Raw genomic sequence first — 144179 nt, 5'->3', positions numbered from 1 at the left:
AATAATAATAATAATGATTATCATTTATATATCACATTATAGCTTAAAAATGCTTTACAAATAATTGTTTCATTTTATTCTCATAACAACTTTTACAGATGAGGAATCTGAGATCAAGGTTAGCTGACATATCCAGGGTCATATAATTAAGGAAGTGACTAAGACTGGAGAACTCAGACTTTTTGACTCCAGGTCCAGAGTGCTATCATTTACCTGCCTTCACCTTGGCTAGAGTGTATGAAAGAAATACTCAAATATTTCTAAGGGAGCTTCCTCCAGCAGAATGATAACTCAGTTATCCTCCTGAATCCAATGCATAGGATAGGAGAATGGAAGTTTGAATCTAGCCTCAGTCACTTGATTCTTACTAGCTGGATGACCTTGAACAAGTCACTTAACCCTGATTGCCTCATATCTAGGGCTATCTCCAGGTATCCTGATTCATATATGACCAGTGGACCCAGATGGCTCTGGAGGAGAAAGTGAGACCTGTGATTTAATATAGCTCCCCGCCCCAACTCAATCCAATTCACTTGCTTGTTATGGCATCACCTCCCTGGTGTTGTGATCTTCTTCAAAAATGAAGGACAAACATTATAACTCAGTTATAAGGTGACCTCCTTGGCTGAACCAATTGGTTACATCTTTGTCCTGCTTGTGCCTGGCCTCTTACCTCCATAGAGAAATAGATAGAGTCTGAGTGGCATGGATATGCCTGAAGTATTCAGTCAAAGTCAGTTGAAATGAAAGGCTATCGGCCCAGAAGAAAAAGCCCTATGATGGTATCCATCCAGCACTATATCCCTTATTTTTTAATGTTATTTTATTTTATTTTTTCAATTACAGGCAAAGACTTTCCAATAGTCAGATTTTCATAAGCTTTTGAGTTCCACACTTTTCAACCTCCCTTCCTTTCCTTCCACCCTCCCCATGGTAGCAAATAATTTGATATAGTTTATACATAATGCATACACAATCATATTTAACACAATTCCATATTAGTCACACTGCGAAAGAAGAATCAGAGCTAAAGGGAAAAAAAAACCATGAGAAAAAGAAACAAAAACATAAAAGAAGTTTTAAAAGGTGAAAACTGTATGCCTTGGTTGCCATTCAAACTCTGTTTTTTTCCTGAATATGCCTAATATTTTTCATCACAAGACTTTTAAAATTGTCCTTACCTCTGCTGAGAGGAGCCAAGTTCATTACAGTTGATCATCACACAATGTTGCTGTTAATATGCACAATGTTCTTCTAAGTTCTGCTTACTTCACTCAGCATCATTTCAAGTAAATCTTCCCAGGTTTTTCTGTAGTCTCTAGTTCATGAATTCTTTCAGAACAATAGTATTCCATCACATTCATATACCATACTTTGTTCAACTATTTCCCAATTGATAGGCATTCTCTCAATTACCAATTCTTTTGCCACTACAAAAAAGATCTACAACATTTTTGTATATGTGGACCTTTCCCCCCCTTTTTTGATCTCTTTGAGTATACCCCTTATTTTACCATAAGCCCATTTTGTAGGATCAATACTTTAACAGCAGTTTGTGCTTTGTTTCATTGTGAACCCATTTACTATACATATCTTTTTGAGCCCCTAATCAATGTTTGTGGGATTTGGAAGTGAAGCTTCTCATTAGTTTTGACATCTGAAACCTAAATAAGAGTTAATAAACTGAGATAAATCATAATAGACCTGCAAAAACAGTTATCTGACTTCCCCAGGGATGGGAGTCTCTGGGAATATACTCAGGTAGGGTTATAAATTCTAAGTCTGAGTTCTGCATCTATAGCTTCAGGCATTCCCTGGAGCTGTGCATTTGAAAAGAAAGTCTTGTTTGTCAAAGGGGACACCTGGGGTTGCTTTGCAGAGATAATAATAATAATTTTTTTTTTAGTTTTGATTTGTTTTGCTTTTAATAGCACTTCTCAGTTTACAAAGTTCTTTTCTCACAACAATCTGGGGAATTTAGGTAGTATAATTATCATTTTTGTTTAACAGATAGGAAATTGAAGCCCCCAAAGTTAAGAGAGTTGCCAAGGTTCACCATGTTATTAAGTATCAGAGCTGAGATATGAATTTAGGTCTTTTGACTCCAAATTCTGTTTATTTTTATTTTTTCTTCCAGTTTTCTAATCTGAGGCACACAATCTGATAAGATCTTCTGACCCATGGCTTTTCCAAATCCCTCTCCAAAGCTCTTCTACCTCCTTATATTTCCTAATTAGCAAGAAAAACAGAGCAGCATTTTGTAAGCACTTTATAAATGCCTATTGATTGACTGATGGATGTACCACCTAATGGATGTGAGTGCTTCCTCCATCAGTGGAGAAGTAGATTGAAGTCATGATACCTCATAAATTCTTCCTTTTCCAACCTTATCACATATCCTCATCTATATGTTTTATGGTCCCATCAAATTTGCATGAATGTTCCTCAAGAATAAAGAAAAGCCATAGCAACAGCAGTAGCAGCAGCAACAACAAATGCAACAATAGTTTTCTAGAAAGTCCTCATATACCTGGTGCCATTTCCTATTTCCATGACTTTTCCTTGGCTGAACTTTATACTTTAAATGTTCTCCCTCCCTCCTATTTTCAACCTCTTGGAAGTTCTGGTTCTGATGTGGGAGTTTCTCAGCCTAAGTTTCATAAGGGCCTAGAAGGAGAATCTTATTCACCATGAAGTGGGTCATTAAGTGAATATTTATTTATTTAGATTTTTCAAGGCAATGGGGTTAAGTGGCTTCTACTAAGTGTCTGAGGTCTGATTTGAACTTAGGTACTCCTGACTCCAAGGCCAGTGCTCTATCCACTGCGCTACCTAGCCACCCCAATAGTTTACTTTAAAAGAAAAAATAAGCAATAAACATTCCTCATTCTGAGGAACTGTTCAGATTGGCAGCAGCTGTCGACTTTTAGGGTACAGAGTTGAGTTTTAATAGCTTTTTAGGTTTGTAAGATACTTATTCAATTAGTGAAAGACAGGAAATGGGGGAAATGTAGAGACCTTTTAAAGAAACACAGGAGTTGATAATGATTAGGTGAAATTTTCCTATGGAAAAATTAATTTCTGTGTAGTTAGTAATCTCTAAGAAAGTGAAGGCCTCCTTCAAGGAAGAGTCATTCTGGATCATCTTATTGTATCCAATAAGGAGGAAAATGAAGTCCAACATGATAGTGTTTTAATTGACCCAACTTCATAGCTTTGTTTCTTTGTCTCTAAAATTTTCTTATATCTGGGGTCCCAACTAAGTCCTAAGGGTAGCTAAGTTGTGCAGTGGATAGAGCAGCAGACTTAGAATCAGAAAGACTCATCTTCCTGAATTCAAATCTTTCTGAGACATTTACTAGCTGTGTGACCCTGGGTAAGTCACTTAACACCTTGGCCTCATTTTTCTCATACGTAAAAAGAATTGAAGAAGGAAATGGCAACTCACTCCATTATCTTTGCCAAGAAACCCTAAATGGGGTCATGAAGAGCAGAGTGGATGCAAATAAATTGACTGAGGCAACACCTGCTATGGGTAGTCTTTGAAATGACTGAGCAACAACTAAGTCCCAGGTAAAAAGCCAACTTCTAAAGGAAGTTTTTCCTCAACCTCTCATAATTCTAGTGTCTTCTCTATATCCAGCCTGTAGTGCAGTCTTTGGCAATTAGAAGGCACTTAATAAATGCTTATTGATCAATTGATTGATTGAATGGATAGATACTTCTCCCAAATTCACATTATTCATGTTTATCCTCCTCTTCCACAGTTTCCAAACCCATCTCAAGGTCCAAATTCTACAACAGGTTTTTCCTAGTCCTTTCAAGCTACTAGAACCTTTTCTAACATTTCCTTTTATCTGATTTGTATATGTTTCTTGTGTATTTCTGTATGTCCATACTCCCTCCCCTGTTAGAATGTAAATTTATTGAGGGCAGACATTTCCTTTTGCCTTTGTATCCTAAGCACCTAGTATCTAATTTACTCTCTGGCAGAGAGTAAACATTTAATATACACATTTTGATGAAAAAATACTCCACAGAGGTAGAACTAATGCACGGAGGACCTTCCTCTCACTGTCTTGATGATGTTGCCTAAAGAGCAATAGAAGTAAGACATAGACTATTCATTTGTGGTTTTCACTTCATGATCAACCCATTCTGTATTTTCTGATCATATGAATCTTTGATAATATTCTTTATGCCAATTTTCCTGTATAAAATTTCATTAGTTATATATTGTAGCCTGCTAATGCCTCCCATATGACTTTGAGTGACCCTTAATTTTAATTATTTGAAGACTGAGGTGTTCCATGACTTGTAGTCACATAAAACTCCCCAGGAGACTATTGTTTCAAAAAAATGAATTAGCATAGCTAGCATTTATGTAGTGTTTGAGTTTTGCAAAACATTTTACAAATCTTATCTCATTTTATTTAACATGACATCCTTGGTTTGGTTTTGTCGTTCTCCCCATTGAGGAAACAGGTAGATTTTAAAAGTCACTCAACTAGGAAGTGCCTAAGGCAGAATTTGAACTCATTTTCGCTATTCCAACTTTTGTACTCTGTCTCTTAAGGAGTTCCTAGAACTTGAATTCATTACCTACAAAAGAGAACCATGTGGATAAAACTTTGAAGAGTTCCTGTCATCCACACAATGACATACATTTGCATGGACTACCTATCAGTAGTGCATTTATCTTGAACATACATTGCAAAGGAACAATGTGCTAGAGTAAGAATTGAATAGCAAGAGAAGAGCAGGCTGGATTGCATTTGGGAAATTGTGCAGAGTTTTTAATGATGGCAAGCAAAAAGAAAAAAAAAAGTCCCCCCAAAAGAAAAAGAAACTAAAAGCATAGACACAGAGTAAAGACTTGAGGGTCATCATCTTCCAGTGAACATTGTATATAATATTGGGCAAGTCTTTTTACTTTTTGGGCTTCAATTTTCTCAACTGAAAAATAAAGTGGTGGTGGGAGGAAGGAAAGGAATTGAGGTAATAGATAATGGAATATATGATCTCGAAGATTTTCTCCATATTTATCATACTATGATTCTATGACTTGATCAATCTTTCCATATGGTCCATGGAGGCAGCTCTCTGGTAAACACTTTGGATAGATCACTTGACTTAGAGCCAGGAAGACAAGTTCAAATACAGCCTTATTAGCTATATGACTTTGGGCAAATCATTTAACTTCTTAGCCTCATTTTTTTCAAGGATAAAATGGGAATAATAAGGATTATGATGATGTTGGTCCTTCCTTCTTTTTTCTTTTCTTTTTTTCTTTTTTTTTGCACAGCAATGGGGTTAAGTGACCTGCCCAAGGTCACACAGTTAAATTAATTATTAAATGTTTGAAGATGACTTTGAACACAGGTCCTCCTGACTTCAGGGCCAATGCTCTACTCACTGCACCACCTAGTTGCCTCATGGGCCTTCGTTCTTGAAGAAGGTGGTGATGCCATAACATGCAAGTGATTTGTATTTGAGTGAGGGTATGCTATGTTAAGCTCACCAGCCTTTCACTTTCTCCTCCAGAATCATCTGGGTCCAATGGCCAGAAATGAATCAAGATGACTAGAGATGGTTCTAGGTATGAATCAATCAGGGTTAAGAGACTTGCCCAAGGTCACACAGCTAGTAAGTGTCAAGTGTCTGAGGCTGGATTTGAACTCAGGTTTTTCCGACTCTAGCCTCAGTGTTCTACTGTGCCACCAGGAACTACTAATAGCTCCTGTTTCTCAGAGCTATTGTGAGGATTAAATGAGACGATATTTGTAAAGAGCTTTGTAAAACTTGAGGTACTCTATAAATGTTGGCTATTATGGTATAAACCTAGTCAGTATGTTACCCTGGGAAGAAAACTCAATTTGGGGTTAGAGACTAGGGTTTGAATCTTTACTATTTTACCCGTGTGTCCTTGGGCAAGTAATTTTAACAAGCTGAATAATGTAATGGTGTGAAAAGAATGCTGAATGCAGCGTTGAAGAGCTTGAATTCAGATGAAAGTTGATGATCTTGGACAAACAATTTAACCTCTCTGAACCTCAGTTTCCTGATGAATGGTTGGGATTCCATGATCACTAGTTTGTCTTCCAGATCAAAATTTGATGATTCAGCTCTGTGTTTTCCCTCTGCTCTCCACCTGAATCTCTATCTTCATCTCAGCCCTTCCCCAATCTAGTCCTACCCCTACTTTCTTTTAACCTCAGGTGCCATTCCAAGAAGATTTGTGTTGGCAGTTCTCCAAGCCAACAGCACTGTGACAATTGCTTATTGAAGGAGAATTTCAGCCTGGCTTCTATATATTTGCAACTTGACAAATAAACCGTCTTTCTTAAAGTGTTTAGACACATAGAGTTGAGCTCTGAACACCAGGATGGTGTCACAAATGCAGACAAGGAGGTGGTAAATAAGACCAAAGTGGCAGAAACAATTTTCATGTGTTCTGAGCAAAATCCCATATAGGAGCAGAGAGGTTCTTTTCTCTACCTGAGAAAAACAGAGGTAAATGAGTCTGTTCCAGATAAAGAGAATACTTTGAGGAAGCTTTCAATTGAAATGGAAAGTTTTTGAGATGCATTTATAACTTTCTTCTTCAGCTACAAAATAAACCTGCCATACTGCAAAAACAGAGGTGAATGAAGTTGAGTAAATACTGATGAAAAATTTGGCAATGGCATTTTGTCTTTGAAACTAAAGAGGGAAAAAAGGGTTAAGGAGCTAGTTTAAGAAATATTTTAGCAAATGAACCATTTGTAGTGCATATATACATATTTCATGTGTAACCTGTGGCAAGTCACTTAATTTCCCTGAGTCTCAGTTTCTTTATTTGTAAAATGAAGAACGTTAGATTAAATGGTTTCTGAGATATCTTCTGGCTCTAAATCTATGATTTTAGAGTTAAGTTGGAAAGAAAACTGACTCTGGAGAGAGACAACCTGAGGTTAAATCTTCTGGTGCTATTTATGTGACCTTGGTTAAGTCAGCTACCATCCCTGGTATTCCTCATCAGTAAAATGAGATTAGCCTAGGTGACCTCTCAAGGTTCTTTCCAACTCTAGATGTTTAATTCAATGAACAAGAGTGATGAATTTTTGAGCATTCTTGTTTAATTCTTGACATTCACTACTTGTGGGCCTTGGACAAATCATTTAGGAACCTAAATTCAGAGCTGGATAGACTGTTAAAGGCCATTTAGTCCAAGTCATATTATTTTATAGATATAGAAACTGACACTGGAGAGTGTAATTATCTTATCCAAAGTTATCCAGACAGCAGATGACAAAGCTGTGATTTGGACTCAGTTCTTACTAAAAATTCTATACTCTTTTGACTTTGAACTGTAGTTTCTTCTTGAGCTAAATGAGGGGATTGGATTAGATGACCTGTAAAATCCCCAAGTTTATGTTTCTATTATCACATAATCATGACTCACTAAGGTCAATTTCCAGAAAGTACAAAATGTGCAATAATAATAGTTCATATTAATATAATGCTTCACAGTTAGCATCTGGACTCTGTGATGATGTTTATCTTTCATTCTCAAAGAGGACCAATGACATCCCAGAGTGAAGCCTTGACTTGAATCTGAATTGAAGTGGGGTAGGTAGAGTTGTACAAAGTCATCAAGTCTTCCTCTCTTTTCCAGAGTCATGGAAGTCCAGTAGCAAGAACAAAGTCAGAATGACTGGGCATACATAGCCTTGGATGCGGTGGATGACCTTGGTGTCTTTAATGTTTGATTTAACTCTAAGTGTTCCACAACCTTTGTGACTTTTGCAGCAAATTGTTCTCTGCTTATTCTGCTGAGGGAAGTCTTCACAAGCTTGGGGTACACTTCCCACAACTCACTGATGAGTTTTGAGGCATTTCCTGATTGAGCACATTTTCCAAGCTGCTATTATTGGGATGTGACCACTGTGCATGCTTCAGCTTATTGGAGCCATAGGTGAGAACTGGGTGAATCAATGTGCCTACCATAGGAGGATGGGTAGCCCTAAAAAGGGCTCAGCAAACCCTAATGCTAGGAGTGCTGGTTTTCCCTGAAAACCCCAAACAGTTGGCATGTGGCCAACTGCCTTAAGACCCTATGTTGTAGGTAGACAATGATAGTATTTACAGATGGATAAACTGAATTTCAAACTACTTAAATAAAAATTTATATGGCCTTACTTTTTTTACAAAGTTCTTTTCTAGAAACAACTGTGAAAAAATGGTATAAGTATTATTTTCCCTATTTTAAAGAGAAATACAACTCAGAAAGGTTATGACTTCTTATTTGGTTCACAGAATTAAGTCCCAGAGCAAAAACGGGATTGCCAACATTTGACTAAATATAGTACTTTTTTAAAAATTACATCTGGGTATTATCTAAGTGTTTGCTATTAAAAAATACAACAAAAAGACTTGTTTCATCTCTCTTAGTTATTTCTGTAAGTGAGGTTCTATATGCCTATGTTGGGCTTCATTGATAGTCAGTTAATTATTGAATAACTTCTTTGTGTCGAACTCCATAGTTGGCTAAGGGCTCTAGTGCAGAGTGTTAAACTTGGAATCAGGAAGACCTGCTTCAGATGCTAGCTGTGCAACCCTGAGCAAGCTCATCTATAAAATGGGAATAACAGCACCTATCTCCTAGGTTGTTGTGAGAGTAAAATGATCTAATATTTGTAAAGCACCATGCAAACTTTAAAGTGCTGTATGAATTCTAGTAATTGATGATGATGACAATGATGAGAATGTATATGTGTTAACACAAAGCACTTTCTCTGATCATGATCCCATCATTTTAAACTCTTGCCATGATATTTTCTGCTACCATTTGAAGATGTGGGTTGTTTTTGTATCAGTTATCCATGTAAATCATCCCAGGTACTTCATCTTTCCTTACTCCATATCCTCATTCTTCAGCTCTATATAGGCTACTTTCCTTCTTATTTTTCATCTCTTTATCAATTATTCAATGATTTGTTCACTTTACCTCATACTCCTTCTTATCCATCTGACCCTGTAACCCAGCATCACGGTAGAAGGTTAGAGTGTTTGAGAGTGTATCAATATGTATGTTGAAGTCCCTTGGAATGAGGGTGGAGGTGGGGGCAAAGACTGCGAATAAGACATTGATTTCAATGAAAAAAGGAGAGTTTCCTAGAGATCAGTAGATAACTAAAAACTATCAGAATCTCTACTGGATGGTAAATATGGATTGAGTGAATCTCAGAGGAGGAGAGGTTACTGAGTGATGGTGATTGAGGGAGAGTATGGAAGTGGCAATGGGGATTATTTCAACTCTTCCACTTCAACTAATGAGTCTGGGGGCAGGGATTGAGGAAAAATGTAATAAACATTGAAAAGGGTGGCCAGAAAAACTATTATAAGAAAAGAATTGGGTTTCAGATGAGGAGGAAAAAGTTAGAAAGGAAAAGGTTTAAGATGAAAACAAGTTTGTTGTCTATGAAACAGGAATTCTAGAGAACACAGTGGAAGGGGTGGGTAGCTTTAGAGTTGGATGTAAGAGGAGGAAGGTTGGTTTGGAAGGGATGTGAATAACACAGTAAGTCATGGGGGATGGAGAATGAATTAGCACAATGATATCCTGAGTTTTAGAATCATTAGAATGGAGGGAGCATGATGGGGTGAGAAATTGTTAATTATTGAAGAATGAATTTAGATAGGTTGTCAGCATCCTTAGGGATGCTGCAGGGAGCAGTGTATACCCAGAAAGCTGGAAAGGATGAGGCAAGGATTGGAAACTACAAGAAGGTAGGTTCAGGTTGGTGACATGTGGAGGAAAAACTATAGAGTGGCATTTTCCTGCTTTAGTTAATTGAATATGATGGAACTTTCTCATTGAGTGAGTAGTCAAGAAAGTGAATAAACCATAAAGAGAATCATATTAATAATAATGAAGATAATTCACATTTTCCAGCAGCTCCTTACTGCCTATAAGATAAAACAACCTACTCATTTTAGCATTTAAAGGTTTCACATCATGGTTCTAGCCTACTTTTCCCAATTCAACTTCACATTGTACCCCTCTACATGTCAAACTGACCTACTGGCTGTTTTCCAAACTCAATTCTATTTCTCTTTTCTGTGTATTTGTACATGCTATTCCTCTTGGCTAGAATAATAACCTCACACTTACTTCCTCTACTTAATAGTTCTTAGTTTCCTTCAAAACTTATCTCATATGCTGCCTTTTATGTTAGCATCCTTCCAGTTATCAGTACTCCATCTCTACTCAAACCATATTGTTTTTATTTGTATAAATATTTAATCCTTTCTTCCCCATAGAAAGCAAGTGTCTTTAGAGATGGAACCATTTCCCTTTTTGGCTTTGTATTTCTAGTGCTGAGCACAATGCTCTGATCACTTAAATGCTTGTTGAATAAAAGACTAACTGAATGAATAGAAAAGACTAACTGAATGAATAAAGTGGGAGAAAGTTGGTCAGTGAAACAACTGCTAGTAACTGGTTGTGAAAAATTATCCTTTTTCATACAGTCATCCTGTAGTCATTATTCCTTTTTTTTTTTACTAAAAATGAGACACTAAAAAAGCTGCACATATTATCCTTCATTATATATTTGATGGCTTGAATGGAACAAAAAACAATCTGAGCACATTTTGCAAATAAAAGTACATTTATTGTATAATATATACTCCTTCCCTCAAAATAACAAAAAATTACTATATCATTTCTTTCTTAAGCAGATACCTATTCATTGATCAGCAAATGTGAAAACTTTGGCCTTACTTTATCTTATTTGTGTCTAGACTTTAACTATCTACAGCATAGATGCTCTAGGCGAATTTATGTGATTAGGCAGAAAGCTTTTTGAACCTGCTGCTGAGCCAAGTCAATTCTATAATTTCTCTGATGCCCTGAAAATCTGGGACCATGTGTCCTGCCAATCTAAACCCCACAGAAGGCATTGTTAGCTAAACAATCTAAGGAGCATCTGGCCTTTCACCATTCTATTAACCTACTGCTATTCATTCTCAGGCTCTCAGAGAATACACTTTGAAGGAAAACCCACAATGTGTGGTACAAAAACATTGTATATCTGCTTGAATGTCAGTCTCTCCTTGCTGAAGTTCTGAAAGGTTAGAAAAGGACCCACAGATGCTACCCAGAATACTACAGCTTTTTCCATCCCTGTAAGGTCTTGTTTCTTGTCTATTTAAGTTAAAGGAATCTCAAAGTTAGAAGAGACCTCAGTGACCACCAGTTCAACCCATTTCTTCAGTAATAACTTTCTCCAAAACACTCTCAACAAATGGTCATCCTGTTTCTATCTGAGGATTACTGGTAATGTGGATCTCTGTACCTCATTCCAAAGCTGGACACTTCTAATTTTGAGGAAGGTCTTTCCTTTAGAATATAAGAAAGATTTATGATCTTGATAGTGTTTAGAACTCCTATGTCAAGTTATTAGGTCAATAAGCATTTGTTAAGTGCTTACTGTGTGTCAGTCCTCTATTAAGTGTTGGAAATATAAATAAAAACAGAAAAAAAGTCATTCCTGTCATCAAGGAACTTATATCTTAATGATATGTAATGGCCCTGTTAATGGGGGACGATATCACAGAAAAGGAATTCAAAAAGAGAAGTGGGGGAGGGGAAGGGACTCACTAAGGGACATAGTAGGCAAAGTCCAGAGAAAAATGAAGATGGAGAGGAATGAAGACATGGTTGGCCTGGGCATTTTCCTTAAAATGCAAGCTGTGGGAAGAACTGAACAATTGGAGGAAAGGGCCAGCAGGGCGATGGTGATTATCCAGGGTGGGAAGATTGTTTTGAAATGTTAGAGAAAGTCTGGAGAGGAAGGAGTGAGCCCAGAGAGGAATGAAGGAAATTTCCCTCTCAACTATTTCTACTTATGACCTGAGTTACTAGATAAGTCTTATGTGTTTACCTGAAACATATAGAGAATAAATAACACATTCAGGGAAGTCACAGTATCAGAGGTGGGATTTAAACCCAGGTCATCCTGACTCAGAGTCCATCTTTCTATCCACTATACTAAGATAGCCCTTCTCCCATATGGCTTGGGGACAAGGACTGGATTGGTGTTTGTCCTTCATTCTCCAAGAAGACCATGACATCAGGGAGGTGATGTCATGAGAAAGACATGAATTGAATTTGGGTGAAGGAGATCTGTGTTAAATCACCAACCTCACTTTCTCCTCTGGAGCCATCTGGGTCCAGTGGTCAGACATGAATCAGGACGACTAGAAGGTGGCCCTGAGTCTTGCCCAAGGTCACACAGATAGTAAGTGGAAAGTATCTGAGATCTGATTTGAACTCCTGTCTTCCTGACTCAAAGGCCAGTGCTCTATCCACTGTATCATCTTACATCTTCTTTGCAATATTACCTTAATCACTGAGGGGTTGAGTGAAGTCAATTTACCAAATATTTATTTAAAGCCTGCTATGTTCCAGATTTTATGTTGTTAAGTATTGGAGATGCAAAAAAGGGCACAAAGACAATCCCTGCTCTCAGAAAATTCACATTCTAAGAGAGGAGATAACATGAAAACAACTATATAAAATGATGGTGATGATGATGATGATAGTTAACATTTATATAACACTTACTATGTGCTAAACACTACAATTATCATCATATGTGTTCCTCACAGCTACCCTTGGGAGGTAGGTGCTGTTGTTATCTTTATCTTACAGGTGAGGAAACTGAGGCAAATAGTGGTTAAGCAACTTGCTTAGGGCCACATGGCTAGCAAGAGTATGAGGTCAAATTTCAATTCAGGCCTTCTTCAGTTCTAGCCCTCCCAATTGATCTTAGATATACAAAGAAGACAAATGCAACTTTGTGATATCATCTCACACTAATACACTGTTGGTTGAAATGTGAACTGATAGAACCACTTTGGAGAGCAATTTGGAATTATGCCCAAATAGTTACGTAACTGCCTATGTATGACCTTTAATTCAGCAATATCACTACTAAGTCTATTTCCTAAGGTATCAGGAAAAAGGAAAAGAAACTAAATGTTTTAAAATATTAATAGCACTTCTCTTTGGAGTGGCAAGGAACCAGAAATTGAAGAGATGTCCATTAATTGGAGGAATGGCTGAATAATTTGCAGTTTGATTGTGACAGAATACTACGATTCTATGGGATATGATGAACAGGTTGATTTTAGGAAAGCTTGGAAAGACTTGGATGAAATAATGCAGAGTGAAACAAGCAGAACATAGCTAATATAGTATAAAATCACAGCAATATTGTCTGAATTATATGTATATTCAAATCAACTACAAAGGACCATGAAGGAAGATGGACCTATCTCTGGAGGGAAAAAAGTTGATATATAGAACTATTTACTGTATAGTCTCACATATATTTCTGTATCTAGTGAGGGGTTAGGAGGGAGGGAGGGAGGCAGGAAGGAAGGGAGCTTGGAATCAGATGTAACAAAAAATAAAAAAGAAGGGAATGTGTATTTGGAAAAGAGTTTATCATATATACGTTGTGCAACTAGCTACACAGTGAATAGGGTATTGGATTTGAAATAGGAAGTGTTGATTTTTTTTTGATTTTTGTTTTTGCAAGGCAATGGGGTTAAGTGACTTGTCCAAGGTCATACAACTAGGTAATTACAAAGTGTCTGAGGCCAAATTTGAACTCAGGTCCTCCTGAGTCCAGGACTGGTGCTCTACCCACTGTACCACCTCGCTGCCCCTTGGGAAGTGTTGAATTTGATTCTTACCTTAGATACCTACTAGCTGTATGACCCTAGACGAATCACTTAACTTTTGTCTTCCTCAAATAACAATATCAATTGCCTCACAGGTTGTTATGATACATAAAGTAACACATAAATGTAAAAACTATTATGATTAAGTGATTTACCCAGAGTCACTTTATCAGTATGTATGGACTTGATTCCAGGATTTCTTGGTTCTGAGACTGATTCCCTCTCCATTATAACCTGCTTCCTTCCTTCTTCCCTGTACTGAGCCCAAATCTACTTAATCTTCAACCTCTATCCATCTGCCCTAGCCTACTAGAGCCCAAAAGAACAAGTTCAATCTTACATATGATAGTTGACCATATACTAGATCACATTCATCCCTCTGCTCTCTTCCAGGTCTTCTCTTTTCTCTAGGCTAAAAAGTATTCTATTACTGCTCCTGAGAATGATTTATAACTGTGTCTTGGATTGCTTTTCAGATTAGACCCTTCTACAAGGCTGCTATCATGTGCTCCTATGAATAGCTCAGTTGAGGATCAATGAGTGCCAAGTTATAATTAATTGGAAGAATAGAAGCTAGGGGCAGTAGGGGGGTGGGTGGGTGGGAGTGAGTAGTGAGAGAAGTGAAATGAAAGAACCCTTTTTTGGTAGGGTTTATACATAGGTGGAGTAGTTGGTGTGATTTGAAGGAACAGGCTTTTCTGCTTAGAAATCTCCCACATCAGCCTGAATAAAAATAACAGCACTTAGGTTTATATAGAATTTAAAGGTTGTTTCAAAGCACCTTCTGCACAAAAACACCATGAAGGAGGTTAATACATTAAAATTCTGTGATTTTTGTCTGTGTGCAAACTTCTAGTGTGAGTGCTTCTTCTGCTAGTGTTGGTCACAGCCTACAGAGTTGTCTGAGTCTCTAAGAGATCTTTGACTTGCTCATAGTCACATGGATTATAAATTTAAAAGGTAAGATTTGCATGCATCTTACTAACTTAAAATTGACCACTCTAATGCATTATGTGGTATCTCATGAGGTAGGGAGTATACTTTTCATTAGTTCTTATTTTACAGATGGGAGAACAGAGGCTTAGAGAGATTAAGACATAGTTGTTCATAGAACTAGGAAGTTAGAGTCAGAGTATCATAGAACCTGGATCTCTAGGCTACAAGTCTCAAATTAGTTGTATTGTATCATGGCCACTTGACAGGATGTACAAGACTCTCATTAATCACTGTGTTAGGTTAAGTTAAGGCATGGGATATTTCTGTTGAAGTGCTGATACCTCATTGAAGAAGTCTATAAACCCAGTGGGTCATTATCCCTTTTTAAACTACCCCCTAGCTTAAATTAGTGTATCAGAGGAATGTTGGCAGAAGATAAGTCCCATTGAAAAAAGGATCAAGCTCTGAGATATTGGAATATAGACAGAAGTCTTGAATATGGAACATTACTTTAGAAGTCATTTAGTGAGTGGCCCAGGGCAACTTAGTGGTCTGCCTAAGGGTGATGAGTTAGTGAAGAGGGACAGTGGAAGTGGAAAGTGCTAAGGGAATCAATCCCCTGAAAGAAGATCAAGCTGGATGTATGCTAATGGAAAATTATGCCTAAATTTCAGTTTGCCTAGCATTAATCCTTTTCTGTATTTTTGAGTAGTTTCAAGAAAACTTCATGCATTTAAAAAATCTTCATAGAATTCTAGATCTAGTAGGGACTTTTGAGGTCAAGTATATAACCCCTTCATTTTACATCTGAAAAAACCCCCAATGCTCTGAGAATGGAAGTTGGACAAGTGTTCAATGTCATCACAGCTCATAAATGGCAGTCAGGATTAGAACTCAGGACTGATTTTGGATTTCTTAAGCTCTAATGTTTGTTCTTCATCCTCAAAGAAGACCATGACATCAGGGAGATGATGCCATGACAAGTACTTGAATTGGATTTGAGCGGGGTGCTGTGCTAAGTCATCAGTCTCTCTCCTCCAGAGCCATTTGGATATAGTGGCCAGATATGAATTAGGATGACTGTAGATGGCTCTGGATGTGAGGCAACAAGGCTTAATTGACTTGCCCAGTGACACAGGGCTAATTAGTGTCAGTTGTCTGAGGCCAAATTCGAACTCTGATTCTCCTGACTCCAAGGCCAGCATTCTATCCAGTGAGCCCAGAACTCAATGCTTTTTGAGCCAAAAGTTTAATCCACTGCACCATGTCTCCTTCTTTCTTACTAAATCTTAGGAGAGAGGAATAGAAGAGGGAACTATGTGATTATTATTTAAAGAAAATATACAAAAACTATTTCCTGGTCCACATTTCACCTTTTTTCTCCAAGTAGAATATTTCAACAATTGCTGAATTAGTAAAAATAAGGTCTATTAAGGAGTTCTTAATTAATATAAGTCCTTTAGAAAAGTTAATAAAAATAATTACATTAATAAAAATCTAGTAAATAAATACTAATTTTTTCCTGGAAAATATAACACATTTGTTCATATTTCCTCTCAAACTCCTGTTCTGACCAGGCTCTACATGTCTTATATTTTGATACTTTGAGAGCCAATGGCATAGCTTAAAAAGTTCTAGGTATATATGAAGAAAGCAAACATTTTTAAGTGCCTATTGCATAATAGGAACTTTGATAAGCACTTTATAAATATTATCATGTATTTTCATATTCATATTTAATTTAAAATTAACATTTTAAAATTCTTTACAGATAGTATCTTATTTAATCCTTCCAAAAACTCTGGGAGGTTGATGCTATTATTATCCCCATTTTACAGCTGAGATCACTGAGATTGACAGGGACAAAGCTTTCCTAGAGTCATACAACTAGCAAATGTCTGAGATTGTATTTGAACTCAGATCTTCCTGACTTCTCATTCTTCCAACTGAATCATCTAGTCAGTTGGAAAAGAAGTCTGGTTATGAATCATGACTCTGATGTTTACTTTAGTTAAGTCATTTAATCTGTCCAAGACTTTTTTTACTTATCTGTATAATACGTAGAGTAGCCACCTCACAAAGTTATTGTGAGGTTAATTTGAGATGATGTATAAAGAGAACTTTTCAAACTTTAACATGCTATATAAATAGCAATTATTGTAATTCTGACTTTGAAAGTGCTGCTATCTTTTTTTAAAAAATTATTTATTTCGAATTTAACAATTTTCCCCTAATCTTGCTCCCCCCAAAGGCAGTCTGTTAGTCTTTGCATTGTTTACATGGTATACATTGATCTAATTTGAATGTAATGAGAGAAAAATCATATCCTTAAGGAAAAAATAAAGTATAAGAGATAGCAAAATTACATAATAACAGTTTTTTTTAAATTAAAGGTAATAGTCTTTGGTCTTTGTTCAGATCTTTCTTTGGATACAGATGGTATTCTCTGTCAAAGATATCCCCAAATTGTGCCTGATTGTTGCACTGATAGAATGAGCAAGTTCATTAAGGTTTATCATCACCCCCATGTAGCTATTAGGGTGTGCAATGTTCTTCTGGTTCTGCTCATCTCACTCAGCATCAGTTCATGCAAATCCTTCCAGGTTTCCCTGAATTCTTGTCTCTCCTGGTTTCCAATAAAAAGTGCTGCTATCTTAATGTTTGACTTTTGCCTCCATTGTTAAAGATTGTGACCCTGCTATGATTATGTAATTCTTGCTCCTCTCTATCCATTAATTCCCCAAAGATTATCCATGTGAGCTGCATGCTTGCCTTGAGTTCATTGAACTTTTCACAGGTACCAGTGAAGCATCAGGTTGTCTCTTACCTCTCACTCTCATAGTTAATATCTAAGACTCTAAAATATTCCAGTTCTTGGGACAAGCACATAATGGGATTGTTTAGATGTAGGAAATATGAGTTTAAGAGGAAAATGCTAGCTAGCTGACAGGTATATAGTCTTTCATGTTTATAAAGTTCATTCTTTACAAACTCCCCATTACACAGGCAGACCAAATATTAATGAGTCCATTTTACAAATGGAGAACATAGAGGCAGAATGATTTCCTTCTAAACTAGTAGGTATAGGATTCAAACTTAGGTCTTTGGTCTCAGACTCCAAGTTCTTTGGGAATTCCTTCTATCCCAGGATCATATATCATCTAATTCTAGCCCATGTAAGGTCCCACTCCCACTGCTACTGATAATTTTAATTGGTTTCTCTCCTTCAGGCTTCTAGTAATGTCCCTATGGTTCAGGGTTGATTCTTCAGTACTATGTGTTAAACTCTTACTGGTAGGCTTTCCCCTAAAATTTTCTGTTCAGAATGAGTTTAGTTGCTCAACTGTAAATAGCATATAGAAAGGAATATTTACTAGCATTGTATAGTAAGAGCAGTTAGCAAAACATTTCCCCTTACAATTACACAGAGTGTCCAGGTGAAAATGAGTTCAAATTTAGAGAGCACATGTGGCAAATGGGTAACTCATAGCTCTTGGTTTGGGGAATTCTTTCTCCCATTCAAGAGGTACTCAAGAAGTTTTCCTTTGCAAAGCAAAACTGTACCCTTCTTTCTTTGACTTCTGACATAGACATAACTGGCTTTCAGATGTAGCTTGGAAGCAAGGAAGTTCAAAATCTTATCGACTCTTCGCTTATATATTTGCAATATTTTCTCAGCCAACTAGTGACATAGTGGATATAAAGTCAGAAAGACCTCAATTCAAATTGAACTCAAGACATTAGCTATGTGATCCTGAGTGAATCCTATAACCTCTGTTTGCCTTACATTCTTCAATTATAAAATGGGGTTAATAATATCATTTACTCCACAGGGTGATTGTGAGGATCAAATGAGATGATGTGTGTAAGGTATTTAGCATAGTACTCAGCAAATGGTAGACTCTTTCTGAATAATTGTTTATTTCCTTCCTCCTTCACCATTCAAAGAGTGGGGCCTAGGGAAAAGGGACTTGGCCAAGGCCTCTCCTCTCCTCCTCTCCACCTCTCACTTTAGGTAGTTCTTCTTCAAGGGAGCTATAAAGTCATACTTGCTCCAACTTTAGACTGAATGGTGTTTATTTTGGTAATTTGTTTGGTAATTTGTAGATCTTTTGAGGTGGTCATATTTCCTTAGCCCATCTGAACACAATTCTTGGGAAAAATAGCTAAGGTTTCAAAGTTTTTCTTTTCCCATACTTGGCCCAAGACTATTGAGTGAAAATGATGGATTGAAGAAGGGATGAAGTCTTAGGAGCTCTCTGATAAAACTCATCAGCTAAGGACTCTAACTAAACTTTCGAGAGACAGAACCCACAAAGGGACCCAGTGAGGCAGTTCTCCTACTCAAGGTAACCTGGAAAAGAGCAGAAAGGCTCTGCTCCCCGGGGTAGGAGGGGTGGCCCGCCGGAGGGGTGGCCCACCAGAGCGAAAGAACTTCAGCCTCCCGGAGGCAGCCCCAGGGCACTGGGAGTCTCAGCTCACAGCAGCGGGGGAGTCTCCTGAGCTGCACCCCGAGGAGCACCGGGCACAAAGTGGGGGAACAGTGGGGGACCTCTGCCAGAGCGAGCACGTGGAGCCCAGCCCTCGGGGCACACAGGGAGCAGCTTGGTCTTTCTGCAGCCCAGAGCCAGAAGCAGAAGCAGGCGGAGCTGGTAAGCAGGAGCTCCCAGGGCATGAGCCCATTGAGCTGAGGGAGGGGAGTGAAGAGAAACTGGGAGCTCTGTCCTCTGCCCCTGGAACAGGACTCTGGGGCTCTGACCACATTCAGATCCTAATCAAAGTTTAGGCCCCCCCCAATAGAACAGCAGGCCCCCCCCCCCACCTCAGCCCCATGGCAGAGGGAGGTGCTTATGGTCATTCACAGACCAGGAGGGAGGACAGAGCCTCATACACTGAGACCCTTGTGGGAGTGCCACAAAAGCTCAGGAAGCACCCCAAAACCAGGCCCAGGCTGGGAAAATGAGCAAGCAGAGAAACAAAAGGAAGACTATTGAGAAATAGTTTGCAAATGAGCTCAAGAAGGATCAAAATACTCAGTCTGAAGATGAGGAAGCACAAGCTCCTGCATCTAAAGACTCCAAGAAAAACAGAAATTGGACTCAGGCTATGACAGAGCTCAAAAAAGACTTTGAAAATCAAATGAGGGAGTTGGAAGAAAAACTGGGAAAAGAAAGGAGAGAGATGCAGGAAAAACATGAAAATGAAGTCAGCAGCTTAGTCAAGGAAATCCAAAAAAATGCTGAAGAAAATAGCATGCTAAAAACCAGCTTAGGTCAAATGGACAAAACAGTTCAAAAAGTTATTGAAGAAAAGAATGCTTTAAAAAGCATAATTGGCCAGATGGAAAAAGAGATAAGAAAACTCTCTGAGGAGAACAAATCCTTCAGACAAAGAATAGAATTCAGGGAGATTGATGAATTTACCAGAAATTAGGAATCAATACTTCAAAACAAAAAAAAATGAAAAATTAGAAGTAAATGTGAAATATCTCATTGAAAAAACAACTGATATGGAAAACAGACTTAGGAAAGATAATTTAAAAATTATTGGAATACCTGAAAGTCATGATCAGGAAAAGAGCCTTGACATCATTTTCAAAGAATTACTACAGGAAAATTGCCCTGATATTCTAGAAGCAGAGGGGAAAATAGAAATGGAGAGAATCCACCGATCCCCCAGAGAAAGAGATCCCAAAAAACCAACCCCTAGGAATATTATAGCCAAGTTCCAGAACTCCCAAGTCAAAGAGAAAATATTACAAGCAGCCAGAAGGACACAGTTCAAATATCGTGGAGCTGCAGTCAGGATCACACAGGACTTAGCAGCAACTACATTGGAAGCTCATAGGGCTTGGAATACAATATACCAGAAGGCAAAAGAGCTTAGAATGCAGCCAAGAATGAACTACCCAGCAAGGCTGAATGTCCTCTTCCAGGGAAAAAGAAGAACTTTCAATGAACCAGCGGAATTTCAAATGTTCCTTTTGGAATGGCCAGAGCTGAATAGAAGGTTTGATCTTCAGATACAGGACTCAGGTGAAGCATGGAGATTGGAGGAGAGGGGGGAAATATGAGGGACTTAATGAGGATGAACTGTATGTATTCCTGCATAGAAAAATGACACTGATAATACTCATATGAACCTTCTCAGTTAATAGAGCAGGTAGAGAGAGCTTTTATAGTTGAAGCACAGGAGAAAGCTGAATTCGAAGATAAAATATGGTGTAAAAATGGAGTCAATAGAAAAAAAAGGGAAATGGAATGGGAGAAAGAAAAAGGAGAGGGGCAATAGTCCAAGATATTTCACGTAAGATTTTTTTTTTATTACAATGAGCTATTGCAATGATATGGAAGGGGGGAGGCAAGGGGGAATGAGGGAACCTTTGCTCTCATCAGAGATGGCTAGGAGAGGAAACAACATATATACTCAATGGGGTATAGACATCTGGAGTAAGAAGGAGGGGGAAGGGGTGGGGATGTGAATAAAGGAGGAGAGGATGGACCATGGGGGGAGACTGGTCAGATATAACACATTTTCTTTCTTACTTATTGCAAGGGGCTGGGATTGGAAGGCCTGCCCAGGACCATGGGGCCAGGTGGATGCTGGGCTTAAAGGGTGGTATGGGGGCTCAGGGCTTCTTGGCCCCAGGACCAGGGATCTATATGCTGAGCCAGTCAACGACCCTACAGCAGAGTCAGAGTGAAAGGAGAGAGAAAAATAGAGTACATGGTAGTGGAGAAATAAGAAAGGTGGGAGTTGCCATCAGTAATGGCAATGGTGGAAAAACATGGAAGTAACTTTTGTGATGGACTTATCATAAAGAATGAGATCCACCCATGACAGAATTGTTGGTGTTGGAACAAAGACTGAAGCACATTTTTTGTTATTATTATTTGGGGGAGGGTGCAGGGCAAGTGGGACTGGATGGCTTGCCTGGGGCCACATAGCAGGGTGATCTTTGGGTGTCTGGGGCCAGATTTGGACCCAGGTGCTCCTGGCTCAAGGACCAATGCTCTGTCTGCCACCCAGCCACCCAGCCACCCCTACTATTATTACTATTTTATTTTATTTTGGGTCTTTTTTTTTTTTTTTTTGGTTTATGCATGGCAGTGGGGATGGGTGGCTTGCATGTCACATGGCTGGGTGATTGTTGGGTTTATGAGGCTGGATATGGACTCGGGTGCTCATAGCTCCAGGGCTGGTACTTCGTCTATTGCGCCACCTGGCCATACCTACAATTATTACTATTATTTTTTTATTTTAATTTTTTTCTCTCCCCTTTACTTTTTTCACCCAAGCAACTCTATCTATATTCATGGGGAAGGAGGGGTATTTTGTTTACTTGTAAACAAGAATATTTTATTAATGTAAAAAATATTTGTACAAAATGAGAATAAAAAAATAAATTAAAAAAAAAAGAAAATGATGGATTGGTCATCTTGCCATTTGTCATAATGGGGTAGGGTTGAGTAAATCAATTCACCACACCCTAAATTAGTCCAATTCCTTTATTTTTCAGATAGGAAACAACCCAGAGAGCTTAAGTTATTCACCGAAGGTCTGTCAGATTTTAAGAATTCAAGCTGGGATTTGAACCCAATTCCCCTGACTCCAGCTCCATCACTCTTTCCTTACCACATAGCCTCTCTCAAGCAGAGAGTAGAGTTATTCTACAAGTCAGTTGGAATATAGCTTTTTCATTAATGGCACATTTTGTAATTGTTTCCCCATTGCACCCATTATCCATCCCTCCTCTTTTTCCCCCAAATGATCACATCACATCATTAAGCATTTGGTATAATTGGAGTGGAGCAAAACACAAATGTCTGCTTCTTAGACAATAAACATTTCTACTTTGCCTTAATGTTTATTGTGACTGATAGTTATAATTACCTAGTGACTGAATGAAGCTCGTCAACATGTTATTTAAAAAAAAAGGCTTGGCTCCCTCCATGAGCTGCAGGATGCCAAGTTTGGACCCAAAGGATATATTTTTCAAGTGGCCTTATTATAACATCCTTTCTGTAACCCCACTGATGTGTGGGAAGCCTGGGAACAGCTGCTCTGCTGTAACTCTAATTATGAGGGTGAAATTAGATGTTTTGACTCTGGATCAAGAAGAAAGACCTGAAGGGACCTCAATAGAACTGCCTGTTTTCTATTTACTTTTATAAAGTTAAATGGGGAAAAAAACCCCTCAGCAATGGAAGTGGCCTCAGAAGTCCTTTAGGGCAACTAGAACATAAATAAAGGTCACCTCTACAATATATCTGACAGGTGGTCATTTAGATTTTGCCTTTAGAACTCCAGTGAGGGTGAACCTCAAACCTTCCAAGATAGATCATTCTATTTTTGTGTTCTTATTTTTAGTAAGTTTTTCTCATCTCTAGTCTAAATTTTCTTCCTTGCAACTCTTAGTCAATTTTTTCTGCCCAAATGATCCTTTGAAGCTATATATTCAATCTTAAGTTCCCCTCAAAATGTTTATCCAACTTAATTCATTCAAGAAATAGTTCTCAAATAACTACATGTATACACAGTGTTAAGGAATGGAAATTCAAAGGAAAAAATAGAGCTTCTTGAAAACTTCATTAAAGTGTGAGCTTATGTTTTTATATCACTATGATAGAATCACGGGTGATAACAATTTGTTCCAGTGGCCAGGAAGGTGACTGAAACAGATGCTGTGAAGTATTTGGTCAAATACTGAAGATGCCAAGGTCATCTACTACATTCTGGGCAATTACCAGTCATCCTGACTTTTGTCTTTCTGCTGGATTTTGATGTCTCTGGAAGAAAGAGTGAGGTTGATGACTCTATGCAACTCTACCTCTTTTAAATCCAATTCATGTGTAAGTCAAGGCATCACTCATCATTCACCATTCCCTCTCACCCATCCCCCACATCATGATCTTATAGGTCCCCTTCAAAACTAAGAATAAAGGGCAACTAGAAGGCACAGTGGATAGAATCAGGAGGAACTGAGTTTAAATACAACCTCAGCCACTCAATAATTACCTAGCTGTGTGACTTGGACAAGTCATTTAACCCCATTACCTTGCAAAAACCCCCAACCCCCCCCCCCCCAAACAACTAAGAATGTACAGAGGTTAAGTGACTTCCCCAGACTTACATAGTTAGCTTGAGACCAGATTCAAATTAAAGTCTTTCTGATTTCGGATCTGACACTGTAGTCAACAATTTTCACAACTCCAAAGTCATTTTTGACTCTTCTCTCTTGCCTTCTGTACTTAATAAGCTTCCAAGTCTTGTTCATTATACTTCTATGACAACTCTTTCTTGAATCCATCCCCTTCAGGTAGAAAAGCAGCTAGTTTAACATTCACAAGTTCATTCAATCACTGGAAATATCAGAATTTTAGCCCCAAAATGAACCCAAGGTTCAATCTAATCTCAAGTCTGTAAAGGCATCCTGGGAAAGCAGGACAAACATTATTCCTACCCTAAGTAAGAGATGGGAATGGAATCTAAACCTGTAAGACTCAATAAGCTTCAGCTCAACAAGCTTCACAGAATACTTCACTGTTACTTCTCATTCAGTTCAGAGACAATAATGGAAATGGAGCAACTGATCTCAAAAATCAGCATGGCTATGAAATGACAGTCTGACAAGGGAATCATGCTTTTACTACTGGTTCTGGAATCCAACTCAGAATCGAGTCAATAGAAGATGGGGGAATCAGGGCAATGGAAAGAAAAGTCAAAAGATGTTTTTTAGGAAGTAAGATAAACTAAACCTGATTGACAATTGCTGTAGTTGTTGGGATCAGTGAGAAAATTTAAGGGAGGTGAAAGTTTTGTGCTACCTCTAAGAGGCATAGATGAGACTTTATCATCTATCTTTAACCATTTACCCCATTGTCCTGACCCCAGAATAATATTCTTTAAAAATATATAAATCCTATAGTTCAAGTTCTACTCATTGAGTGGACCAGACCCTTTCTAGGGAGATGCCCAAGGTGATAACTACTATTTTGCTTGAAATTTTATAGGATTTACATGAGGGAGGGAGGGAGGACCCTGCTGGAGAACCTCATTCTCTTTCCCACCACTCTGATGATCTCCAAGTTTGAAGGAGATGAAAAGGACAACATTTTACAACACATTCCTTGTTATAGATCACATTTACACTCTCCCATTTTTCTTGGCACCCCAGAAATCATCTTTTTTTCATCATGACCCATGACTAACTTCAAGTACTTCTGAGATTGAGTGAACCACATATTTTAAAGCTAATGTGTGGGTTTGGAATCTTTCATTTTATGACAATGTCAGAGTGGTAACTAATAGGAGGACATGCCTCAAATGACTCAAGATAAGTGGTAGCATTAAGATTTCAAGGGAATTAGGTAGCCCAGTATAACTCAGAGTTTTCTTTTCTAGGCACTAACAAATCACATAGAATAATAGGTTTACAATATTTAAAGGTGAACAACACCTCAAATATAATGTAGTATTAAAACAATTTACATGTAAAATTTTGGTAAATTTGGATTCCATAGATTGCAAATCATAATAGGATTGAAATTGGGTTTTGATGTGTTTCTAATTTAATCATTTAGCTTAAAATGATATGAATCTTACTTTGGTCAGGGTATCATTAATGGGGAAAGGGAGTTCTGCTTCTGCAGAATGGTTATATAATTTGATAGTTTATCATGTGGATTTCCTGATGCATCCAATATGTACTATTAAAATGAAAGTCAAGCATTGAATAATTCAGAGTCTAACATCTAAAATGCAGTGAATTTTGTAAAGGATTTGAACTAACAAGCCAGATAACTCTAGGGAATTCATTCTTCATTCATTCATTCATCAAATATTTTTTGAGAAATCAGAAAGTAAATTTATAGTTACAAGTAAACTTTTTTTAGTGATTAAATATAATGCTGTATAAGAATAAACACTGGTCTAAGAGTCAGGAGACTCATATTCTAGTCTTGATTCTGCCATTCATTGGCTGTGATTTTTTTTGAATAGGTTGCAGCTTCTTTAGATCTCATTTTCTTATCTGTAAGAAAGAGATAATTGGAACAAATGACCTCTGAGAAATTGTCAAACTTTACATTTTTATCATTTTTATAGTCTGTTTGCCTAGCCTTTCTAAATACCCTATATATTGATTCAAATCAATTAATCATTTACTAAGCACCCACTATGTGTAGGCATTATGCTAAGCACTGGGTATGCAAAGATAAAATGAAAACCATATCTGCACTCAAGGAGCTTACATCTAATAGTGGAGATACTATGTACACACAAGGTAATCTTAGAAGAGGAAGTATCAGCATATAGTCAGGATCAGGAAAAGTTTCCTTAAGGTGATTGAGCTGAACTGATCCTTAAAGAACACCAGGGATTTCAATCAGTGGAGAGAAAAGGAGAACAATTTAGACTTTGGGCACATCTTCCTTTAGACTTAAATGGTTGGCATCCCATTTATCATCTTAACACAAGAATCCCAAGTATAAATCTGGAGATTGACACTCATTCCTCAAAATTCCTCAGATCTCATAATGTAGGTAATACATATCCTTTTAACCACATTTTATAGATGAGGTATGTGAAATTTAGGAAGGTTGAATCACTTGTCCAAGATCAAATACATTGTAAATAGTGGAGAAAGGAGAAAGCATTTCTTGGTCTCAGCTGAATGTTTTGTATTTACATTTGACTGACTAAAGATGGTTAGATGATGACTATTTACCTTCACCAAGGTTGGTTCTGATTTAGTACAATTTTTTGTTTATACATTCTGTGAAAAGACAGACAGGATGAAAGGCTTAGATTGGGGAGGAATAAAAGAAAATTGCCTTCCAAATTTTTGGGAAGTAGTTACTTCTTGGTTTGGGGTTAGAACAGACTGTCCTTACCTTTTATATCAGTGGGAATTGATGACATCTCCTAGGAACCATGAGCAAAGGAAAGAGGGAGAGATTTTCATCTTGGCAAGTAAACTAATCTGGAAAGACCAAGTATACACAGTCTGGGTTGGACAACCATGGTGTTCTTATGGCAGGAAAGGGACAAGGATTTTTGAGCAACTGAAAGGTACAGGGGAGGTAGATACCTTGTTTAACTTTGATTACACAGAGAACCTGGCAAGAGAGCATGGGTACCTCAAAGCAATTCATCACTATGACTTGAGGGGAAAAACATCATGTCAGTATAGCTGTGATGATAGTATCATGGTTTTTACATAATTTCATGTACTTTATGTAAAAAAGTTTTTAATCAGACTGACCCCAAAATAGTATTTCTGCACCCTTGAAAGAACTAGGAAATTTAAGAAAAGTTGATCAAGGGGTAAAAATAATACAGTTTTTTTGGACATATTGAACTTGAGAAATTCATGTAACATCCAAGTGGATCCCCATAGTGGACTCTTCAATAAGTGGTTGGCAATATAAGACTAGAATTCAGCAGAGGAATAAGGGATGAATATGCAAATTGGGGAGTCATATGCATAGAGATGATAACTGAATCCATGGGAACTGATGAGAATGCCAAGAGAAAGGGTATGAGAGATAAGGGAGAAGGGTCTAGTAAAGAGGAATAGAGGTGGTGGTACATATAAACATTAGCGGCTGGAACTATGGAGGATAATTCTATAAAAATGATTGAGAAGAAATCCTCACAAAGGTAGAATTTGGCCCAGGAAACAATATTATTATTATTAAAATGCAGTGAGAAGCGAGTGTCTAGGATGAGAGTGCAACACATTATAACTGCTGGCTTATGTCTGTCTTCATCTTTCCCTTGCATGCATTCCCTGGCATCATCTTTTGTGCTGATTTTAGATTCTCTATTAGACTATAAGCTATTTGAATTTTGGCTTATTTTCCTAGTATTGTATCACAGCAACTACCTCAGTGCCCCGACTATTGCGGGTACTCAATTAATTATTCTGACTCTTTGACCTCCTGAAAGCAAACATATTTTTAAGACTTCAGCTCATGTTGAGCAAAATATGGCATGTCTGCTAATTATAAAATTCAACTTACTGGGCTAGATAATAAGAATAGCTCATATCTACAAAGCACTCTAACATGTCTAAACTTTTTATCTTTCCTAGTGCCTAGCCCAGGATTCTACAAACAGTAGGCACTTAAAATTTTTGTTTAATGAATGAATCAATTGTTAAACCACATTTCAATTGTGGATCTTTCTTCTCTTAACTTTTTTCTTTGTATTTTATCTTAGTTCTCTCTTCTTTTTATCTTTTAGTTTTTTTTTTTAGCTTCTCACTTTTTTCTTGCTGAATAAACAAATAAGCAGGAGAAAAAGGTTCTTTGTAGCATAGGTTGAACCTGATAGTAGTCAAGACCATAAAACTGTCAATCACCCAGTGTCCCACCTCTTAAGCTGTTCTTTCCTAGGTGTTTTGTCTATAATTATCTGTCAATGTTTCATTTGTGAACTTTTCTTCACTCCCATTTGTATCAATCACTCACCTCAAGGTCATAGTTCAACATAGTTTAATTAGATTAGTTAAAGCATGACAAAAACCAAAAAAAACCCCACCCCATTAGCCACTTGTATCATAACATGTAACAAGAATACATTGCTCAGCTCTAGACTCTCAGTCGCCTCCTCCCCTCAAGTTGGAGTCTGTGTCTACTCCCATTAATTCTACAAGCTATGACCAGGAGCAAAAAGGAAGTTCATCTGCTTAATGAAACATTCTTCATCTTCTTCCAGTATATGTGTGGGGTTAGGGATACGAGTGAGAAATAGATGTCACTCATATCCCTCACTCTTTCTAGGAAAACTAGGAAAATAGGAGGTGAGTCACAAAGGAAGTGATCATAGTAATTGGTAATGAAGAAGTACTGGCTATCCATTAGCCATGCTGCTGTTTCTCTAACAGAAGATCTAGATTGCCATTTCCATAATCTTGGGAATATAGATTCAGGACTATTTGATCCTTCCAACTTCAGTACTGAAAAGGAGGACATATGATGCCTATAGGGAAACATCAGGTAGTGACATATTTGCTCTCCCTTTCTCTTTCTCTCTGTCTCTCTCAAACTTTATGGCCAGTAGAGTGCATGTGTCTAGCACCATGTTGTAAGTCAGTTCATTCTAGATTGATTAGAATCTGTACAGTCCTTTGGAAACACTTTCTCCAATGGGCTCATTCTCTACATTTTCAAAATATAGAGGGTATAAAAATCTTTGAAGATCAAACTCACCCAGGCCCTAGTAATATTCATTGACACTCAACAGCCCCTTGAACTAATGTTACCTTTCAAAAGGTTAGTAAATGACAGAAATAGTGGAAATTTAGAGACTATACCAATTAGCCTAAGTGTAAAAGTCAATTGTATTAAGACATTTTGAATTTGTTTTGCAAATCCTGACATGATCATGAGCGTGAATGTATGTTTAGATTTTTTAAATCAGGAGTTAGTTATTTGCTCAGCATGCATGTGTATGTGTGAAATATACATTTTATATATATATATATATATATATATATATATATATATATATATACACAGATATATGATATGTGTTTTGGTATATATGTATGCAAAAGTCCTCTGGAGAGGTGAGACCATTCTCAATTATGTCTCATTGCCATTTTATATAACTTTTGGCAATATATGGTATTATTTTGAGTTTTCTTATTTTGTTTTCTTATTTTGAGTATTAAATTGTGTATTTTATTAATATAGATGCTGCTATGTAGCACAGCAGATAGAGCATTGAGTTCAAATTCAGTCTCAGTCTCTTTCTCAGCTGAGGTGTCAATTATCTTGACCTTTGTCTTGCCTCTAGACTTTGATGACTCTCAAGGAGAGAGTGAGACTGATGACTTTGCATACCTCTGATTCGCTTAAATTCACTTCACCTCTGTGACATTATTGGCTTCCTTTAAGAATGAATGAAAAATAAAAGCAACAACAATGATCCTGAGCAAGTCACCAAACTTCTGTCTGTTTCAGTTTCCTTATCTACAAAATAAGGATGATAATAGTAACCTATCTTTCAGAGTTGTGAGGATAAACTAAGACAATAATTATAAAGTGCTTTGCAAAGCATAAGGAGTATACAAATGCTAACTTTTATTGCTAGAAAATGTTTTATCTTAGGGATTCAATATTTCTATAGAGATTCTTCAAATGAAACTACTCATGGATTATTGGATCATATAAGTAATTTATCGCCCCATTTTTGCAGATGAAGAAACTGAAATCTTGACTCAAGGTCCCAAGGCAAAAAAAAAAAAAACATCTGAGGTAGGATTTGAACTCAGAACCCTGACTCAAAAATCTTGGAATGATCCAAAGTTCTATCAATGAAATCCATTATCTCAGCAATCCACCTTGGAAAAGCAAAGTAGATACAAAATGCATTTAATTCAGATTGCAACCCAGAGTTAGGCAGGAAGGTCATTAAGTTAGTCTATCAGTATGTAAATTTTAGACAGACACTGCTTAGGGACAATTGATAACACATTCATTTCCAAATATATTCCTCCTTTTCATATGGAATAATCCCTAAATTAGAGCAAAAATGAGAAAGAAAATCCACTTCAATCAAACAAGTCATCATGAAGATTGTATCTGACAGTATATACAAAATTTCATACCTCTTGTCCTCCATATCTACAAAGAAGAGAAGGAACTGCATTTTCTCAATTTTTCTCTCTAGATGTATGTGCTTAGTCATTAAAATTACCCAGTGTTCAGGTTCTGATGTTTGGTATTACTATTTTCATTCTTGTTATTGTATATATTATTTTCCTTGTTTTGTTTAATTTATTCTGCAACAGTTCATTTTTTTTTAGGTTTTTGCAAGGCAAATGAGGTTAAGTGGCTTGCCCAAGGCCACACAGCTAGGTAATTATTAAGTGTCTGAGACCGGATTTGAACCAGGTACTCCTGACTCCAGGGCCGGTGCTTTATCCACTACGCCACACCTAGTCACCCCTTGCAACAGTTCATTTCAATAATTTTTTCATGCTCCTTGGAATTTTTCATTTTGCCATTTCTTATGGTACAGTAATGTTATTTTTCATTCAAGTACCACAATTTATTTAGGCAATTGCTGGGCTCCTATTTTATTTCTAGTTTTTTGTAACTTAAGAAATACACCATGACATAGTGTATAGAACACTGGCCCTGGAATCAGGAGGACCTGATTTCAAATCCGGCCTTAGACACTTAGTAATTTCCTAGCTGTGTGAACTTAGGCAAGTCCCTCTTAACCCTATTGCATTAAATAAAAAAAAATTTAAAAGAAATATACCTTTGTTTCCTTTGCTTGTGATATGCTTTTCCAACTCTACCTTGACCCAGTGTGTGCCATTGAACAATGATTCCACCGTGACGATCAACACTCTAGAACTCTGATTTGCTCATTGTTACTCTTTTCTCCTATGCATTGACCTTGCTTCCATTTTTTTACCTGGTACATTTCATTTCAGTTCTGAACTCTGTATTCTGACTTAATTGTGCTAATCTGTTCTTGACTACCAATCTTCTCGCTTTGTTTAATGGTTTGGTTTAAGCATTTTCTGATTTTGGACACAGATTAACCCTAAAAATGGGAGCTCAACAAGAAAGGAGAAAAATAATTTACTTAGGAGGACCTTTATTGTACTGTGTTGGTGGAGTCATAGGGAAATGAATAGTTGTTTCAGAAAACCAAATGGAGAGTTGAGAGTTGGCAGATTCTTTTGTAGAAAAATATAAGCCAAACAAACCAGAATTCTTCAGATGTTGGAGAACAAAGCTAAGGAAAAAAGAAGAAAAATAACTTTTTCTTTCCAAAAGTTTGTAGTAGCACCATGAAAAACACTTTGGGGTGTGGGAACAAATGAAGACAATAGAAGATACTTGATTATCTAGAATATTTTCACATGATTTTGTGAAAGTACAATGGAGGATAAATTTAAGGGCTAATTTAGATCCCATGGATATTCTTTCAACATTTCATGAATGATATTCTAACCAACCTATATCAGTTGGTTGGTGGATATTTGGATGCCATTGTTATGCTTTCTCACCAAGAGTTGGGATATGTTTTCCTCTGGAGGCAAATTTTAACTTATTTCTTGCACTGTTGTTTCTTTTTAAAATTCAATAAATGGGTCCATTTGGGGAATTCATTCAGGAATAGGTGGTTTCAAATGAATTTGTAATTTTTAGGTCTCATTTTCTTCATTTATAAAATGATGGCATTGTATTACAAGATCGCTCAAGCCCCTTCCAACTTTAGTCCCAAAAGAGAATCAGCAGGTATCTTCTCTGCATGGAGAGTTATCCTATAGATGGTTATTATTTACTTCTCTCTTCAAAGGAATAGATAAATACTGGTCAATACCCTTCTGAAAGATTTTGAACTCTGTTTTTTTAAAGATGTCAAATAATAGGTATGTCATTTGTAGGATTTTTTCTTTTGGAAAGGTTGAGTGGAGTGGGAATGTAAACTGGCCAAGACTCTGGGAAAGACAGCAGACCTAAGTTCAAATAGTAGTTTAATTACTAGCCCTTGGTGTGCTGACTTTAACCAGTCTTGGTCTCAGTTTCTTCAACTGGATTAGAAGTTCTTAATCTTCTATCTATGAATTTTTAAAAATTTAATTTGATAGTGATTTTTCTATCATATATATATTTTCTTTTGTAATTCTATGTATTTCATGCATTCAAGTGTGTAATTTTACGCATGTAAAGCAGTGTAATGTGATCCGGTCTCTAGACTTTACCACACTGCCTACGAAGACAACAAAAAAGATAAGAACTCGTGGACTAGGTGATCTTTAAAACCTAAATCTTTGAACTTATGGCATGCAAATTGGTAGGAGAAGAAATACCAGGAGAAATAATTTGGTCAAATAAATGACTTTTTAAAAGAAATCATGTGTTCAATTTAGTTATTGGATTGTTAGTTACCTTATTTCCCCAAATGACTTCTGTACAAACCAATAGCCATTTTTCTATTGCAAACATAAAACTGGCCAACACCTTCAGTTCAAAGAGTTTGATTATATTAATCCCATATTCAGTCAGCTGAAAGGTAGCAGAAATTCCCAAGTCATCCAGAGGAGAGGGAGGTAGCAGTCAGGAAGATTGAGTATGAAGGTAGGCGATTTACAATTTTTGTTTTACTTTCAAGTCTGATTTATTGATTTCTGTGCCTCATACAGATAAGCCCAAGACATACTCAAAACATTACAAAATGTTATTTGACCTTGGAATAATCCATAAAAATGTCATTTTAGGTTATCATTAGCAATTACAAATGATTATAGAAGGTTTGTTTTGGTCAGTCATTGAGTTCTTCTAATGTAAAGATAAATCGAGAATGAACCTGTTTCCCCCCCTTCATTATATTTATTTTTGTAAATTTCCTTTGTTCTTCTGGGATTGATTTATAGACCTCCTTTCCTTTTAGATGATATGAAGTGGAAGTAACTAAGGTTGTATGTCTACACACAAATGATTTCAGTCATTTCAGTTAAAAAAAACTTTTAAAGAAAAAGAATCTGTTTATAAAGTAAAAACAAATCTTAAAACACAGTTGTCAAAAAACTAAACAACCAAATTTTTGTCACTTGCAAAACTTTAAAAAAAATTTAAATTCTTTTGTGTATGCACAGCCTTTGCTTTAGAATGTAATCAGTTTTTGGGAAATGACAGCCATGATTACTTTTCAATAAAACATGTTCCTGCACCTTAGCAAATGAGTGCCTAATGCTCTATGAATATGACATTAGTGGAGGAATTGAAAAATAAACATCATCATCAGCTTAACTACCAAAGTCATCAATGCATAGTGAAAATTAATGGAATTAAATACCATATGATGTGTGAATACAGAGTCTTCTCTGGACTGGGCTGGTTTATATTTCAGACAATTTAAAGGGAGGTAGCATGGTAGAGTGAGAATAATGATGAACCTGATTTCATGTCCTAGCTCTCCCTCATTGACAATTTAGTCTTGGGCAAGTTATTTGACTCCTTTGGAACTTTCTTTAGTTTCCTCATTAAAAATGGGGAGATGGGGAAACTAGGCTAAAGTCCCTTCCAGAATTTGGTTTCTGATTCTCTGAATCTTGACTCCTTCATTGTTTGTCATGGATTTCTATACTCTATTTATCAAGTTGCATGAAAACATTTTCTAAGCAATCCTAGTAATAATTTGTTCATAGGATCGTAAATCAAGAGCTGTAAAAGACTTCAGAAATCATTTATTTGAAACCTCTTGTTTTATAGATGAAGAAACTACAGGAACACTTAAGTGAATAGGAAGCAAATATTACAGACAGGATTTGAATCCAGGTCCAGCCAGATGGTACAGTAGATAGAGCACAAAGTCTAGAGTTGGGAAGAACTGAGTTCAAATCCAGCCTGGGGAAATCACTTAACCCTATTTGCCTCAATCTCCTCTTTTATAAAATGAACTGGAGAAGGAAATGGCAAATTACTCCAGTAGTTTTTGCCATGAAAGCTCTAAATGGGGTAAAAAAAGAGTCAGACATGTCTGAAATGACTGAACAACTGCCTCTGACTCTAGAGCCAGTTTTTTCCACTATATCACCACTGTCTGCCACTAAGAGACTCTTTAACTGGAGAATTTTAAATTTGTTTGAACAAGAAAAACTTCAATTTTCAACATAGAAATCATGGAATCATAGAAATGCAGAACTGGAAGGATCCTGAGAGGCCATCTAGATCAATCCCCATCCAAAGTATGAATCCAGGCTACATCCTCCTTGCTAAGTAATCACTTAGGATCCTTTTTGAAAATCTTTAATGTTAGGAGTTTCATTGCCTAGGGATGTCCCAAAGGAATTAGTGCGGTTTTAAGCTATTTAAACTTTGTATTTTGAAATGGACAGTAGCATTAAATGAACTTCAAAACTGGATTTGGAAGAGAGGAGGTTGAGAGATAAAGGATAACATTTTATAAAAACCTAAGTAAGTCACTCTACTTTGGTTAAAATACTTAAAAATTACCACATCTCAAACTTTGCTGGGCTGACAGCAAGATGGAAAATGTTCTCTTTCTGATTCACTTATTGGCCTGATATAGTGAATTATGAGAGCCTTAGGAATGATTTAGTGAGTTAGAGTGTCTACTTTGAGTTCTAAAAATGGGAAATATAGTCTGAAACTATCAGAAGGATCCACAAAAAATTACTCCATAAATCTTTGAAATATTTAACATCCATGGGAAAACATCCAAAAAATATGTTCAGCATACATTAGTGTTTCATTTTGAGAAAACAAAGGTTCCTTGGATTTCTCAATTTAACCAATTATTTTAACTCAGCAGGCAGATAATCTACAGCCAATTCTAAATCATCTATTGTAACAGGGAACAGGGAGTGCATGAATAAATGAGATGTCCTCTTTAATGTGCAGTCCTTAGTATCTGGAGATGATATTAACTGCCAAACAGTTAGTAAGATATACGTTTTAAGGTTTTCTTTTCCTATAGTAGTAGTGACAGGTTTATATTGAACCATCCACACTCTGTTACTCCAACCTGAATCTTTTGTGAGATGATTGGAATTAGGACCCTAGACTGTATCTATTAGTTTTCTATTATGTAGAGCTTTCACACATTCATATTCCTTTGTCTGACATTCAAAGACTTCTAAAATCTAGTGCTACAGGTAATACTATCCCACCTCTCCAGGCTCAGATTAATGCTACTTTGTTCCACATCTTAAAGATACCAATCAAACTGGAGTATCCATTGCTTTTTATATATACCCCATATTTTCTTACCATTATGCCTTTGCTCATGTTGTTTCTTAGTTAGGTCTGGAAAAGTTTCCCCTATTTCTTTTCACCTGATGAATTCCTACTCATTTTTTTAAAGCTTCAGTAAAGGATATCTCCCCAGGGAATCATTCCCTCATTTAACAATTCAATAATGGTCTCATTTAGTAAAGGTATCTCCTTGAGTACCTTACATAGCACTTTGTATTAATTTGTTGTACTTAGATGCATTATTTTGTTTGATAATTATTTGACTACGCATCATGTTAATTTGTTAAGACTTTAAATTCCATGAGGAACTTATATATAAGGCTATATCTTAAGCAAGCACAATGTTCTGTAGGAATTAGGCATTTAAGAATGATGGAATGAAACATTTTCAGAAGGGAATAAACTCACTATATTGACTAAATTGGCACCATACTTTAAAATTCTGCTCAAACTGCATAGTATAGACTAATGAAATCCTTACAAAGTTTAAAGAAGTTAAATTTAAGGAAATCATTTTAACTTTCCCCTTATCAATGTTTTTATGAGAGTACTTTAAAAATGATCAAAAGTGGATAAATTGTACCACATTGTCAAAGGAACCAACAAGTCTTAGGATCACAGCATTTAAAGCTTAAAAGTCCTTGGATTCCAAAATCACCACTTTATCTACTACACACCTGAATTCATTATGACAGCTAAGAAGGACTAACAGTGGGTTTTTGATTTGTTTTGGCTCTTAGGGTAATCTTAACCTTGGAAAAAGTTGTCTACACCCTCTGCCTCCATTTTTTTCTCTCCTCTTGCTTATTCCTCAGCTCTCTGCAATCTGACTTCTTTTTTTTGTTTTTTGTTTTAGGTTTTTGCAAGGCAATGGGGTTAAATGGCTTGCCCAAGGCCACACAGCTAGGTAATTAAGTGTCTGAGGCTGGATTTGAACTCAGGTACTCCTGACTCCAGGGCTGGTGCTCTATCCACTGTGCCACCTAGCTGCCCCCATGCAATCTGACTTCTGATCTCAGCATTACACTGAAATTTTTCTCTCCAAAGTTATCAATAATCTCTCAGATAGTCTTGTTCCAGTCCTCATCATTTCTGCTTATCTACTGCTTTTGACACTCTTGACCAAACATACTTCCTCTCTTCTCTAAGTTTTCATAACATTATCCTCTCCTGGTTAACTCCTACGTGTTTTTCTCTCCCTGTTGATTTTTTCTGTTGCCTTTGCAGACTCATCATCCATATTGTACCTCTCTGTGGGTCTTGCCCAAGATCTTACTCTTTGTTTTCTGGATTCTTGTTATGCAAGTGACTCAGCTCTCTCTCTCTCTCTCTCTCTCTCTCTCTCTCTCTCTCTCTCTCTCTCTCTTTCTCTCTCTCTCTCTCTCCAGATTTGATTTGACTACCTACCCAACCCCTCTATCCTCTGGAAAGAGTCTGGCATCAAGGAGAGGATACAAGTAGCTCCTACAGTCATGGCTTACATAAAAATGGCTTACATAAAAAATTACATAGTAAATACTATCTAAAAAATGTTATCTATTATTATTATTATTATTGCTATATATTTGGGAAGTATCTTCTTTCTGTTCTTGCCTTGTTTTCATCTTTTCCTTATTCTCTGTTATCTTGATGAGTAGTTCAACAACTCATTTGGCAGTGTATTACGTTCAGCAGCTCCAGGCTTGAAGACTAAAACAGCTATGATAGTTATGACATTTGTGGATCTGTGTCCCCAACAAACACAAACTGCCAAATCCTGTGAAAGGAGCTGCTGCAAGGAAGGCCTTGCTCACACTTCTGCCAGGACAAAGGGACAACCAAACTCAAACTTAAACCTGCAGAAGGTTTAGGATGACAACTTCTGGCACCAGTCCACACTTAAAAAGGCAGAACAGCTTTACTTACAACATTAAAAACAAATGTAAAATGTAGAACTTCCTCTGGTGAGAGTAGGTCTCTCCCTCCTACATTTACTTGCTAATCATCAGAGTTTCATAATATGTTAGAGCTAGCAAATGACCTCATTTTTCTTTTAGTTTAACTTCATTTGACAGATTGGGGCACAGAGAAGTTGTACAACTTATCTAAGGTCACACAGTAGTTGGCAGAGATGGGATTCAAACATAGGCATTTTAATTCCCAATCCATGGGAATTCCCAATTCAGGTTTGTATCCTCCATCTTTTGAGAATAATTTAGCATCTTGTTAGGTAGCTATAGTTATTTCCAAGAGACTCTTGGAAAAGGTAATCGTTAAGGAGCTGATGCTAAAGTCCTATATTCAAAGCCTACCTCTGATATAAGATGTGAGATGGGGAGAGTGAAGAGGGAAAAACCTAGACAAGTCATTTAATTTTATTTAATTTTCGTGTCCAAAGTAAATCCCAGGACTTAATTGGAAGGAAGTTGCTGATCTGCATTGTAAGAGAAGATTATGTGACCAGGAGTTCCCAACTTCCTTGAAATCACAAGTCTGACCCAAAATTCAGAAAAAAACCCAACCCAGTGATTTCTGTGGCCATGCACATAGTAGATACTCACTAAATATTTAGTGAATTTAATTCAATTAACATTTTAGACATCTTATTTTTTTAAAAAAATGTTATAAGTTATCAATTATGACAAAAGATAGGAATAGTCAATGTTGGAGGGGTAATGGAAAGATGGCTCCCTAATGCATTGTTGGTGTATTTGTAAATTGTCTAATCATTCTAGTAAATGATTTTGAAATTATGCAAAGAGAGTGACTAAAACGTTAATACTCTTTGAACCAGAGATTCCATTTCTTGGCATAGACAAAGAAGGAGGGGGAGGAGAAGAAGAAAGAGAATAACAATTATAGCAAATAAGATTGCAAGAAGCTATGCCAGATGTTATGAATATGAAGGAATGTAAAATAGAATAGTCCTTGTCTTCAAGGAACTTAGATTCTTATGTGGGGTGGGTAGAACTGACTGGGCATTGACAGTTGTTTTGACCTATGTCTTGTCCCTGGATTCCAGTGATTCTAAAGGAGAAAGTGAGGCTGATAACTTTGCACAGCCCTGCCTCACTTAAATCCAATTTACTTGAAGATATCACTCTTCTGGTGCCATTGGTCTTCTTTGAGAATAAAGGATGAACAACAATATTCTATTACAGTGTGTGTGTGTGTGTGTGTGTGTGTGTGTTATTTTTCTTATGTCTTTATGCTGCATTTTATTTTCTGCTGACCCATATCTCTGAAAATAAATCATCCTATAGTAGAAAAATGAAATAAAAAGAATAACAGTTTGCATACAACTCTTTCAGGAATATATCTATTGAATAATATATCTATTGTAAAACAAGTGACTTGAGTGAGTCCTGTAGAACGAGTGTGCCATTTCTATGCTACTGATCATGTGGGTTGGAAAAGCCTAGTTTTATTTGGTCTTCAAAAATTCCTGATGTGTACAACTGTGACTCTGAATGGTTTCAACTTCACACTTCTCAGTGTGCTGATTTTAGTTTGTGCACTTGGGAGCAGGGAACTCTTTACAACATAAGTGACATTCAATTTCTGCAGTATTCATCACAGAGCACACATAGGGAGTTTAGCAGAGCCAGAGGGAGTTTTGGATTTTTTTTTCCCCACACTGGAAGCAACATTTTAGGTCTGCCTCTTCTCAGCTCATTTTTTTTTTACTTGACGTGGAGAGAGTAATTTTCCTAAGGTTGTGATTCTCCAATAGACTGATTTCACAGATTCTCATTTTGCTCATTGACCCTGGGGGTGGAATTCAAGGCAAATATCAGAAACAATACCTTAGGTGTATTTCTACCACCAACTCCTGAGTTCCTTTGTGAAGCCAGAACTTTCCCTGCAGATTTCTTTGGTCACACTTTGCCGCGCTGACAGATCTCAAAGAGCAAGGGAGCTTTTATTCAAGCTTTATGGATGGAATTTCTGATTGGTTCTTCTCCTCATGAGCCCTCCAGTGGCTCGGCCAAGTTAGTGATCTGAATTATTCTTGGAATTCTCCTAAGAATGCCTAAAGTGTTGAGTTCAAACAGACCTCTCCTGATCTGTACAATGCTTCCAAAAGGGACTAAGAAATGTATGTCAGCCTTCCCAGTGGGGTGTTTGGAGAATGTGGAAATTTTTTATCTTAAGGTTAAAATAAAAATCCAAAGTGTTAGATTTCCCCCCAATTTAAAAGAAAATTAAAAGAAATGAAAGGATGGCCCTTAACAGTGTACATCAGCCCACAGTGATCCAAGGTAATATGAATTCCTCCTCAGTTTGTTTGCCCAGCATGATGGGGATGGGAACTGAGCTAGAAAAGGAGTATCATGTGTTCATTAACAGCCTCCCCTTCCCTACTCTTTCCCACCATCAAGAGGGGAGTTTGGGGCCTGATCCTTGAATACCAGAGTCCTAAATTGGACTATTTCCTTTGATGTCCCATTCTGCTTGAACCGATTCTGTATTGTCTTGTCACGACCTTCTTTTCTCTTTTAGACCCTCTGGTGAATGGGCCTCAGGAGGAAGGAACTCATTAAAATATGTAGGTTCATAATGAGATAATAAATAATACAGTAATCTCACTCCTACTGAAGATACTCACTATCTCTGTTGACTTTCATTCTCATTTAAAAATCTTCAGAAGAGAACCTTCTGGGTATAATTTTGGCAAGAATTAGCAGATTTCCTCCTATTCATGATGAATTTAAAGTGAAAATGACATGCAATTTCTAATTTGATCAATTTTTTTGCAAGTATCTTCAAGATTTATTTAGAGCAGGGAAGCCACAAGTCATCCCCTCCAGTACTTGGCACAGTGATAAGTACTCAAGTAAAACAGTTTCATTTATATTCATTTAAAAAACTTGTTTTTTTTAAATGTTGCTCAAAAACAATTTGTTCTTGAAAAGGTACTAAATCCTTTTGACTCTAAAGTTAATATACATATTATAGAAATAGAGTATCTTAGAATGAGAAGGAATGGCAGAGATTTGATGGATTAGTCAATCCAAAAGCATTTATTAGTCACCAATTATGTTCCAGTTTTCTTAGAGAAGAAAATATAAAGAAAGAAGTAATTCCTCTTCTCAAAGAGAATCTCAAATATAACATTACCAAAAAGAAATCATCTTGCTTCTGCTTGGTGATGCGGCATGATGGAAAACACCCCTTCCTGTGGCAACCTCTCATTCCATTTGTGGTTTGCTTTAATTATTAGGAAGACCTTCTTTTTATCTAGTTGAAATCTTTAGCTTTCCCTTTCTAGCTATCCCTGTTTTCTGAAGCCAGGGTTAACACTATTTCATATGATAAGTCTTCATTTGTTTGAGGACAGTCATTATGTTCTCAAACTTTGGGAAAATCCACCACCAGCCTTTTTCCTTTCTAGGTTACTAACTGAAGATGAGTAGAAATTCATGCCATCTGCCCTCAGCTAGACTCATGAGGCCCCTAAGTGAGTTTTTTTAAAAATCTCTTGACTTCTGATCAAATTCTCTACAATTGCTAGTTCAAACTGTTTTCATAACTTTCACATCTGCTTTACTTGGTGATCTTTATCTTTTTATTTTTATTTTATTTTTTTGAAGGAGGCTAAGTAACTCAATAGATATAGTGCTGGAGCTGGAATCAGAAAGAACTGAATTCAAATCTAACCTCAGACAATTGCTAACTGTTTGACACTGGGGAGGTTACAATATCTGTTTGCCTCAGTTTCTTCAATTATAAAATGGGGACAATAACAGCAGCACCTATATCACATGTTTATTGTGAGAGTCACAGGAGATAATATTTGTAAAAATTGTATAATGCTTGGTTCACAAGAGATGTTTTATAAATGCTTATTCCCTTCCTTTCTCCAGGTTAAAAAGGGTTAAAAGGTTTTCCTTATACCTTTGGACTGGTTCTTCTCAGTCTTTTCTAATCAAGTCAAAAAGCATTTATTAGACACCTTCTTTGTACATGGAAATGTACAAAAAATATAAAGAAGAACAAAAAATTGAGAATATAAATAAAAGCAAAAAACAGGAGCTCTCCAGGAGCTTTTCTATGTCTATTTTCATTTTCTGTTCCCTAAACATAGATATGCATCAAGGTTCTGCTTTTACTCTTTATGTCTCCTATGTCTCATCCATTCCCTTATTAAAATTTTGCTCTCTCCAAAATTTAAATTTCTAGCTCTGGCCTTCTTTAATTCTATACTATGTTTCCAACTTCTGTTTTTGCCTCTCTCCTTGAATACCTCAAGTCATATTGTCAAAACTAAATCAATCATTCTTTTTTACCCTGATCATAAATCAATTTATCTCTATGATGTCCCCATTTTTGTCTATAGTATATCCATTCTTAAACTCACTCAGGCTCAAAACCTTCTTTCATACACCTCTCTTCAATATAATAAATTAATTTTAACTATTCTTCCTCAATATCCAACTTGTTTTCCTACTTTACCATAATGATTGCAACATCCCTAAAAAGTAACTCATATTTTTGTCATTGTATTTTAAGTGTCTAACATGATATCCTGAATATCCTAGATTCTTTATTTGCTTTTTTAAGCTTTTGCAAGGCAATGGAGTTAAGTGGCTTGCCCAAGGCCACACAGCTAGGTAATTATTAAGTGTCTGAGGCTGGATTTGAACTCAGGTACTCCTGACTCCAGGGCTGGTGCTCTATCCACTGTGCCACCTAGCCGCCCCTATCCTAGATTCTTAATAATTGTATGTTAGGTTGAAGTTAATCAATTCATATAGTACTTCTGTACATCAAAGAGTTGTGATGGCAACAGTGTGGATATGCCCTCCATTTACTATACTGTAATAGAATTAGCTAAAGTCATACAGAGAGAAGGATTTTAAAGGATTTACTCCTGGTGTCTTAATAGATAGTCCTCATGTGTAACTATGATTAAGGTTTCTACTATAACAATCCTATGAGATAGGGGATGAAAATAATATTTATCCAATTTTACAGATGAGAAAAATCAAAGAACAAAGAAGTTTAATGATGACGTAGTAAATATCAGAGTTAAAATTTGAACTCAAGACTTGAGCTTTTACATCCAGTGCTCTTTCCACTACTCAGGGCTGCCTGCCTTATTACCTCATATAGAGACTCTAGTGATATCATCCTGATACTTCTTTGATTCTAGTCTTCTTTGACTCAGTCTTCTCATTGATCTTCTTAAAACACAATTTTGATTTTGTCCTCTGCTAAAAAACTTTCAATGAGTCTCTCATCACTCCTAAGTTTGTTTAACAAATAAAATTTAAACTCTTTATCTTGGATTCAAGGACTGCTAGGATCTAGTTTTATCTCACACTATTCTTTCTGAAGTACTCTAGGTATTGGTTAAACTGAATTACTGCCATTCCTAAAATGTACCCTGAACTTTGCCACCTTTGCTACATTGCTCGGATGAACTTTCCATCTAGAGTACACTCCCCACAATGTTTCTGCAGCCTCTCCATGAAGTTTGAAAGTACTATCTTTTCTCACTTTATCCCTCAAATATTTTGTTGATACCTGTCTCATAACACAGTCTTTTTTTCTTTTTTGTTGTAGTTATTTCTACCTAAATCACACAAGAACGGGAATAAGTATTTCATCTAGGAAATTTTTATGCAACCAAGTATGTACTTAATGCTACACTTAAACAATAACAAAAGACCCTAAAGAAGGTCAGCAAGTGCAGAGTATAACTTCTATGAACAATTGATGGGTAGTCAGAGAAGAATCATATAGAATAAGGTGAAGGATGGATTTCAGTATGCATTATTGAAGCAAGTATTAAAGGGACATCTATGAAGGCATGGATTCATTAACAAATTAGCTATCATGGCAGATTGCAAGATCTTTGAAAGAAAAAAAGCTGTATTTTTCTTATTTTCTATATCCTCCCCAGGACCTAGCTCAGTGCTTTGAACATAATAAAATCATTAATATTGATGAATGAATGAATGAATATTTATTGAGCACTGTATTAAAGACTACATAATAGAGCCAATTTAGAGACAAATATTAGAATTGGGTAGAGGAGCAATGAGCATTCAGTGTTTCTTCAGGTTCTGGGAGAAACCTTCTGAATTATGCCCTTGTATTATACTCCTTTGTGTTCTTCAAAAGTTGCTGGTGTAAAATATTTTTTGTCAATTAGTTGGAACTACATTTGGTTAATGGCATGTGTAATTAGCCCCCTGATCCTGCATGGAAGGGCACCTAACAAGAGGTAAAATGAGCCATTTTCAGTGGTTGTAAAACTACCCAGGCAAGGAAAAGGAAAGGAGCTCAAGTTTAAAATACAAAAAACCAAATGCAGGGCACCTAACAAGAGGTAAAATGAGCCATTTTCAGTGGTTGTAAAACTACCCAGGCAAGGAAAAGGAAAGGAGCTCAAGTTTAAAATACAAAAAACCATTTTTTTCCCCTAAAGAGTTTTTCTATGAAAAGAAATTGTCAGTTAAGGAGGATAAGCTGTTTTATCTCATATAGTAAATGTAATCTTTGTATGTCTTTTTTTAAATCTATTTCATTGAAATAGATATTTATATGATTTGATTAATGAAGAAATGAAATTGTAATTGTTTCAAAAACTCCATGAATCTTAAATAAATTTTAAGTCACTAGTCTAAAGTAAAAAAAGACTATCTGCTTAAATTCTAATTATGAGCCAAATGTATGAATCCAACATATGTAATGTTATTTTCATGTAAGAAGAAGAAATCCTTCACTTCATCCTCTTTCTTAGATGATGAAAGGTGTGCTGCTCAAAGAAGCAAATCATATAAATCAAATGATGAGCCACTCCATTCTCTGCTCAGTCAGTATTTGAACTTCATTGGTCGAATAATACTAAACCTTTCTAACTCTGAAGAATCTAACAAAGATTATTTTTGGCTCATCTTATCTTTGGAAACTTAGAAATTCCTACTATTGAATTCTCATTACAGAATCACAGACTCTTAGAGATGGAAACAATTTCAGAGGTCATTTAGTTTAACTTGTACCTGATTAGAAATTCTGTCATTTGTTTATCAAGATTCTGCTTGAATACTTACAGTGATAGGAAACTCATTTCTTTATGAGGTACTCCCATATTCTACTTTTAACTAGCTCTCAATAAGCTTTCCCTTATACTGACCCTAACTGACTCTCTGCAAACTCCATCCATTAGTTCTTGCCTCCCTCTCCAGGGCTATCACAACTCTTTTCACATGACAGCTCTTTACAGCAGGTGATGACATTTTCTTTCTTTTTTCATCTACTTTTCTCTCTTATTCCCTTCTAATTAGTCATGGTATGGTACTGAGTTGTATATTTTATTATTTTTGAATGTATAAAACTTTTCCTCTCTGGCATTCAAAGCCATTTATAACCTGCCCACTCTTTTCTGTCTTCTTACACCTTATTTCTTACCATCCTCATCCCACAACACAGTACCCTACAGTTTAGTGAATTGACTTCCTTGCTTTTTCCTCAAACAAGAAATCCCATCTCCAGACTATGGGCATTTTATTGACTGCCCCTCATGGCTGTAATGTAATTATTCCTTATATTCCCATTGTAACTTTCTAATTTTCTTCATATTCCAACTAAAACCCTACCTTCTACAAAAAATCTTTCCTGATCATTAATTTTGTTGCATTTTCTTTGTTGATTTTTTCCATTTTACCTTTTATCTAGCTTTTAAAAATACATAATTATTTGCATATTGTCTTCCTCATTAGATTCACCTTTCTTTGTATTCTCAGGTCAGTACCTAATACATAGTAAACACTTTTAACATTTAACTGACTGACCACATGCTTCATTTTGGAAGGGTTTTCAAAGCTCATTATAGCCAAGAGTAAACTCTTGTTGCTCTTACAGGACTGGAAAGGTTTTGTGCTTCTAATGAAATCTAAGAACTAGTTTAGCAAACAATGCAGTTCATCAATTGAGGACTGGGCTATTAGAGGATGAATATTTTTTGTTTGTTTTTGTTTATTTATTTTGATTTATTTTATTTTTTAATTTATAGAATAAAACAATCATTTTAATATCAATATCATAAAAAATTCTTAATCAGAGTTTTTCATGAAGACTCTTTACTAAAGCACAAAGGAGCAGATCCCTTTAAAATCCTTCTCCCTATATGACTTCAAGCTAATCCTAGGGTACATAAATGGAGGACATAACCAGATTGTTAACATTACAATTTTTTGATGTACTGAAGTACTGCATGAACTGATTAACTTCAAGTTAATAAACATCTATTAATAATCTGTAATATTCAGGATACTATATGAGACACTCAGAATACAATGACAAAAATGAAATCACCCCTGCCTTTAAGGAGCTTGTGCTCCTTTTGTTGGGGATGGTGGTGGTAATGGTGGTGTTGATTTATTTATTTAATTACATAGATATTGAAACTTAAGAAAGCATATTTGCTTACACACAGCATAATGCAAAATAATTAAAATTTTTTCTTTTTCTTATGAACTTTGCAAATAACAGCAAATATTTTTATAAACAAAGATTAAGAAATAAGTTTTTATAAAAGCATTCATTAAATTTAACACAGTGGTAAACAAGCTTCTTTGCTTTTCTGTGTCCCCTTCTGAACTTTGTATTTTTGGTTTTGTTGATATTCTTATCTTTTTTTTTTTTTGCAAGGAATTGGGGTTAAGTGGCTTGCTCAAGTCCACACAGCTAGCTAATTATTAAGTGTCTGAGGTCAGATTTGAATTCAGATACTCCTGACTCCAGGGCCAGTGTTGTATCCATTGGGCCACCTAGCCACCCCTCTTATCTTTCTTTATTTTCCCATTTTCCTTTTAGTATTGCTATTAAGGTCCTCCTCTCTTTCTTGAGCCCTCTTGTAACAAACAAAATATGGTTAAGCAAAAGGAATGAATTCATTGGCTATTTGTCAAAATAAAACAAAGGAATTTCAAATGGGATAAAGACCACTTATAACTGTGGGAATAGAAAAGAGATCATTATGAAGTAGTATCTGAACTGTCCTTCAAAGGAAGTTGGGAAATCTTTAAAGACTGAGGTAGAGTAGTGAGAGAACATTATGGATATGGGGGACAGCCTGCGTGAATGGGTGAAGAAGGGAGAAGAAATGTCAGCAGCAGCTAGATCAATGCCACTGGAATGGATAGTGTATGAAGAAGACTAATAAGAAATGACTGGAAAGGAAGATATATCATGGAATCACTTTAAATGCCAGACTGAAAACTTTTATTTGAGGGTCAATAGGAGCTCACTGGAGATTTTTGAGTAATGTCATTGTTTTTGATCTGTGCTTTTGAAAATTTCTTTGGAAACCCTAGGAAAGATGAATTGAAAAGTAAAAAAAAACCCCCTAATTTGGGACATCAATTAAGAGCCTACTTCAGTTTTTTAGGGGAGAAGAATTGACAAGATGAAAGAAGATGATGAGTTTGTGAATAGAGAAAGGTATATATTATATAATATATTACATATATTTTAGAGGAAGAGGAATAGAATAAACATTTGAATAGTGCTTAATGTGTGCCAGGCACTTTATAATTATTATTTCAAGTATTAGAGATTGACTGATTTGCCTTGGGTTACAAAGATAGTAACTATTGAAGGATATAGTTGAACTTGAAACATTCTTAATTCAGTTCCATTATTCCATAAAGCTGCCTGGGTAGAATTAAGAAGTTGGCAACTGATTGGATATGGGTGGTAGTAGTGGTAAAGAGGAGTGAAGAATCAAGGATAATTCTGTTGTTATGAACCTGGATGACTTGTGGTAGTACTTTAATCAGAAATAGGGAAGTTTGAAGGAAGAATAGAGACACAAAGACAGATCAGGAAAGCCTGATGCACTCAGTCATTGTCCAGGGATAAAAATAGAAGACAACTCCTGGATTTTATTTTCACTCTGGAAGCAATTTAGACCACCAAAACCACAAAACTGACCTCAGGGAAAACCCTTTGCAAATATTCCTGATCTTTCTTTCCTGATTGCTGTCCATTGGACTGGTGCTGAACTAACCAGAGATATTTCACTTCATCATAATTGTTGACTGTAGAGGTGGTGCTTCTCTAATTAATTGTGGAAAGAGAGCTCAATGACTCTTCACTAAATTGAAATGAAAATGGAACAACCAAAAAGAGGTCTTTCCCATGTGAATTAACAAACATTTTTCTCATTTGACTCTTACAAAACATACCTTAAATGATTTGCATTAACATCACAAATTCATTTGTCACACTTAAAGTATTCACTTTGTGTTAGTTTGTGCCTTTATACATCTGGGGTATAGGGTGTATTTGATTCACATGGTTTGAGTCAGTATCCCTTGTACCAATGATCAGAGGATATGATTCTGACACAGCTGGGATAGAGGTTTGTCCTTGATTCTAATTATTTCTGAGGATGATGAAGACTGTCCTGTCTCAGCTACATGAATATTCTCTTATTTGAATCAATGAATCTGGGCCACTTTAACAGTTACAAAGGTTATAGTTTGCACTCATTTGACTATGACTCAGTGAGGATAAAGTATATTCTTAAAAGATAACCTATCTGGTTCAGGGCTGAATGTTAGAGTATATCATAAAGGTTTTTGTGGTTGAAAGGAACTGCCTTTTAGCCTTCACATGAAGCTACCTTCTGTGTTCTAAGTTGACTGAAACTAATGTTGGCTTTGTATGAGTTTTTCAATAACAATTTGGTGACAAGAGGTTTTTTTTCTGTTCTTAACGTTCAGTTGCGGTTTGGGCTGAAAACCAACCCTCTCATCCAGTTACAGCAATTTGTGTCTTTATTGATTAATGAAGATAGATGAGCATTTAGAGTCCAAGGACAAAAACTGGGAGAGGGACAGCATGCTTCCATTTTGTTTGTTGTTTGAATTAAACACTGGGATCCAAATGGGGCTTAAATTCAATGTTAAACCTATTAAATTCCAAAAATGTGGATAAAATTAAATTAAACTCAGCACATATTTATTGGTAACATAATGTGCTCAGAAGTACATTAATGATAATTGTTATGTAAATTACCATATACATGACCAATTATTTTATATTCAAAATAGTCATATGATTAGTCAAAACACATGATATAACTCCCATTTTATAAATAAAGAAACTGAGATCAAGTTAATTATGCATGGCCACTAATAAGTAACAGAGCTGTACTCAGAACTCAGGTCTTCTGAATCCTACTCTTGTACTCCTCAGCCAACTTTCAGGGCTAGATTATGTGAATTTGTCTTGTGTAAGAGAATTGTAAAATATGCAAGAGAAATTTAAGAATAAAATCTGTGGGTGCCTTTGCTCTATGTACAATGATGAGTTGAGACTTAGGTTCATTCCTGGGTCAGTTTAGACTTTAATGTGAGAGGTTAGACTTGATTTTCCAGTTTTCAGCTTCTTAAATCCCTACTTACAGCTTCACTTTGAACATATGTATAAGATTTTATCAAAGAGGAGAGTTAAAATGTACCCAATGTATACTATGAAACAATTAAGAGACAGAAATTAATTTCCTACATTAAAAATATCAAACACAGAAGACTCACAGACATTCATTTGACAGAAACAAACTCCAAAAGTAGCACTAATAACCTCTAATATAGTCTATTTGTTGATAATCAATTAGGAAAATTAATCAATCTATCTAAAATGTCTGAAAGTATATGTAATGTACCTCTCCAATGGATCTTCCACCTCTACAAAAGGGTTAGGATGGGGTGTCTATGTGGTGCAGTAGATAGAGTACCTGCCCTGGAGTCAGGAGGACCCGAGTTCAAATTTGAACTAAGACACTTGATGCCTTGGGCAAGCCACTTAACTCCATTTGTCTTGCAAGAACCTAAAATAAACAATTACTTAGCTGTGTGGCTTTGGGCAAGCCACTTAACCTCATTGCTTTGAAGAAACCTAAAAAAGGGTTAGGTTAGGGGTGTCTTCATCTCAATCTCTCTCTCTCTCTCTTAAGCTTTTTTCCCCTTTTTAAAAAATAATTTTGCAATATTTATTTTTTTGCAATATTAACTTTTTGCAATATTCAACTTTGTTTTGTGGTTGTGCTTTCCTTTTATAGTGTTGTCGTCATTGTGCATATAATTTATCTTACTTCTTTCTGCATGATATTGTATTAATCTTTTCTTTTTGCTTTTTTTTGTATCTTATCACATTAATTGTATTTTACAAGTATTGCAATTTTCCATCACAATCATGTACTACAATTTATTTAGCTGTGCCACAATAGATGGTCATCTGCTTTGTTTCCACTTCTTAACCATCACAAAAGTGCTGCTAAAAATATTATTTGTGTATATGAGGATTTTCTTCTTTTCAATAATTGCTTTTTGTTATAAGACTAGTAGTAGAATCTCTGGATCAGATTATAGATATCTTAATCAATATTTTTGTATAATAGCAAATTGCATAATTGCAAATAGTCATACTGATTTGTAATCTCCACTGTCAGTGTGTTAGTGTACCTATTTCCCCATTCCATCATAGTCTATTTTATCTTTTGTCCTTTTTGCCAATTTGCTAGGTGTAAAATGAAAGATTATTTACTTTTTCAGAGGCAAATGGGGTTAAGTGACTTGCCCAGGGACACATAGCTAGTAAATGTCTGAGAGCAGATTTGTACTCAGCTCCTAATTCCAAGGTCATTCATTTTTAAAGACTCATTGAGACATTGACTTTTTCAGCTCAGTAGCCAATAAGATTGCTATTACCATCATTATCACCTAAGCACCAAGCCTTCTTAGTGCTTGGTCACACACACAGGACTGGACAAAACAGTAAAGGGCACTGTCATACCCAAAGTACCCAAATATTGAGCTAATACATATCTGGTGGGAGGCAGTAAGGGTAGCTTTGCACATGACATATTCAACCCTGGGTTACAGAAGTATTATTTTCTATCCTTTCAAGGAACTCACAGTCTTTTAATATAGATAAGAAAAGCAAACTATGCAACATATATGGAAATTAATCATAAGATGATAGATTTAGAGCATGAAGAGAATTTAGGGGTCATCTAGCCCAATCTTTTACTTTTGCAGGTGAGTAGACTAAAATTCAGGGCAGTAGAGAGGCTTGCTTTAAATCACACTGGTAGTTGCTGAAGCAGAATTTGAATGTAGATTCTGATTTCTGATCCAGTGCTTTTTCCATTGTGTTGAGTTGATGCCCTGAAAAATTAATTAACAATGGTAAGGCAGGACTTAAGTAGTGAAAATAGTAGATTTACTCTATGGATGAGCAAATACACATCAATATTATCACTATTGTTATTTTACTTAAGTTGGTATATTGTGTTAAGGATCATGAAGTGAATACTTTAGGATAATAGCTCTTTGAGAGAATTTATTCCAAAATATCAATACTTTAATGAACTTATTTCATTGATTGCAATCTCCATCTAACAGAACAGATTACAATCCAGCCATATCTTCTGATCTTCTGTGAGTCTTTCTGAGCCCTCCCAGAAACCCTCTGTGGAGGAGATACCCAGAACACCAAGTCCTTCCTCTAGAGCTTTTCGTGTTCTTTGGACACCAGTGCAATTCTTAAACTATCTTTTATCTGTCATTTTTGTTGCAAGTCAAAATCAATTTCATTAAGATTAAACAACATCATTGACTTATTCCCTTGATTGTTCTTATTGGTTCCACTTAGAGTTCAGATTTTTTGAGGTTCATGCAATTTTCCATAGTGGAGGTTTAAAAACTGATCAATGCTCCATACTGTACAATGAATAGTTTTGTCATGAGAGGATCCTGTTACTGACTTTCTTTGAACCTATCTCATCTTTGTTTTAGTGAATTACTTGAAATTTTGCTTTCTGGAGGAGCAGAGGTAGAGAAAAATATTTGACTCCTCTGGAACTCAGATATTGATTAAATTTTTTACTGCTCCTATTAGTCAGCCCTTCAAAAATATCCTTTAATAATCAAGAAATATTGACATCTCTGGCAAACAAATTTCTGATGTATAGCTAACTTGACTGGCTTTGTCCTTGGGAGAAAAGTCAATTAAAAAACTAAAGAAAATAAGGAAAGGAAAAAAAGAACACCATTCCTGAAAACTACTAAGCATTAGGTCAGGGGTGGGGAAACTCTGGTTACTGACTGTTTAAGGCCTGTGAAACATGTGGTGTTTTAGGCTGCTAAGGCAATCCCAGGCAGGATTAGAAATTCAATAAATCTAGGAGGTTTTTAGGGGTGAATTAATTAAACTTTTGACCAAGTATAGCAGACTAATTTTTAAGTTTTGGCCCTTGGCAGGAAAAAAGATTACTCATTCCTGACATAGGGCAAAGGGAAGAGAAAAATCTATCTGAGCACAATAACACTTTATAGTAAAACAGTAAGTGATTTTTTTTTTTGTTGAAAAGAAATATGCAATATAGCTAGAGAGAATATAGTAAATAACAATCAAAGTCAAATTTATGCCAAATTCTTTTCAAGTAATACTTTATTGATAGGGTAATTAAACTTAGTTCGTAAATAATACATCAAGTTGAGATATATTTCACAAATGTGGTCGATTAAAGAATACTTAGATTTGTGCTTGCTTCAGCAGCACATATACTAAAATTGGAACAATACAGAGAAAATTAGCAAGTTCATAACTCCTCCCAACTGGCTGAATTCTTAATATCACATGGTTATCTGCCAGGCCAAGGAGGTTATATTAGTATTAAGAAGTAAAGCAAATTTGCTTGGAATCTTAATTAAAATTTGTCATACAAGAACAACAAGAAACAAAGTGAATATGGAATTTCTACAATTCAGTCTATGCATTAAGATGAAGCTTTTTACTAACTCTAGTGATTCTTAGACACTTTAATTAAGACCTGGAAGTGGCTGGAGTCTGACTGCTAATCCTAGTTGGAAAAAGTTTCCATATTTAAAATAACTTAAATGAAATAATTTCCCCCTTTTTTTAAAGCCAAGGTTTTAATGGGTAGACTCTAAGTGTTAAAAAATAGAACATCTAAGTTCTTTATATAGGCTCATAAGATTTAGAACTGAGAGGAACTTGGAGATCAGGTTCAACTTTCTTGTACATACATAAGGGTTAATGGATAATGCTATACAAGGATATAGCTAAGAACTAAAGTGATGTATTCTGCCAATAGAGTTAATTTTATTAATTATGAGTGATCCTGGGCATGTCATCTAGTCTCACTGAACCTGATCTGTAAAGTGAAAATCCTTTGTCTCCTATCTACCTACATGAAATTCTATGACCCAGACTTCTGTCAACTGCCCAAGGGACTTGAGGTTCACATAGATCTAAGTCTGTTCAGAAGGCTTGACTCTCACAGGGGAGGAAGATACTTTGGCTGACTCTGCCAGAGTAAATACCAAGGAATTTTCTAAAATGAAACTTTAGGTATGGATCATGATTAGGATTTCTCCCGAAGTAGAAAGCAAGATCCTTTCTTGCCAAAAGTACTCAGTGTTCAATATGGATATGGTCCATGGATCAGCTTTTCCTTTCTTCTTTAGAAAAGAAAATGCAAAAAAAAAAATCAGAAAAACTTAAAAGACAATAAGAACATCTTTAGAAAACAAAACTTTTGAATAGTTCATTATATGTGTTATTCTCCTACACTTAGCTAAAGACCCTTTATGACTCTATTGAATAGATATTTCTTTAATTTTTTCAATTAAGTATTTTTCTCTCTCTTCCCCCCCACTTAAAAATATAAAACCATTATAACAAATATGCATCACCAAGCAAAACAAATTCCCATATTGGTCAGATTGGTTTCTCATTCTGCCTTAGTCCAACATCACTCAGTCATGAAATGTGCGGCATTCTTCAGTATTAATACTCTGGAATCATAGTTGATCATTGTGTTGATTAGAGATCTTAAGTATTTCAGAATTTAGAAAAACTAATATTAATATTATAGTGTATACATTAATGGTTCTGCTAGTCCCTCTCACTTCACTCTATATTAGTTCAAATAAAATCTTGACAGGTTTCTGTGGAATCATTTCTTAATTTATATACCAAATAGTATCTCTTTACATTTATAAACTATGGACAATCCCTTAATTTTCAGTTCTTTGCCACTACCAAAATAACTGCTTTAAATATTTATGAACATATAAATCCTTTTCCTCTTTCTTTAATCTGTGGGGGGAATATAAGATCATAGTAGTATCCTTAGGTTAAAGGGCATGCACAATTGAAGAACTTTTAGATAAAGTTCCAAAATGTTTAAAATTCCTCCATTGGGGACACCAGTGTACCTATTTTTCCACATGCCCTCCTCCAACATTTGTTATTTTCCTCTTTATCATATTTGCCAATCTAATTGGTGTATAATGGAAAATAAGTCACTTAAATTTGCATTTCTCTAATATTAATGATTTGGACCATTGTACCATGGTTGTTGATAGCTTAGATTTCTTTTCTTGCAAAATGTAGGTTCATATCCTTTAACCAATTTTGTCAATTGGAGATTAGAAATTCAATGAATTTAGGTGCTTTTTAGGGGTGAATTAATTGAACTTTTGACTAAATATAGCAGACTAATTTTTAAGTTTTAAGTTTTGGCCCTCGGCCAAATATATCTTGAAAAACAGAACGTTATTAGAAAACTTACTGCAAGATTCTTTTTTCTTCCTTTCTAATCTTAGATATATTGGATTTTTCATGCAAAACTTTTAAAATTTTATGTAAACAATTTTTTTTTATTTTCTCTTATATTGTCTCTTTCTATGTCTTGTTGCGTCAGGAACTCTTGCCTTCTCCATAGATCCGAAAGACAAATTTTTCACTGTTCCTTTAACTTGTTTATGATATTACCTTTCTTTTTTTTAGTTCATGTATTTAATTTGTATTTATATACCATTAGGTATGTGGTGTGAAGTATTGGTCAAACCTAATTTTTGCCAGATGGCTATTATTTCCCCAAATTTTGGGGATCAAATAGTGTCTAAATCCTAGTATCTAAAGTTTTTTGGTTACTTGGTTGCTAGGCTACTAGGTTTGTTTGTAGTACATGTTGACATTTGTTCTGAGGTCCTTCTTATCTCCACTTTTTATTTTTCCTTTTAGATTATTGACTTTTTGTTTTTCCCAGATGAATTTTGTTATTATTTTCTAGTCCTATGGAGTATTTTTAAAAATAATTTAATGGGTATGGTACTGATAAGTAAATTAATTTAGGTAGTATTATTTTTAAAACAGTGGCCTATCTGTGAGCAATTATTTAGGTCTGTATTTTTATGAACAGTGCTTTGTAGTCACATTCATATAGTTCCTATGTGTATCTTAGGAAGTAGACTGCCAAATATTTTATACATGGTGTGTTACTGTTCAGTCATCTAGTTGTCTCACTCTTTATGAGTCCATGAACCATAGTGTGTGAATACTATTCATGGGGCTTTCTTGGCAAAGATACTTAAGTACTTTTCCTTTTCCTTCTCCAGTAGATTTTATAGAGATTAATAGTTTGTCCAGAAATGCAGATTTGAATTCAGGTCTTCCTGACTTTAGGCCCAATTTAGCCATCTAGTTCACTCAATTCATTCTATAATTATTTTAAATGGAATTTCTCTATCTCTTCCTGTTGGGTTTTATTTTACACACACATGCACGTGCACACACACATATACATGCATATACACAAACATAAATAAACATACAGACACTGTGGATTTATTTTGTATCCTTCAAATTTATTGGAATTATTATTTTTCAATTAATTTTTAGATGACTCTGGGGTTCTTTAAGCAAACCATCATATCATCTCATAAAAGCATACCTAGCTTTTCTAGGACTGTGTTAAATAGGAACAGTGACAATGGGTATTCTTGGATCATTCCTATTCTTATTGGAAAGTATTCTAATTTGTCTTCATTTTATATGATCTAGGTTCTTGGTTTTAGAAATATACTAGGAGTCATTTATTTCAAAGTTTACTGGTGTTTTCTAAAAATCAGAAAAATGTATTTTTTAAAGAGCCTTTTATAGCTATTGACATAATCATGTGACTTCTTGTTTTTCTTATTTAATATGGGCAATTAGGTTTGTAGTTTTCCTAATATGAAATCAATTCTATATTCCTGGTATAAGTTTAACCTAGTCATAGGATAAGTTGTTGAGTAAATTTTCAATTGTCTCTGACTTTTTGTGACTGCATTTAGGATTTTCTTAGAGAAGGAAATGACAAACCATTTCCAATTTTTTGCCAAGAAAATCCTAAATGCAGTCACTCATTTCCTTCTCTATTTAATGAAGAACTGAGTCAAATAAGGCTAAATGACTTGCCTAAGGTCACATAGTTGCTAAGAGTCTGAGACCAGATTTACACTCAGGAAGATGAGTCTTCCTAGAGTCAGGTCCAGTGCTTTATCTATTGAACCAACCAGTTGCCTGAAATGCTAGATATGTCGCTGTAATGCTTTTAATAATATTTTATTTAAACTTTTTTGCATTTGTAGTTTTTTCCCTCTTTTTTCTGACTTAGGTATCAAGGCTATATTCGTATCATAGAAAAATTTTAATATAAATTTTCTTTTGCTATTTTGAAAAATTTTGGGTAATATTGTAATTAATTGTTCTTAATTATTTGAGAATCCATCAAGATTAAATTCTCTATTTATATTCTGTTAATTTGGATAATTTGTAGTTTTATAAATATCCATTTCATTTAAATTGTGATTTTTGTCATATTATTGGGCAAAGTAGTTTTTATTAAGATTTTCTATTTCTTCTTCATTTGTTATGAATTTTCCTTTTTTTCATTTTTAAGAGTGATAATTTTCTTTTCATTTTTCTTCTTCTTAGTTAAGTGAGTCAGTGGTTCATAAATTTTATTAGTTTTATATTTAAAAAATTTTTTTTTATTTAAGGCAATGGGATTAAGAGACTTGCCCAAGGTCACACCATTAAGTGTCTGAGGTCAAATTTGAACTCAGTTACTGGTCAATTGCCAATCTGCAATAAGTGGAATGATTTTCTACAAAGGAAGCTCTCTACACAAGAAATCAATTTAGAAAAACTCTCTAGTTTGGAAACACTCTTCACTGGTGCTGATTAACTATTCAGCCTTAATTAAGAGAATTAGAAAGTTGTGTAGAGCACTGAACAATTGAATTATTTGCTGATAATCACATCACTAATAGGTATTAGTGACAGAATTTGAATTTAGGGCTTGGGAGCAGCTGCAGTGGATAGAGTGCTGGCCCTGAAGTCAGGAGTACCTGAGTTCAAATCCAGTCTCAGACACTTAATAATGAGCTAGCTGTTGCCCTTGGGCAAGTCACTTAATCCCATTGCCTTAAAAAAAAGAATCTAGGTCTTTCTGACTTCATCTAGCTGACTTGAGGTTAGAAGGACAGCCTCAGACATTTAACACTTGTTAGCTATTTGACCTTGGGCAAGTCATTTAACCCTGATTGCCTCACATTCAGGGCATCTCTAGTCATCCTGATTCATGTCTGGTCACTGGACCCAGAGGGCTCTGGTGGAGAAGATGAGGCTGGTGACTTAGCATAGCACCCCCTCACTCAAATACAATTCACATGCTTGTCTTGGCATCACCTCCCTGATATCATGGTCTTCTTCAAGTACAAAGGTCAAAAAAATCATCCTGACTTTAAGGTCAATCCTCCAGTCATTATATTACCTTGTTGCTCACATATACTAAATCCTTCACTGTGGATAGTATAGTTGCTAGGAAAAAGCACTCTGTACATTGCTCATATACAAAAAGTTATATGGGTATACAATATTAACATTGTATGGCTGCAGAGAGTTTTACAGTTTACAAATCACTTTCCTCATCACAGATGTAATAGGAATTGGGGAGGTGGTAAGGAAAATCTATGTCTATTTAATGAGATTCTATAGGATGATTATTTATCAGAAGATCAGTACCTCCTATGGAGCTGTAAATTTCTACCAGTCTTTGGTGACACAGAGAATTCATGCTTGGGATCCAATGACTACGCTGCATTAAAGATGATAGGGGAACTAAGGCCCAGGAGGATGGACTTATGTCAGAAAGAGACAATCTGTAGTCTGTAAAATTGACCTATTCCTTGTTATTCTTTTCAAATGATTTCCACAAAAATGTACAAGGGAAGGAATTTCTCACCCTTTTCCACATTCTGTCCCCCCCAGAAGCAATGCTGACTTAACAAAAAAGTACATGGCAATAAAACATATGTACTAACTCAAGTAAACCTGAGGCTGAAGTTATTATATTTCCTATTTCTTGTTTACTACTTTTGCCTTTCAATTTCCTTTCATTAAAACTGGTCAACCTACAAAAATCCTGAGAAATGGGTATTTCCAATCCTTTTTTTAATATTCAAAATTAGTTTATTGCATACTTCCAACAGTTATCTAGTAAATCATGAATTTCTGACTCAAGACTTAGGCTTTAGAGATATCCATAAATGCATAATTGTTAGAGGATAAAGACCACTGCCAAGATCATGTGAACCTAGAAGATTAAAGTATATATTAAAAGAACAAGTGATATGGATCTCAACAACCTTCTATAATTGCTTTGAGTGGCTTGGACAGTGTAGATCCTATATCTATACAAAACCAATATATTTGGGGCAGCTAGGTGGTGCAGCAGATAGAGCAGCAGCCCTGGAGTCAGGAGGACCTGAAAAGTTAAATATCTCATCTACTGTTTCAGAACTAATAAATGTCAGAGGAGGGATTTGAACTTGTTTTCTTGTCTCCAAGGTTCATTTCTTTTCATTACAGTATCCTGCCTAATACAGCACCTTATAAACATGAGCTATTTATACTTTTGAGTTTAAAAACCTATTCCAGATCTTATAATTGCTGTGTAGAGCACTACATTTATAATTAAGGAATTAAAATAGACCACTTGGTCTTTGTTGTAAAGAAATTTAGTATATATTTGAAGATGTAATAATGATCTTGGAATTTTGAATCATAAAATTTTAGTAGGAACCTCATGATCTAGTTCAATCTATTCCTGAAGCATGAATTCCTGCTACCAAATCATTGACAGGTAATCTTTCCACCTCTGTTGTGGATTGCTTCACCTTGGGGCCCACAGCGGTGACCTCCCTCCCAGAGGGGAGCTGAGAATACGGAATCAAGCCACTACTGCCTTATGCCTCCAGCTCAGTTTTATTACTGCTTAGCTATTACATATATACTGTTAGGTCTTCTGGGGTAGAACAAAAAATAATGAGGGAATGGGGGAGTGCACAAGCAGGGTAAGTTCAGCATCTTGCATTACAGGATAAGGGGGTATGTTAGGGGGGGAGGTGTGTCTTGTGCCCTTGGTCTGTGGCGCAGAATGTCCAACTCCTAAGGACTCCGGTGCACCTTATCTCTAAGGGTGGCATGCCAGCTCCTGCCAGGTGGCGGTCCGTTAGAATAGCCTTTGTTCCCACACACCTCCCCTTGAAAATCCCTATTGCTGAGAAAACTACTTCCTATATTACATTTTCAGGATAGCTAAATTGTTAGGAAACTGTTACTTATAATGACATGAAATCTGTCTCCTAATTTACCCAGACATAGGCAGATTTTCCTGATTATCTCAAGGGAAAAGATTTCCTAATAAAGAGACATATGTGTTTAGGTATAAACCAGAATCTACCAGAAAACCAGAGGGAGGATTCCACCCATACCACACTACATTTCCCTCCTATTTCCCATTGGAAAGTATTATGCTTAATATTTAGCGTATAAATAAGATTTAGAGCTTGTAAGCTTCTTTGAAAGTATTAAGTATGGACTCCCCCCCCCCCCCCCCCCCAAGGCAAGTTAAGTTCCTTGAGTTATTAGCAATCACTTTGGTGGCAGAAGTTCCACATCCCCTCCTGAAAGGTTTTACTTGGGAGTGATGGTGGTGGTGATGGAGAACATAAAGATACTGGATATCTTGAAAGGAAAAGAAATGGGTACCAATAACAAAGGGAAAATGAGGCAAATCAGAGAGATGGATGTTGAGGAACTTAGTTAAGATTTTAAAGTTGACCCTTGTGCTAAGTAATCTACTCTTAATTCTTCATTTAATTTAAATTAATTCTTAATTTAAGAATAATCATTATGTTGTTTACTCAGTTTTTTCAGTTATATCTTACTCTTCCTGACCCCCTTTAGGGATTTTCTTAGTAAAGGTATAGGAGTGGCTTGCCATTTCTTTTTCCAGCCCATTTTACAAGTGAAAAAACTGAGGCAAACAGGATTAAGTGACTTGCCAGTGGACACAGAAAGATCACAGTCTGAGGCTGGATTTGAACTCAGGTTTTTCTGAGTCCAGGCACAGTGTTCTGTACTCTGTACCATCTAGTTGGCTCACATTTATATATTTCGCTACCATTAATATAGTGCTTAACCCATATCTCCTTTAATCCTTCTAACATACTTGTGAGGTAAGAAATGCAAATATTCGTGTTCCTAATTGACAGATGAAAAAACTGAGATTTAGAGATGGAAATAACTTGTCCAAGCTATATACCATATTTCAGGCACTATACTGATTTCAAGGAATGTAAGTAAATTTAGAAAGAAAAACAGTCCTTGCCTTTGAGGAGCTTACATTCTAATGGGGGTCAGTAATACATAAACATAATCTGAAAATGGTATTGGGGGAATGTAACCTAATGGGACACAGAGCAGAGAAAGTTAAGAGTCAGAAATGGGATCTGGAAGAAAATGAAACCATATGTGGGATACTAAGACCAAACTCCCCCACCATGGAATCTCAAAAGATTTTGCTTACTTTATAACCAAAATGGAACCTTTTGACAATTGCAAGAATAAAAATTTCCCTAAAATTCCTTTAATTTTCTTAAAAATGGAAATTTTGGGAAGAATCAATCAATGATAGGAAGGTATAGGGATTGAAAATACTTCCAATGTGAGAAGCCCAGTGATGGAGTAAATTTCTAGGGTATCTTAGGGTATCCCACTTCTGTGGGATAGTAGAGAAATTCTGGAGATTCTGAAGTGGCATTGAAGAGGATAAATAAGATAAATAAAGGTAATTGTAAAAATGTGAAAAGGTAGTCAGAAAGAAGCCCTGCCTAGGTATTCTAGTTGGACAGTAGAAAGGTCACTGACTCTTGAGTCAGACCCTGAGTTCACATGCCAACTTTACTGTTTCCTTTTTAAGAGTCCTTGGGTAAAGTTCTTCATCTCTTTGTTCCTCACTAATTTCATCTGTAAATGAGAAGGGGGAGTAGATGAGAGTCACATAGTTCTTAAGATCTTTTCTAGCGTCAGATCTCTCATCCTTTGATCCCAGTTCTGCTTCAAGATTTGGGCAAGACACCCAGTTCTCTGAGATTCAGTTTTCTTATCTATAAAATGAAGGAATTGGGCTAGATGAGGGTTTCTTACCCTGTGTGATTGTGTGTTATAGTATTGTTAAATCTAAGGATCTTTTCTCAGAATAATGTTGTTTAAATGCCTAAAATAAAGTGCAATAAAACACAGAGAAAGTCAATTCTACTGAAATGTGGTTATTAAAATAACAAGATCAACACCAAGCTCATGAACCCCTGGTTAAGAAACCCTGGGATAGATGACTTATATTCATTCACTCTTCCATTATCAATAATTTCTAAATCTATGATGGATTGTAATGTGAACAAAAGTCTTTTGATCTTAAGGCAAGGGTTCTTTCCTTCTTCCCTTCATTTTGCTGTGCTGCCTCTTACCTCTTACATAAAAGACTAGGACCTGAGTTGCAGAATTCATTTCCCTGAGACACCTAACATGTTTAGAATTTGGGCCAAGATCTATCCTATCTGAGTTTTGAAGGGATGACTCAGGTCAGATCAATTCGGAAATGCCCTTTCCAAAAAAACCCAAAAAAACAAAAAACAAAACAAAAAACCCAACAAGCTGCTACCAGTAAAGAGGTGAGATAGAGAGTCCAAATTGTGTTAATGTGCGGCAGGTGATAGGTGAAAGGGTTCCAAGAACTTAAATTTCTCTCCTAGTAAGTCTCTGTATGGAGGGGGGCATCTACAGGCATCCTAATCTATATCTTGTCATTGGAACCAGATGGCTCTGGAAGAACCATTTTGCTGGTTACTTTGCAAAGTCTTGCATTAATTAAATCCAATTCACTTGCAAATCAGTCTGTCACCTTCCTGATGTCATTGGTCCTACTTGACAACAAAGGATAAAGTTGACAAAAGGTTTTATTTTGGTTGTAGTCCTGTTTTGGACTCCCTTATCCTTTCCCCAGGTGAGAACTGAAGGAGCCAGAGGCAAGAGAGACATGTTCTACCTGTAAACCAAGGTCTCCAAGATCTTTATTTACCAAAATACAAATGCTTAAATATCCTCCCCAGTCCCTGGTCCACTCCCACTCCCATGGCACTTAGTAAAATAATGCTCTGGTGCTCAAGGACACCAGATGATGAAGGTTTTACAGCACTCCCACACACAACAGTCCCTAACAGTAGCAGAAGTAAACTATTTTGAGATTCTGAGGTGGAGAGTTTGATCTTAGTATTATATATATATATATATATATATATATATATATATATATATATATATATATATATATGCTAAATTGGTTTGTTTCTTGAGGAGGGTAGAGAGAAGTCTATCACTATATAAACTTCTCTCTGACTTGCTAAGCTCTTCAGGCCCTTCTGTACTCTATGTATAGCCATGGTCTTATATGTAAAGAAAATAAATACATCCATTGGATTGGATTGAAGAATATAAGAAGGGTGCTTGTTCTCTCTGCCATTCTGAAATGCCCAAGTTATTACTCTCTGATGATGGAATCTGTAATACTAGGCATCCTCTGACCAAGGTGGATATCTATTTTTGTGACAATAAATTACCTTTAGCTGAAAGGGAGTGAAATTCAGGGCAGGCTAATTTTGATAAAGTGGTAGAGAAGAAGGTCTTTTCATGTCTGTGAGAGCAGGCTTGGGGAATCTTGGGGAGTCAAGGATAGAGTGTCTTGGGAGGGTTGGCTGTGAAGAAACTGATGGAGGGAGAGAATGTGATTAAAAGAGAAGAGGGGAAAGGGCCTTGAAGATGCATCTTTACTACTTGTCAATTTTGTTGAGGGCTGACATGTAGCTAGAACTTTTTCTGTTTTCCCCTCATATCTCCTTTTCAATTCATTTGCCTGATGACTGATAAAAGTGGAATTGATATTAAATATTATAATAAAATGTAGGTCTTGATGTGCCCTTTCAGAAACAAAGATTGTATTGATTTGATCACAATGCTCTAACCAAGAGGTAGAAGTTGAGAGAGCTTATGTTTACCCTAGCAGAATGAAAAATGGCCACAGTGAAGAAAAGGATGTATGGTTCCGGGGAGTTCTGTCAGGAAAGGTACATGAAAAATGCTGTGAGAACTCAATGGAGTGAGATAGTATTTCTAAGTAGAGCAATCTGCGTCAGCTGAGTAGGAAATCAGTTTATTTAGGCTGCTTTCTAAAACTATACTTCTGCTATTATTCATTCCCTTATTCTTTCATTCAATTTTTCATTTAATATGGGTTAAAGATTCTTTATTTACCTCAAAATTTTGCCTAGCATTAGGTATCACCACCTTTTTCGATCTCTAGACTTTAAACACGAGTCACTTTAACTGTTTTTTTCTTTTCTTTTTATCCCTTCACATCCTATCATAGATGAAGTCTGTCAGATTCTTCTCCTCTTAAAACTTTTTTTCTTCCTGATTGAGATTCCTATTAGTTGTTATTTAAATACATTTTAAAAAACTGAATAAAAATGATAAAATATTGGAAGTTACTTAGGGAAATTAGGGAGATTCATCCCAGAAAATCCCCAAGAAAATAAGAAACTCTCCACCCTAGATGATGTGGATTGTCACTTGCTTGTAATCAGGCAACTAAGCCAGATGTTCTCTTGAGGTCTCTTGTATCTTTGTGACATTGATTTTATAATTTTATTTGATCAAAATTACAGAAAGTGGGCCTGAGAGGGAATAAAACATCAAAGAAGACTCAAGTAAGAGAATTTTCTTGAGTAGATTCTTGAGTAGGATTTTTAGAAAAGGAGGAAGGAATTCCTGTAGCAGTAGTTTCTTTAGTTATATTTTCCACTGGGACTCATCTAGATGTTAATTTAAGGGAAACAAAGAACCTTTTAAAACAGCTACTTAATGCATCTGTGCAGGTTATAGCCAAACAAAAACCTGTTATTTTAGCCATGTTTAGTATGGCCTAAGCTGAGCTACCTTGTCCTCTATGACTGTGAGCGCATCTGACTTTTTATTAAGTGATAGCAATAATGTCATTTAATCAATTGAACAGCATACCTATAATGCCAGGCCCCTATTGCAGGCACTGGAATTTACAAAGATGAAGGAAAACTGCTCAAGGTTCTTCTTTCTTTTCTTTTTTTTTTTTTTTAAGAAAGATTTTATTTATTTTGAGTTTTACAATACCCCCCCCCATTTTTGCTCCCCCTCCCACAGAAGGCATTATGTTAGTCTTTACATTGTTTCTATGGTATAATTGATCTCAGCTGAATGTGATGAGAGAGAAATCATATCTCAAGGAACTTAATTTCTATGGGGAGGCAACAGATCCATATAAAAATTTATGCAAAACATTTACAATGAGGTGCATGGTGGAGCAGTAAAATTTTGGCGGATTTAGAAGGCTTTATATAGAATTTGTTGGATTTTAAGAATGAAATTCATCTGATCAAATCAACTAGCATTTATTAGATGTCTGTTATATACCAGGCACTGTAATATCAGCTTGAGTGAGGAAGGAGAGCATTGTAGGCATGGAGGACAACCAATACAAAGCCACAGAAATGGGAAATGGACTGTTGCAGATGAGGGACAAAAAAGTCACTTTGACAATATATGGAGCATGTAAAAGGGAGTAATGGGTAAAAGGTCTAGAAAGGAAGGTGGGGAGTCACCTTTTGAGGATCTCTAAATGCCAAACAGAGGAATATATGTGTATACATTTACATATGTGTGTATAAATATGTATGTATGTACATAAATATATATGTGTACAGACAATTTTATATAATTTCCATAAATAATAAGGACTCCTAGAAATAACAAAGCAGAGTAAAAATAGAACAGAACAAAAAAGTAGAATGGAATATTGGGACGGAATAGATTGGTATGGCATAAAATTGGATGGGATGGAATGGAATAGAATAGAGAAGTAAAGAATGAAATGAAATGTTAGAATTTGAAGGGTCTAAGACTTGGAAGGAGTTAAATGATTTACTTAAGATTGCAAAGATTATGTAAAGAAAAAGATGTAAAATGAGAAAATTACATTGCATGTGACACTATAATAATTGGTTAAAAAGGAATATTCTCATTCCAGCTGGTTGTTTTGCACTAAGCAATCCTAGACTCTCAGAATTGGAAGGGGATTTAGGTGTATTCCAATCCAATCTTTACCTGTAGTGAATACTTTGATTCATCTTATGTTTGAACACTTTCAGTGCCAGGGGACTCACTAGCTCTGTGGGCAGGGCAGGCCATTTTATTTTGACAACTCTGGTTATTAGAGAATCATGGAATTTCAGAAATGGAATGAGACTCTAGTGGTCATATGGTTCAACCCATACCCCTAAGAAATTTCTGCTAAAACATATCTGACATATGTTCATTTAGCTTCTGTTTGAAGACTTTTATTGGTAATTTCCTCTTTTAATTGTGTTTTTTATATACTTATAAATTCTGCTCATTGGTCCTTGTTCTGCCCTTGAGGGCCTACCAGAAAATATATTTTCTCTTCCATGAGACAATTTTTCAAATATTTAAAAGTAGTAATCTTGAAATCAAGCAAATCTCCTTCAATTGCGGAATGGCTTAACAAAGTGGTATACGTATGTTATGAAACACTATTGTTCTATTAGAAACCAGGAGGGATGGAAATTCATGGAAGCCTGGAGGGATTTGCATGAACTGATGCTGAGAGAGATGAGCAGAACCCAGAAAAATATTGTACACCCTAACAGCAACTTAGGGGTGATGATTAACCTTGATGGACTTGCTCATTCCATCAGTGCAACAATCAGGGACAATTGGGGGCTATCTGTGATGGAGAATAACATCTGTATCCAGAGAAAGAATTGTGGAGTTTGAACAAAGACCAAGGACTATTACCTTTAATTTAGAAAAAAAACTGATATCTTATTATGTAGTCTTGCTATCTCTTATACTTTATTTTTCTTCCTTAAGGATGTGATTTCTCTCTTATCACATTCAGTTTGGATCAATGTATACCATGGAAACAATTGTAAAGACTGGCAAATTGCCTTCTATGGAGGATGGGGGGAGGGAAGCAAGATTAGGGGGACAATTGCAAAACTCAAAATAAATAAAAATCTTTAAAAGGAAAAAAAGTAGAAATCTTCACACTATTCCGGCACCAACTCTTCCTTATTTCCCTCATGACTCTTCTTCTGACTTTCTGAATTTAACTCCTTACCTCAGCTGTCTTCTCACCCAGGAACATCCCTCTGTGCATCTGACCTTCTTAGTAAGGATCATCCTTGAGACTTTCATCTCTCACTCATCTCCTAAAAACCTCCATTTTTGAAGAGGGCTCAGGATGGTTTCCTTTATTCATCTTCCAGCTCTACTTTTGATTCTCTGGAACTTTCTATCATACCTCAGCTACCTTTTACTTTGGGTATTCCCTTAATGTCTATGGCCTTCTTACTCTGGAACATTTCTCTGACCCTATGATCCCCTTCTTTAATTAGTAAATTCTTCTCTAAATCACCATTTTGATACTGGATCCAGAACTGTATCTTCATTCTTCTCCTGGCTCTGCTTGAATCTTTTTAAAAAAAATTATTTATTTAAGGCAATGGGATTAAGTGACTTGTCCAAGGTCACACCGCTATTATTATTATTATTATTATTATAATTAAGTAATTATTAAGTGTATTAAGTAATTATTAAATGTAAGTATTATCATTAAGCAATTTTTTTTTAGGTTTTTGCAAGGCAAATGGAGTTAAGTGGCTTGCCCAAGGCCACACAGCTAGGTAATTATTAAGTGTCTGAGGCCGGATTTGAACCCAGGTACTCCTGACTCCAAGGCTGGTGCTTTATCCACTACGCCACCTAGCCGCCCCTCTGCTTGACTCTTAATGGACAACATGTAGCTATAATTCCCATCTTCATCTCTGCTTTTCATATTCTTTTTGTGTTATCTTCCTTAATTAGAATGTTTCTTAACAGCAGAGGCTGTTTTTATTTTTGAATAGCTAACGCTTAAATGCTTTCTGACTTGATCTTTTTTGATTATTGACTTTTTCTGCCTTTTCCTTTTGTACTGTTTTCCAAATATATGCATATGTAGATATCACCTATGTGAATGTTGACTCTATATTTTAGAGTTTAATATTTAATCTTGTTTTAATTATAAAATAATATTGTTATAATTATCTGGTTATAAAAAAAGCTCTGTTTTTGCCCATGATCTTATTTTTATTAAATCTGGTCTCTAGATCCAGATGACTCTGGAGGAGAAAATGACAACACAGCACCCCCCTCACTCAAATTCAATTCTAATGCTTATCATGGAATTACCTCCCTGATGTCATGATCTTCCTTGAGGATGAAGGGCAAAATATCATCATTATCATCTGACTATTATATTAGCTATACTAGGTAGTAGTGGTAAATGATCTATTATAATTTTGAATTAAAAAGATTTGATTGAAGTCAAATGATAGTCTTTCCCTACCATTTTGAAAAAAATAGATATCCTAGCATTTGAGGGTGATAAGCATATTAGAAATGTATTTAAGATGGGGTCACTCATGAAGACTTTCCAGAACCCTGGGTGGATTGGTGATTACTGTAATTTTGGGTAACTGGGGATAATCTTCCATAAATTCTTGGTCCCTGTGAACAACTTTCTACTGTTCTGACCCTCTGAGGCAAAATAGCTTAGGTTTAAATCCCATGGGGAGGGGGGGAGATGAAGTCACTGTGAAACAATTAGGATTGAATGGCATTAATAACACCTAGTGCATTCCTATGGGTCAATGATATTATCTATTGATAAATATAAAGATGTCTCTAATCAGTCCTATTCTTTCATATGGTTTGAGGATATCTAAGAAAAATTGGAATAAATATTTTCTGTAAGTCTCACAAAAGTCAAACTGAGACTTGAGATTGGTGTTCTCACTCAGGTGACATCTTGAGTCATCAATTTCTACTTTCCTCATTTACCCTTAATTTCCACATTGTCTCCTCTCCAGGGTCAGAGGTGACAGGTAGGTTTTAAAAATGGGCCATCCTGAGAAATGCTTTTCCCTGTGATTAGGCACAATCTCTGTAACTATAATTTGTCTTTTTGATTCTAGCCCTTGAGGGAACCAGCAAATCATTCTGTCTCTAGCCCTTTGTAATGTTCCACTAGGGACTCAAGTGAGTGGATCGGTCATGGTTTAAACCCGTCAGCTGGAAGATTTCTGTGTGTACACAGCCTACTTAACCAGGAACAGCCTGACAAAAAAGTGCAAGGAAAGAATAAACCACTCAGGCATGCAAGATAACACCAGGTTTATTGAGAGCCAAGAGCCATTCAATCAAGTCTCTAAGTTTTTGTGAATTTTTTTTCAAGAAGTTAACTGACTACAAGTTTAGTTATGAAGCATGCAGGACAAATGCTCACTTATCAGCATGATGGGTAATGAATATAGATTATTATACTATGATCCTAGCTGTTGAAATAGGTAAACTAAGCCTCAAATAGTTTCATTTAGTCCCACTTCTGGTCAGAATTAAGTGGGATGCTAAATCTCATGTCTTTTGTTGGATCTGTAGCTGTATGCTGAAAATCAATGTTTTAAAGATATCTTAGAGAAAGTATGATAAAAATGATATCTAGTAATAGAGGGAAAGTTTGGCATAGGATATGACTGACATAAATGACTGTACCAAAAACCCCACTGAAACTGCTCAAGTCATAGAACTGAAAGGAACCTCAAAAGATCATCTAAATCAATCAATCAATCAATCAGCAATCCACTAGCCAATCAATTAACCAACATTTATTAAATAGCTACTACATGTCAGCCTCTATGCTATGTACTACAGATACAAAGAAAAAATGAAATAACGTTTTCACTCAAGGACCTTATATTTTATCATAATCTTTTTATTTTTTGAAGTAAAACTCAAAGGGATGAAGTGATAAGTTCAGGGTTGCACATATGGTTAGAGACAATTCAGAATTATCATTTATGTCTCTTGACCCCTTCTCTAGGACTCTGTATGATACATGATGCTTTCCTCATTGTGTTTCAAGTCTGAGAAGTGGTTGAGTTGCTGATAGTAAAATGACTAATAATCATATAATGTTACCAATGGTGAACCAGGGTAAGAAAATTTCTTCATCTTTCTAGGTTGGGAGGGCAAAAATCACTTCAGCTACTTATTTTCTAAGATTCAACATTTTCTATTTGGTTCTTTTAATCATGCAGATTTTTTTGTTGTTCAGTTATTTCAATTGCATCCAATGCTTTCATGACCTCATTTGGGATTTTCTTGACAAACATAATGAATACTATTATTTACATTTATTTACATTATATATATATATATGAAATTATTATAAATATATTTCTGTTTATCGGTTGTTATTGGATGCAGACAGCTTTTCTCCTTTTAATTAGATTATGGTATGGAATTGCTTGCTTTATTCCATAAATTAAAAATTAAAAAAGTGGTTTGCCATTTTTTTTTCCTCTAGCTCATTTTACAGATGAAGAAATTGAGACAAACAGACTTAAGTGACTTGACCAGGGTTATCCAGCTAGGAAGTGTCTGAGACTGGATTTGAACCCAAGAAGATGAGTCTTTTTAACTCCAGGTATGGTAGTCTATCTATACCACCTAGCTGTCCATGTAGGTTTAGTATCTGGTTGCATGAGATATTTCCAACCAGTTGCAGGCTTAGCAATAATATTATGTTAATTCAAGCAGAAAAAATTAGCATTATTGGTAATTAAATACTGTGTTATCTAGAGCTTTACATATATTAAAATGGCATTTATGATGTCAGCAAATAATTGTTTATTCATAAGTATAAAATTAGAATACACATGGGGTGATATAATATCTTAACTCACAGAATCAGAGGGACTTGATTATCATTTTAACAGAAGCTTTCAAGATTCTAAAAATCTTGGAGTATGAGATCTCTAAAATATAAACAAGAAAACTACAACTATATGCCATACTCTAGGGTTTTCTTATATTTGTTCCAAAGCCTATCTATTTGCAGATAGTCTGTCAGTTTATGAGTGACCAAGTAGACTCTGTCCAAGTACAGCAAACTATTTAGGGTCCTATAAAACTAATGGAAACATTATTTTGGAAATTGATTGATAGTGGTACTGAAGGCCCCTAAATTGAACTCAACATAACTTTTCTTTTACTTAACTATTACTAAGAAGCAGAGTTCTCTGCATCTCAGAGAGCTGTCATCCTGATTATTCCTTTATTCAAAAGAACTATATAGAAACTTCACTTCACTTGAATCCAACAATACTGTTTCAACTATATGCCAGAAACTTTAATGGCCCCTGGGAATCAGATGAAACATTACTTCATCTTTGCCCTCAAGGAGCTTTTGGGGTGAAATCTGTACAGGTGAGAGGGATGGCATGTATGCAAACAAGTATTATATGGAGTTGAATGTGATAGGTAAAAGGAGAGACTCGGGTAAAGTGCCTTAGGAAAATATGGCAGAGAAGATAGAGATGAGGTGGTAAATGAGGGAAAATTTAATGACTTAGGTGGCACCTAAGTTGGGCCTTGAAGAAAGAGTAAATTTCAGTCATTAAGGATCTAATAAATACCCACTATCTATCAGACACTGTATTAAGCATGAGAGTTACAAATGAAAATAATGAAACTATTTCTATTCTTAAGGAATTTACATTCTAACATATAGGCAGAGAAGACAAGAACAGATTTCAGTCATAGAGGATAGCTTACTCAAAATTACAGATGATGGCAGAAGATGATAGAACACCCACAGCTCAGATCTACTGTAGAGTAGATCCCATGATGGGGAGTGTTGTGAAATGGAACAGTGGAGTCAAAAGTGGGGAGCCTAAAAGAACAGGTTAAGGAATTTGCATTATATTTTATAAGCAATTGGGAAGCCTCTGAGGTTTCAAGAACAGGGGAATGGCATAACTTCGCATTAGGAGAATTATAATTATGACAGTTTGGAGTGGAAAGGGGAGGAACTAGAGGCAGGAATACCAATATCTATAATATCTATCTCTGACTCTCTGTGCATTTGGCTTTAGTAAATGATGCTGGCTAACCAACTGGCTGATACATTCAAATTGGATATGAAAAATGATTGAAGTTCATTTTTTTTAGTAAAGTTTAATTGTAGGGAATTTGCAGTATGTTGTCAGGGGTGTTGTAATTCTTAGCTGTTTTGGGGCTAGACCAGATTCTCAGATCATTAGCATTCTGTTCCTCACAGTAGGGGGAGGTTTGGCTACAAATTATGCTCATCTGAGGTTTGATAAAACTTTATGAACAACATTGGAGGCCTCCTTCCAATGCTTTTGCTACCAGCAATGTAAAAAGGAAATCTCCAACCACAAAAGCAGATCTTACAAAGATCTTTGGGATCAATGCAGTTAGATCCCCCAAAGCTCCTTAAAATGACTTTTTACTTCATCTTCTCTCCACAGACACAGCATAAAGCTAGACTTTGATGACAATATTCTTTCACAAATTTTTTCCCTTAAGTCTCCTGCTCTTTTTTACGAACAAAATATTAGTCAAAAAAAGTGCTTGAGCTCCCAATTGCTTATTGAAAAATAGGTCAGTCATAGTCATGTTTAGCATTCTTCCTCTTCTTCTTTTTCTTTTTTTCTTTGGGTTGGAATCTGCCTTCAGACAATTTTTCACAGAGGATAAGGATTAGTGCCTCTTTATCAATGTTGTCCATATCCCCACTCAGTATACTTTATTATCACAGCTAGAAGGTGCTTCGCAAAGACTGAGTTGTAGAGCTGTAAAATCAAACTTCCCAAAGCCGGGGAAAATTGAAATGTCACTCTCTTATAAGGAGTTTTAGGAGAGAGACTAAGCAGTGACTTCAATACAAGCCATCCATTCTATGGCCTAGTTTAGAAACTTTCAAAATCAATTTTAAATCTTTTCTTTATGGCTTTCACATCCCTTCAATATCACATTTTTTATTATGAAATTGCCTTGACCAGGGCAACATTGGGAGGTGGGAGAATTGGTGGGTGTGTGTGTGGGGGGAGGTGTTGAGAAACATTGATCTGTTATTCATAGTGACTCTTGTTTGCCAGCTTTGTTAGGTGCCAACCTGGATTCAGGCCTGGGTGCTTGCCCTCAACACATTAGGCCTTCATGCTATTTGGCAGACAGTCCTCTTAATTTGTGCTCATTGAGGATGCTCTAATAACCTTCCTCAAGGCCAAATGAGATTTATATGGAATGGGAAGTCAGCTAGAAGGCTGCAGAATGACTATGCTAATTAGAAACCAAAATATAAACAACATCAACTCCACATGGAGACTGTTGCCCTACTTAATATATCCCTAGCAGACCAAATTAAGAAAAATCCCATTATCTTTCTCAGGGTTTCTGAATCTTTTTTCCTTTTTTTTTCTGACCACATGTTTGATGTTTGTGCAAATCACTAATGTGGGGATATTTCATGATTGCTTTGGTTCTGAAGTGCAGCCCTGTCTCCTCTACCCCCTCCCAATTACAAGGTTGCAGAGCCATTATTTGCAATTAAGCCAAATTTGCTTGTTTTTCATTTCCACGGTCAGTTTATGCTTCACATTCCCAAGATTTTGTTGTTAGCAAAGTGCACAGCATTTCTGATTTTATTGTGCTCTCTCAAGTGTTATTGACTTGGCTGTGCAATTGAAGCCTTTCTAGAGCCAAGTGATGAGAAAGAAATGCCAAACCATTCTTTGGACCTAGGTAAGGTGCAAGGAACATTTTCCATAATTGATAACATACCCTAAAGGAAATGAATATTCTGCCCAACAATCTCTGAATTTATAGCCAATTTCATTTTCTAGCGGTTATGAAAAGCACTGTTCTTGAACTCATTTACCTTGAGAGCTTTCAACAGGCAAGTATCATGCCAAAGGCAATGCTAGAGAGGTTCTCATAAGCTCTTGAAGAGACTTATTCCAACTTCTATTGGGCCAGACTAGCCAGGTTCCCAAAATAAGACTAGCTATATATCCCTTCTAAGGTGTGGAAGTGTATTTCCTCTGGTGTTATTGGTTAAAGTCTCTATTTCAGTATGTACTGAGCAAAGATTGGTGTCCTAGTATTTGCCTTTTCAGTATATACTAACCAATGTTAACTGCCAGAAACTAGTACCTTAGTTTCATTTAATCAGTAAATATCAATTAACTTTTGCAAAGGCATTTTTTACTGAGAAGATTTAATAACAGAATATATAAACATTTTCCCCAAATACTTGGATACTCTTTCCCCCATATTCTTGGTTCCAGTAGGATGGCTTCAATCATGAAATAGCTTCTATATGATGTTTATCCACCAAATTCACTTCCAAATTCCATTTAACCAACAAATGGATAGTTTTAGCTACTTCTTGGCTGCCTTGGATCTATGCTGTCAGATAGGCTTCTCCTGGTTTTGTTTCTTACTCTCTCTTTTCTAGCAAATCCTAGTATCAATTTCAGCTCCAAAACTTCTGACATTTATTATACTTATCTTTGAATTTCATAGAATTGTAATCATTTTCAATATTGTTATTCAGTCATTCAGTTGTGTCGAACTCTGCATGATCCTATAGACTTTATTCATGGATTTACTTGGCAAAGATACTTGAATGGTTTGCCATTTCCTTCTCCATCCTTAGAATGGGAACTGAGACAAACAGGGATAAAATGATTGGCATAGGGTCACACAGCAAGTGCTTAAGGCCAGATTTGAACTCAAATCTTCTTGACTATGGACTTTGTTCTCTATCTACTGTACCACTTCAATATTCCTTCTTCTAAATCAGAAAAGAGCAAATGCAAAAAAGGTGAAAAACAAATAAAAAAACAATCAAACAAAAATAAGAATGCATTCATGGACCACATAATGGTCCTAGGTAGAGGAGGACTTGAACGTTTTATCTCTTCAGAGACATATAGCACATCTCTTATTCAAAACAGTTGAAATAGTGTGGAAAATATAAGTCTTGCTTTGTTCTGATGATTTGAATGATCTTTCAGTCTTGGCTCAACAATCAATAAAATATCTATGTCTTCACCCCAGAGTTATTACCTAGCCTAGATCATTAACTAGGTTTTGCCCCAGTCAAACAGATGCCTGTTAAAGACCTTAGCATTAAAAACCAAGACCTCCCACTGTATCCAGGGGCATCTCCAGAGAGAAAGTGAGGCTGGTGTCTTTGCACAGCCCTCCCTTACTAATTCACATTGCAGGTCATGGCATCATATTCCTGATGTTGTGGTTCTCTTCAAGAATGAAGGATAAAAAACAACACTAATAAGTGTGAGCTTGTAGACTAGTCAGTAGTTCATTACACCAGGACAGAAGACTATATTGTTATTTCTAGAACTGCCAACAGCCTTTGTCAGTGAATGGTTTGAGGAGTTAACCACAAGAAAGTTCATGGGAAAGGAAAATGAGGCATACTTGAAGGACTTTAATAATAATATTAGAGGAGCAGCATAGTGTGATGGATAGAAAGTTGGTTTTAAAACCCAGAAGAGTAAATTACTATCTATGGTTCTTATTCTAGGCAAGACTCTTAATTTTCCAGTTTTCTAGGCAATTCTCTAAGACTATAAATTGCACAGAAGGTGCCATCTTGCCTTGGTAGAGGGAATTTTTCCCATCTGGGAATTCCCTAGATCAATGAAATCATAGATTTAATCCCTATCCCTAATAGGAGTAATAGTCTATATTGGCAGCCCAAGGGAACCCTTTCTGTGATCTGCATGGATTCATATTTGATTTGGGGACTTTCAGTAATTTGGCTTTCTTGAGTTATTTGAAACTTAGGAACTTCTAAAGTTGAAAGTGTAACCTTTCAGGTACTTGCCATGCTAATAGATCCAGGCAATGAAGATTTTAAAATACTAAAAACTTAATTAGGAGTTAAATTAATATTAAAGTAATGAAAAACAGTATCAACCACATTACCAAATAAGTACAATGTCTTTCTCTCTCTCCGTATCCCCAATTCTATCTCTTAAAATTAATTTGAGAACAAAACTGCTCCATATTCAGGACTCTGATAGTGGATGGCTCTAGAACTGCAAACACTAGTGAGGAACTGAATTTGGTTCCCTGGCAGGAGTTCTTAATCTTTTTTTGTGACAGGGATTTTTTACCAATCTGGTGAAGCCTATGGACCCTTTCTAAGAATAATATTTTTAGATAATTGAAGAGAACACTAAATTTCAGTTATTGATTAGTAAAAATAAAGTTATATATTTTTCCTATCCAAATTCATAGACCTCATGAAATCTGTCCAGAGACTTCATGGTGGAGATGGAATCTATGAACCGGAGGTTAAGGACCCTAGATCTAGGAAATTATCTCCTTCTCCTGTTGGTTTAAGTATAGCTATGCCTTCAAACAATCGATTTTTCCCCTCCCCTCCCCCTCCTATTTACTCACTTTGTTCTATTTCCAAACAAGTTTACACCTTGCCTTGCTTTAGGCACTGCACAATACTCAGTCATGTGGGCCCCATCCTATCCCTGGCTCATCTTTCCACTGTTTAAGAGCATGGTTGGGTATAAAACTTCCTCTTTCACCAAGTCATTGAAATTAGATAAGTGGGGTATACTTTTTTCTTCTCAGATGATCAGAGAGCAACCTAAACAACTCTCCTTAGTTCTTGATGAGGGACTCCTTCCAAAGTCATTTCATTGAGTGGATAGAGGGTGAGAGCAAACTTCTTCACTGAACAATCCTCTCACCTTTATGTTTGTTCAACAAATTTCTCTTCCTCTTGCCGGTAGTAGTAGAAATAGTATGGAATTATGCATAGACTATAACACACTGAGTATTTTAGCTATGATTATTCTTCCATCTTTTCTATTTAAAAAAATTTTGTTTGGATTTGTAATTTCATTGGTATGGTACAAGGAACTCCTAATGAGGCAGATCAGTACTTGCTTTGCAATCACACTGAGAGGATACAATTTGCCCAGGGTTACATGTAAATTTAAACCCACAGATTAGGTGTTAGAGGTGAGAGGAACCTAGACCAGCTCTCTATCCATTACACCATATTACCTTTTTTTTTTTTAAAAAACACAATTCTTTAAAGTTTGTAAAACATTTTTTTCACAACAATATCTTCTTAAAATGATGAAATATCTTACCCATTCTACCTCTCCCTTTCTCTAAGCACATTATTTTCTTCCTTATTACCTCCATCATTTTAATATACCTTCAATTCAACTTCCTCCTGTGCCTTGTCTATATATGGTCCTTCTAAATGCTCTAATAACCAAGAAGATTCCTATGAGTTATCAATATTATCTTCCCATGCATAAATACAAGAAGTTCAACATCATTAAGTCCCTCATTATTTGCCCTTCCAGTTCTACCTTTCTATGCTTCATCTAAGTTTTGTACTTGAAGACTGAATTTTCTGTTTAGCTCTGATTGTTTCATCCAAAAAGTTTGAAAATCCCCTATTTTATTGAATGTTCATTTATTTTTCTCCTGAAAGAGTATGTTTGATTTTGTTGAGTAGTTGATTCTTTTTTTTTATATTTTTTCAAGGCAACGGGGTTAAGTGGTTTGCCCAAGGCCACATGGCTAGGTAATTATTAAATGTCTGAGGTCAGATTTGAACCCAGGTACTCCTGACTCCAAGGCTGGTGCTCTATCCATTGTACCACCTAGCCACCTGGGTAGTTGATTCTTGATTGTAATCCAAGCTCTTTTGCTTTCTAGAGTATCTTATTCTAAGCCCTATGAGCCCCATGTGTAGAAACTGCTAAAACTTGTGTTATCTTGATAGTAGTTCTACACTACTGGAATTGCTTCTTTCTGGCTGCATGCAATATTTTCTCCTTGAGTTCTGAAATTTGGCTATAATATTCCTGGAAGTTTTCATCTGGGTATCTCTTTCAGAAGGTCATTAATGGATTCTTTCAATTTCTATTTTACCCTTTGCTTCTAGGATATCAGGGCAGGGGCTTTTTTTGGTCATGACTTTCAGGTAGTCCAATAATTTTAAAATTCTCTCTTCTAGATCTGTTTCCCAGGTCAGTTGTTTTTCCAACAACATATTTCACATTTTCTTCTAGTATTCATTCTTTTGGGTTTGTTTTATTATTTCTTAATTTCTCACAAAGTCATCAACTTCCCTTAGCTCCATTCTTCATTTGAAGGAATTTTTTTTAAGGTTTTGCAAGGTAATGGGGTTAAGTGGATTGCCCAAGGCTACACAGCTAGGTAATTATTAAGTGTCTGAGGCTGGATTTGAACCCAGGTACTCCTGACTCCAAGGCCAGTGTTCTATCAACTGAACCACCTAGCTGCCCATGAAGGAATTATTTTCTTTGTTTTTAAATTTATTTTTATTAAAGATATTATTTGAGTTTTACAATTTCCCCCAATCTTGCTTCCCTCCCACCACCCCCACCCCACAGATAGCACTCTGTCAGTCTTTACTTTGTTTCCATGTTGTACCTTGATCCAAATTGGGTGTTATGAGAGAGAAATCATATCCTTAAAGAGAACAGAATTCTCAGAGGTAACAAGATCAGACAATAAGATATCTTTTTTTTTTCTAAATTAAAGGGAATAGTCCTTGTACTTTGTTTAAACTCCACAGCTCCTTATCTGGATACAGATGGTACTCTCTTTTGCAGACAGCCCAAAATTGTTCCCAATTGTTGCACTGTTGGAATGAGCAAGTCCTTCAAGGTTGAACATCACTCCCATGTTGCTGTTAGGGTGTACAGTGTTTTTCTGGTTCTGCTCATCTCACTCAGCATCAGTTCATGCAAATCCCTCCAGGTTTCCCTGAAATCCTGTCCCTCCTGGCTTCTAATAGAATAGTGTTCCATGACATACATATACCACAGTTTGCTAAGCCATTCCCCAATTGAAGGACATTTACTGGATTTCCAATTCTTTGCCACCACAAACAGGGCTGCTATAAATATTTTTGTACAAGTAATGTTTTTACCCTTTTTCCTCATCTCTTCAGGGTATAGACCCAATAGTGGTATTTCTGGGTCAAAGGGTATGCACATTTTTGTTGCTCTTGGGCATAGTTCCAAATAGCTCTCCAGAAGGGTTGGATGAGTTCACAGCTCCACCAACAGTGTAATAGTGTCCCAGATTTCCCACATCCCTTCCAACAATGATCATTATCCTTCCTGGTCATACTGGCCAATCTGAGAGGTGTGAGGTGTTACCTCAGAGAAGCTTTAATTTGCATTTCTCTAATAATTAAGGATTTAGAGAATTTTTTCATATGGCTATGGATTGCTTTGATCTCCTCATCTGTAAATTGCCTTTGCATATTCTTTGACCATTTGTCAATTTGGGAATGGCTTTTTGTTTTAAAAATATGACTCAGTTCTCTGTATATTTTAGAAATGAGTCCTTTGTCAGAATCATTAGTTGTAAAGATTGTTTCCCAATTTATTGCATTTCTTTTGATCTTGATTACATTCGTTTTATCTGTGCAAAAGCTTTTTAATTTAATGTAATTGAAATCATCTAATTGGTTTTTGGTGATGTTCTCCAACTCTTCCTTAGTCATAAACTGTTCTCCTTTCCATAGATCTGACAGGTAGACTAGTCTTTGATCTTCTAATTTGCTTATAATATTGTTTTTTATGTCTATGTCCTGTAACCATTTGGATCTTATCTTGGTAAAGGGTGTGAGGTGTTGGTCTAATCTAAGTTTCTTCCATACTAACTTCCAATTATCCCAGCAGTTTTTATCAAAGAGGGAGTTTTTATCCCAATGGTCAGACTCTTTGGGTTTATCAAACAGCAGATTACTATAATCATCTCCTGCTTTTACACCTAGTCTATTCCACTGGTCCACCACTCTATTTCTTAGCCAATACCAAACTGTTTTGATGACTGATGCTTTATAGGAATTATTTTCTTCAGAGAGCTTTTGTATCTCTTTTTCCATCTGTCCAGTTCTCCTCTTTAAGGCATTCTTCTCCTCACTGATGTTTTTCGGACTGCTTTTTCCATTTGAGCCAAACTAGTTTCTGAGATGTTATTTTCTTCAGTTTTTTTTGTATCTCCTTCACTAAACTTCTGACTTGAATTTTATGATTTTCCCACATCACTCTCATTTCTCTTTCCAATTTTTCCTTTACCTCCCTTACTTGATTTTCAAAATATTTTTTGAGTTCTTCCATAGCCTGAGAGCAATTCAAAATTTTTTTGTTTTGGATACAGAAGCTTTGACTTTGTTATGTTCTGAGTGTGTCTTTTGATCCTCCATAGAAGCAATTGTCTATGGTTGAATCTTTTTTCTTCTGTTTGCTCATTTTCCCAGCCAATGATTTGATTTTAAGTCTTTGTTAAGTTGGGGTTCTACTTCTAGGGTGAAGAACACATTGTTCCAAGGTTTTGAGAATTTTTACAGCTGTTTTCAGGGACACACCCAAGGGATGTGTAAATTCTCAATTCCTCCAAAGTCTTATGAGAGGCTTTGATTGCTCTCCTGGGCTGTGCTATGGTCTGTGGATGACCACAAACACTCCTTTCTTCCCTGAAACCATGAGAAGAGTCCCTGCTCCCCTGCAGGCAGTATCCTCTGTTGTGTTTCTGTTCCTCTTTCTGGGGACTGGGGCCCCAGACTGTGACCAATATCTGAGTAAGGGTGAAACAGCAGATTCCTGCCTCAGGGATAGCAAAGAGACCTCTGCAAAAGCTCTAGAAGCATCTGCCTGGTGGTCTCCTGACAACTGGTTCTCTAAGTCTGCTCCTGGTCCCCTGGGACTGGGGCTGTGCTTAGGCCTATTCTGGATTGAGTTCCCCTCTCACTGGTGTAGCAGAGATTTCCTTCTGACCTTCTCAATTTTCCTTGGCATTCTCTAGGGTGAGAAGTCTGGAAACCACTGCTGCTGCACTCCCCAGGACCAAAGCACCCCCAGGGACCCAGGCACCCCATGGTCTGTTCCTGAATGGCTGGTAGGTTGCTGTGGTGTGGCCTGGGCTGCACTGTGGGCCCTTTCTAACCCATTGTAACACACCCTTCCCTTGAATCTTCCAAGTAAGACAACTTGGGGTGGAAAATTGCTTCACTCTGTCTTTTAATCAGTTCTGTCACTCTAGAGTTTGATTAGAATCATTATTTAAAGGTATTTGGAGTAGTTTGGGAGAGATCTCACAGCAGTCCTTGCCTTTAGTCTGCCATCTTGACTCCACTCCTCATATGTATTCTTGATAACATTTTTTTACTTCTTTTTACACACAAGACATTGCTAGTAGCTTAATTAAGCTCATCTACATCCACCATGAGCCTTTCAATTATGCTTTGGGTTATTTATAATTGTAATTGTTCTAATATCATGGTGTTCCATGATTCACAGCCATATGGCGCCCCTGGGAGAACAGTATTAAAGATGTAAACTTCCATAGTAGTGAGAATTTATGAGTTTCACAGACTACACTGTCATTTACATTTACATTTTCCAAATGCAAAATCAATCTGATATAGAGTTCAAAAGATATGGGTTCAAATCCTGACTTTGTTAACTTACTATGTAGGGGTGATTTCAAACAATGTCTTTGGGCCCTATCTTGTCATCTATAAAATGAGGAAGTTGGACAAGATGGTTTATAAGATCTCTTCTGTTTCTAAATCTATGATATTATTATCCTATACCCTGTCAAAGATAGACTTTTTGGTGGACCAATTTGACAGTCCCAGTTGTAGGTCATAATTTGGGCAATAGAAATTCTTTGACTTAAATTTCTTGGTCTAATCTCTAATGGTAGGTTTCCTCATGCAACCAGGGAAATTTATAATTCTATGGTGGGTTTTTGAGTGTTTTCTCATTATTTATATTTTCTCTCTCTCTTCTTATTTCTATTAAGGGTAAAAAAAGGAAATAAAAATAAAGTAGAGAGTTGTGAGAACCTTTCTTACCTTTTCTTCCCCCCCCTCCCGACTTTCTATTCCTTGGATATCAGAAAGAGTGTGGTGGAATACACATGGGTAGAATGTTGCAGTAGTCATGGCATCAGTAAAGAAGTAAAAACTGATTTTCCTAGAATGCTTTGGTCTCTATATATACTTTGAATACTGGAGGAACTGATGAATGGATGAAAAAGCATTTAATTAGTACTTGGAGTCACAGGTGAGAGAACTGGGTAACAGTTGAACACCATAGGAAGATGAGCATCCCTGAGAAGAACTCATGAAGCCCTCACATCAGAGGTGCTTGTACTCCTTGAACAATCCATCCCACCCATGACTCCAAAAAGCTATAGCATGTGTAGTAGTCACATTCCAGTAAAATTGTCTTGGCAGATGGGCTATATCAGGTTGAGGGAAACTGTTAGACCTCAAACCCATGGGAGAATTAGGGGACAAATTGGGCAAAAAGATGTTGTCATTTACATTTCCCAAATGCAAACATGTGATGGATGGATGATAAAAAGGCATTCCAGTGATCATGAAGGTGGTTGAAGCAGGTGTTGAAGAGCCTTTAGAGTTTAGTCACACATCAAAGATGTCAAGGTAATCTACTTTTTGGGTCATTGTCATTGTCTTTGTCTTAACTTTTGTCCTTTCACTGGACTTTGCTGACTTGAGAAGAGAGAGTGAAGCTCAAAACTTTGTGCACTCTGTCTCACTTAAATCCAATTAATTCATTTGAAAGTCTAGACATCATCCTGGGATGTTGTTAGGGACTGTTGTGTGTGGGAGCACTGTAAATTATCTCCACCTGGTATCCTTGAGCACCAGAGTCTTATCTTACTAAGTCCCATGGGAATGGGAGTGGATTAGAGACTGGGAAGGCATTTAAGCACTGGTGTTTTGGTAAATGAATGGAACACTTGGAGATCTTCATGGAGTACTTGTTTCCCTTGTCATCCTTGCCTCCCACCCCTCCAATGCTCACCTGGGGAAGATTGAGTGAGTGCAGAAGGGGACTCAACATAAGAGTCCAGGAAAGGGACTCAATATATGACTTCTGGTAAAGTGACTCTACTGTATGTCATTGATCCTCTCCAGAAACAAAGAATAAACAATAAGTACTTTAGTAAGGGGTGGCGATATAAATAGAACATTCAAGAAATTCCTAGTTCATTTGATTTTTGGGGAAAAATATCATGGAAAGACATGACTGAAATAATGAAGAAAAAATAGGCACAACCAAGAGAACATTGAACACAGTAGCAGCAATATTGCTTTAAGAATAACTCTGGAAACTATCATATTTCCTCATGTATAAGATGCAACCTTTTGGGAAAAATTTGAGGTATAAAAACTGGGGGTGTCTTATACAGTGGTTGTAGTTTTTTAACTTGCATTTCTCACTTGTTTTTGTGCTCGCTGTTGTAGATTTTTTACTTGCATTTCTTGCTTTTTTACTTGTTGTCTTTGCACTCATTGTTTTGCATTTGTTACTGGTATATTACATTTTGCACGTTCTGCCCAGAAATGGCTCAGAAAAGATTTTCATTCAGTGCTGAATTCAAGTTCAAGTTCCAGTTTGCAAAGGTGAATGGAAATTGTACTGCCAAATGTCATTTTGGTCCTCTTCCAACTGAGAAAACAATCTGAGAATGGCTATGGGAAGAAATAACCCTACTGAAAATGCCATGACAGAAGAAGGCCATGAGAGGAAAGTTAGCAAAATGGTCTGAGTTAGAGAGGGAAGTGAAGAGATGGATAGAAGAACAAAGAGCAATTGGAATTCCTGTGTCCACAAAGCTGGTTTACATGAGGCAAAAAGAATTGCTGATGAAAAAGAAGTTTGATTGATTTTAAAGGAGAACAGAATTGGTGCTTCAGGTTCATGAAATGGATTGGACTAAGCATGCATCCACTCACCAGACTTGTCCAAAAGATGCCTGAAAACTATGAACAGAAGTTCCTTCAATTTCATAATGAATAAAACTTGAGTTCAATAACTTTTTTTCAAATTTTGGACCCCCAAATTAAAGTGCCTCTTAAATGGACATGTTTTATACATGGGGAAATATGATAATTCATTTTGAGTGGTATAAATACTTCAATTAACTACAAAGGACCATGAAGAAAGATTATGTCCCCTCTGGAGAAAGAACTAAAGAATAGAAATATTTATAGAGTGGTTTTGCATCCATACATATTTGTGTCTAATGGTAATCATCTCTAGTGTGGGGGTGGAGAGAAGGAAAAAATATAATAAAAGAAAATTTAGACAAAAAAAACATTGAAAGCAGAGTAACTACAAAAAATGTTAAGTATTACATAGTTTTTTAAAGTATGAAATATAAATTAATGGTTTTATAGTGAATCCTCTTTTTAGATTGTGCTGTGTACATGAAAATATTCTTTTTATTGTCTATGATTTGACTTCAAAATGAATTTTTAAAAATAATTTATTTAATTTAATTAATATTAATTCAACAATTTAATTAACTATTCATTACAATTAATAAATTAATTTAATAATAATTATTGTTAATCAAAAAAAGAAATTCCTCACTTTATTAAGGAATTCACACTCTAATTGTAGTATACCACCCTTTTGAAAAAAGGATAGCTATGGGGCAGAGAGCAAGGCCTTTTAGTCCTAATGGTGCACAGATGGTATAGGTGGCAAGGCCCAGAGGGGATTTCTGAACAGAGAGGCAGATGACAAAGTTTGGAGGACCTTAGAAAATAAGCTAGTAAAATTTGATGGTTCTCCATCTCACTAAAAGAAATTGATTTTTAAAATTCTTTGCTCATTCTAGTCTTAAGAATAGTTAAGCAGCCAATCTAACAGTACAGTCAAGGAATGTCCCTTTGGACTTCCCATTAGCCAACCAGAATGAGTTCTGATGTATATAGAGTATAACCAATGATTTTACAAAAATGAGTCCTGCATGGTTACAACAAATCTCAGAAATAGTTTACCAAAATCAAAAGAAAAGTGAATCTGATAAGACAAATCTCACCAATCAAGTTTGAGCTAGCCCTTTGCTATACTGGTCTCCCCCCCCCCCCCAATAGGATTAAGTAACTTGCTCAAGGTTACATGTTTAAGTATTTATTAGTGTCTGAGGCCAGATTTGAACTTGGGTCAGTGCTGTATCCACTGGGTCACCTAGCCCCTGCTAAACCATTGAACAGTTATTTCCATCAGAGGGAAGAAAAAATTCAGGTTTAGAATTCAAGGGCACCTTTCCATCTTAGGAAAGACTACCTAAAAAGTGCTTTCTAAGCACTTGGACAAGGTGGATGATAGCATACTGAGTGAAGGTTGAGATGAGAATCTAGAAGTGTTTTTACCAATTTTTGGTAATTAGCTATTTTAGCCAATGGCTATTTGGCTAAATACCAAACATTTAGAGGGAAGGATGAAACTGGAGGTAGTGGCTATCTCTAAGAAATTAGGTCCTAAAATATTGTACTCTTTTTTTTTCTATATGGATACATAAAAGCCTATGTAGCAGTAGCAGTGGGGATTCAAGACAGAGAATCCTAGACTTCTGACAAGATGATGGAGAGAAGCCAGGCACTGTTTTGAGTTCTGAGCTTTCCCTCAAAACATATATGTATCTTGCAAGCCTCTTAACAGATTTTGGATCGACAGAATCAACAGAAGAACAATTGGGAACATCTCCCAGCAATATCTGTAATGGGAAGAGCTCTCTCTGAGAGCAGGGGTGGATGGGTGAGGCTTGGGACTTACCTGAGAAGCATGGCAGAATATTTTGCTGTATTTGCAGCAGGCAGTTGAAGAGAACTCCAGTCTGGCTGCCCAAAGACCCATCCAGTCTTCTCAGCTGGTCTGGAAGGCTAAGTCTTCAGTCCCTATGTTTCCAGAGACTCCCCCATTGTTCTTCTGGGAGGGTCTGACCTTCTCTAGCACAAACACAGAAACAGACCTAGTCATTGGCACTTTGCCTCAGGGTATGGGCAGATCTTCCCCAGCACTGATTACCCAGTGAGAGGCTTTATGACATTTCTAACCCAGATTGTGTGAGGACAGTACAGATCCAGTCTTAGGCCTGTGGTGGTGGGGGTAGAGGGGGTAGGGTGGGGGAGCACTGAAACCTCTACCACAGACATCCAGAGAAAGCTTTTGGTTCCTTATCAGAGGGTTCCCAGAGTAACCCCCAGGAGTTTCCAATTCCAGTGAGCAAGGCCTTTAGGGATCTCAACCACCAAAGTCTGTGAGTCAGCCCCTCCTCAACACAAGACCCCAGAGAGAGCTAACATCTCAAAATGAAGAAAGACCAGCACAAAGGAGGGTCTATTGAATGTTATATTGGAAACAAGGATACTAGCACAGAAAAAGAGGACAGAAAGGATGAAGGTTCAAAGAATAAGAATTGATCTCCAGCCTAGAAGCATTTCCTAGAAGAGATCAGAAAGAAGTTTAAGAAGGAAATGGAAAAATTGGGGAAAAAAGTACAAGAGAAAATTAACATTGCAAGAGAAAATTAATATCTTATAACAAAAAATGACAGAAGAGAACAAATCCTTTAAAAATACAATTGGACAAATGCAAAACCAAAATTATTCCCTTAAAAACATTATTGGGCAAATGGAAAAGCATAGCAACTCCTTCAAAAATAGAACTAAAAACTTGGAATAGGAGATGCAAAAGGTAAATGAAGAAAATTCTTATCTTAAAAAAAGATTGGAATCTGTGGAAACTAATGACTTCATGAGATCTGGTAAACAAAATCAAAAAACAGAAGAAAATGTTAAATTCCTCATTGGTAAAAGAACTGACCTGGAAAATAGATTGAGGAGAAACAATTTAAGGATTATAGAATTATCTGAAAACCTTGAACAAAAAAACCAGCCTGGATACTTCAGGGTATAGTTAAGGGGAACTGATATTTTTCCCAGAGGGCAAAATAGTCATTGAAAGAATACATTGGTCCTCTCCTGAAAGGGATCCCAAAATGAAAAGACCAAGGAATATTGTAGCCACATTCTAGATTATCAAATCAAGGAGAAAATTCTGTAAGCAGAAAGAAACAATTCAAATACCAAGAAACAACAGTGAAGATTATACAGAACCTTGCTGCATCAACATTGAGGGATTGAAGGGCCTGGAATATGATATTCTGGAGAGCAAGGAAGCTTGTATTTTATTCACTATCCAGCCAAACTGGACCTTCTCTTTCAGGGAGAAAGTTGGGCATTTAACAAAATAGGTAACTTTCAATCTTTCCTGTTGAAAAGACCAGAGCTAAACAGGAAATTTAATCTTCAAATAGGAGACTCAAGAGATACATGAAAAATAAACAGGGGAAAAACTTATTCAATAAGGTTAAATGGGTTACATCCCCACCTGGGAGAAAGATTCTCATAACTCTTGAGAAATGTAATTTTATCAGAGGGAATATACTTAGGCTATAGATATGGATATTCATGGCATGTTCATGATTTAATTGAATGTTCATATATATATATATATATATATATATATACATATATGAAAGGAAAGAGATGGGGAAAAAGTGGGTATTGAATGGGGTAAATTACATATCATGAAAAGCTACAAAGGACCAATTGCAATAGAGGGGAAGAAGGGAAGAGCTGAGAACTACCTGAATATTACTCTCATCAGATTTGACTCAACAAGTTGAGCTTAGAAATTTATTTTACACTTCAAGTATTAGGAGGGGAAATGGAGAGGGAAGGAGGGACTGATAAAAGGGTGGGAAGGAAGAAGGGAAGGGGTGGATAGAAGGGGGTAAACACATTGAGGATGGTGGTCTTCAAAAGAAAAATCCTGGGGAGGAGGGATAAGATGAAAGAAGAGAGGGAAATGCAAATGGAGGTGAGATAGTATGGAGGGCAATAGTTAGTAATCATAATTTTGAATTTGAATGGGATGAGCTCTCCTATAAAAGGAAGGTGAATAACAGTGGATTAAAAAATAGAATTCCACAATATATTGCTACAACAAATATATATGACGCAGAGCAAATACAGAGAATAAATGGTGTAAAGGTAAAAGGCTGGAGTAGAATATATAATGCTTCAGCTGAAGTGAAAAATCAGGGGTAGAATTCCTTAGCTCAGACAGAGCAGCTGCAAAAATAGATTTCATTAATAGAGATAAGGAAGGAAGCTATATCCTCCTTAAAATGTATCATAGACAATGAAGTAATTTCAACACTAAATATATATATGCACCAAGCAGTAAAACAGCTAAATTCTTAGAGGAGAAGCTGAATGAATTACAGGAAGACATAGTCAACAAATTCTACTGGTAGAAGATCTCAATTTCCCTCTCTCAGAATTAGATAAATCTAACTATAAAATAAACAAGAAGGAAAATTAGGAGGTGAATAGAATGTTAGAAAACTTAGATATGATAGACCTCTGGAGAAAACTGAATGGAGATAGACTGGAATATACTTTCTTTTCTGTGGCACACAACACCTACATATAAATTGACTCTGTATTAGAGCACAAAAATCTCATAATCAAATGAAGAAAGGCAGAAATCTGGAATGTATCTTTTTTCAGACTGTGATGCAATAAAAATCATGATCATGTGCAATAAAGGACCATGGAGAGAGAGAGAGAGAGAGAGAGAGAGAGAGAGAGAGAGAGAGAGAGAGAGAGAGAGAGAGAGCTAAAACTGATTGGAAACTAAATAACCTTATTTTAAAGAATGAATGGATCAAAGATTTCATCATTGAATTAATGGCTATTTGTTGGACAATCAGTAATGATGGCTGCTGAATCTGCATAGTAGGCATTGTCATAATTTCCTGGCTAAACAAATTAAAAAGAATATTGACTTCATATCTCCAGTGGGGTTTTTATTAATGTAAATGAATAACCCCCAGTTTTTCTAGAAGCCCTGCCAATTTTCAACAGTTTATAAAAAGGCACTTTGGACTATGAACTAACTTGGAACTTTTGGTTTGTATTGACTTTATTGTTATTATTAATATTACACTTATTTCCTTAAAAGTTTAGTCTCACATAAAACTCATCTTACCCATGTGTAATCTAGGAAATGTTCTAACAGTCTGAATATACAGTTAGATCTGATCATATGACAAATATGGGTTCTTTATCCCCAAAGGATAATAGACTAATAACTTAAAGTGACCTTACAAGTCATCTAATCCAATTCATGTACAGATAGACAAACAGTGAGCTATAGACCTTGTATTTTGCCCAAAGTCCCACAGAGAATAACAAAGAGAAGATTTGAATTCTGGTCCTCTGACCTTAAAGTTAGCAGTCTATTGGGTCATGCTGTCTCCTTGTTCAACAATATTTCCAATTAGAAATTCATGGTAAGGGATGAAAAATAATGTGATCAATTAATATTGAGAATGCCCAAGATAGAACCTGCTCTGACTGTCTAGATTAGAGATGTTGAGGAACTCAATCTGACACTTGAGGCATAAAAAAATGGTAAAGATAAGGTGCCAATTACCTCCCAGATAGCACAGGAAGTCCAAAAGCACACAAGAACTATATGGTTAAGAGACTCAAATATGACGATCCCAATCCCATAACAAATCTCTATCATAACTATCTCTACCATTAATTCTAGTGATAGTGAAATGACATATAAACACACATATAGCATAGTATCAGATTTCAAAAGAAAATCCTATGGTTCCAATAAAATTGCAAAAGCATTTACAAAGCATTTTGCATACAACCTTGGGAGATGAGTTATTATTACCCTCATTTTATAGTTGAGGAAACTGAGACTGATAGAGGTTAAATGACTTGCCCAGGATTAGATACTTATTATTTCAGACAGGATTTGAACTCATTTCTTCTTCACTCCATTATCCACTGTTCCACATAGTTCTAAAGGTATATATATAAATGCTAACTATGTATATGTATGTATATATATATGTATATATATATGTATGTATCTAAGTGAAGAGAAAAAATAAAAGTTATGCATTTTCATATTCAGTTAAAAACCACTTTCTTATCCCATTCAATGAAACTTCAGACAACATAAAATACTTGGGAGTCTACCTGCCAAGGCAGACTCATAAATTTTTTTGAAAACAATTACACTTTTCCCACAAAGAAAATGAGATCTAAATAACTGAGCAAATATCAGTTGCTCATGGGTAGGCCGAGCTAATGTAATAAAAATGACAATTCTACCAAAATTAAACTGCTTATTTAGTGCCCTACCAATCAAAATTCCAAAAAATTACTTTAATGAGTTAGAAAAAATTGTAAGTAAATCCATATGGAGAAATAAAAAGTCAAGAATTTCCAGGGATTTAATGAAAAAAAGTGCAAAGGAAGGTGGCTTAGCCCTACCAGATCTAAAATTATATTATAAAGCATCAGTCATCAAAACTGTCTGGTATTGGCTAAGAAATAGAGTGGTGGTTCAGTGGAATAGACTAGGTGCAATAGCAGAAAGTGATTATAGTAATCTGTTTGATAAACCCAAAGAGTCTAGCTATTGGGATAAAAACTCTCTCTTTGATAAAAACCATTGGGAAAATTGGAAGTTAGTATGGCAGAAACTTGTTGCACCCTATACCAAGATAAGATCAAAATGGATACAGGATTTAGACATAAAAAACAATATTATAAGCAAACTAGGGGATCAAGGAATAGTTTACCAGTCAGTTTATGACCAAGAAGATATAGAGAAAATCATTAAAAACAAACTAGATAATTTTGATTACATTAAATTTAAAAAAGTTTTACACAGACAAAACCACTATAACCTAGATCAAAAGAAATGTAGTAAATTGGGAAACAATTTTTATAACTAGTATTTTTGACAAAGGGCGCATTTCTAAAATTTACAGAGAACTGAGTCAAATTTTTAAAAATACAAACCATTTCCCAATTGACAAATAGTCAAAGGATATGCAAAGGCAATTTACAGATGCGGAAATCAAAGCAATCCATAGTCATATGAAAAATTGCTCTAAATCACTACTTATAAGAAAAATGCTGATTAAAGCATCTCTGAGGTACCACCTCACACCTGTCAGTCTGGTCAATATGACGAGAAAGGACAATGATCAATGTTGGAAGGGATGTGGGAAATCTGGGACACTAATACATTGTTGGTGAAGCTGTGAACTCATCCAACCTTTCTGTAGAGCAATTTGGAATTATGCCCAAGGGGCAATAAAATTGTGCATATCCTTTGATCCATCAATTCCACTATTGGGTCTATACCCTGAAGAGAGTATGAAAAAAGGTAAAGACATCACTTGTACAAAAATATTACTAGCAGCCCTGTTTGTGGTGGCAAAGAATTGGAAATTGAATGACTGCTTATCAGTTGGGGAATGTCTTAATAAACTGAGGTATATTTATGTGATGGAACACTATTGCTCTATTAGAAACCAGGAGGGATGGGAATTCATGGAAGCCTGGAAGGATCTGCATTAATTGATGCTCAGTGAGATGAGCAGAACCAGCAGAACATTGTGTACCTTAACAGCAACATGGGGGTGATGATCAACCTTAATGGTCTTGGTCATTCCATCAGTGCAACAATCTGGGACAATTTTGGGGTATTTGGATGGAGAATACCATTTGTATCCAGAGAAAGAATTGTGGAGTTTGAACAAAGACCAGACTATTACCTTTAATTAAAAAAAACCCATTATCTTATTATGTAATTTTGCTATCTCTTATACTTTATTTTTCTTCCTTAAGGATATGATTTTTTTCTTTCATCACATTCAGCTTAGATCAGTGTATACTATGGAAACAATGTAAAGACCAACAGACTTCCTTCTGTGGGGGCTGTGGGAGGGAAGTGAGATTAGGAGAAAAATTGGAAAATTCAAAACAAAACAAACAAATAAAACCCCCTTTCTTCACTAGGTGCTTCATGGAAGAGTAGAGATGACCCTGGGTTATTGGAGGATGAGGTAAATAAAGGAAAAACTGGCAAATTCTGTTGTTTTAGGAAATCTTTGAATCTGGGCCTGGCCATAGATTCTTGTTTGAATTATTTCACCCTTGTTAAGTTCAGAGGTCATGACTAGAAAATTGTATACCTAGAGATTTTTTTAAAGGAATAGCAATTCATGAAATCTTCTGGCATGCAGAGGCAATAATTTAATAATAACAATAGTAGCTAGTATTTCTATAATGCTATAAGGTTTGTGAAGTGCTGTGCACAAGTCATCTCATTTGATCTTCCATTTGCACCACTTGAAAAGAATACCCCATATCAAATGAATTGCATTTCTTTGTTATTTAATTTTTTAAAAAAAATTAATTTACATTTTAATTTATTTACACATTACTAAAATAGTCTTGTTGTAAGAGTAAACACAATCTCCCTCCCTCCCACAAAATATAAAAACCTCATGAGAAATAAAGTGAAAAAAGAGAGAAAAAAATGTTCTTCAGTCTGTGTTCTTATAACATCAGCTCTGTCTCTGGGGTGGATCATATTCTTTATCATAAGTCTATCAGAGAAGTTACTTCCATATTTTTCCACAGTTGCTGGTGCTGATTGCAATTCCCTCCATCCATTCCTCCCCAGTGCCATCTATTATATTTTCTCTCTCCTTTCACTCTGTCCCTCTTCAAAAGTGTGTTGTGGGTCAGCCAAGTGGCACAGAGGATAGAGCACTGACCCTGGGGCCAGGAGGCCCCAAGCCTACATCCTACCCCAGAGACCCAGCAACTACTCAGCCCCTTGGTCCTGGACAGGCCACGCAATCCCACCACCTTACAAAATGTAAAAAAAAATGTGTTGTATCTGATTATCCTTTCTGATGATCTACTCTCTACTCTATCACCTACATCCCTCCTCCCCTCCCCCATTCCCTTTCTCCCATCTCCTTTTCCCCTCTAGATTTCTATACCTTATTATGTATGTATGCTGTTTTCTCTCTGAGTTATTTCTGATGAGAATGAAGGCTCACTAATTTCCCCTCCCCTTTCCCCAATCCAAAAGCTTTTTCTTGACTGTTTTACATGAAATATCTTAGCCTATTCTAATTCTCCTTTCCCTTTCTCCCAATGCATTTCCCTTTTCACCCATTTACTCCATTTTTGCAGTATATCATACCTTCAAATTCAGCTCTCTCCTGTGCCTTCTCTACATATGCTCCTTCTAACTGTCCTAATAAATGAGAAGGCTCATATGAGTATTATCAGTATCATCTTCCCATGCAGGGATATGCACAGTTCAGCATCATTAAATCCCCCATATTTTTCCCTTCTCATCTACCCTCTCTATGCTTCATCTGAGTCCTGTACTTGAAAATCAAACTTTCTTTGGCTCTGGCTGTTTCAACAGGAATATTTGAATATCCCCTATTTCATTGAATGTACATCTTTTCCCCTGGAAGAGGATGTTCAGTTTTGCTGGGTAGTTGATTCTCAGTTGCATTCCAAGCTTTTTTTGCCTTTCAGAATATTATATTCCAAGCACTATGAGCCTTAATGTAGATGCTGTTAAGCCCTATGTAATCATGACTGTAGTGCCCTGATATTTGATTTATTTCCTTCTGGCTGCTTGTAATATTTTCTCTTTGACATGAGAGTTCTGGAACTTGGCTAAAATATTCCTGGGTGTTTTTTTTTATCTCTTTCAGGAGAAGATCAGTAGATTCCCCCAATTTCTATTTTATCCACTGCTTCTAGGATATCAGGGCAATTTTCCTGTAGAAATTCTTTAAAAATGAAATTAAGGCTCTTTTCCTGATCATGACTTTTAGGTAACCCAATAATTTTAAAATTGTCTCTTCTGGTTCTGTTTTCTAGGTCAATTGTTTTTTCAATGAGATATTTCACATTTTTCTTCTAGTATTCATTCTTTTGGTTTTGTTTTATTGTTTTTTGATTCCTTGCAAAGTTATTGGCTTCCTTTAGCTCCATTCTACATTTGAATGGTTTGTTTTCTTCAGAGAACTTTCTTATCTCCTTTTCCATCTGGTCAGTTCTGCTTTCTAAGGTATTCTCATTAACTTTTTGCATTGCTTTTTTCCATTTGTCCTAAACTGGTTTTTAACATACTGTTTTCTTCATCATTTTTTTTGGATCTCCTTGGTTAAATTGATGACTTGGTTTTCATGTTTTTTCCTGATCTCTCTCATTTCTCTTCCCAATTTTTCCTCTTCCTCTTTTACTTGATTTTCAAAATCTTTTTTGAGTTCTGCCATAGCATGAGCCAAACTCCTATTTTTCTTGGAGGCTTTGGATATAGAATCTTGGACTTTGTCATCTTCTGAGTGTGTGTTTTGATCCTCCATGGGACCAAATTAATTGTCTATGGTCAGGTTCCTTTTTTCCTCTTTACTCATTTCCCCAAACTTTGCCATGGTTTTGGGGTTCTTCCTGAGCTTTTGAGTGTTATTGGGTCACCTCCATAAGGACCTCAGTTACTTCAAAGTCACATGAGAGGCTCTCACTGTTCTCCTGCCTGTGCTTTGGCCTATGGATGACCACCACAAGCACTTCTCTCTACCCTAGAACTGTGAGGAGAGTTCCCTGCTCTATGTCTGTTGGGGTTCCCAGACTGTGACCAGGGTCTGAATATGGACAAAGTACCAGAGTCCTGTCCTAGTGACAGAGGAGAGACTATAGTCTCCCCCCACCCCCTTACCTTCCATGGGCTGAGTGCTCTAGGAGCAGCTGCTGGGAGGCTCTATGGACCTGCTTCTGTTCCCTAGGATCTGGGCTGCATTGAGATTCATACTGGGGGCTCTGTTTTTGCTCTGGTAGAGGTTTCTCTGCTGTTCTTCCAAGTTGTGCTTGGTGTTCCCTTGGTTGTCAGGTCAGGAAACTGTTTCTGCTATCACAAGCTCCCAGGGGCCCAGGAGAACTAAGGGCTGTTCCTAGAAGGCTGGAGCTCCTTTGCTGTGGTACAGTGATCCTGGTTGCACTGTTGTCCCTTCCAACCCTGTAGAACAGAAGCTTCCCATGATCTTCCAGGTTACCTTGTGATGGAGAATTGCCTCACTAGACCTTTCTGTCTCTTGAAAATTTAGTTAGAGTCATAATTTTAAGTTTTTTAAAATATTTTGGATGAGAGCTGTCCTCATGTTGCCATCTTGGCTCTGTCTGTCTGAATTGCATTTCTTTGGAAAAGTTCAATTCATTACTGAAATAAAACATTAAGGAAACAATTTTAGGTTATCCAATGCCTTAGGTCAGATTGTCACCTATGGTTAGGGGTCCCACAATACTCCCCAATATGGACCAAAATAGATTCATTAAAATAAATAAAAATCCAATAAAACATTGATATGTTAATATGCAGTTTTCTAAGTCACTATATAGGGGCAGCTAGGGACACAGTGAACAGAAGGCCTGGCCTAGCATCAGGAAAACAAATTTTTTTTAAGTCCAGACACTTCCTTGCTGTGTGGTCCTAGGCAAGTCACTTAATTCTTTTTACCTCAGTTTCTTTTTCTGTCAAATGAGGTGGGGAAAGAATGACAAATCACTCCAGTATATTTGCCATGAAAATCTCAAAGAGTCAGATATGACTGAAATAACTGAACAACAACAAAAGTCATTCCATAATTGCAGGGATTCCTACTGCATGGTTTAGTGGTCCCTGTTTCTATTTGAGTATGATACCACTGTCTGAAGTTCCTTGGGGCCTCTTTTCTTTTCAGATATGCAACCCAATAGGGGAATTCTGAAGTCTGTGATTCAGATATTGTCTCTGTTAGAGTCTGATCTTGCAGTCTCTCATCATTGCTCACTCTGTATTGTCATATATATTCTTATCCACATTCCCCTGTGTGCAGTCTCATTTCTTTCCCCAGTCATCTTTTTTTCAGGCCATTCTCAAATGTTTTGAGCTCTGTGGTCTCTGGTTCTGAACTTGCACTTATTGACTGTCTTTCTCAGGTTTCTCTCACCATAACTACTCTCACTCTCAGTATCTACTAGCTCTCTCACCTCCCACAAGTATACTGTCTGACTCTCACAACAATTTTTATGACTCCTTCCATGTTGTCTCATTTAAAACTTTCACACCACCTTGAAATACCCTAACCCTGAACCTACTGCCTGGTGCTTCTAAACCTCTCCCATGGTACTTTAATTACTTCTTTTCTTTCAGTTTTCTGCCCCACAATTGGAAATGGAGAGGGAATCTGGTATAATTGGGTATACCCGTGTTTCTCTTCTTTTCTTACCATTGCTATATATCAAGTTTCTGAAACAAAAAAAAAATCACATTTCTCACTAAGTTGTTTATAATGACATCAGATATGTAATAAAAATTGATCTGAAAATATATTTTTAAAAAGTCTTTTGTTATTTGGTCCAACTAATAGTGAACATTTTAATAAAAAATAATTTCAAAATAATTTACAAGGATTTTATGGAAAGTGAAAAGGACTTACAAGGATTTTGTGGAAAGGTTTTGCCTTTATTTCACAAAGATTTTTTGTGATTTTTTGATTCATGTAATAATTATCTATAGAGTATTTGCTGTATGAAAGCCACCATGGGACACAATGGATTTTTTCATCTTCCTGAAGGATCTTATAGGAGGCAGTTTAGTGTGGTAGAAAGACCACATGTGGTAATAGATGTAATGAGATATTACTGTGCTATAAGAAATGAGGAAAGAGATGATTTCAAATAGACATGAAAGACTTGCAAGAAGTGATGTAGAACGAAGTGAGCAGAACCAAAAGAATGGCTTATAATTATAACATCAATATTATAAAAATGAACCATTCTGAAAGACTTAGGAATGCTGATTAACTAAAATGATCAAACATGATTCTAGGATTAATAAGGAAGGATACTGTTCACCTCATGATAGAAAGATGAAGGACTAGTATGCAGAATAAAAACAGAAGTTTTAATGTGACTTATGTGGGAATATGGAACTTTACTGAGCTTATGTGTTATAGGGATTCTTTACAAAAGAGTTACAACTTTCTCTCATCTTTGTTTCCCTTTTTTGAGTGGGAGTAGGTGGGAGGGAGAAAATAAGAAAGTTTGATAACTGAAAAAAAAAAAAGAATCCAGGAGATTTGGGTTGCAATTCTAACTACTAGTTACTGTTTATGTGACTTTTACCAAATCATTTAACTTTTCTGAACCTCAGTTTCCTTATATATAGAAAATGAATAATATCCTTGATTCACAAGATTGTGGTTAAAATCAAATAAGATAATAAATTCAAAGTGTTTTATAATTTATAAAGTATTATATGAATGGCAGCAATTATTATGGGATAATAAATGCGAAGTGTTTTGGAATATTTTCTATAGAAGGTTCAGGAGAAAGAAGTGTGCTTATGTTGGCAAAGGTGGAGCCATCCAGAACAATAAGTAGGACAGGGAGTGTAGCAGCCCCAATGGAAGTCCCAAAGAATCCGTGACTGGATACATTCCCTTTTCTATCATCCCAGTTCTACTTCTTTTCTTTTACATAACTGTTCCTTTCCTATTATCTCCATTTTATTCACTACCAAGATTTCTCAATTCCAACTCCAATCACCTAGCTTTGAATTCAATAACCCATAAAATTTTTACAAACTAGGGAAAAATTTACTGAACAATGGGAGTTGGTTGCTAGGTTGTAATCTTTTTGAGAACAGAGATCATGAATATTCATCTCTATTAGTACTTGGCACAGATCCTTTTACATAAACCAATAAATGAATGAATGAATGAATGAATGAATGAAGAGTTTGAGAAAGAGCAAAGGTTAAGTGAGAGTAAAGATACACAGTTAAGAAAACAAAGCAGTCACAGGCAGAATAGTAGCTGTTGGTTGGGAATAGAAAAAAAAATGGAAGCAGTTTCAGAGAAATCCTTTTAGTGAGACCATCTTTTCCTCTTCTATACCTATCAGGCTATTGGCTTGCATCCAAGGGTGGAAAGAAGGGTACTTATATACCCAGTGCTCCCTTTGCCCTCCTTCAAGATCATGCCCAGGAATTCCCCACTGAGATTCTAGTATTGCTTCTGTTGAGATCAGAACTCTAGTCCTACTGCTTGCGTTCCCTGCAGGGAATGGAAGTCAAATCTCCTAGAGATAAAAAGGAGTTTAAACTTCAATTCAAAAACCTTCTTTCTTTTTTTTAATATTTTTTTCTGAATGTAATAGGAATGTGTGGTAGCAGCTGCAGTGTGGACCTTTTTGAGCATTCCAAACCATGGACAGGAGTTGTCAATCATACTCAACACCCTGTCTCTCTGCTGGTACCTCATTCCTCAAGGTCTAGGTCATTTCTTATCTACGAGTCTGATACATTTGAGCTCATATCTTTGCTCCCACCTACTTGGTCATGTTTCTTCCATGCTTTCTGTTTGTGTTATTCATTTATTACCTTCACTCAAGGTAATGATTTAAATACATAGTTTAATTATATTAATACATTTAATAAACCATTTGTTCCCTGGACCTAGCACATGTGAAAGGCAGAAAAAATTTGTTAGGTTAGATTCTGACTCTCATCTCCCAGCTGCAGCATGGAATTGAGGAAGAGAGCTAACTCAGAATTCCAGGATCTTATTTTAGACTTTTCATTTACTAGAGGCTGAATATAATCATTTAAGTCATGGTTAGATTAGAGAGTGATGTAGAATCTTTGGTGTGTCTCATGGTCACAGCTGCATGGTTGACCAGGAACACAAGGTTATTCTTTCAGGATATTAAGACTTCTGCTCCTTTGAGGTATCTTGGATTAGCATGGCAGAATATGCTTGTGTCCCATTTCTGACCTGGCAACTTTAGCACTGAAATGAGGCATGACTTGATTACCACAAAGGCTAATGTCTACATACTATTGTCTGACTGTCACAGATTTAATATTGATAGCTGAAGGAGCACAAATGTACCTTAGCTTCCATTCAAGTCTCTGCCTTTTTCACCTTCACACTTCATGCTCAAGGAACCTCTGTCATAGTTGTCCAGCAAGTCTGTCAATCCAGTCCCATACCAATATTAGGGAGCTTTACTAGCCTCTTTGTCCTTCTGTTTCTCATTCAAGCTAGGAAGTATTGTCACACCCTCTTAAACTAAGGGACAGGACTTTTCCCATTAATCAGTTTCTAGATCAGGGGTTTTTAACTTGGGGTTTATGAATAGATCTAAGGGAATCCAGGAAGGTGGAAGAGGGAGGGAGAGAGGAAGAGACAGAGACTGAGACAGAGAGAAAAAGAGGGAGAGGAAGAGAGGGGTGGGGAGAGAGAGAGAGGAGAGAGAGAGAGAGAGGAGAAGGGTTGGATATATATAGATATGGAAATCATCTCTATAGAAATGATAGTTGAATCTATGAAAACTAGTTATTGGTTATAATTATCTAAGTATAATTTGGTGGGATTTCTTATCTTCTTGTGGGGCAGCCAGATGGCACAGTGGAGAGAACACTGACCTTGGAATCAGGAGAATGGGAGTTCAAATCCAGCTTTTGACACTTACTAGCTGTGTGACCTTGGGTAAGTCACTTAACCCTGACTGCCTCACATCCAGGGCCATTTCCAGTCATCTTGATCCTTATCTGGCCACTGGACCCAGCTGGCTCTGGGGAGAGAGTGAGGCTGGTGACTTAGCACAGCACCCCCCCTCAAATCCAATTCATGTGTTTGTCATGACATCACCTCCCTGATGTTGTGGTCTTCTTTGAAAATGAATGACAAACATTATTATTATTATTATTATTATTATTATTATTATTATTATTATTATCTTCTTGCATTACCCACTTCTTCCTGTACAGGTTCAGAAAAAAATGGGTGTATTCTTTTACCTATGTACCTGAACTGCAATTTGTGCCATCTCTTTTCTCTATCTACTTAACTATATATATATATATTTTCTTTTCAGTCATTTCAGTTGTGTCATTATGATCCTATCTGGGCTTTTCTTGGCAAATATATTGGAGTTGTTTGCAATTTTTTTCTGCAGCTTATTTTACATATGTGACAACTGAGTCAAAGAGATTTAAGTAACTTGCTTGGTGTCACACAGTAAGTGTTTGAGGTTGGACTTGAACTCAGGTCTTCTTGACTCAAGCCTGACACTTTATGTACTATGCCTGCCTTGCTGTTCCTTCTTAGTGGATTTACTGTCATATTAGTTAATAATGATAATAATAACTGCCTTGAAAAGTGATTTTATAAATATCTCATTTTATTCTCATAACCACCTTGGGAAGAAAGGTGTTATTATTATTCCTAATTTATAGATGAAGAAAATGAGATTAAGTGATTTGCCTAGGGTAATGTAACTAGTAAGTATCAGATGCATTGTTTGAACTCATATTTTCCTAAATCCGATTCCAGTACTTTATTCCATATATCACTTAACTGCTTCTTTTTACTTCTTTTCATACCATGGAAACATTCCTTTATCAAAGGAGAAGGAAAGGCAGAGCAGAAGGACTGATGAACCTTTCACCAGGAAATGAGGGTAAAATGAAGGGAAATTTAGGTAATTAGGTCTCAGGTAAATACACACACACACACACACACACACACACACACACTTAGACATATATATGAGATTTCTAATAGAAGGAATTGATAACACAGGTCTTAATGACCAAACAGTTCTTACTTACAACTGAAAAAATCTAAAAGGATTATTAAATCTATTTCAGGTCTTTCCCCCCTTCCCCCCCTCTCATCATCAGTGTGGAGAAAGCACAAGTGAAACCTAGGGGATGTCAAATCCCTGCCACCAATTGGCAGGGTGAAAAAATTGGTTGAGAAGTAAAGCATTCTAAAAACTGGTCAGTTGTTTCTTACTGTCTCCAATTGTCTCCAATTCTTGAAGGTCCAAGAGGGTAAACTTCAAGACAAGGCTTACCTTGTCTAAAGACTTGAAGTTGGGTTTGAAGTATGGCAGAATTCTTTATGGTCTTAGAGATCTGGATTTTTGAAATCAATGGAGTCACTGTAGATTTTATTTTCTTGGGCTTTAAAAGAAAAGGAAGCTAAAATAATATCTCTAAGATATTAGACACAGAATGGTCAAATAAAGTCTCAGTGATGCCACAGACACAGTTCTCTTTTCAATTTTATCAGCTTGCAAAATACATGAGGTTAATAAGTATTAAAAATCTCATTACTGTGTGGCATCAGATATGGAGTTGGCTCGAGGGTGTAATAAACGAGTTCCATTGTTGAAACTCCATCAAAAAGTATGATTGCACTTACATAGCCCTGAAAAAAGCCCCATTTCTCTGTACATACAGCTTAATGTAATGAAAAATATTATGTATAGGGTTTCTGAAAGCTTACTATTCAAATTTTGGAGCTCATATTGACTTCACATATAAAGTTACAGTAGGTGGCTATTAGATTTTGAAAAGATTTTTTTCCCTGTCAGCAAAATGCAACCCTCCTGACTGTGGATGTATTGAGTAGTTTATATTAAGGACCATTTTTTTTGCCTTCTTTTTGGATTAAAAAACCAAAAAGAGCTGCTTGCACTAGGAATTTTGCTGCCCTATGAAAACTGTGGGTGTTGTCCAATCCCCCAGGGTATGTCAGTTATTAATGAGATGTTCACCTTTTCCCACTTTCCTACTTCCAGTTCTGGTGACATAAAGTGAAGCTGAAAAAAAATGTTAATCTTCAATGTACTCCCACTTCCCTTTTCAACCCCTCCCAGGCATCCCAGGTGCTTATCTTGCTGGCTTTCAACTCACTTGATATTATCAACAATATGATATTAGGATGATAATTTGAATTACCTCTCAAGGATACCTGCATTTAAATGACAGTCTTTAGAAGGAAAAAAAAAACACTCTTTAGGACACACAGGAATGGTTCTATAATGGAGGCATTATAGTTTGAGGGGTCAGTATTTTGGACAGAAACGTGTTGAGTGCACTGCCAATAACACCATATAGAATAGGTGAATGAATTGATGAAGAAAAATTAAAAATATACTTTGTTATTAATAAAGGGGTTAAAGGATTAATACATATACAATACATGTAAAGAAGAAGTTCTCAGAGAAGGGAGTTTTGGTCTTGGTATTTCCAGGAAGGCTGAGTTGATCTAAAGGGTAGTCATCTGATCTGTCCTTTACAGAAACAATGACACTTTTGATTTGATCACTGTGCCCAAGATGAGAGGTAAAAAGTATATGTATGCTGAGGTTGAGAAAGGTTTGCATCTATGGAGGTGGGGTAGATGACAAGATGGACCGAGTAGATGACTGAAAGGGTTGTGAAGCAGCTTGGAGTTCCCTCAGATACCGAACACAATTGCTCAGTCCCATGTCATGAGTTCCAAAATTTAGAAGATAAACTCCCTGGTTGTAGGGACATGCATTTAGGGATTCAAATGATGAGATCTTGGTCTCAGTAGGGAGAAACTGGCAGAAGCATTAACCCTTATTCTACATAGTCCTAATAGTCATGAGTTTTGATTAATTGCTTGTATGGTAGAATGTCTCTAAAATATTCTCACTGATATATGATTTGTCACTGGACTCCCAATTGTTCCTTCATGCTTCCTTTCAGTGTCCTTATTCAACAAGATATTTTCTTTTGATAAACCACTGAACTATAGGCCAATTAAGTGACCTAATGGATAGAGTACTGGACCTAGAGGAAAGAAGAACTCAAATCCTCCTCAGGTACTTGTTAGCTGGGTAACTCTGGGCAAGTCACTTCTGTTAGCCTTAGTTTTTTCCACTGTAAAATGGGGATAGTGATCACAGGATCATTGTGAGAATTAAATGCGATATTTGTAAAGAGCTTATGGTGACTAACACATTGTAGATGCTAAATATACATTAGTGAAATATTTATTATATTTGAGGTTCCTTATTTAAATGGCCTTCCATTATTTATTTCAATTTTTAAAGGGTAATGACTGAATAATCTTGAACTAGTTATGTATTTTAATTGATGACATTCTTTTTTTAATGATAGCTTTATACTAGTTGGCTTCATCAATGAACAGTTCATATAGGGGTGAAAAGATTACCTCCTTGCCTTTGTCCTTCCTTTTTTTACTCTCCTTCCCACCTCAATGTCTTCCATTAGCAAATTGAAATTTGTTCAGTTTATTGCTAGAAAGTCATATAAATTCAACATTTATTAGTAAAATACTCATTAGTTGTATTGACAAATGAGTCAAATAAGAGATGCTGAAACCCATAATCAAGTCACTGACTGAGTAGATTTACCTTTAAACCTAACATGCAATCTTCCTTGAACTCAGGGCTTGGGGATAGCTAATTCATTGTAGCAAATTCTTGATTCTTCTAAAACCAATAAATTGTAGTCTGTAATCAATTCTATTTTTCTTTTTGCTGCAATTTACTCTTAAGAGAAAAAAAACAAATTTTTAAAAGTTCACATGACATGTTAATTAATAAAAATAATTTTAGAACAATTCCCAGATGAGGTCCTGAAATCATTAAATATAATTGTATAAACCTTCTTCCAGTACAATTTCAATCAGAATGATACTCTGAAGACCCTTTAAGATTCTTAATCATTAAATAAACATTCAATTATATTCACTAGGATGGAAGAGGCTAAATATTTATTACCAGACACTGTGCTAAACACTTTATAAATATTATCTTATTTGTGTAACAACCTGTGTAACAATCCTGGGAGTTAGGTGTGGTTATAAACCTCATTTTATGTAAAAGAGAGTGAGATAGAGAAAGGTAAAGCGACTTGCCCAGGATCACACAGGTAGGAAGCATCTGGAGTCATATTTGAATTCAGGACTCTAGGTTCAAAGATCTATGCACTTAGCTGTCCATGTAGTACTTGATAGAGGAAAAAAAAAGTAGATGAATGTATTTTAGGGATATTTTCAACAAATTGAAACAGAGGCTTTTTTTCCTTCACTCCCATTTAATAAACCAAGCCAGAAGTCTTTTGATCCCATTTGATTTATGTTCTTTCTGATATAAGCGGAACATCTTCAGTTTATGATAAGACAAAATGACTGGGGGATTCAGTATAGGACCATCAATTGAAATGTAAAATTTTCACCTTGCTATATGGATTTTTTCTTTTCTTTTCTTTTTTTTTCACATTACTACAATAATCATGTTGTAAAAGTAAGCATAATTTCGCCTCCCTCCCCACAAAGAAAGAGAAATCTTAAGAAAAATAGTGAGAAAAAAATGTGCTTCAGTCTGTATTCAGATACCATCTTCTGTGTCTTTGGGATGGATAGCATTCTTTATAAATTCATCAGAGAAATTGTTTCATTATTTTTTCCCCATAGGTGCTATTGCTAGCTGTATTTTCCTCCATTCTATTCCTCTCTACCTTCATTTATTCTATTCTCTCTCTCTCCTTTCACCCTGTCCCTCCTCAAAAATGTGTTGTATCTGACTACCCTCACTCATGATCTTCCCTCTCTTCTATCACCTACACCTCCCCCCATCCCTGTCCCCTTTCTCCCATCCCTTCCCTCTCCTATTTTCTTCTAGGGAAAGATAGATTTCTATATAGTGTGTGTGTGTGTGTGTGTGTGTGTGTGTGTGTGTGTGTGTGTGTGTGTGTGTGATTTTCTCTCTGAGAGTGAAAGCTCACTCACTCCTCCTCACCTTTCTCCCACTTCATTGCAAAAGCTTTTTCTTGTCTCTTTTATGTGAAATAACTTAGGCCAGTCTCCTCTTTTTCCTTTCTCTCAGTACATTCCTTTCTTACCCATTAACTCCATCTTTATAATATATTATAACTTCATATTCAGCTCCCTTCTGTGCCTAGACTATTCTCCTAACTGCCCTAATAAATGAGAATATTCATAGGAGTTATCATTATCATCTTCCTATGTGATAAATACAAGTAATTCAACCTCATAATTTGCCCTTCCTTTCCACCCCTTTCTATGCTTCCCCTGAGTCCTATATTTGAAGATCAAACTTTCTGTTCAGCTCTGGTCATTTCAAAATGAAAGTTTGAAAGTCCCCTAGTTCATTGAACATCCATCTTTTCTCCTGAAAGAATATCTTTGGTTTTGCTGGGTAGTTGATTCTTGATTGTAATCCAAGCTCATTTGTCTTCTGGAATATAATATGAGACTTTAATGTAGACACAGCTAAATCATGTGTTATCTCGACTGTAGCTCCATGAAATTTGAATTGTCTTTCTGACTGCTTATAATTTTTTCTCCTTGACTCTAGAGTTCTGAAATTTGGCTGTAGTATTCCTGGAAGTTTTCAATTTGTGATCTCTTTCAGGAAATGATTGGTAGATTTCCTCAATTTCTATTTTACCCTCTGCTTCTAGGATATCAAAGCAATTTTTTAGGAGAATTTCTTGAAAAAAATGAAGTCTAGGCTGTTTTCTTGGTGATGACTTATAGGAAGTCCAATAATTTTAAAATTCTCTTTCTTGCATCTGTTTTCCAAGTCAGTTGTTTTTCCAATGAGATATTTCACATTTTCTTCTAGAATTCATTCTTTTGGTTTTGCTTTATTGTTTCTTGATTTTTCACAGTAATTAGCTTCCTTTAGTTCCATTCTACATTTGAAGGAATTATTTTCTTCAGAGAACTTTTGTATTTCCTTTTCCATTTGATCAATTCTGCTTTTTAAGGCATTCTTCTCCTCATTGACCTTTTGGACTGCTTTTCCCATTTAACCCAAAGTGGTTTTTAAGATGTTATTTTCTTCAGTATTTTTTGGTATCCTCTTCACCAAGCTGCTGACTTGCTTTTCATAATTTTCCCACATCACTCTCATTTCTCTTCCCATTTTTTCCTCTACTTTCCTAACTTGATTTTCAAAAATCTTTTCTTAGTTCTTCCATATACTGAGACCAATTCATAGTTTTCTTGGAGGTTTTGGATGCAGAAACTTTGACTTTATTATCTTCTGAGTGTGTTTTTTGATCTTCCATAGGACCAAAGTAATTGTCTATGGTCAGATACTTTTTCTTCTGTTGTTTACTCATTTCTCCAGCATATGACTTGATTTTAAGTCTGTTAATGTAGGGTTCTGCTTCCAGGTTGGAGAAGATACACAGTCCCAAAGTTTTGAGAGTTTTTGCAGCTATTTTAAGGGACATCTTCTAGGGACCTCTATTCCTTCAAGATCTTATGAGAGGGGGCGGCTAGGTGGCACAGTGGCTAAAGCCCCGGCTCTGGAGTCAGGAGTACCTGGGTTCAAATCCTGTCTCAGACACTTAATAATTACCTAGCTGTGTGGCCTTGGGCAAGCCACTTAACCCCATTTGCCTTGCAAAAAAAATCCTTAAAAAAATGATCTTATGAGAGGCTCTGATTGCTCTCCTGGCCTGTGTTCTGGACTGTGAATGACTCCAAGCATGCCCTTTTGCCCTGGAACTGTTAGGAGGGTCCCCATTCCACAATGGCAGTAAAATTCCTTTTCTTGAGACTGGGGCCCAGACTGCAACTTGGATCTGAACATGGACAAAACAACAGAGTCCTGCCTCAGAGACAGTAAAGAAACCTCTACAGTTCCCCCTGACCCCCTTACCATCCATGGGCTGAGCACTCTGGAAGGAACTGCCAGGTGGCTCTTGTTCCTGTTCCCCAGGGGCTAGTGCTGCACTGAGGTCTGCACTTGACTTGACTTCAATCTTATTCTGGTGTGGGTGAGTTTTCCTGCTGAGCTTTCAAGTTGTCCTTAGTAATCCTGGACTGAGAAGTCTGGAAACCACCCCTTGCCATGGACCTAGGTGCCCCCAAGGACACAGGTGCCCCATGGGCTATTCCTGGATGGCTGGAACAGGTTTTCTTTGTTGCAACTGGCATGGCTTGGGTAGCACTGCAGCCTTTCTAAACCCAGTGTAACAGGCCCTTCCAATGAATTTTCTAAGTTGTCTTGGAGTGGAAAATCATTCCACTCAGTCTTTCTGTGTGTTCTGCCACTCTAGAATTTGGTTACAGATATTTTTTCAGGTATTTGGAATGGTCTGGGTGAGAGCTTCTGGAATTTCCTGACTTCACTCTGCCATCTTGCTCCCACCTGCTAAATGGATTTCTTTAAACTTTATTAACTCTAATTCAACTTGGTTGTTAAATAAGGCAGAATAGTCTCAATCCAGGAAATCCTAGGTTCAAATTCTGCCCTCTATCATATACTGGTTATGAGATCTTGGACAAGTCACATAGACTTAAATGACCTGAGCTTAATTTTTTAGTGCTCTATGTACCTCTATTAAGACTAGAAGTGAAAGGGTAGATGATAGACATTTAGGGATGTATTAAAGTATTATCCTCCAAGTTAATTAAATTTTTAGTCTGAACATTTACATCCTGGAAAATGCCAAAGTACAAATAAGGACTTGAATCAGTGGTTTGTGCCAAACATAACATCTAAGGGCCTCATTCTTCCCCCTGTACTCTTGAATATAGCCCAAACCAAATTAAATATTTAACATGAAACATATTTAACAAAATAAATAAAAACAACAAAATGTTAGTATGACTTTCTAAATAAATTTGTGTCTCACTTTGATTTTTATGGACAAATTAATACTCCACTTTTTATTTGAGTTTGATATCACTCAGGAAAAGGTGGAGAAAGTATTCACAATGAAAATTAAATTTAAAAGACTGTGTTGTGTGTATTTTTCCTCAGAGTTAACTGTTAATCATTTATCAGCACACTACTACTAATCTACATTGGTAGAGTGAGTGCCTTAAAACTGAAATTGCAAGTAATGTATGATATACCTTGAAGTCTGAATAGAAATAATAATAGCCCCAACTTTACCTATGTAGTTGACTTTTGGGAAATTTTTTTTCCAAGGGAATACTGGAGAGAGAGATGGGAACATGAGAAAGAGAAATTTGTTAAGATTTTGATTTCCTAAGAAGGTGATCATCTTCTAGCATTTCACTCTGAAGTTCACTCTATTATGAATACTATAATTATATTTATGTCCCTTTAGTAATCTACCATTCATGGTCAGAATATAATTGTTTTTCTCCCATTAAACTATTCTTCTCAGGGATGACTCATTCATCTAGTGTTCCCTGAGGAAAACAGATGCTCTAAAAGAACCAAGGGGGCAAATATGTGCAGGTGATTGCTTGAAAGTATATAATATACTAATGTCCCCATCTGATTTTTCAGCATGGCTTGACTCTGGGTTCTTGAAGATTGAGCCATCAGCAGAAGGCTGTGGAAACTTCCTATAAGCTGGAAAGGGTTCCAGGGAATTCTTTTGTTGTCTGAAGAGTGGCCTTGCTAAATCTGGAGAAGCCCATCACCAGACTGATCTATAAATACAGAAGCTCTCAAAGATTGTCTATGGAAATTTTGGGATCTACTAAACTAATGTAAATACAGATCTTTGAAACAGTGAGGAGTTGTTTTATTTAGAACTTGCTTAGAACAAGACTGTCATGTAGTATAGATAGAGATGGAGAAACTGAGATTGAAAGAAAAAATTATTCCACAGAATTAAAAAAGAAGAGAGTCTGTAGGGCTTGTTGCTAAGTAATATATTTAATAATAGCCAACTATGAGCAAACAGTTTTCAAAAGAAGAATTTCAAAGTATTTGCAACCATGTGAAAGAATGTTCCAAGTCACTAAAAATTAGAGAAATGCAAATTAAAAGAATCCTGAGATTTCACATTATACCTGAAAATTGTCAAAAGAGCACAGTTAGTTTAAGTAATTTAAAAGGAAAGGAAAACACTAATGCATTGTGTTTGAAACTACTTTGGAAAGAAATGTGGAATTATAAAAACAAAATGACTATAATGCCCATAACCTTTGAAACACAAACTTCATTACTAGAAGAGTCATTGGGAAGAAATACTTGGGATAACAATGGTAATGTAAGAAGCAGATAATATCAACAAAAGCTTTTTTTTGTTTGTTTTAGGTTTTTGTAAGGCAATGGGAATAAGTGACTTGCCCAAGGTCACATAGCTGGGTAACTATTAAGTGTCTGAGGCTGGATTTGAATTCAGGTCCTCCTGACTCCAGGGTGGGTACTCTATCCACTGTTCTACCTAACTGCCCCAACAAAAGTTTTTTAAAACTTAAAAAAATAATAATTACTAGTATTCACATAGCATTTTAAGGTTGGACACTAAAAATGCTGTCTCATTTGATTCTCACAATAACTCTATGAGATCAATGCTATTATTAACCTCATCTTGATGAAGAAACGGAGACTGAAAGACAATAAGCAACTTTCCCAGAGTCACAAACAGTGAGTGTCTGAGGCATGATTTGAGCAAATCTTCCTCACTGCAAGTACAATGTTCTATCATATGCCTGATTCATAGTAGATGTATAATAAATGTTGTTGCCCTGATTAATCTAGCTGATTGCAAGTTACAAATGCAAATTACAGACAGTAGTATTACTTTCCCTCCCTTTCTACTTCTATTCAGCCATGGACTAAATACCTCTTTCCCCCTATCTGCTCTCTTTAATCTTACATTCACCATAGTATATTTACTACATACTCTCTATAGATCATTAGACATACATAAGTGCCTTTCTCTGAGTATCTCAAATTCTCTTCTAGAAGTCATTATACAAAACTAAGAGAAAACTGTGCTCTTGGAGCACCTAGCTAACTTAGTACTGGTTCTTCTGAGAAAGTGACACAGAGAGAGAAGTTAGATAACTTATTGCTCTTTAAGTCTATTTCCTTTTCTGGAAATGAGGAGGATGGACTAGGTGACCTCTAAAATCTATTACAGCTCAAATATTTTATGAGTCTGCAGATGTTAGTAGGAGTATATGGACCACTGCAGCATCCCAAATTGGATACTCAGAAAGAAGTAAGATCATAGGATTTAGAGCTGAAAGGAACCTTTGAGATAACCATACCCAGAACTTATATTTCACAGGAGACAAAAATAAGGCATTGAAAGATTAAGAGAAGATCCTTAATCACAAAGGGAGTAAACAGCAGAGCCAAGCTTCAAACACAGGTCATGTGACTCCAAATCCTGTGTCCTTTCCTTAACAATATGTTGTCTGGGGACAATGCAATAAAGATTCTTCCAATTTATCAGAGCCTAGACTTGAAGTTGAAGGTTGGGGAAAATGATGTTTCTTTTCTTGTTGACATTCAAACAAAGAAAACAATAAATTCATGAAATGGGTTTGACATTAACAAAAGAAAGATACAATGTTTTGGCTAAGGGGCCATAATTACAGAATAGCATTCCAGAAGTTATTTCAGAGGTAGTAGGTATATAGGTTCTCTTCATATAGCATAAATAATAATGATAATCTGTTACATAAATTATTTTGTACCCATTATTTTTCATGAGTTGAATAATAATAATATATGAATAAAATAATTTGTCATCCCCATTTTATAAAGAAGAAAAGTGAGACTTGGAGAAATGAACTTGTTAGAAATCATGCAACTAGTAAGTGACAAAATCAGGATTTATATACTACATCTGCTCTTTTTACTATTCGGTGCTATTATAGGAATTGTGTAAATTTGTTTTTCTCTTAAATATACTTTTGTTATTTAATTTGCAGAAAAATTCAAGGGTTGGCAATCTTTGAAAAGTGGCATAGAGGAGGCAATTATGTGGCACAATGGATAGATAGAGCACTGGTCCTGGAATTAGGAGGACCTGAGTTCAAATATGGCCTCAGACACTTTATGTAACTCTGGAAGAGTCACTTAATCCTGATTGCTTCCAAAACAAACAAAAAAGAAGTTACTTTTGGGTAGGGGAAGGAGTGAAGGAAAGGAAGTGAACAATTACTCATATCCCACTGACCACTGACCATAGCCAAATACCATCTCTAACAAGTGTTGCTGAGGCTACAGATGCCTGGGAGTAGATTATATGCTAATTCAAGAGGCAAAGAAAATTGCTAATCTCTTGATCCAAATGCCTAATAAGTGAAACATCTTGCCAATTCAGCATCTGGAAACTGCAAGAAAGATGACCACAAAGATATGGAAAAGCTTCATTCTGTTTGTGATAAAGGGTGACAGCTTTCCAGTTATTTTCCCTTTCAGTATTCCATGGCATATTCTAGTCACAATATGTAACAGAATGCCAAAGACAGATTATGCAGTCCTAGCAATGAAAATTGATTCCTAAGCACTCAATGAGTCACATGCCTTAGGAATTAAGTACTCCAATCTATTATTGTCAGTGTCCTGATGGGTCAACCAGGCTGTGAATAGGAATTTGCATTAAATTGATTTGCGTGTTTTTTCTTGAAATAACATTACTCAGTCAAAGGACACATTCAGACAGAGCTAGACAGGACTGACTGAATTTGATTTGGGAAGGCAGAGTGGCGAGGGATTAGCAGTCAGATTCAGATTTTAAGAGTGCTATAAATCTAGTTTTACAGACTAAGAGAAACTGCTCAACATCCCTGTGGTGAAGGCAGGCCATAAAAGCAAAATAAGATTTGTTTTGTGATCTAAGTATGCAAAGTTCATAGCCTCAGAATTGCTCACAGGACTATCATATGACAGAGTAGATTTTCTTTGAGTCTTTCAAGGGCTGTGATGGGCAGAAGATTGATAGTGTGCAAATACTCAAAGATGCAAACCAATCCCTGGATGACACCAGCAATCAGTATGTGTTTCTATAATTTGATTTCATAATAAATTAGCATCTATGTGATCTTTTCCATTTTTTTCACATTAAAACACTTGCCAGCTAATACTGCTCTAACAATCAGTACAGTCCCTCTCTTGGGAGTTAAAAGAACCAGCTCTTAGCTTTCTCAAACTCTACCCCAAACTTATGTGACCTCTGACATCTCAGAACTAGTTTCTTATCTATAAAATGAGGTTTGGACTAGTAGATATTTGGACTCTCTTTCATCTTTAACACTTTAAAATTTTACAAGTTTTAAAACCAGTAGAACACTATAAGAAAACACCAACCCCCACTTTTCTGAAGTTTAGGGTCTATTCCTGGGTTATGACCCCAATACTTATCAATTTGAGGGAATGGAATGAGCATTTAAATAGAGTTCCAAGCACTATAGTATCTCACTTAGTCCTTACAACAACTTTACAGAGTAGGTGCTGTTATTATATTTATTTTACATTTGAGGAAACTGAGGCAAATAGAGGCTAAGTAACTTACCCTGCATTACACAGCTAGTGAGGTATCTCAAGTCAGATAGGAACTCAGGTCCTCCTGGTTCCAAGTTCAGTACTCTATGTGACTGCCTCTAGGGAAAAGAAAGGAGTTTTGACTTGCTCTTCTGACCTGAGTCAATTTGCCTCTTCTTAGGCAATCCTGTGGCCTTCTGCTCCACTGGGGTTCACTATATTAAGGCCAAAATTAATATGGATACCCAATTACCATGGCCCATGATAGCTTAAACCTCACAGGTGCCAAAAGGTCTACCAGTCTCATTCTCACTGGTAGCTGGGATTACAGGTAAACAGTACCATGCCTAACAATTTTGTTTGAAGTTCAAGGGCTGCTTTAGTGTCTTCACATCAATCACTGTTTAAACCAGAAAACTGGAGCTGTTACTCTGTAAGGACAGGTTTTGTTGAACTGAATATAGCTGCTGCTACCATGTTGTTTACTTTGTGTCCTTAATATTATTCCTGTTTCAACAAAGTTTCAGTATTTCATGTTTCAGTACTATTTTATTGATTCAACAATTCCATGAACAAGTAGATATTGAATTTAAGAATTTCTTTAGCATCTACTATGAACTTTAACTTAGATCTTGCTGACTCCAGGCTTAATACATCAACTAAATTAACATTTATTAAGCAACTACTATGTGCTAAATTATGCCCAACACTTTATTCACTGTTCCATTTACTCTGCTACCCAGTGAACTTAAAGACCCTGTCTTCCCTTCTCTCTGGTCTAGACACTGTGGCCAGACCCCCATTAGAATATAAGTTTCTTTGGGAGAGAGATTTTTTTTGCCTTTCTTTATAGCCCCAGGGCTTAGCAAAACGAATACTTGCTGATTTACTGACAGTGGGAATTGTCGAAGAAGCATATGACAAAAACTCATTATCTTCAAAACTATAATCTAATTGTGAAGGCAAAACATTCATTCTCATGGAATAAGACTGCACTAGAAATCAAGAGCTCTGACTTCCAGGTCCAGTTTTGTTAGTAACCAGTTATGTTTAGCTTTGGGCACTAAGGTTTATTATCCATAGGTGAGAGAGAGGGTTAGACATTTCACAAGGATGTTTTAAAGAATGAGATAATATTTGTAAAATGTTTATCATAGGACCTGGCACATAGTAAGTGCTTAATAAAATACTTCTTTCCATTCCCTTCCAGCTCTGATATTTGATGCTTCTATGAAAATAAAAATACTAAATGCTATTTGATTTTAAAGAACAGAGATTTTCCTGTGGGCTGGAGTGGTCTTGGATGACTTTGTGGAGAAGGCACAATTTGTGTTTGACTCTGACTTTGAAAATGGCATAAAGTGATTGATTATTTTCACTTTTTATTCACATCTCATAGAATTCAGTAATGATCTGAGATCATTTCAAGAATTTCTATACATGTTTCATTTCTAGAAACATGGCAGTTTAGTAATAACTGGTGTCACTGAAACAAACTTTTGAAAGAGTATCTGTGTAAGCTAGGAATACATTATTAAACTGAAAAATTAGATTTTATACTTGGGCATTCATATAGCTTAATGTATACTGGCCTAAAAGCTCAGCACATTTTAATTTTTTTTTAATTTATAGATAGTTCAAATGATGTTATTGACTTACTGAAGAAACACTATTTATGAAAGTAGTTGATGAATGATAATTTACTAGTATGCTCACAAAATTTACAGATGATACAAAGCTATGGAAAATATACTGAGGACAAGAGTCGGCTCAGAGACTGGAATGTTAAATCAAATCTAGCAAGCAGAAACAATAGGAATAAATGTAAAATTTTAGACTTGGGGTTCAAAAAATCAACTTTACCATTAAAAGATGGAAAGGTGTGACTAGATACAAAGTGGTTTTATTGAATTACTAGCTTAATTTAATGTTGCAATTTGACAAACAAAAAAGATACTATCATTGTTGGGTATATTAAGAAAGATACAGCAGCATGGTTCAGAGAAAAGACCGTTGAATTTGGAATTAAAGGTCCTTGATTCTTTTCTTGGTTCTGCCTCTTACTACCTGGGTGACTGGTCTAGTCAATGTACTTATCTGGGTCTCTGCTTTCTCAACTGTAGCATGGGGGAATTGAACTAAATAACCTTAAAGTTTCTTCCATCTCTAACTCCATGAACCTTTGGTTAAAGAAGTGATGCTTCTATGCATTTTGTCTTGGTCAGACTTATCTGTAATATTTTATTTGATTCTTTTCATCTTATTTCATTAACTCTATTGATAAGTTGGAAGGCTTCTAGATAAATGCAACCAGGACGGCAAAGAATCTGTAGTGTTCTACACAGATTGAGGACATTTGTACTGGAGAAGAGAAATTCTGTGGTTAAGGGGTATGATATTTGTCTTAAAACACTTGAATTTATCATGGAGAAGAAGAATCAGACTTTATTTGGCTCTCTAAGTGATAATTAAGAATAATGTGTGGAAGTTGCAGAGACAAGTTAGATTTGATGTAAGTAAACCTTAACAGTTATTACTATCCATTATTGTAATGCTGTTTATCCTTCATTTTTGAAGAGGATCAATGTCATCACAGGTGATATTTTGACTTGAAAATCAATTGTATTTATGTTAATTGCAAAAAACATCTGCTTCATTCTTTCTTTCAGAATCATCATAATTCAGTGGCAGGACATAAATCAAGATGCCTAGTAAGGCCTGGGATACAGTGGATGACCTTTGTCTTTGATATTTAACCAAGTTCCAAGCTTTCCACAGTTTATGGCCATTGGAACAAATTTTTCTCATCTGTTCATTCCTTAAAGTGAAGTCTTCATTTACTTGGGGTAAAATATTCCTAATTCACAATTCACCAATGGTTTGAGGCCTATCGGTTACCCTCATTCTAGTTTAGCCCATCTGCCAAGATGGTTTATCAGGGTTATGGCTAATAGGTATCCTACAGCTTCTTTGTAGCCACAGGTGAGAATTGTATGAAGATATACACCAGCAGCCCTGAACAAGACTCAGAAAGCCATTACCAGAGGTGCTAATCTACCCTGACTACCCCAATATATCTTCCTAAATACAGTAGAGCAATTTTGAAGGTAGCTATTTTTCTGCTTATTTGACATCTTCAAGCAAAAAGTAGATTTTTAGTTATACATGGATAATCTATATTAGACTGATTTCTTTTAGGGGCAGGGAAGAAAAGGAAGGAGGGAGAAAAATGTGAAACTCAAAACTTTAAAAATGTTTTTTGAAAACTATCTTTGCACAAATTAAGTTACTATTTGTTGGGGATTTTGAAGATAGGATCCTTGTCTTGTTATGACATGGACACAGTAGTCTCTGAAGTTCATTCTAACTTCTAGATGCTGTGATTTTGAACTACTATATTCAAGTTTCTTCCATGCTAATCATTTCTTCTCCTAAACTTGTCATGGCAGCACTATTAGGACTTTCTTATCATTTGAATGGTACAAGAGAGAAAAAATAAATTTATGTTGAAAAACATAGATATTTGCAATATATCCAAGAAAATATTTCATTTCCATTTGTTTCAAAAATTGATCCACTTAAAATGAATCAAAAAGCATTTATTAAGCATCTGCTATAGGTCAGGTACTATTCTTTTTTTTGTGGGGTAAATGGGTTAAATGATTTGTCCAAGGTCTCACAGATAGTAAATATCGAATGTCTGAGGTCAGATTTGATTTCAGGTCCTCCTGATTCAAGGGCCAATGCTCTATCCACTATGCCAGGCACTATTCTTAGTCGTATGATACAGAGATTCCTATAAAGGAAAAAATATTCTCCATGAGATTAGGAACTGTTGAATTTTTGTCTTTTTATTTCCAACATGTTGCACATAGTGGACATTTAATGAATGCTTATTGATTGAATAAATATAGACTACCTATAAATATAGAGAAATACTTTCTCTATTTTCAGTTAGTAGGCTGAGCACATTAAGATACAACTAATGGACTGATATTTACAGTTCATCAAATATCAATCAGGGATCTACTGTGTACTGAGCACTTTTTTAGGTCCTGGAGGAATTCTAAATTTTAGGTAAGACTGGATCCCTATCCTTATGGAGTAAGTTACTATTCAGAAAACTTACAATCTAGAAATAAGATACTATGGAAAAAATTTAATGCCATTCTTGATGATTGTAAATCCATACCATAAATGGATAAAGCAGCATGGAAATAATCAACCTTTTGTACCAACTTTCTATTAATAGCAAAATGAAAGAACAAGGGGCAGCTAGGTGGCACAGTAGGTAGAGCACTGGCCCTGGAGTCAGGAGTTCCTGAATTCAAATTCGACCTCAGACACTTAATAATCACCTAGCTGTGTGACTTTGGGCAAGCCACTTAACCCCATTGCCTTGCAAAAAGAAATGAATGAACAAAAATCTATCACTCTTACTTTGTATTCTCCAATCAAATGTGACTCCCCACTGTCTATGGATTTGACATATCCACTTGACTAAACTGATGTTAGATTAGAAAAACTGGAATAGAAGAGTTTAAAATTATCTTCTGGATAATCCTCTTATAGTTTGTGGATGGGAGGATATGGAGGCCAAAGTATCTACACATATAAAAAGATATCTGTATGGATGGGGTGAAAGAGGTTAGAGAGAATTTACAATAGGCTATGGGTCATCCTGGATTGGCAAATTGGACTCAGCATATTTATAACATTTATACTCTATGCACATCAGAATTTATTATAAAAGAGGAAGAGCTGGGAAGATTTTGTGAGTTTTGTTCCTAGTATTATCTAAGAGAATTTAGACTGATTGATTCTTAGATGGATTGCTTTTATTCCCTTGGGTACTCTGATACTTTCAGGGATGAATACTGGTATAGTCTGTACTTTTAACAATTCTGCTGCTGAAGGGAGCCAAAATTCACCCTTTCACTTCCAAGTCTTTGCCTGCCCTTCAAGTAGATTGTTAGTTGGAGGGAATGGAGTGAGGGCAAGTAAGCATCTTTGAAGATGGGTTTGGAAGGGTATGTGACGTATTCCTTTACCCACTAGAGGGCCCCAGCTGAACATATGATGAAATGGAAATGAGGTTAAGGTGTCTCAGTGGACAAAAGAAACTGCTGGTCAGTATTTGCAAGTGCCACAGCTGAATTCAGAATAGGAAAGCTGTGTTTTGGTACTGATCTTCAAACTGACTGAAAATGAGAATAGGAAGGGAAATAAAAACTCCCTCTCCTCCCCTTTCTATTGTCACAAAGGTTCATACTACTTTTCACTTCTGGCCTTCAGAGTTACCAGAATATGAGTTTCCTATTATCCCTGAGGTTTAGGAGTAGGAATGTGCTAGAGTCAGCTCAAATTTGTAAAATCAGGATTTGATTCATTGTTTTGCTGATTTAAGAAAGTGGTGGAGAGAATGTAAATAATGCAGATTAAATTTAAAAGTGTGTGCTGTTCACATTTTTATTTTTTATTGGGAATTTGTTGTTCAACATTTACAAATATACACCCTGCTTAGTAGTGAGTGTTTATAAAATTGTAGATTCATTAGATCATGGATTTAGAGATGGAAAGGAGCTAAGAGGTCATAGTCTAATTTCCTCATTTTATAGTTGGAGAAATTGAGGCCCAGATCATTTAAGTGACTTGCCTATAGCACTGTGTTTTTAAATGGTTTTTAAACTAAGTCCTCTACTGTGAAATCTTGCATTCTTTTCACACAACTTAGCCTCTTCCTCTACCTCTGGTCTATTCCTTTCACATAAAACCTTAAATTGTTTTTATTTTTTAATCTTTTCTCTTATACTGGAACATTCATTCCTCAAGGGCTATCACTTTTGGCTATGGTAGCCCAATTCCTTTCATCGAGTGGGCAATCAATAAATATTTATTATAAGAATTGCTTAAAACCATAGATTCAGGTAGTTCATCTCTGCCAGCTTTGTGACCTTGGAGACAATTTCTCTGGATCTTGAAGTCACACAACTTATGAGTAGCCTTGTCAGGGACAGAGGATATAGGAAGAGTGACGTTTGCTTAACTCCAGACTTGTCTTCCACCCTGATGCCAGAAACAAATGCAACTAAATGGAACCTCAAATTTCATCCAAAAGAGGGAGAAATTGAAGCCCTGAAAATGAAGTGACTTGATTCAGCTATTAAATGGAACATCTAATATTTTAATCCAGGTATTTTGAATCTGAGTCCAATGCTATTTCCACTAAAACATATCATATAAGTGCTTGTCTCTAGTTGCATTTCTCTGCATAAAAAAAGCTAATAAGATCTTTCCCTAGGCAGAAAATCTTGGTAAGAGATGAGATTAAGAGGAAATAGTACTTTTATTTTATTTTCAATTTTTTATTGATATCTTTTGTTTTTACATCTCCTTCATTTCCAAAGGAATGGCCTCTTCTCTCCCCAGAGAGATATTGCTTGCAACAAAGCTTTTTTTTAAAAGAAAAAAATAGCTGTTCAGCAAAAGTAACAAACACATTAACTGAATGATAACTGTTTCAAATTCCATTTCCATAGTGGATTTTTTCCTTTCTTCTTAGAGGTCAAGCTTAATTACACAATATTAAGTTTCTTTGGTTTTGTTTTTATTCTTTATGTTACTGTTGTTTCAGGTACTTTTAGAGGGACATGGGGTGAGGGGACAGCAGGTGAGGCAGAGTTAATCACCTCTGATTGTGAAGAGTTGAGCACAGGTGTGGTTCATATCTGTCTCACCAGCCACACCCTCATCCCACATCCCTGTGGTTCTTCTCATCTTATTTATTGCTGTACTGGTTCATCTGAATCAGTTCATATGCATCTTCTCATGGTACTCTGTGTTTTCCATTTCACTGACTATAGCTCTTACTCCTCATCACTGTCTCCTAGTTTTTGTTGTTTCCTTCAGGTCTCAGGTAAAAAATCTTATCGTCTATATTTTCCCCTCCCCCTCTTTATTTGTATTTCCCAGTATTTTGTTTCTGAATACTACCCTCTTAAGTGTGTTTGCCCTTCTATATCCACACTCCTCCACTTTCCCCTTTCTCTTTTCCCCTTTTCCCTTCCCTTCCTTTTGTTAGTTCCCCCTTTTTCTCTCTCTCTCCCTTTCTTCATTCCCCCTCCCCCTTTTCCCTTTTAAAACTTGAGAGGTTAGATGTTTTTTAAGTTAACTGAGTATGTGTGCAAGTTAACTTTAAACCAAGTCTGATGAGAAGATTCAGGTGTTTCTCATCTCCTCCCTTCTTCCCCTCTATTACCATAGGTATTTTGTACCTCTTAGTGTAATGGGATTTACCCCATTCAATCCCCTGCCTCCTCCCATCTCCTTCCTGTCTCTCTTTTTAAGGAGGAGGTGTTTTTAAATTATTCTGAGTCATAGAAAATTCTGAGTATTCATCACTTCTAGCTAAGTACATTCTATCTAATAGAGTTACAATTCTTGAGAGTTATTAGAGCCTTTCTTCCAAATAGGGTTATAGCCAGTTTCATCCCATTGAATAGCAGTCTAATGGATAAGTCATGAGTGTCCATCACTTCTGGCTAGGTATATTCACTCTGTTAGAGTTACAATTCTCAAGAGTTATGAGAATCTTTTTCCCATTCTGGGTATAGCCAGTTTCTACTTATTGGATAGAAGTTTTTTTTTCTTTAACCCCCTCCTTTTTTTAAAACTTTTTCATGTGTCTCTCTTGAACCTCCTGTTTGATGTCCAAAGTTTCTATTTAGCTCTAGTCTTTTCATCAGGAATTTTTGGAATTCTTCCATTTCATTAAATGTCCATCTTTTCCCCTGAAAAAGAAGGCTCAGCTTTGTGGAATAATGGATTCTTGACTGCATTGCAAGCTCCCTTGCTCTTTGGAATATCTCATTTCAGGCCCTTTGATCCCTTAATTTTGATGCAGCCAGGTCATCTGTAATCCTTACTGTGGCTCCTTGATATTTAAATTGTTTCTTTCTGGCTGCTTGTAGGATTTTCTCTTTTACCTGATAGTTCTGGAATTTGGCCACAACATTTCTTGGTGTTTTCATTTTAGGATCTCTTTCTGGAGGGGATCTATGTATTCTTTCAAGAACTACTTTGCCCTTTGGTTCCATGATATCAGGGCAATTTTCCATCACTACATACTATAATATTAAGTCCAGGCTTTTTTTCTCTTCAATATTTTCAGGAAGTCCAATAATTCTCAGGTTGCCCCTCCTTGATCTATTCTTGAGGCCAGTGTTTTTGCTGATGAGGTGTTTTGCATTTTCTTCTATTTTTGATTTTGTTTAACAGGCTCTTGATGTCTCATGAAGTCATTAGTGTCCATAAACTCCAGTCTTTTTTTTAAGAGGGAATTTTCTTCATTTACCTTTTGCAACTCCTTTTCCAATTGGTCAATTCTACTTTTGAAAGAGCTTTCCATTTGCCCAGTTGAGGATCTGAGAGAATTATTCTCATTTTGTATTTGTCCAATTGATGATCTGAGAGCTTTACTCTCATTTTGTATTTGTCCAAGTGAGGATCTGAGAGAATTATTCTCATTTTGTATTTGTCCAATTGTATTTTCCAATGATTTTTCTTGTTGCAAGGTGTTAATTGACTCTCACAAATTTTCCAATTGATTTTTAAACTCCTTCCATTTTTCTTCAAGAAAGTCTTTCTGTGCTGGAGAGCAGATCATATTCTCCTCAGAAGTTCTAGGTCTATCTCAGTTAGGATCTTTTCCTTCCAAGAATTTTTCTATGGATCCACCTTTCTGCTCACCTTGCTTCATTTTGCTAAGCCCTTAAGTTGGGGAGGGGATGATATTGGGATCCCTAGAGGCTTTACTCACTGAGTGCAATACCTCCAGTCAGCCAGTAGGAGTTGCTGGTTTCTTTCTCTGGAGTATCTGTGACCTTGATTGAGGCCTACTCCCTTAGCCTGGGGAGAGTGATTGAAGCTGTTAAATACTTTTGTCTTCAATCAATGGTGGGCTTTACCCTGGGGTGAGGTCATCCCTCTCCCTACAGTCAGCTGAGTTGGTTCTTCTGCTCGCACACCTGTGCCTGGGGCAGAAGTAGTCTGTAATTGTGTTTGTTCTGGGAGGAGACCTCAGCTGCAATGGAGGTGTGGACTCAGTTCCTCAGATCAGAGGAGCCCAGGGATGATGTCCGCAGCTCTAGTGCACTGGAACTCTCCCCCCAGCCCTGTCGGTAAGCTCCAACACCAATGCCTCTGTTCCCTAGCTGACCTAAAGTTCCTTGGTGGACTAGAATCTAGCCCCACTGATTACATAGGTCCGGCCCTTGGGCCCTCAGGCTCCCATGGCTCCAACCCCACCACTAATCAGGCTAATCTGTGGCTGATCCACCCTCTGTGCCCAGACTCACCCAGGGCTGTGGAAGACAAATCCTGAGGTGGATGTTCTTTCTCTTGGCTTTTCTTTCTGGGTTTTGTGGCTCAGATTTCTGTTAAGAGGTTTGTTTCATATCATAGATGGGGAAAGATCAGGTGACTTTAGAACTGTGCCTGTCTTCTCTCTGCCATCTTGGCCAGAAGTACCAAAAATCTCATCTTCTGCCTGAACCCTTCTCTTATTTGCTTACCTTTCTCTCTGAGACAGTCTTCAATTGAATTGAATTGCTCATAGTTGCAGATTATCTCCTTCATTTGAATGTGAGGTTCTTGAGGGGAGGAACTCTTTTTGCCTTTTTAAAAAATTTTGAGAGTCCCCAGAACTTAGCCCAGAACCTTAACATATAGGATCTATCTCTCTGTCTCTGTCTTTCTCTCTTTTTCTCTCTGTCACTGTGCAAAGCAGTGAGATTAAGTGACTTGTCCAAGGTCACATAGCTAGGCAATTATTACATGTCTGAGGGTGGATTTCAACTCAGGTCCTGACTCCAGGGCTGCTGTTCTGTCCATTGCGATAACTAACTGCCTTGCACATAGTCTCTTAATAAATGCTTGTTGACTTGATTTGCCTCATCATTTCTTATACCACAATTCTAATCCCTTACATTTATGACCACAATTTATTTCTTCATTTCCTTGTTGATATCCATTAATTTGTTTCTAGATTTTTGTGACTATAAAAAGAGGTATTATGACTATTTGGAGTTAAGTATTTTAAATGATACCACTTTGCAAAAGGAAAAGAGTTTTAGATGCCTTAGTCTATATATAAGGGAATTATTTTCCCTCCTACTCCTGATGTGAAGATTTATATGAATGTATGAATGAAAAATGATGGAGGAACCCCATATTAGCAGATTATGACTGAGATTTTAGGGTTCCCAGCTTAAGCTCAATTTAGGTGAATCCTCCTCCCTTTTTTTTCTTTTATAAACCATAATATTCTCTCCAAAATATTTCAGACTTCTAGTAGGAATTTATCAGCCTTCAAGGCAAATATAAAATTGAGAATATAAATGGAGTCTCTGAATTTAAAGCAGACATGGCTTACTTTCTGACCTATGCATTTTGAGGGCTGTGTTGCTTACTGGAACATGTCTAGCATTCTCCTATGTATGTATAAACATGTATTTCATAACTACTAAGAGAAAAAAAGTAGTCAAATGAGAAAGGCAAAGGGGTCGTATGATTTATTTGGAGGGAGGAAAGAAGTCATAGAAATGGAAATTTTAGAGTTAGAATAGGCCTCAAGAAATTATAAGGTCTAGACTCCTGTCTTTATGAAGCCAAGACATTATTACCCCTATTTTGTAGACGATGCAACTCATCAGGCAAGACTCAGGGAAGCTGAGCACCTTACTAAAGTAAGGTAGTAAGTAGTGAAAGAAACACTAGTTACAGTTTTACTACCTCTTAACACTATCCCTAACTGTATAAACGCATTCACTATTCCATCCTTCCTGCTTTCAAAAATCTTGGTCATGTCATGTAATGCCATTGAACCTCAGCATCCTCATCTGTGAGTAAATTAATTTGCATACCTTAAAGTGTTATTCAAATAAACTGATAATATAGGAGTTATGATTTCTACCACCTCAAAAAACAAAGCCACCTGAAGTTTGTTGGGTTGCAAGCTTGGTTCTGGTCAATCAATGAAGTTTAGATAGCACTCCTTTGGGAAGCACTTTCATCTCTGATAAATGTTTAATTCAAGGAGCTAAACAGTATTTCTTTCAATGTATCCAGCACTTACCATGTCCCTTTGAACTTATGGGCTACTCTTGACCACTACAACTGATAGGGAAATTCCTTAAACTCTACAAAGAAAAAGGGAAATGGACTTTTCCTTTCTTCTTAGAGATCAAGCTTAATTATACAATATTAAGTTTCTTTGCTTATGCATTTATTCTTTCTGTTATTACTATATCAGATTCTTTTGGTGGGACATGGGATGAGGGGTGGCAGGTAGGTGAGGCAGAACTGAGCCTTACCCCTGATTGTCTGACATTTAGACTCCACTTTTCTGTTATTGTCATCTTGTATATTACTATACGGGTTCATTTGAATCAGTTCATATATATCTTCTCATGCTACTCTCTATTAAAGCTTCTGTGATGATTAATGTAAAGATTAGGCCTAGGTGATGCAGTGAATAGAGCACTGGCCCTGGAGTCAGGAGATCCTGAGTTAAAATCCAACCTCAGACACTTACTAGTTGTTAGTCCTTGAACAAGACACTTAAGACCAATTGCCTTGCATCCAAATTATCCTGATTCATATCTGGCCACTGGACCCAGATGGCTCTAAAGGAGAAAGTAAAGCTGGTTACTTTGCACAGTACCCCCTGACTCAAATCCAATTCAAGTACATGCCCTTATGTCATGGTCTTTTAAAATGGACAAATATCATCATCATCAACTCTTTGAATACACTGTATAACTTATCACAATCTGTTTTATGTTATTATCTATCTTCTCATGTACATGTCTTGTCTCCCTAACTTCACTGTAAGCTCTCAGGCTGGGGGAAGGGACAGAAACTGAGTGATATTTCCCTCTTAGTTCCTCAGCACATAGTATAGTACCTTGCTGATAATAAACATTCAATAACTACTTTCTGACTGAACTCTTCTATTGACCTGGAACTTCCCCTGAAGTTCCCCCTGAAAAGGGGATATTTATTTCCCCACCTCCCTCCTCACAGAGCTATTTAGGGACTTAGAGTTGGAAGGGATGTTTGAGATCATTAATGAGGTCACATCTATAAAATCCTTTGAGTTCCTCAGAAGTTTTGTAAGATGGCTGATAATTTTCTTCTCATAGATGAGATGGAAAAGGAATGACCACAAGAATATTAACTATCCTCCTTTAAGTGCTTAAGTGATGTACAAGATTAAAAGGATTACAACCTCAATCAGGATTAACTGATCATTTCCTTCCTACATGATAGTATTCAAACATAATCAGCTAGTAGATAAATTTACAAAAACACATAAGAAATAGGCATTGAGTCAACTAATTGTGGAAACTCTTCCCTGGGGTCAGGAAGAAAAATTCCATTGTATCTCTTTTTTCTGTATTTTGTCATCCTGCATCATCATCAACAGGATCTTTCCTGGTATGGTAAGGGAAGGGGGAACTGTATTGGTGGGGTACAAATTCTGGTGTTCTTTATATTGTTCTGTATATATAATCCTGGCTCTCAAAATGATTAGCTTCCCAAGGATCTTGGAGAATTCTATAATTGTGTACACATGCTTATAGGCAACTAGGTGACATAGAAGATAGAAAGTCAGACCTGGACTCAGGAAAGACTTATCTTCATGAGCCACTAACTAGCTGTGTGACCCAGGGCAAGTCACATAACCCTGTTTTCCTCAGTTTCCTCATCTATAAAATGAGCTGGAAAAGGAAATGACAAACTACCCTAGTATCTTTGTCAAGAAAACCCCAAATGGGGTCATGCCTCAACAACAATTATATAAATTTGCCTGTGAATAAATAGGTGACTGGTGGATGACATTAAACATTCATTATACTGTTATACATTAGTGGTTAAGAAACTCTCACTTATCCTTGATTCCTTTTTAAATCAAAAGACAAATATAGTATATAGTCTAGCAGAAATATAAAGGATGAGGAGAAAGTAATACTTCTCTTTATGTCCAGACCACATACACTGAATATTATTTTAAGATACTCTCCACAATTGCCTTAATCATTAGCTACAACTAAAGTAACCCCCCAACCCTTTGGGGTTAGTGTATGTGAGTTCTGTGATAATACAATATTGCTTTTAAGACTTTCATCTTTATCCTCCATATAAATCCATTTCAGTCATTTTGGAAAAAAAATCACTCTCTTTAGCAAAGATGAGGCAGGAATGTAATTCAATAGTGCATGGTATATCAAAAATTTATAATAATTTAGTCACTTAGCCTGGGGGGGAAAATGCCTTGATAAATGCCCAGAATCAGTATAGATGGTGAGAGGCACACTAGTTTAGAGTGGCTTACTGATCCCTTCCTATGATCAACTAAATTTGCCACAGTGAACAATTCCAAGTTCCATTTCCAGTCAGAAGACTTGATTTCCAATCTTGGCTCTGACACTTGCTATCTGTATGAGCTTAGACAAGTAACTTAACATTTCTACACATCAAATTATTTTCTACCTATGAAATGAAGGAGTTGGACTAGATAAATTCTATCCTTAAAACCTAAATATATCTAGGTAATGACTTTGAGTTTATTTATTTTTCTAAATCCGTGAATCTGTTCTTACTGGGGAATGAATGGGGAGGGGAGATTAGGGAAAGGGTTGGAGTTCAAGGAAGTTCAAAGGGAGAATTGAGTTGAGATGTAAAAGATGGGAGAAATCCAACATTTAAAAGGGGATAAACAAAAGGAATAATTGCAGGCAAAGGGAACAATTTGAGCAAAGGCAGAGGTTTGGGAAAGCTCATTCCAGAGGCAGAGAAACAGTCTAATTTGGGTGAAACAAAAAGAATAGTGGAGAAGAACATTATAATAGTAAATGACAGTATTAGGAAGATAGAATGATATTAGACTATAGAGGGCCTTGAATGATTCTGGAGTATTTAAAATATTGCAAATATCTATTTTTGTAACATCTGAGAATCCTGAAGTGATCACACAAAATAACTATGGTTTGATATAGCATAAATCACTAGATAAATTCATAGTATTGTAATTTGTATATATTCATTCTTATGGAATTATTTGATATAAGAAAGTTCTGATTATTCTCTTCAAGATGTTAACTAAGATACATAGGGTGCTGACAAAAATAAAGAATTAGCCCATGTTTGGGAAAAGTCCTGAACTTAGCATTAAGAGAAACTTAGACCTAATCTCATTTCAGCCAATCTGTGTGACTTTGGGAAATTAACTACACCTCCATGAAATCAAAGGAGTCTTATATCGGTATAGAATCTTTTGGGGCTTCTTTTGCCTCACCCATAAAATGAAGTCAGACTTAATTATTCCTTTCAGTTCTGTGACCTCTCTGATTCTATAACATAGGAAAAATAGAATTATTTGGGTGACAAGACCAAATGAAAAAAAATCCAAAGAAAATATTTGCCAAATAAAATTGCAATGTTGATCATTTAAATTATAGATTCCAACAATGACTGATTGCCTCTACCATTCCCTACATAATTACATAATAATGACTGAGTTCCAAGCCCTGTAGTCTCCCTGGCTGCTATGTTTTGTCTTCTCCCAGCATCCTATACATTTTTGTGGTGTTATCTATGGTTAATTATCTTCGCCTTTAGTTCATATAATCATAGAATCACAGATTTTGAGTTAGAAGGAACTGAGTTCAATTTGTTCATGATTGACAATAACCTTGGCAGTTTGCTGCCTAAGTGGCCATCCATTCTAGTCTTCACAGGAAGACCTTTACTGAGGTAAAGCATATTGATAAAATATCCCTTTTTACTATTGAGTTGATAGAGGGGACCTATACCTATGATTTCATAACCACAGAGAAAATTCTCTCTTGAATCAAAAAAGCAGTTTCTCTATATCATAAGTATTTGTGAGGTGTCTGAAGGTACTGAGAATTATCACACTTAATGAGGCTTACTAGAAGTCAGACACTGGAAGTATGGGGATTATAAAGAAAAGCAAAATCATGATGCTCCAGGAGTACACATGCTATAGAAGGAGATAGCATGAACAAAAAATGAATAAAAACATAATGATTTGCATATGACCATTCAGCTATATATGTTAGAAATAATACATGAATTTCACACAAAGGTCAGTCCTATACCCACTATGTCATACTATCTCTCCAATGCATTTTTGGATAGCATTAATTACTAAGAAAATTTTCCTTAAATCAGGCATAAACTTGTCTCAATGAAAACCCTGCTCATTGCTCCTAGTGCTATTATTTGGGGTCAAGCAGAAAACATTTCTTCTACATGAGAGACTTTCAGATACTTGACCACAGCTCTCCTTACCCTATGAAGGTTTCTTTTTTTTTCTAAGCTAAAACCACAGTTTCTTCAACTGAATTTTATGGCATGATCTCAAATTCCTTTATCATATTGGTTGCCTTCTTCTGGATTTGCTCCAGAAATTCAATATTCTTTCTAAAATATGATGCTAAGAACCAAACACAATACCCTAGATGCAGTTTGACTAGGACAGTAAATCCATCCACAAACTTATTCTGAATAAGTTTTGTTTTGTTATTCAGTCATTTCAGTCATGTCTACTCTTTTGACCCTATTAGAGGTTTTCTTGGCAAAGATACTGGAGTGCTCTGCCATTTCCTCCTCCAGCTCATTTTGCAGAAGAAGAACTGAGGCAAACGGGCTTAAGTGACTTGCCTAGGGTCATACAGGGAGTAAGTGCTTGGGGCTAGATCAAAACTCAAAAAGATTGGTCTGTCTGATTTCAAGTCCAGTTTTCAATCTACCATGCCATCTAACTGCCTTGTATTCTGAATTCTACACATTTTTTAATGGATCCTAGGGTTACTTTGGGTTTTTCATTGTCATATCACACCATTGTCTCATCATACATTGTTTTAACCTTCAGTTTTTTTTCCCCACATAGACTGGTATTCTTCCTTCATTTAGTACTTGTGAAACTGATTTTTAAAATTCAAGTATAAGTCTTCAAATTTGTCCCTATTCAACCAACTAATCAACAAATACTGATTACATTACTATTATATGTCAGGTACAGTCCTATTGCATACTATCTTCTTAGAGCTATCTTTATGTTCTAGCCTGCCTAATTTTTTATGTCTTGACTGTCATTCAAAGTGTTAGCTATTTTTCTCAGATTTGTGTCATTGGAAAATCTGATGTATATTCCTTTATCAAGGACATTAATACAATGTTGAATGACACAGATCTAAATACAAATTTCTAGGTTTCTCCACTATGAACTTTCTTCCAAGTTGCCATCAATACATATTAACAACATCTCTTTGGGTCTGGTCATTCAAGCAATTCTAAACTCACTCAACACAGTAATCATCCAGATGAAAATTTCCCCTTTATCCATGAGTAAACTATGAAAGACTGACAAGTGCTCTTCTGAAATTGAGGTAAACTGTATCTTTTTCCTGATTTACTAGTAAAACAACCTTCTCACAAAAGGAAATGATGTTAGTTTGACAGGACTCTCTTTTGAAGCCATACCATCTCTCTGCAATCACTATTTGTTTTTTTTATATATCTTCACTAATTATCTATTTAATAATATGTTATAGAGTTTGCCAGGGATTGAAGTCAACCTCACTGACCTATTGTATCACCATTCTTACTGATATGTGTCTCATGGCTGTGGATGCACCTTAAGACTTTGCCTTAGCTCCTCTTCTCTATCTTTATATTTCATTCTCAGTTAATGACTTCATTAGCTTTCATGTCTTTAATTATTGTCTTTGTTTAGATAATTCCCAAATCTTTATGTAAATTCCAATTCTGTCTTTTGAACTCTATTCCCACTTCACAAACTACCAAATGGACTTTTAAAACTGGATGTTCCATAGGCACCTCAAATTCCAAATGTCTTACCCTTCCCCTGGCAAATTCATCCCTATGCTAAACTTCCTCATTTCTGTTAAGTATGACTAGGTTATCTAAGTTTTCAGCCTTGGTATTATCCTTGACTCTTCATTTTTCTTTATCACCAGTCAGCTGACAAATTTTGATAGTGGAAAAATTTTTACCTCCTCAACATTTCTCTTTTCTCTCCTCTTATCTTATGTTAGGAACTCAACATCTTTCACCTGGACTACTGAAATAGTGTCTCTCTACCTTAAACCAAGATCAGTAATCCTATTCACAAATGTCAAATTGTTTTTTTTCCTAAAACACAGATCTGACCATGTTTTTCCTCTATTCAGTAAATCCCACTGATTCTTCATTGACTTTAGAAGTAACTATGATTTCATCTTTAACTCAGAGTTTTAAATTTCAATTTCTCTTTTCGTCCAAAATTTTATGTGCAGAATTAGTTTAATAATATACATATATAATAAATAAATATGCATCAATTAGAAATGTATGTGTAATTTTTTGACAGTAATGTAAAATAAAAAATGCTTGGAAACCACTGATTTAATTCACTCTCATTTTAGAGGTCAGGAAATCAAAGCTGGAGGCAAAAAGTGTGGGTAACAAATAGTAGTTGAATTTGAATCTAGTTCTTCTGATGCTAAATAAAGTACTCATTTCACCTGCCCTCATGATTTTGCCTAAGTCCCAAGGGTTTTTAACCAACTAGTTAATAATATTTGATAATTAGAGCTATACTATGTTTCCTTAGTACAAACACTATACTATGTATGAATAAGTACCTTGATCTTTATTCCACACAGAGCTTACCCCTAGGGTATGTATAACATTTACGTTCTCAACCCTGTCAATCTATTCAGTCACTAGCTAACCAAGCTGGGAAAAAAAGTATGTGGGGTGGGGGAGGGGGAGATTGAGATTCTGTATGGAAGTAGGAGACATATTTGACTATCTGAACTGATTTTGCTCCATTTCAAGAGTTTTCTGGTACCCTAAATGGGTTTGGGGAATCTAGAATCCTTGCCATTTAGTTCCAGGTCCCATTGATGGGGTCGTTCTAATTATAGGGGAGTTCTTTGTACCCCGGTTTCATTTACTCACTTAGCAGTTGTATTAGCTTTTACAAAGGAATTTTTACTTCAAAGGTATAACACATAAATATACTCCCTTGATACCTGGGGCATAATCTCTCCTGCCCCACTTCATACTATGAGAATAAGGAGGGGATTAGACTCACAATTTAGCTCATTTTCTATATAGCATAGTTTTAAGTTCTAAATCCATCTCCCTCTTTGGGTTTGAGTCCCTGGTATTTTACTTCTCAGGGCTTCCCTACTAGACTGGTGGCTATATCCAGCCTAGTATTCTGCCTCCAAGGAAGACATGGTTCAGTTCTAGATCCAAGGGGTTTCCACTTTCAGTACTTAGAACAGAAGAAGGACAATTAAAAATACAACTAGATCAGTTCTGGGGGATACAAGATAAAAGAGGGGGGATAAAGAGGTAAGGTAGCCTTTTTCCTCTCAAGTCAATTCATATTGCCTTTTCTCTAATCCTTTTCCTTAAGATCTAGTGACCAAGAAAATAGCTTTTATTTTCAATTTATTGTACATAGGTCAGCTTAGTACCCAACTGAGATGCTGGAGAAATGAGGGTCCAGCCTCATGACCTTTCTCCTGCTTTTCTGAAGACAAAAACTGCATTTTCCCTTGGAAAGGGATAGGCAAGAATCCAGAAATATCTGTCAAATATCTGTAAACAACATTTAGATGACCCATGTGGTTGTAAATATCTTTCATGGGCACAAACAATCTTCTAATTATTTTAAAGCATATATGACAATTCAAACAAATAATACATTTATTAGTTTTCAATCAAATTCAATAAATATTAAAAACCTATCCTGTGGAAAGCACTATACTAGGCGATCAGGGTGATAAAAAGACCATAGAATCATATTTTTACAGCTAGAAGATATCTTAATCTTAATCTGATTTAATACTATTTGCTCATTTTACAAATGGAAAAACTGAGGTCAGAGAGGTTAGGTATGCCCAAGGTCTCATTTGTACTCAAGTCTCAGGTAGGTAGGTTGTATAGTGGATAGAAGTCTGGACCTGGAATCAGTAAGAGTTGAGTTCAAATCTGATCTCAGGCGCTTATGATTGTGAAGAAAAAATATGAGATGATATTTGCAAAGTTCTTTGTAAACTGTAAAACCCTACTAGTAATGCATAATAATTACTGAGTACCTCTGACTCCAGATTCATTGATCTTTTCACTCTATTGCAATTCATAAAGACTCAGTTACTTTCCTTTGATTATATGTCTAAAATTCCTTCAAGGCAAGTACATAGGGAAGTTTGGAGAAGTTTAAGGAAGATTCATTTTTGACTGGGAAGAATTAAAAAAAAACTACATAAAGGAAGTAAATTTTGAACTCAGTCTTAGAAAAGGGAGTATGAATTTAACAAGTATTAGAGGATTTGGGCATTTCAAGTTTAAGAAATAGTATTAAAGACATGAAGGCAGAGGGCAGAGTCCTTTGGGGACCTATTCTAAGGTAAAGATAGGAATGATACAGAATTAGTACGTATGTGTATAAATAGGCTTACTAAATTTGTTCCTTTAAATAGGCTAAATGTTCCCCTTGCACTCTTATATTTACAATCAATTTGCTTAGTAACAACATTCTGCACCCCCTTTTCCATCTCAGTCCTTGTCTGCAGTGTCACAGATTCTGAATTAGGAGAATCTGAAATAATGAGATTTTGCTGTAGCTATATTTCATGCCCAACTTATTAAACTTTGGAGGAGGTAGGGAGTATGATATTGACTAAATCCTTTGTGGCCAATTTAGTCAGCAAGAGCATAATTTGGGGGTTTTTGTTTCAATCAATTTTCTAAAGAAAAAAGAACACAAATAAATAAGGTCTAAATGCAATACCCACAGATCCAGTAAACAGCGGGTGAGCACTCTGATGAAATTCAACCATATAGTTGAACAACACACCAATACCAACTCGAAGAGCCTTGTTTTCTTCAACACAATCAATAGTGAGTACTTTCATCTTCTGCCAATAAATTTCAGTCTTTGTCTCATTGTTATTTATGGAGAAGTATTTAATTTGATTTTCTTCCTTGGAATTAATGGGTGCCTAAATCTTTATATTAATCCTCTCTTTAGCAGTGATATTCTTCACAGAGAAACATAACTCATGTCAGTCACAGTAAAGGGACTCTGACCTTGGTAAAGTAGTGAGAGATCATCATCATCATCACCATTATTATCATCTTCATTATTATTAACTAATAATGATTCTCATTCTTTCCATTTTCTTTTTTGCAAGAGGTAGCATAAGGATCATAGAGTCTAAGACTGCAGATGGACTAGGGAAAAGCATGATAATTTTTTCTCTATTTTACATTCTCCAACCCACTGGGGTCAAAGGAGGACATGGTAGGAAGAGTGAAAACATAGAGAAGAAGTAAACTAGGGTTAGACAGAGCATTAACTTGGGATTTCCTGAATTATACACACTTAGTTTCTTTCTTTTATTGTCAACACCGGGCATACCTCAAAAAGCATACCTTAAACATTACCTCAAAGTTGCCTCTCTTCCTCCTCATAACTTTATACCTTACTTATCAGCCCTTTTTATTTATGGTATCATTTATAATCTGCAAAATGTTTTCATTTGATTCTCACAACAACCTCATGATGAATGAAGAAAGGTTTCATTATTTTGCTATTCCAAATGAGGAAAGTAAGGCTCTGAGAGGTTAAGTTACTAACATATCCACTAACATATCCATAAATGCTGAAACTAGGAGTCACACTAATGTTTTCTGACTCTAAGCTAGTTTTCTTTCCACTACACTGTTATTCTCTGTTGCTTTCTACATTTTGCATGAGAGGGTTCATGCAAAAGATTTTTTTTGAGTGTGTTGAATAATGTCATTGGCTTTTGTTTTCTAATATCCTTCTTCTCTTCACATATTAGTACAATAGGCAAAAATCCTTGTATAGCTTTTTATTCTTTCCTCAAAAGATAGGTAATCAAAAGTTTATAATAAGTGATTTTCTTATTCTTTGGAATAGTTAGCTCTAAATCAATAGTTTTGAAAGTATCTCTTCCCTTCTGAGGCTTGATAATTCATTCTATTTCCTGGGTTGTGATTTCTGCTGGGAGCATATCTACTTTTCATATCTCATTATCTACACCATGCTTCAAAAACTGTGTTCTTTTTAAAAAGCAACTATACATGAAAATCTGTGGTAGGTGCTGGTATCCTGAATTTTTCAATTTTTCAATTGAGCTTTCAATTTGTTGATGTGGATGTTTCCTTTATGGTTTCCATTTCTGCATGATTCTTGTCTATTTTCCCACATAGGTCTTGATATTTTTGTTGAATATCAGTACAGCACTTGGGTTGCTCATCTGTAGCTCCTCACTTATACTACCCTTATCCCCTTACTACACTTATACCTCTTTTCTAATTATCTATTACCTATATGAAATTAATTGCACCAGTATAGAAAGTGATTAAACACTATCTACCAAGACAAACCTAGGACCTATATGAATACAACTACAAACACTTTTCACAAAATAGTCAGATTTGAACAACTAAAAAATATTAATTACTCATTGGCAAACTGAGTCAATATAATAACAATGATAGACCTAACAGAATTGATTTACTTATTCTGTGCCTTAACAAACCAACTACCATAAACATTTTATAGAGTTAAAAAAATAATCTGGAAGAACAAAAAGTCAAGAATAACAAGGGAATTAATGAAAAAATGTAAAGGAAGGGACTGTTTCAGAGTCTTCTGTTGTTCAGTCTTTATGGTAAATTAACCAAGACAATAATACTACCAGTGAAGAAATCTTGGGTTATATTGCTGTTTTCCTACAGTCTTCCTTCTGTGTTTGGGGAATGGATGCCATGGTAGGGAGAAAGTCCTTAGAAGACAGACAGTGTTCAACTATCCTAGATATAGGGTTGGAAAGAAACTTGAAGTTAATGTAGGTCACTCCTTATGTTCTAACTGGAATAATAACTATTTCTCTTGAAAAATTAAATGACTTGCACTGAGCTAGGATATGAGCTCAGATACTCTGATCATAGAACTTCCCACTGTACCATACTGTTTCTGTTTCCTTCATCATTTTGATTGTCTTTTTTCCCATTCTTACTCCTTTTCCTATTTCCTTGTTTCAATTTGCTCCCACTTTCAACAAAAACAAAACAAAACAAAAACATCTTGAAGACCCTTCATGCTTATCTACCTTCCTTCTGACATTATCTCCAATATGCTCTGAAGATACTTTATTTGTATGAAATTGTTTGCCCATTGTTTCCCCAGTTGCACATGGGCTCCTTGAGGGAAGGTATTGTTTTTGCCTTTTTTACTAGCATTTAGCACAATGCCTTAAATAGTAAATATTTAATAAATACTTGCTGACTGACTATATTTTTTGCCACTTCTATATAGGAAATACTCTGCAATCCACTTATGACCATACAGAACTCCTTCTTTCCCCTTGGGTCACTAAGAATTTTGATTATTTAGGGATTATAATAAGATTTGCAATCATCAGTCAATAAGTTTTTATTAAAATGTATACCATGTTAGATGCTGTGCTAGATGCTAGATACAAATATAAAGAATGAAACAATCCTTGCTCTTAAGGGGATAACCTTCTTTTGGACAGATATCTCTCTCTCTCTCTCTCTCTCTCTCTCTCTCTCTCTCTCTCTCTCAGTTTCACTTCTGTATGACCAACTAGCTACTGGACATTTCAGAGTCAATGTCAGAGACATGTCAAATGTGATATGTCCTAAACAGAATTTATTTTCTCTCCCCCTTCTTCACCCCAATGCTTTCTCTTCCAATTGATAAAGAATATAATCAATTCAATCCAATCCATTTCGATTTGATTCTTCAGGCATGCACTGGGTACTTGTCATATGCCAGTCACTGTTGGGTGCTAAGGATGCAAAGATGAAAATGAAACAATCTTTCCCTCTCCTTGAGAAGCCTATATTCTAACTGCAATAATAGCTATCAGAACAAAGAGTTGTATTTTTGTACCCTGCTTCCTAGTCAAGTCCTATGGCTTCCATAGACATGGATTTTACTTGACGTTTTTGCTAAACAGGTCTATGTTTCTCTTTACTTGTGTTTGGGGTTATCCATACAATAATGCAACTAGGTGGCAAGGTGTATAGACTGTAGGATTTAATGTCAGGAAAATTTGAGTTCAAACCTGAACTGAGATCCTTTTAACTGTGAGACCCTGGACAAGTCATTAAAGCTGTCTTAGTTTATTCATCTATAAAATGAAGATAATAATAGCATCTGCCTCCCAGAGTTTCTTTGAGGATAAAATGAGATATTTGTAAGGCTATTTATAAACCTTAATTAAGCATTATGTTAATGTTATTTTTCTCCTCCTCTCCCTCCCCTCCCCTCCCCTCCTCCTCCTCCTCCTCCTCCTCCTCCTCCTCCCCCCTTCTCCTCCTCCTCCCCCCTCCTCCTCCTCCTCCTCCCCCTCCTCCCCCTCCTCCCCCTCCCCCTCCTCCCCTCCTCCCCCTCCTCCCCCTCCTCCCCCTCCCCCCTCCTCCCCCTCCTCCTCCTCCCCCTCCTCCTCCTCCTCCTCCTCCTCCTTCTCCTTCTTCTTTCCTCTTCCTTCTCATCTTCTTCTTCTTCTTCTTCTTTCTTCTTCTGTTAGGAATAATGAGCAATGAGTAATGGCAACCTGCAAGAGGATAGAGGAAGCAATGGGAAGAATAAGGAGGAAGAGGAGGAGAAAGAGGAAAAGTAGAAACAAAAACCTTCCCTTTTCCCATCTCCACACCCACATATCTGAGGATTCATCTTACCAATCACCAAGCTGTCTAAAAACCCAAGATCCTTGTTGTCTAGGAGAGGCTAAAACTTCTCTTCATTATACTGAAGATGGTCTGTGTGGCCCTGTGCCATCAGAATGTCCATCTGGCTATTAGAGCTTAGGGAAACTTCTCAATAGATCTTTGGGACTGCACAGAACTCTGCAGACTTCACCTATAACTGTTTAAAAAAGAGATGAGTTTCTGTTTCAATTCTGGATCAAACTTAATGTCTAGCTATAGGTTTTGTTCTAAGAAAAGACTCTTATGTACTATTTCCAAGGCAGAAGGGCAGGTAATTTTTATTTTACTATTTTTTCTTGCATGAGTTTTTAGGTCAATACCTTTTGAATAATCATGAATCTCAATAAGGATTTCCGATTATGATTTGAGCCTCTATGTGATCAGCTAAATTTCATCTGCAAACAGGAAGCTATAGATGGTTTCATCATCTTTAGGGGATTCCCCTTCCACTTGGATGCTACAAAGAACATTCTCCATGACAGTGATGAATACCTTCAGTGAGCATATGTCTCCCTGTTTTATTTCTTGCTTGAGCTTAATAATTAGAGGGTCACAATGAATAGAGTTTTCTCAATGGCTGCATTTATTAAAGGATCTTGTAAAATCTAAACTTAGCTATGAGATCTTGCTTAATGGAGAATGTTTTAGGTTATGTTTTATTCTACTTAGCCAACTAGTGTTGTTTTTGTTGTTGTTGTTTTTTGATGAACAAGCAATAAACCTAGTGGGATCTATATTCTCTGTACCTTTTAGCAAATCTTGTTTGGAATATAATTTTACTTAAATATGAAATTCCTGTTTTTACCAATACAGTTGGCACTTGTACTATAACTTATATCACTAGGGAATTGATGGGGGCACTGAGAGGTTACTTTAAACTATAAATTGCTCAGGCTTACACAGAAAGTATATATATCGGTAGGACAAAAATTCAGATTTCCCTGATTTTGAGGTCAGATGTCTATTTTTAGTTAATTGTGGGAATATAATGATATGATTTGCTGTTTTAAATCATTTACAAAAACCTCACTGTTTTCTTCTCATATTTTTCATCAAGGTTACATATGTATACATATACATACATATATACTCAATATATACATAAATAATTCTCATAAAGATTTTTTCTTTTTCTTAAATTATTTATGTTCATCAATATGCACATGTATATTTTTAAGTTACAAAATTTCCTTCTACCCTCCCTTCCCACCCTCTCCCTTCAGCAGTGAAAAGTCAAGTTGGCATTGTACATACATATTTTGATAAACATGTTACAGATTAGTAATTTTTGGTATGAGAAATTAAGATTAAGGGAAAGAGATACATGAGATAATTTTTATAAAGTGTTCATCAGATTCTGAAGAGTTGATTTTTGTGTGTTTGTTTTGTTTTATTTGTTCCTCTGGATGGAATAATATCATCCATAGTCAGTATAATTCAGTTGTCCTAGCCCTCGTTACTGCTGAGAGGAGCTGCTTCCATGAAAGTTGTTCATCTCACAGTGTTGTTGTTGATGTATACATTGTTCTCTTGGTTTCTTATACAGATTTAATAAAAGATGAGAATATTGACACATTAGTAGTTATTAATGACTTTTCAATTGTTCTATTTTGGTTTGCATTATCATCCATACTTTTCTTCATTCATTTAGCATCCTCCCTTTTTTAGATATGTTGTAAAATAATCCCTCAACACATCCAATGTTATATTGTCTTCAATATGCTTTTTCTTAATTGAGCTGGCATAGTCTTTCCCCACTATGTTGCATTTTTAAGTGTCCTTTAAATTTAACACCATGTCTTCAATCACCAATAACCTCCCATAACACTGCCTTATAATCCAAGTACTTTATCTGCAAAACATAGTTTATGAGTCTTTCCCACTCATTGACATATTTACTTTTACTAATCAGAGAATGCACTTATTTCAAAACAGTTAATTAATGAAATAGCATAGAAATAAAAACAATAGAAGAGCATCTCTCTTCGTATAAACCTTAAGCTCACTCTTCCACAAATACACATGTCTACAAACTTTTAGGAAGTTATACATAGGATTCATTTATATGGCATATAGACATGGGAATACATATGGCTATAGTTCCTGCTCAGAGAGGAATTCTAGCCATACAGTGGCCATGTGTGGTCAGGTCAGACATTTGGAGGAGGTATGGAGGAGCTCCATACTATGGAGCTTCTGGTACCTACCAGTGATGATATGCTGTTTTTTTTTTTTTTGCTTGAACCACTTCCTTCTGGGCATTTTATTTCAGAATTTCCCTAATGAACACCACCAAATATTGGTTTTTGCTCTAGGTGATCTACAACTACTCAATTATCTTTAAGGTCACCTAGTATCCAATTTTACGATTGGAATGACACAAGTGATGTTGTGGTTAATAAGCTTCCAGGAGAGGGATGTAGTTCTGAGGTTTTAACTATAGTGTTCTAAGATGCTAAGTTCTTCAGAGCTACCTGTGACTCAGTCTTTCCCAGGTTGTACTGTATTTAACTTTATCTTTTCTAGGGAAGGCTACACATATACTTAATTGTCTCTGTCAATCAGTAACTATGAAGCTTCCTCCTCAGGTTGGTTACTTGTAGAAAGGAGCAAATATCTAGACTAAGATCAATTGTTATTTGAATACTTTCTTGAGCTGTTCCCTCCTCAACTTTCTCTTTTGAATCTCTCAGTTAAATTCACAACTGATGATGGTCAGAAACCATTTAATTCTTGGCTATTGTCAGTATCTCCCACATGAAACTAGATGACCCTCTGACTCAACAGTTATCATTTCCACATTGCAGTTTTGATATATTGTGAAATGTCATAAGAAATTAAATGAGAATTTATTGAGTTTTGCAGAAGATGCAAATGACTTTGCATGTTTTGAAACTCATAAATGCATAAAATATGTGTACATTATTGTATAATATAAACACATTTTCTTTTAATACTGTAAACATTCCATAAAGGAAAAAGGAAAAATTTAGATTTCTCTGGTATGAAGGCAGAATCAAAAATTTACATGAATTTTTTGGATCATGGCGGCAACACATCCCAAACCACATGATTTAGAAAGGATAACTGTATATTCTCAAACTGAAAAGCTCAGTAAAGTATGGTGAGGAGACTATTTCTAAAAGTGCTATGAAAGCAGGTGAAAATGGCTCTACACATTTTTCTTATTTAAAAAAAATTACTGTCTAGTTACTCTCTGGTTTTCCCATTGATTTTCATCTCTATAAGATAGTTCATGTCTTTGGGGTTGGGGGGATAATGGTTAAAGGTCATGAAGTTCAATAGTTAATAATTTTTTTTGGCAAACATATTCATGATAAAAGGAATGTTGGGTTTCTTAATAGTTTCTACACTCTTGACCTCTTTTATTTCCTAATCATGAGCTATAGTTTACAATATACTTTTTGCTGTCATCCTCCATGAGTATCTTTAAATTAAAGTCATACAATTTCAGAATCTTTCAGCTTTATCATCAGGGGAAGAAGGAGTTTCAATTACTCTTCTGTTGTCAAATTGAGTTTGTTGTCCCAGTAGCAAACCAGGTAAATATTGAGAAGCTTATCACTATTATACTAACTTCTTTGTAATGAATTATTTGCTCAGGGTAGCCAATGGAATAAAGAAAAAATATTAAAATGACCAGCAGCCCTGTAAATTTTGAAGTGACTATAGTTCTCATAAAGGGGTACACAATGTAGTTAGAATCAGTTTTGTGACAGCAAACATTAGCTTTTTAAAAAAATAATCTATTTTTCTAATTTCACGCAAAAATAGTTTTAGCATTCATTTTTAGCAAGATATTTGAGTTCCACATTTTTCTCCCTCCCTCCCTCTCTCCCTCCCTCCCTCCATCTATTCCTTCCCTCTTCTCTTTGACAGTGAGTTATCCAATATAGATTATATGTGTATAATATTAAATTATACATGTTAAACATATCTCCTTATTAGTCAGAGACAACAATAACTTAATCATATTTATCTTAAATATGAGATCTTTGTCCTATGACTTACCAATTCACATTATTGATGGTACTGAACCACATCAACATTGGCATTCTAATAATAAACAAAGTCAAAAGACAGAAAGAAATAGTAGCTAAAAATCAAAAGATGGCTAATAAGTTCTCCTTGGAGAGGAAAACAAAGGAATTGGCAGCCAGTTTCTTCGTGTGCTCAAAAGCAATAAGAAAAGTCATTTCATAAGACACTTTGTCATCTTGTTCTATAGTGTTCATGATGAGAATAAACAAAAAGACCACCATGAAGTTTCTGTGCCAACATCTGTTACAGAGGATGAAGTCAAAGATTCTAAGATACAGTAACTGGAAGAATCTTTCCCCTTCCCCAGGACTGATTTAAGTTTATATTATTAGATTTCTGAAACAATTTTGAAAAACAGAAGATTAAAGTTAGAAAGGATCTTCAAGATCACCAAATTGGATCTGTTTCCCCTTTTCATATGAAGAAACCGAGATTTAGGGAAGCTAAAGTACCTTGCACAAAATTTCACTGAATTACATACCATCACAGATGCTGGAGAAGACCTTCAAGAAATTATTTAGTTTCCTTGCTTATTAATAGGATGAAAAAGGCCAAGTGACTTGTCTAAACTTAGCAGCAGAGTCAGAATCTGAACCCTAGTCCTCTGAATTCAAATCGGGGACCATATCGGTATACCAATTGGCTTATAATTAATAAACAAGTCTAATATGACTCCTCCACCTGATACCTTCATGAGCTAAAGCATCTTATATCTTAAAGTCACAGTTTTTTCCCCGGGAATTATATTTAGTTCTTCACTGGTCAGGATTCCATAAACTACATTTCTTGCTTTTCCATTTGTCTATCATTAACATGATCTGTTCTTGTCTTTGACAATCTACTCTTTCCCTTTATTTGAAGGTAGCTAGTATATCCTTTTTTTTCTCTCTTGATATTTATTAGACATTATTTATTTAATTATATTATTAAATTATATAATCATAAAATTATATTAAATATAATTTTAAATATGAATTAATTTAATTTAATTTAATTAACAAATGATGTCCAGTTGTCCCATAGGATCATTCTCTTTTTTCGCTGCAGTATTGTTGATTTCTTCAAGAATGCCTAACTTCTCTGCTGAATCAGAGTACTTTCTAAAATACTGGTCATGCTCTTTGCCTAATCTCTTCCTCCTCTTTAGGTTCTTATTGGTAGTCTCCTTGAGTAGATAAATTTTAGCCTAGGTGCTGGCTTTTAATCAAGCTTGGGTAAGTGTCTTACATTACAAGATTGGATGAAAAGTATTTATCTGGGGGTTCTTCTCAATCTGGGTTATTTTCACTCTTTTTGAGAATGTTTCTCCTTTTTGGTGACTTTAATGAAGACTTTAGAAGCATGGGGAACTTCTCTCAATTGTTTCATTTAGTCTTTTTTCTTTCTCTTTTCTTTTGAGTTAAATGAATTTAAGAGTTTTCAAGGATTGTTAAAAGCAGATTAACTTCCTCTTTTCCATGGGGAAATCAATTATGCTAGACCTCCACATCTGTGAGAATTTTTTTCAGCCCATATTATGATTTCTATGTTTTTTATAACATTTGAACTCATGACTAAAATTTTGAAAAATAATTCTTTGATTTAAGATTCTAATACCACACATGTAATACCTCCTTATGTTTTTCTAATTTTTTTTTCTTTACTGGAAGTAGTGACACTGTTATTTCAGCATTAAACCCTAAGACAATGCTTATCTCATTGTTTACCCTGATAGAATTAAATGTGGATGACTTTAGGAGCTCTTTGTATGGAAATCTCCTCCTTCAATGGATCCTCACTGTATTTCTTTCCAATCATGCATCCTTTTCATTCAATGTTATCCTCAGTTTCAAGCTGTCTTGGATGATTCTTTCAACATTTCTATTTCATATTTTTCTGACACAATATCTATGAGACCTCAGTATTTATATTACTTGATGGGGATTTCAAGAGTTTACTTCCTTGGCTTCCATCTGGTTGACAAAGAAGAGTAAGACTGTACATACAGAAATCATAAATGACCTCTGATTCTTCTTTAAAAGCATCCATTTTTAGGACTAGTACTTTAACTACTTTTATTAGGTCAGATAAATTATTCTATTACATATTTTTTCCAAGCATATTTTTAAGAACCTATTATCTGCTTTTGTTGCAAGGAAATATCTATCACTGAAAGTTTATCTAAGTAAAGAATTCTCCTCTACCTATGACAATGTCCTCAGAAGAGTGAATTTCTGGCCAAATTATGATAGCCAATCAAATTTTCCACCTCCTAAATATAGTTGAGTCACTTACTTTCTTCAATGAAATATGAATACAGACAGTTCTCACTTTACCTAAGTGAGAATTCCAAGTAACTAAATTGTTGGGGAGAAGAAGGAGCAGGGTCAGACAAGCAAGAGAATGAGGGAGAACAGTGGAGCCAGCCAAATGTTTGGGCAGAGCAATACAAAATTCCCATTTGTTAGCTTGGAAGTCTCAAGCCAAGATCCAGTCCTTGGATGTGGATGATGACCTTGTGGAACAGCCTTCAGTTCTTCTGTTTTTACTTGGAGGGAGGGAAGGTAGCTTAAAATGTTGCTAAAAGGAGTATTTGGATGCCACATATATGCAAAGTTACATCTTTGTACCTGTTCTTAACATGCATCAATTTATTTAAAATCTTCCTTTTTTGGAGTATCAATTTAAATGATAAGATTCAGTATTACCTGTTTCTCTAAGTGATCCCCATGGTCAGATGCTGATCACCTTTATGAATTGACTGATGTTGCAGAGAAAAAGTGATTTCCTGCTCTGGATTCATTACACCCAATGTATCTCTTCTTATTTTAAAAAGTATAGAAAGCACTTTCTGAGGCTTCCTCTTTTCCACCCTTTCTCTTCCTCCTCAGTGCTTTCTGGCATCCTTATCAACAAATGCAAGTATAACCCTGCCATTGTGCTTCCATCTTGGGCCTCCAGCCAACTGAGTAACTGTTCTACTCTTAAAACATCCTGGGGTTTCTTTCTCATTGATTACTTTTTTTTGTTCCTTTTTTACCACCACTCCTTTGACCCTTTCCTCTAGGCTCGAATTCTGAATGTATATCTAATTTTGCATTCATTCCTTTGTAAGTTCAGATTGTTGAATCCTTCCCACATTAGAGCACCCTTTTCTCAAGAATTGTAATTCCTTTGTGTTCTTCATCCTCTTCTTACCCAAAATGACCTTTCCTATAATAGACTAATTGATACCTTTTTCCTTTTTTGTAAGATCGCTTTTTTTCTTTTTTTAATCCTGTTCTTTCTCCATGTTTTCTGTCATCTATATAACTCTTATGTCAATGGTTGTTACATGACTCAAAAGACTTGGGCATATTTTGAGAAATTTCTCAATTCTTTTGGATCATTGCCTTCACTCAGAATATCTGGAAATGCCAGTATTTCATACCATCAAGGACATTGTGACCAACTGTCCTTATGATTTACAATGTTCAAAGAATGAAAAGATTTATTGAAAGATAATACAGAGAACCCACAAATAGGGCTAGGAAGAGTTCATGGGAAATAATTATGGCCATTTTCCAGAATCCTATATGATTTCAATCACATTCAATTTTAGTGCTCCTTTTACTTTAAATCCTCAGCCAAAGTCTCTTACTGAATTTCTTTTTATTTTTGCATTTGTCATCATTTTCTTGAAATAACTTTAAAATTTTTTAAAATATATTTTGGCTATCTTAGTAGACTGGCATATATCTGCATATGTATATATTTACATTATGCAGTTATTTTTGAAGTTTCTTTTTTAATATTTCCTCATAGATTTTGTTATTGTTCCATAGAAATGCTGACAATTTTTGATGCCTTATTTTGTATCTTACCACATTTACTGAAGCTATTACTTGTCTCAGTCTCTTTGGTGATTTTCTGAAGTCCTATAAATAGAGAATTATATATTTTGCAAATTGGGGTAATTGTGTCTTTCCTTTGCCAAAGCTACTCATTTACTGCAGCTTTTCCTGATATTGTTGCTTTTGCTTTTATTGCTAGAACTATGTGAAATAATAATGTGGAGAGGAAAGGATTCTTTATTCTTATGTTTATTGACAAAGCTTTTATTTTTTGTCTTTAGTAAATGTTAGTTTTTAGTATTAGATTTTTGTTTATTTTATTTAAAAGTAACCGGTCTATGTGTGTTGTAGAGTTTATAGAATAAATTAGTGTTGTACTTTTTCAATCAATCAACACATACTTAATGTGCAACTATGATTTGCCAGTATTGTGCTATGCACTGAGGATACTATACTAATAACAATGATTGAAAAAGTCCTACTCATAAGAAACTTATATTCCAATGGAGACAAGAAGTACATATATTAATGTGCTCTAATGGATAAAACAAGTACATATATCGATATTCAGAGAATAAATATGACGGTAACAAATGCAAATAAAAAGCATATCATATATAATTAATTTTGGGAGGCTATCAGGAAAAGCTTTATGTAGAAGTTGGTGCTTGAGATCTAACCTGTAGCAAGAGAAGTATTCTACATGGAGAAGATGAGGAAAGCATGCATTTTATGTAGATCAAAAGCTTTTTTTCTCTATTGATATAATTGTGTGATCCAGTGTATTTTTGTTTTTAAAATAATGAACTACATTGTTTTCCAAATGTTGGATTATCCTTTCATCTGGTATGAGAGCAATTTGATCATAGTGAATACTTTTAATATATTTTACTATGGACATTTTAGGGTTTTATTTAAAATATTTGCATTGAAATTTATTAATGATATTGATCTACAATTATGTCTCTTTCTTTGTTTCATTTGTTCCTGATTTATGTATTAGGACCATATCTATTTCTTAAAAAGGATTTGATAATGTCCTCTTTTCTAATATTTGAGAATATGTAGCATAGATATTCATTTTTATGTAGCATAAGTACTCATTGTTCTTTAAATTTCTGATAGAATTCATTTATGAGTCTATATAGATCTAGTTAACTGTTTTCTTTTTATATTGGATTAAAATTCTTATGTTATATTCTAACAATATAGTTGTTGCACATCTTTATAGGAAATTTCATTTAATTTCGTGATTTTGTTATTATATAATTGGGCATTGTTGATTCTGATTATTCTTTTCATTTTTTCTTTGTTATTTTTACCTATTAGCTTTCTTAAGGAATTTTATTTCTTTCCTTTTAAATGTTAACATCTAATTATTAACAAAAGGTTTGTTTTATTAGTCTTTTCAATTAGTCAGCTTTTAGTTTTGTTTATCTTTCCATGTTTTGTTCATATTTTTAATTTCTGCTCTGATTTTAAGATTTCCTATTTTTGTGCTTATTTAGAGTTTGTTAATTTGTTTATTGTCTGGTTTTTATATGATTCCTCTCTGTTTTAATTTATATATTTAGATGTATATTTTTTCTTTGAGGACTGCTTTAGCTGTATTCACAAATGTTATACAGTCTCATCATTATTATTCTCTTCCACATAGTTATTAACTATTTTCATAATTTGTTCTTTGAATATCCATTACTCAGCATATCATTTTTAAACCTTTATCTAAATCTGTATTTTAAAAAGTCTTTTCTATGTTAATTACTATTACTATTGAATTATGTGCAAAGTTATATTCAATATTTCTTTTTAAGTTTTATTTTTCATTTCTCTTGCCCTAACACATGATCATCTTTTGGTAATAAGTTACTTTGTAATCCTGGAATACAT

At 35.9% G+C, this 144179-nt stretch overlaps 1 long non-coding RNA gene across 1 annotated transcript; it reads right to left on the bottom strand.

The window, feature by feature from the left end:
• Positions 1-31289: 31289 nt before the first annotated feature.
• Positions 31290-84519, bottom strand: LOC141520098 (uncharacterized). Its single transcript, XR_012477545.1, has 3 exons — positions 84305-84519; positions 50457-50593; positions 31290-31437 (listed from the first exon to the last, which is right to left on the bottom strand). It is a non-coding gene; the product is annotated as an uncharacterized LOC141520098 (long non-coding RNA).
• Between the last annotated feature and the right edge of the window lie 59660 nt (positions 84520-144179).

Source organism: Macrotis lagotis, chromosome 4 (assembly GCF_037893015.1).
Source record: "Macrotis lagotis isolate mMagLag1 chromosome 4, bilby.v1.9.chrom.fasta, whole genome shotgun sequence".
In the NCBI taxonomy this organism is placed as follows: domain Eukaryota; kingdom Metazoa; phylum Chordata; class Mammalia; order Peramelemorphia; family Peramelidae; genus Macrotis; species Macrotis lagotis.
The sequence above is the reverse complement of the archived record's forward strand: the minus strand, read 5'-3'. Positions and strand labels throughout refer to the sequence as shown.